General features: G+C 40.1%; 1 protein-coding gene across 6 annotated transcripts; it reads left to right on the top strand.

Annotated features, from left to right (window-relative positions):
- Positions 1–27,460: 27,460 nt before the first annotated feature.
- On the top strand, positions 27,461–143,279 carry ARHGEF7 (Rho guanine nucleotide exchange factor 7). Of its 6 annotated transcripts, XM_059839680.1 has the most exons (22): positions 27,461–27,713; positions 42,650–42,736; positions 72,982–73,066; positions 75,562–75,692; positions 78,107–78,308; positions 87,250–87,338; positions 93,416–93,510; positions 93,786–93,881; positions 99,856–99,978; positions 109,412–109,550; positions 110,433–110,492; positions 111,682–111,828; positions 113,694–113,780; positions 117,225–117,303; positions 118,684–118,823; positions 119,461–119,685; positions 120,727–120,820; positions 123,634–123,723; positions 126,890–127,066; positions 136,216–136,315; positions 136,930–136,984; positions 140,171–143,279. In XM_059839680.1, exons 1-22 carry the CDS (start codon positions 27,549–27,551, stop codon positions 140,291–140,293), a joined length of 2,589 nt encoding a protein of 862 aa, XP_059695663.1. In that variant the 5' UTR covers positions 27,461–27,548; the 3' UTR covers positions 140,294–143,279. The 6 variants fall into 6 exon arrangements, with proteins under 6 accessions (XP_059695663.1, XP_059695659.1, XP_059695658.1 ...); XM_059839676.1 differs by lacking the exon at positions 126,890–127,066 and having other exon boundaries at positions 27,464–27,713; positions 136,216–136,287; XM_059839675.1 differs by lacking the exon at positions 126,890–127,066 and having other exon boundaries at positions 27,469–27,713.
- Positions 143,280–144,179: the final 900 nt, after the last annotated feature.

The following is a 144,179-nucleotide window of genomic DNA, read 5'->3' as shown; positions in this document are numbered from 1 at the left end:
GACTGCGAAGACCTTGCCTTATGTACAACTTCAGTACGTTTTCCTCAGACTGCTGGGCATATCAGAAAACTTTCTGAAATAACACAGTTCTCAGCAGGAAGTACCAAGAGTAAATGCTGGCCTGAAAGCAAAATCTTTAGGCAGAGCAAACCAACATGGCAGCCTGAAGCCTCTCCATGGAGTAGTTTTTATTCTATCAGATGCTGTCTAGCTGGCTGTAGTGGTAACATTCTTGTATCAAAGTACCCTAACATGCAGATATTCTTTTTAATGACCAATCTTTCTGACAGGTACAGACATTTCAGGGAGAAAAGATATATCCTGTTTAGTCATGGTGTTGCCATTCTGAAGATGTTTCTGAAATTAGACCTAGGAAGTTGTATGGGGCATCTTACAAGGAAGCTTAAACCACAGCCATTATTTATATCAACATAAAGTAGTGGTGTAACCCCAAAGGAATGGCAATGTGTTATTTTAAGCAACCAGACAGGACATGAGAGGCTCTCTGATATCACACGTTGGCATATAAGTCGATGCTGAAGATCTTTGGCTGTACCAGGTTTTGAAAGGACGGAAACTACAGTGTCTAAAATGTGTTATCTTTTTTGAAACACATGTAATTTTCTCCATTCTTGGGGAATAATTGTCTGCTAATCACAGTAATGAAGTGAATGGCCAAACTTGCAAATCTGCCTTGACTTTCAAGCATTTGAGAAGCTGAGGAATATCTAAGCAGTTTGGATACCAGCCTACATTATGGTAGAACAGGTTTGGTTCATCCACTACTTGAGGTTTCTTATGTTGTCATAGAGAAGACATACTGCTCTGGACCTACAAAGACTCTTGCTCCATTTGTAGAGCTGAAACCCTCTTTAAATAGCAGTTACCTTCTTAAAACCTTCAGTGGATCTGCACCTAGGTCCATATTCATTGGGAAAATAGTCTGGGAGAACTGCTGGGACTCCATTGTTCCACAAGGTTTGCGAGGCTAAGTATAATATATGTACAGTCCTGAGTCAAGGACACAGAAATAGAAATACAGAGACAAAAGCTTACAAGTTTCTTTAATAGATCACCCATGAAAACATCTTTGATACTAAAGTTGTAATATATTCATACCAAAAGGCATATTACCACTGGAATAAAAAAACAAACAAACCAGACAAAACCCCAAAAGTACAAGCTATAAAAATTTTGAGAAATGCTTTGGGTTTTTTTCCTCAATGAAATTGTAGGAAAATAAAGCCCTATGTGTGGATAAGAGCCATTTGGCTCAAATAACCCAACATTTGGTGCTATAAGCAAATTAGTATTGAAAGAATTCCAGGCTGTTGTGATACATAGTTGTGCAGAACAATAGTTCTTTGCTTTTTGTGTGTGTATCATTACATTATTTTTTCACACATTTCACACATTTATTAATGCATTTTCTTAGCTTAATACAATGTATGATTTACATTCAAGTTACATGAATCATAACTAACCAATTATTTTTTCACCTGTACATCAGAATCAAGCAGGAGTATTTCTCACTTTTAAAAATAGTTTCTGATTTCTTTTTAATGTGTGAACTTTAGCTTGTGGATTCCTGCTGTCTCACCAGGTGATATCTATTTTCCAAAGGACAGGAAGCACTGGTGTGTTTTTGCCTCTTCTAAAGGTATTTCTGCTGCATTTGGAAGGGAGCAATGTAGGTGACTAATTGCTAGCACTCACTCACTATCACTAGAGCCTAGGTTAAGGTCCATTAATTTGAGAGGTATGTATATCATGAGGTATGTGATGCCCTTTGTCCCAGCATCACCCCTGGCTTGTTGAGGCAAATTCAGCATATTGTATCCATATCCATTCTCAATGGAAGGCAAGGAACAAATCTGCTGTGTTAAGCTGCTCATTCTGACTTGGGTTAGCCCTCCATTTAAAGCTGCACTATATACAAGCCAAGGCACCTGTTTGGGTATGAAAACATCCAAGGTTAGATGTTGTAATGCTCCATCTAAATCAGTTTGTAGAACAAGTGTAGAAAGATTTTGATGGTACTAGACTGAGGAATCAGGTTCACCCCATGTAGAACAAGACATGGTAAAGGCAGCAGCAGGACCACACTGTTAAAAATCACTGCCCTGACAGTCTGTTTTAGCCTTGACCAAAGACCAAGATCTTTATGATTCATTGTCAATGTCTGTTCTACCTTCAGTTTTGACTAAAATAAGAAGAAAAGAAAAAAAAAAAGAGCATGCTTGCCACTGTTTATAGTTTTAGATATTCTAGACTAGATGTGCTGAGATGTGTGACCTCAGAAATTAAAGTTATGCATGTACTATGTACCGTGTGTATTTGGAACCTTATCTCAGAGTCTGCATTCTTTTCAAAATTTATAGTGCTTGGGATGAAAACAAAGTATATTTGAGATTTTCAGTTTTGGGAAAAAGCCTAACTAAAATAGGAGTATAAGTCTGTAAATTCACTGGGGAATTGTAAGGATGGTTACTGATCAGGTCTATGATGGTGAATTTAGGAGCAGAGCTTTTAAAGGGAGATGTAGCTAGCAGACAATTTGGGAATGGGCACAGTGCTGGAGTCTCAAACAGATAGGATGTCTCCTGGAAATGAGAATCAGGAAGGAAAATGCTAATTTTTTTTTTTCAGCATGACTTTATATTTCTCACCTCTAGCCACCCCTTTGAACTATTCTGACCAAATGCTAAAATGCTCTGCCAGAGTAGGTCTTATGTAATAAGTTCTATTAGTTGAGTTTAATCCAGCAGTTTAGATTTGGGACATACTTAGCTATTTCTTAGAAGCATTACCTCAATTTTATTCAAATTTTCCATGGTTTTACTGCCAGGCAGTTTAACTGAAAGTAACTCAGTTTTCCCCTGCGTCTTATATTGTGGGAAAGAACCTGTAAGTGCCAAGAGTTCCTATGATGCTTTATGATGTTTTTTCTAATAGTGATGTAATTCTTGCATAATATAGGTGTTCTAGTGTCACCTAGACTCTACGGTTACTATTATACAGATGACATACTGCTGGGAATGAAAATAGGAAAGCCTATTGTTCAGAACTACATATTTGTAAGGGCAGTGTGTTAAGAATAGGAACAGTGAGGGTGCTGAATCACAAATGGTGAGGCTAATCTAGTGATGGCTGTGACACTTCCTGCTCCCAGCTGTCCTTTCTATCCCATGACATGGGGTTTTCCACCCTCAGTGCAAAGATAGTTCAGCTGTTCAATGCAGCAGCTGCTGAATTTCTTTAATTTACAGCCAAGCATATTAAGGTAAGCCCAAATAATTTTTGGGCTACCTTTAACTAGATTAAACTGTTCTGCCAACAGTAGTACTTCAGTTTTCCAACTGAGACACAGATGCAACTGAACAAAAATCTTGGGGGAATGGGAGAGATGACTTTTGTCAATGTCTTCAACAGACTCAAATTGTTGGATGGAAAAGAGGTTACATTATTATTCTGTGTTGAGAAGCTCAGGAGCATTTCCAGGCTCTTTGGTGTGGGTACATGCCTTAGCCTTGACCCAGCTACATATTCTGATAAGGCACACATCCAGGACAAGTCATCACTGATCTTGAATGAGAACAGGAGTTCCTGCTCATAGAGTCTGAATCAGCTCCAGACTCAGTTTAGATGGCTATGGTGTAGATTTCTACATGTGATGTATGTGTTTAATGCACAAAAGATTCAGTGAATGCAGTCAATAGGTCTCTGAGATGAGTTTTTTATCTTGTTGGATTATATCCTCTCCTTTCATTCACCATTCCAGAAACAGTCACTGTATCATACTCATCTCTCTGTTTCTATGAGTGCTAATGATTTCCCTCTTTTCGTCATCAATTTTCTTCTGCTCCATTTGTTGGTAATACTTCTCAAGTCTAGTTGGGATGTAACTGCCAGAGACTTTGTGCTCTCTTGCAGAAATCTCATGAATGTTAGTAGATTGACCAGTGTTTGCTCTGCATTATGGACTCAACTTCTAGATGTGCCGATAAGTCTACAAGCAGAAGACATTAAACCTGCATCATTTGGTGTCCCTCCTCTCACACACAAACTGCCATGTGTCTCACTGAATCAATAAGATTTGATTAAGGGTGCATAATGGCTTGTTCTTTTTTCTCTCTTTCATACATGTGAACAGGCATTATCTTATTAAACTTCCGTTGTGCCTTTTCCTCCAGTGTTCTCTTTAAGAGCACAGCTGTTGTATTGGGGTAAATTACAGTGAGCCCTTTGTGGGTACTCTTATACCTTGGTGACTTCATCTGCCATGAGGTTGTCCATACAGCCAGAGCACCTACCATTTTCTTCCAATATTCCCATCATCTTAATACTGAAAGAATTCTCCATGGATTTGTGAAATGTACCCTTATGCTGACCATCATTATGTTTCCCTTCCCTTTCAATACTTTCCAGGGTTTTTTGTTAGTTTGTCTTTTTAATGCTATTCTTAACAAGTGTGCCAGAGATTAAAGTGAAACATTGTTCAGGGAGAAAAGGGCTTCTGGTGAAACAGATGTCACTTGAAGGACTATATATCCCTTTCTTTTGGCAACTGGCACAGATTCTGGCTAACATCAGTGGGCACCCTGCCCTCCAGCAGATGGTGAGAAGTGTGGAGAGCCAAAAGCCCATCTATGAACGTGGAATACGTTGAAGAGTTTATGTCTCAACAAATGTTGAACGAGCTTTTTTAATCTGAACTTCTGTGCCTGCAGCCAGTCTGGAAAAAAGGAGAGCTTTTTAACAAAAGAATATTCTGCATCAACATATGGCTGCTCCAGTGTTTAGAGCAGATGATTGTTTCAGGAGGGTTTGGGAGAGGGAGATCACGAAGCAATCAGCATATTAGAAGAGTGACCCCCTTATGGCTTCTTTCTATTGGGAATACCTAGTAAGAGACCAAAATGCAATGTTTCTTATTCAGCTGAGTTTCACAGAATTAGTTCTGAAGTTGGAAAAACCTGTAGTATAGTTACTCAAATTAAGTTAGGTAGCCTCAGAACAGAATTTCACATGTGTTTTAATTGAAAGTCTAACTTGTTTTCTTATGGCTTAGTCATGTTTGCCAAAAATTTTGGGACTCAGGGATGGTTTTGACGTCACAAAACCATCTTGCAAAATACAGAAGTTATCACATGGGTCAATGAGAAGTTTCTGTGGCTTCTTACAGTCATGCTTAGGAACCTTACTGGTTCTTAGTTTTTAGGGGAAAGGCAGTGACCTACACTACTGTAGTTGGGCCAGGAAATGTGTATTGCAACAAATACAGATCTACATAATTAGGCCAAGGCTTTTGCCTTACATTTTCCTGTGGCTAGAAACACTAATATACAGACTGTACTGTACACGTGATTTATCTTTACTTGTACATGTTGAATTCCTACCCATCTGAACTTAAATATTGAGAAGGTTTAAATCAGTTTTCTGGCATGCTAGATGAAGGAATAGCGAACTGTGATAAACACAGGAAATTTACTGGATAATATGGAGAAATTGATGGACATTTACCTGAGTCAAAGCAACTCAGCTGCAGAATTTGTATGTTTTGTGCTTGATTGTAGGGGAAGAACTGACTTTAGCTTTGAAGGACAACAGAGGCAGGTATTAAAGAATTGTGAGGGACACAGATGAGAAACCGAAGGAGCTGGCTTCTTGTTTGCTGTGCCCTGAGAAGAATATTACAGGTGCTTGCATGCCTTGGAGCATGAACCAGAGCAAAGAGAGGCAACAGGCAGTCTGCACTCCTCACCATCAAGTGCATCCAGGCTTCTGAAGATTGCCTTTGTTATAGCAAAAGTTTGTCTTTAGGGAGTTCATGCAGAAATGAGACCAAATGCAATAAAAAATTGGTAGTGTGTGCACGTTCCCTTGGAGGCTTGTCCTGAGACTGTTGGAATTGTTCACTTAAAAGTCATAATGCACAACTATCAGGTAATAATGATTTTCACTCACTGTCAAGGCTGTTTTGGTGACTGAGGGATAACAAGTGTCATTGTCATTTACCCGTACTTTTTGGGTTCAATTGCATCCTGCTTTCACATTGATTCCCCCTTGCACCTTTTTGTTATAATTCATGATGTTTTAAATTCTTTCCGTTTTAGAGTGGCCAAAATCATTTGCTTTGGGTTTTTTTAAGAACTTGATTCTCTATAGATGTGTTATTTCATTGCATAGATGTTTCTATAGCTGATGATTATAAGGTCAATCCCCGAGTGAGCTCACTAGCAGTGTGCATTCAGTAGCAGTCCTCATTAGCTGGTTCATAAAAGCATAGGGGTTTTTGCAGTTCTTTGTACATTCTACTGGAGTGAAGTGTCCCATGAACTCAGTACCAGCTTTCTTGTATTTACCAGCCTGTTTTCTATTCTTTTAGCTCAGCTAAAAATCACTGTGATTACTAGCTGGTGCACAATCTCATGAGCAACATGAGATTTGCTTAGTAATAGCACTTTATTTAAATCATGAAATTCACAATGGAGTTGAATTATGGTGCTGGCTTCAGAAGTATTTTCAAGCTCTTTGTCTCTCTAATATTTGAAGCACACATGGCAGGTGTAAGAGAGGGCAGGACAAAGCCTAACTCGCTGGGTAGAAAAGTGTGTCTTTGTGTTAGCACTGTGAAAAAGGCCCAATCAGGGACCTAATCAAGAGACTGCAGAAGCTAAAGGTTCTCTGTGATCCACAGGCCTGGCATGGGGCTATTGTGTACTGGTTTATAGTTGAGGCATTGTGTTTGCTATTCTTATGGAGCCCTGCACAGGGTATGAATAGGAAAATGGAGGCCAATGCCAGTTGTTGTTAATTTTTTGTTCTGTACAAAAATCTATTAGTGATTTGCCATGCACCCTGAAGTCCTACTGTCATGTGGTTTTGTTTCCTGGCCCTGTCTCTGCCAAGATATTTTCACCATCCTTTGTTCATTATCCTCTCCTGGCCCACGTGCTGCACCTGTGTGCTTTTGAAGTGCTTTCTGCATCTGGAACTGTTTGTCAGACTCTGGACAGTAGTTTTTCTCCCTCAGGAAATCTGTCTCTCCCTACTGTATGAGGAAATCTGGCTGTGTTCCAGCCTGCTTGGAAGTGTGGCTTTGCAGAATGAAGTGTGTACACATGAATACCGAAGTGAGTGCTTAAGTAAATCTCCAGAATAAATCTATGTGTGTGTTACCTGGGTGAGGGCTGAGTGACAAGTCAGATGATTATGGAGCCATATTTCACAATTCAGCAATTACCTGCTACTAGATCTGGATCCACACAGCTTTTAAGGTGTGTTAAATTTTTTCTTTTTTTGTTATGCCAGAAAGGATTAGTTTTTCATCCTCATTTGCCAATTTAACGTAAATACTACCATCATTGATAGAGAAATTCATAGGTTTAAGTTACAGGAAAATTAATCTGATAGCTCTTCATGCTCTTACCAGGTCAATAGAAGGACTCTATTGATTTTTAGTACCTACAACACACACATCACAAGCTGCAGAGAAGTCTGGTGTCCATCTATTGCCTGTAGGGGTGCTTTAGTCACTGCGCTATAGGTTGAATTGAGGGCAAAAGAATTCATTGCTCTAGTTGAAGCTTGGCCGATGTATGACATGGGAGACTTAAGGAGACTCTCAAGTACTATATGTTCAAATTTGGGACAGTGGGAAAAATGGAATATTAGATTCAAATTTACATGACTTCTGCATAGAAAATAAACTGGCCATCTGAATCTGAATAGATAGGAGCAGAGCCCTGCCTTTTTTCCCCACTTAAAAGCTGCTAGCTTATCAAATTATCATGCAGGCATTCAGTGAGCAAATGTGTCATGTCAGTGAACAAAAATTAATTGAATGTATTTATGCCTGTTGCCATGGTTAATTCTACATCCTTATTGCAGAACTGCTGGGAAAATTAGAAGATTATTGGCATGGTTGATTTGTATTCCACATCTAATGTGTAATACATAATTTTGCTTTCTTATTTGTGAACACAACAGTTGGGACTTAGCGTGGACTTGGTAGAGCCAACAGGCACTGCCATCTCATGTCAGTTTGGTCTCAAGTAAATGCTTGAGTTAAAGGATGCAGGGTTGCTAGCCTTCATGGTTCTAGTGCAACTTTTGGTGTTTTCCTTAAGATTTCAGCCTTTTGTTGGACTTCAGCAGAGCATTCAACATGGTTTCCTTCAGCCTTCTCCTGCACAAAGTGGCACGTGACTGCATGGGTGGTCTGCGGGATGGGTATGAAATTGGCTGAGAGGTGGCACTCAGAGGGTGGTGATCAATAGCTTGTACTCAGGCTGAAAGCCTGCCACAAGTAGAATTCCCCAGGGGTGAAAACAGAACCCCATGCTACTTAACATCTTCATAAATGATCTGGATGATAGGGTTGAAAGCAGCCTCACCAAGTTTGCTGGTGACGCCAACCTGGGTGGTTGAGATGGACATTTCAGAAGAGAAAACCCTCTCACACAGGGGCCTGGCCAGGCTGCCAGAGTGGGCAAGCAAGAGCGGTATGAAGTTTAATGAAGTGTGGCTGGGGAGCAGCCTTGCTGAGAGACCCCTGGGGCTGCTGGTGGACACAAGCTGAGCAGGAGTCGGCAGTGTGCCGCTGCAGCAGCCAAGGCATCCTGGGCTGCACCTGCAGGGCTGTGGCTGGCAGAGACAGAGATCTGCTCATCCCACTCCTCTTAGCGCTTGTCTGGCTGCACCTGCAGTGCTGTGTTCAGTTCTCATCCCCACAATTCCAGAAAGCGGCAGACGGACTGGAGAGGGTCCAAAGGAGGACCACAAAGATGATCAAAGGGCTGCAGAACCTGCACAGCAAGGAAAGACTGAAGCAGTCAGGTCTCTTCTCCCTGGAGAAAAGAAGACTTGGAGGGCATCACCACATTATTCCAACAACAGCTGCACCAGGAGAGGTTTCATCTCTGTCTAAGAAAGAAATTTTTTACAATGATAACAATCATTCACTGGAATAACTTCCCCTGTGTTGGAACCCCCACCACTGGAGATTTTCAAGATGCCATTGGACAGGGTGCTATATAATCTCTTCAAGGCTCCTTTTCATCATGATGTTGGGTCAGGCAATATTTTGAAGTCACTTCCAGTGTGGGATGTTTTGTGATTCTATTATTGTTTAAAAGCCTGCTTTCTTTGAAATAAAAGCAAACTTTCTAGTCTTGGATATCGGAGTGTCTTGAAATGTAAAAAATAATGTGGCAAGAGCCTTGGAAGGCAAATAAAAGCAGCTGAAAATGAATTGTTGTAAAGCAAATCTGAAACTTTTTGTAAGCCAACCCTCTGTATTTGAGGAATCAGTTCAGAATTTGTAAAGGCATAGAGCATTCAATATTGTGAAAAGCCTCTCTTTGGTGCAGCTGGTATTAATGCTTATTGAGTGATAACTGAACTGGTACCCCAAGTGGCTTGCTAAGCTATCCCCTAAATTCTAGAGTTTATATTCCTTGGCACCAGAAGAAATTTTTCTTCTTTTCTTCAGAAATGCTTACACATTTCCAACCTTCTGCTGTCAGTTTAATTATCTCCTTCTCTATTATATTTCTAATATTCTACTGTAGCATTCATTATGTAATCTTATTAATTTTAAAAAATATTTTTCAAATGTTCAGATTCTTTAAGAAATCACATTTCTCTGTTCTGAATTACTACCTTTAGAATGCATCTCAGCTTTCATTGGACATAAAATACCTACACATTTCAGTTTCTGAGGAAATGCTTGAAAATATGGCTGGAGCACACTCTAGAGGCTCAAAATTTCAATGGCAGATAAATTATCCCAGATTTATTCGTATAGCAGACATCATGATTTTGAAGCCAATCTCATGATTTTTTTAAGCTTTTTTTTTTTTTTCTAATGAAGATTTGAAGCAAGATTTGTGAATACTATGGATTTCTTCATCTCCCATTCCTCCAGAGAAATATATTTTATTACTCGTAATCTGCTGACAGAGCTGGGTTTTCTGTGTTCTGCTAAGTCTTATATCTAGGTCAAAGATGGATGATGTTCTGCCAGTTCATAGAGGTGCTGATATTATTTCTGTCATGTTTTGCAAACTAGGAAAATTTATCTTAGTAGATTTTAAAAAATAATTGTGTCCTGAAAAGGACAAATGCTGCACTTTATAGAATTGTTTGGAGGACTGAGATACAATTATATGTAAGCTAAAAAATTCTGTACAGGTCTGTGGATGTAATAACGTTGTTTAGAATTTATTATGCCACTTGAACAGGGTCACTACCCTACATGGGAGACTTTGTGTTCTCTGCTATTCTACATCCTGTTACATGACTGGAAAGCTTGCATGAAGGCTAGGCAGAGCAAGCTTCCTTCCTAAAACTCCTGATTTATTTATATGTTGTTTCAAATAATCCACATGCCTGTGCATCTTCACTTTGCAGTTATTTCTTCATCTGTGTAATATTTCCAATCAAATGTGAAGCTCTTGATAGTAGCAAAAGGATTAGTGCATTTTTTTTGACTGCTGACATTTTGGGACCATATTTAGTAACAGGTTCATGTTACTCTCTTGAAGGATGGTGCTAAATGTCCAGTTGAGTGACCTAGACAGCTGAATGCTGTCACTAGATCTGAGCAGCAATTTGTGAAGTCTTTCGTGATGTTTCTAACCTGGTAAATAGGCAGCTATGAACACTGTCAAATTTTTGTTATTATTTCCAGCTATTTGTTTAACATACCTGTTGCCTGCTTGGATTGTGTTGATTGTATACTATTTTATGCTGGCACCCTAGAGCCTCAGTGGTGAATCAAACTCAGGCATCCCTGTCTGGGTGTAGAGCACACATGCAGTAATCACAAGACCTTTCTTTTTTTAACCTGCAGTTGCTGTCTCTGTTCCCACTTCTCTGGCTGGTCATTACTTCATTACACAGAAAATGTGCCCTCCAGTCCTCTGTCCTACATTGGCCTTGCTGCTTATTTGAAGAATTTGGGGCAGGTTCAGGCATAACCAGTAGCAGCCCTCCTGGGCACAGGTTCCAGGGATGTGCAACAGAGGAGCTGGCCTGGCATGGAGCCACTTGGCACACTCTTGCTATGAAGACTCTGCAAGTGCTCAAGACTTGGGGCTGTGGTCAAGGCAGCTGAGGGATGTGCTGATTCACCATGTCCATGCTGGAGCACGGATTCCCAATCTGTAGCCTATGAGCTAACATTTACCTTCTGAACAGGTGGCTTGGGGTTATTTTCTCTAGTTGGTAGAGAGCCTTTACACTTTGGAAATGGTCTGAATGACTCTTCAGGCCTGTGAACTGCTGTGACTGTAGTTACCAATCCCTGGCGGAAACCACACAACTGAAAATCAGGGATAAAAGGACAGGGGTAAACTGGAAAATGCATCTGAGCAAATGTTGTTCCTAAAAGGTATGCACCGCTACAAAAAAATAAAAATTTTGATTCAAAATTTCCCTGGATTCTGGCCTACAATTTGAGAAAGCCAAAGTATTTTCATTTGAAAACTCAAGGAAAAATTTAAAGACTTCTATTATTTTTTGTTAAAAAGGAGATTTCAAGGCAAATTTGTACATGGTCAATGTCACACTCTTCCATCAGAAGATATTCTACTAGTCTTAGCGGACAGTTTTCAAAAGCAGACCAAACGACAAGTTTTTCTGCCTACCAAAACAAACAATTTATTTTAAAAAATAAATTTAAAATATTTTTTAAGTGTCCATGTCATTCTTTTGCATTTGATCCTTTTCAGCATTCTGCATCCCTTAAAATCCTGAGTTTGAACTCTGGTTACAGAAATGGTGTAGGCAGTACAAACTACTGACTTCTATGTGCATGTGTAGTCAAATTCCTCTGGGCAGAAAAGATTATGTTTCAACATAACTACCAATAATGACAAAAGCAAAAGGGGAAAAAACCCACAGAGGATGAGTAAAGTGTATACAGAGGAGGGAGAGAACACCAAGAAAGAGAGTAGGAAATACACCATGTGACTGGAGTCAGAGTGGGAATGATTATTCTTGGGGTTTGATCCTCAGGCCTGGGATTTGAGCTTGAGCCTTCTCTTCAGTTCCTGATTTTGGTGCCCAGCACTGATGCCAGGAAAGACATCTAAGACAGGTTATACATACAGTTTTTATGTACTTTATTTCCAGCTAAATAAAATTCATAGCAATACATAAGGCAGGGTATTCTTAAGGAAGGCATCATCCATGCATGTTCTTTCAGTGAGTTTGCTATGATTCTATGGCTCTTATATTTTCAAATATTGTTCCTGATTGTGCAAATGCAAATAATGTTTTCTTACACTACTTTATGTGTGCAAAAAGTACTGCCATATATATATATATATATATTTAGCTAAAGGCTAGGGAAAAGTCAATGTGGAATGGACTTGTTTCTTATCTGGAAGTTTAAAATGTTTATTTATATACCACTTAGAGTAAGTCTTGAGAAAGATTATTCTTTTTATCAATCTTATTTTAACAATGACAAAATCAGTAGGTTTATCTGATTGTTAGTAATGCTTGGATATTTTTTAAGATCTTCACATAAATAGGTTTTGTTTAATTACTATTTATTTGCTACAGGTTAGCCTTCAAATTCACTTATTTTTAACTGCTTGCAAAAATGCCTTTGTCCACTGCTAAAGCAGAGGAGGACAATTTCACTGCAACAGAATTAAGAGAGTCATGCAGTGGCTGTATTATTTTGAGCTACTGTTTCACACACGTATGTGTAAAGTCAGTGGGGACAGAATTCATACTGCCTGAACAAAATTTGTATGTACTGAGCAGTGTGAACTGCCCAGTTGGGGAGAGCCTTTCACTGCCAGAACGTGACAGGAAGGAGAAGCTGCTTCTGGCAGAGACACATGATGAAATTAATTCCCCTTCATTGAGCTCATCTTACTGGTAAGGGGAGGCACTGTAAGAGTAACTGTTAAGAGGCACTGCTAAGAACATCAGTGAGCTCAGCCTACTATGCTTTTCAGCTTTTGTGATTTTGTTAGTTATCTGGATGAGGTAACCTCTTGAAATAGCTGAGAGAAAGAGAAAGGAAAAAAGATGCTGGTTGCCTAACATCATCCTGCTAAAGAAATTATATAGTGTCTTGCTAACACCTAGAGGTTCATTTTGAGTTGCTGTTTGCTTTAGCAGGAAGGATATGTTAAAAATTTGGGATTTTTTGGTTTGTTTTTTTTCCTTACATATTCTTGAAGAGTAGGTCAGAGACATTCTTGTGAATGCAACTTCTTGTCCTGGAAAATCACATGCAATCACCTTAACTGTTTCAGTTTTTCTGATCTTTGGTGACCAAAAAGAAATCCTGTTTTATGCCTGCATTTTAAGACCAGAAGTGAGAATGATGATTATTCAGCCTGACATTCTCCTCAACACGGGTCATGTCTCTAGTCAGAGTCACAGAGGTTCTGCTTGATAAGGGGATGCTGTCTCATCTGCTTATTCAATACTGAGTATTAAAATGCCTTGAACTTATTCCTATACTTTTTTTTTTTTTTTTTAATGTAAAGGTGATTACTATGAATTCCCATAAGCAAATACTATCACAAGGAAAGACTGGCTATTTTTTCACTAAAATTCATTGATTATTATCTTAAATTTATAGCTGTAATTGTGGTTCAGATTGTATTCTAGATTATATTTTAGATTTAGGGGATTTTTCATGGGTTTTAAAATTGTTTGATGTATAGAAGTTTCTGTATGAAATCATTTGGCTTGAAAGGACATCAAAGTTCATCTAGTGCATCTTTCTGTTGCCAGGCAGGAGCATGTGTAGATATATCCCTTCTGACAGATACTGGTCTAGTGTTTTCTTTAAGGTTGCTAACAATGCTAAGGTTATGGCACCTCTCCAGAAAACCTGTAAGGACATTTCCCCATGTCCAATCTGAATTTACCTTGCCGCAGTTCCTTTCCATTGCATGCACCACAAACATGAAAACCACATTCTTTCCATATGCTTTGAAATAGCCCTTCTACATATCTGAAGATATGTTCCATTTTTTTTCATAGGTCATGTATTTTGTGTACTGTGCTGTTGTTCCTGCCTTGCATACTCACTTTCCCCTTGCTATTATCAGTAGCTTCAATAGCACATGTATCTATTGTTATTCTTACTGTTCTTTCATTTTTGACTCAAGTACTTGGAGCTAGAATCTTCATAGTGAGTAACTTCTTGATAGTGAAACATCAATACTTGCTTTTGTATTTTGTCTAAATTATTTTAGTCACTGATAAAGACGCTAGATTTCTAAGGTCAGTACAACAAAAAATTTTTGCTAAGTCATTGGAATTTATAAGTTTTATTTTGGTGTTTTTTGAAGACTGATTTCCATTTTCAGCTCTCCAGAATGAAAAGCAAGTAAGTACAGGTATCCCTTGCATTTGCCTCTGTTTACAAGATGTCAGACTGGGCAATTTCATGCAGCTGCCATTCCTTCTGTAGAAACAGCTTTGTGCAGCAGGGCTGTGTATCTTGCCCCTCAGAAAGCTTTAACTTTGAATTAGCTAGATGGTCTGTGCTACCAGCTGGTGGAGAGTCTGAGTAGTCTGCCCCTAGAAGACAGCTCTTGTTGGGCAATAGTTCTTGCCTTCCATGCCCAGCTTCCCACCATGAAACATCTGTGCTCCCTTCAAGACAAACCTGGATCATTTCACCTCACATAATCCCAGAAAAGCACTGTGGAATAACTTAGGTCAGAAGGAAACCCTGGAGGTCTCTTGCCCAGCTGCCAGTCCAGCAAAGCTTATAAAGGACTTTTTCTAGCTGGGTTTTAAGTAAACACAAGCATGTGGTCTCCTCTGCATGAGATAATACAGAGCCAGGTGTTTCCCAGGTGGAGCAAGCCCAGCTTTCCCAGCCTCTCCTTTTGCACGCTGTGCTTCAGCCCCTGGACCATCTTTGTGGCCCTGTGCTGGATTGGCTCCAGATTGTCAGCAAGTCTCCAGAGCTGGGGGGCCCAGAGCAGGAGGTACTCCTCCAGAGGTAGCCTCTCAAGTGGGAATAATGCCCTTACAAGCAAGAGAGGAAAAAACCCACTTCTCTTGGCCAACTGGCTACTTTCTGAGTGCTCAAGGCAACAGGGGTTTGATGTAGAGCAGATAAAATTTTTGTATGGATTTAAAAGTTTTAATTTTTTTCCCTTTTGCTTCAGGCTGCTTATGTGAGTTTTCTTCAAAACAGCATTTTTGCTTAGTCCCCACATGTGTAGTTTGTATTTAGAGTTCAACATCACTTTGAATGCCTCTCTCAAAAAGTCTTTTCCACTTCTTCTTGCAACCAGTGCCCCATGCTTCCCTTGTGTTTAAACAGATCCTGGTGCCAAGTTACCAGGTGGGATATGGGTCCATTTGTGGGCTTGCATTGTCCAAAGCCTTTAAAGGAAACACTGTCTGCACATCTCATTCGCTTCTAGAATAAGTTTCAATATTATTAACTGAATATTCAGATTACTTGCAGCATTCCTGCTGTCAGTGTATTTATACCTCCCTGCCTGAGTAGAAAGTTGAGGCTTAATTGTGCTGTGGTCAACAAACTCACCCTTATTTTGGGAGCTCAGCTGGCTGTCATGGAGGGACAGTTTCCATTTCATCTGAGCACATCCTGTGTGAGATAACTCAGTCATGAACATATGTTACAGGAAGTACAGTTGTAGCACATTGGGGTTTTTAAATTTATTTTTAGACTTATGACTAAAGGGCAGTGTCAGAGTTCATGGTCTAAATGTGAGTATTTTGTGACAGTCATCTTATTTTTAAGTCTCAACTTGAAACAGGATTTCTCTTGGCTTGAGTGGTGATCAAAAAGATGTACAGCTGTGATTTGCAGTAAACAAATGACTTTGTGGAAGCTAAATTTGCGTGTGTGAGATTTTAGTGTTTACAAACCAAATAAAAGAACAATATTTGACTACAAAAAGTGGAAATCTTTCAAAGTTTGTTTTCTTAGTTGTTATTTTCATTCTGGAAGAGGAAGCTAAATTATAGCCAGCTATGTAGTCCTGCAGGCATGATGTGCCAGAGTTTCTCATTGCATTAGGTTATTTGGCTGTAAATTAAATGTAAAAAATATGTGTATTTCAGATAAAGTATACTGTTTAATAAATACACCCCTAAAATGTACTTTAAAATAAAGCAAATTTTCTTGTGCTTTCCAAATTAAAAAGTACAAACCAAGTCTCAAATAAAAGTGTCTTGGGCTCAAATTTTGATCTATTTGTTTGTGGAACAGTATCTGCTCCTCAAACAGTCCTGCTGTGTCTCTTTGAGGAGTAAAGCCAATCTCCATGTGAATAAGACTATCCCAGCCTTGTCACACAATATTCAATTATGTTTCATTACTACTACAGAAGATCTGCTCTTACAGTCGTTAAGGCAAAGATGTCAGTGTGTTTATCTAGGACTGAGTAAAAAAATATGGAATCACTTTGTGGCTGTTGTTGTTTAAATCAAATACATTACAGTCTGGTTTTGTGCAATGTTTAAATAAATATATATGGTGTTGAACTACTTGATTCATAATTCTTTCCAATTGGAGCCTTCAACTGCTTACACCTTTCCTTTGAATGAACTTGGATACTGGCTGAAAGAGCACAGATAATGACCTCATGTTGTTGTAGAATTCATCACTTTATTACTTTCACTTCTTATTTTTTACATATGCATGATCTTTAGCTATGGTCCAAACACAATGTTGCATTTATTAATTCAAAATTTGTCGACCAACCAGTATTCAAAATCCAGAGAAATTCAGAACAATTTTTCCTGGACATTAATTATTTCTTCATGCATTAAAGACAATAAGAGAGAGTAAGGAAGGAAAATCCCTATGAAGTTCCTGTCACAGTTCTCTCCATTGCCTTTTAATTTGGCAAAAATGAAACTCAGTATTCAACATAATGATCTATGAAGCTTGGGAAATGTACAATCTACCTGTGTCAGTGTTTCTCTCATTCTTGTGCAGTTTTTCTACAGTTCAGGACAGTGCAGTGTTGTCTGGTGATGTATGAGCAGCCTCTGCAGCAGCCGAGCAGCATCCTTCCTGGAAGGACGTTCAGGATTCAGAGGGGGTGTGGTGTGTCCTCCCTGGCACTGGCAAACAGCCCCGTTCCTCTTCCTGGGCAAGAGCACCAGGGAATGGTGTCTCTAACTTCTCATTTGCCATTTCAGAACTGTAGGAATGCCAGGAAACAGCAGTGCTTGCCTTTTGCTTTGAAATATTTCATATAGATATGAAAGTTTTATTTGAAAGACTATTTTTATATTCGTTTGAGCAAAAATAGTACAGCTGCACAGGTGTGACAGTAGCCAAAGGCATTTTTCTCCCTGCTGGTTTAGAAAACAACTCCAAAATTGGAGTTAACTTCCGAACAGCTTTCTTGTCGAGAACAAAATGTTGAAACTGCACAAGGGAGCCCATTTGTGAAAGACCTGCTTTCTGATGCCTCAGCCTCATCTGTGCCATAGCTGTTACGTTGTCTGAGCTTGGAATCAAAGGTGGAATAGAACTGGTGAAAGTTTGTCTCCTGTGTCTGCTCATTCCATAAAGGTTTATATGGTCAAATCCTCAGCCTGGGAAACTGCACCCAAGAAAATTACTTTTTAACTATTATTCAGCTACAAGTTTTACAGAATGGTTTATTCTCATACACAGAAGTTGCCAAAATTGAAATTTGTCTGCTGCAGTAACGTCTTTTGAATAAATGATAATATGAGATTTTATACTTCATGTTTAGGGCAGTATTTTTCCTTTCCTTTGTACTGAAATTTAGGGTAGGAAAAAAGTCAGAAGTCAGCTTTGAATTCTTTTGTTACTTCTTCCTCATGTAAAACTCCTATTTACTTTGGGCAAATTTGCTTGAGCGTGAGCTTTGGTGTTTTGACTTCTGTGTTAGTTAATTAAATAATCCTGTTTTCAAGAAGAACTTGACCAAATCTTTATATTGTAATGTAGTGGTGTGAATCTGGTTGAGGCAGTCTTATGAGTTTGGGTGGAACAAAATCATGAGAAAATATTGTGGGTTTGAATGATGAGAATTACACTCTATTTCAGGTGCTTTTTCTTTTTACATCCACACCAACATTTTCTTTTTAGGCTTAATTCCATTTCCTAGTTTGTATTTGGAAGGTTAAATGGGTGGATTCAAGTTATTTTGGTGGTGCTATTTCTTCCCACTGGCATTAAGCTGTGACATCCAAGCCACAGCAGCACAGCAAAGCAGCATTTGAACACCTCTTGTGTACATTACTTATGTCAGACATCAAAGCAGAAGGCTCACATTTAGATCTGATCCCACCCATATTATTAAATTTTAAGATTATGTCGATACTGTTGTGAGTTAAACATAAAATACAAATTGGTTACAAAACATTTCTCAATGTTAAACTACCTCAGATTGCCTCAATTGGTGTAATTAGACAGTGAATGTAATTTACATGTTGAGTAGTAGAAAAATTCTTCCTTGTACTAACAAGGATACATTAAACAATGTCTCCAGCAAATTTCCTTCCCTTAACATCCTTTGCTTCTTAAGTTATTGTTTAATTCACTTCCTAATCCTAAATTAGTGCAGGTAGTACTGATTTAGTACTGTTTGGCACCGATGCAGTGTTTGCACATTTTCTTCTGACTGACATATATGATAAGGAGATTTTAATTTCCAAAATGAACAATTACAGGCACTACAGTGTTTTGCTGTTGAACTGAATATGCAAATAATTATGAGAAAAATAGGCAATGCTCCCAGGAAACCTCTGGTTTCCAAGTCCAGTCCAATTAGTAAAGAAGGAAGCTTTTTTACACAGCATTTATCATGGTCTGTTTCACTGACCAGATAGAGATTCTTGACAGAGATGGACTGAACACTCTTCAGGTTGAAAGATAGCTAGGTATAGAATCAATCCATTAAATCAATTACTGATTAATCTAGTACAGGTTTAGAAATATCATCACATCAAGACATCACATGTAACATGCTGAAAATACAGAGATCTGCAGTGCTTTGAAGGTGATCTAGAAAATTCAAGGTAAACACTGAAAATCTTACTTTGTTTAATTAAAAAAACCCCAAACTTCTCTTACCTATGCAATGTTGTTTCTTTCTGTAGCAATATCTGATAAATAGTTGGAATTTCTGGAAATTGGCTGAAATGTGGCAGCAATGGCTGCAGAGCTGTCTTCAAAATAGGCTTTACATGAATACAGAAACACTCCCCTGGGAGCATAGAAATCATGGACAAAGAAAAAAGAGACAAAAAATTCAGGTAATCTTCACCCTTTCAATGTTTCATAGTCCAGTTCCTGTGTTTAAAAGCAGGAATGTCCCATTACTTTGTTGGAAACATAAGATTTAACACAAGGCTATCAAGTAATGAAAGCCTAAAGCTCTCCTTATAAGGGGCATTTTAACATGGGGTAATAATTTTAGTGGGATTATACCTAGAATCCTAGAATCATGAAATCATTGTGGTTGGAAAAGACCTCCAAGATCACCAAGTCCAACCTTGGATTGAATACCACCGTGCCCACTAAACTATATTGTGAAGTGCCATGACTACTTGATTTTTGAACACTTTTAGGGATAGTGACTCCACCACGTCCCCAGGTAGCCTGTTCCAATTCAAATAGGAAAGGTTGCAAGGAGAATATGGCATGGGAGAATATGGCATGCCTATGAGGGCAGACCTTACAGAAAGTTTGTTTGCTAAATGGTGGTGTCACCTGAGCTTGAGAACTCCAGGAAACTGAGCATGCCAGTGATACTTATTTCTCCTTTCTAATCAGCTCTGGTGTAACTGTGTGTGCACCTTGGCTTTTATAATATTGCAGATCTTTAGGATTCAAGCCCTTGAAAAGACTGTTTGGTAAGATGCTTGTCAAGTAACTACTAATTTTTCAGAGTATACTTATTAGTTTTATTTGGCCAAAATTAAGAGCACCGAGAGTTATAATTGCTGTCAACAGGACTATAAAAGCCAAGGAAAAATACACAAGATATATGTCCTTAAATACTGGGAGCTTTAAGAGAAAATGGTAGAGAGCTGAGCCAAATAATCATAATCCATATTTGTTGGGTGGCTGTAAAAAGAAAAAGAAAGTAGCCAGAGGTGCCCAGAGTTTCGGGGGCAAAGCACAAGATTTCAGCTGTTGCTATCTCTGTATATTCTGTCTGAGCAGCTTCCACAACTGGGCTTCAACCCTCTTCTTGGTACCCAGGGACAGCACCCTACCCTATAGTGTAGGGAGGAGAGGCTCCCGTAAGCTGGGTAAGCCTTCAGCAGGACTTAGTATTTGGTTTCTTCCAAAAGGAGCACCAGAAGACCATCTTATTACTGATTGAGAGTGTCACAAATAAATCTGAACTGGTGATGATACAAAGGTCTATAAGCTAAATTAACATAACATATATCATATCATATCATATCATATATCATATCATATCATATAATTATGAAAAGTGCAGGTTGGAAGAGTGCAGATGTTAACTGTAAGGCAGATGGTGCAATAAATGTTATTGACTGTAACATTTATTGACTGTAACATTTATTGACTGTAACATTTGTTGGTCAATCATTAGAAGGCTTCTAGTGCCTTGGCCCTTCAGTACCTCCTGCATTGGAAACAGCCATGGTCAACAAATAGTACTGTAGGACTAAAAATAACAGCTCCATCAGGGCACGTGGTCTCTTACAAAAGTAGTCCAGAGAGCTCTTGAAAGCCTGATGGAGCCATAGATGTTCTGCCGAGCTCTGCTGCCTGCCAGGCTGGGGCTCTGGCCATGTGCCAGGGGAGCAGGCTCCCAAACCCTCCCCTGAGCATGCCCTGCTGTCAGTGGCAGCAAGTGCAACCCCCACACCCAGAAAAGTGCCAGGGTGACCCAGCAGATGGTGACACTTGCTGTCCTACAGGGAGACAGCAATTTGCCCTGTGAATGGGGACTAATCCAATTTTACAGTTTTAACAAATGTATCCAGTATGTTGACCACTCATCCAACTGTGAATAAGAATCCTCTTGCAAACCTCACCAGCCAACCAATCCCATCAAAACCAGTTCTCCTTCTCTTTACCTGAGCCAAGTGTGGAAATCTTGTCATACAGTGATGGAAGAGCTGTATATTTTGATGCTCCTGCTCAATGCATTGACTAAGAGCTTCTATCACCCTGTGTTCTCTTCCTCTGTCTCATTCCCTGAGCCGCCATTCCATCTGCCCACACTTCAAAAATGTCTTCAAAACTGTCTGTCTGCTGCTGAGGATTTTGGAGTTAAGTGGAGGACAGGCAGTGGAGTAGCAGGATGCTGCTTCACTCTGATAATTGCTGTGTGTTTAAAAACAAAAGAGGCATAGATCCATAGCAAACTTTTATAGGATTGAAGAATTTGAATACAAAAGGGCTCTGAAATAAAATCCAAGGGTCACTATGTGTACCTTCCAACTCTGTGAGCCTGTATCTCAGAGAAGAGGGTTTTCTTCCATTAACCTAGTTCACTAAGTGCATTTTCCAAGTGGCAATGAACGAGTGTCATTAGCATTCACTCAGAGTGAGAGAATGGCTTTGACTGCGGTTCTGCTTATTTGACTTCTCTCACTAAGCCTTATCCATCATGCTGAATGCTCGGCCCACTTGGATTCTGGTAGGCGTAACGCGCAGTCTGCCGGGGAACAGAGCCTGGGCAGCGTCCAGTCCCTGCCGCTGCACTCAAACCATAGAATCACTTTAACCTGCACATTATACACCCCTCTAAAAACAGCTGCATTATTTGACCTGCTCTTTCTTATCAGCATTGAATTTTTTTATGGCTAGAAGAAGCAAATATATTTTACTGATTTCCAGCACAAATTTATTCAGGAACTGTTTATATCCATTTGCTCTTGTGCTAGCATTGTCCTGAAACTTAGATAGCTGCATGCCTATCTGTGATATTTACCCACTGGTGTATTTATAGACAGCCCTCCTGTACCCTTTCTCAGGCTTTGTTTCACCAGGGCAAACAAGCCGAGTTCCCATAAGATCACTGTCAGTCTTCTAATGACTCTATTGCTGTGTGATTTAGTTTTTCCAGAGAACAAGTGTCCAAGTTTCTGTGCTCTAATCCAAACCAGTTTCTACTGATGACTCAGTAACACTCTTGCATTTACTCTGCCCAAAATTCTTCATCAGATACAATTTAGAATCCAATTTGCTTTTTTCATGGATAGTCATGTCAGTCCCCTGTGATCAGAGCTCTTTGCAAATTGTTGAGCTCGCTGTTTAAAAATGTCATAGATTATCAACTTTAAGGGAGCTGTGACAACTTCCACCAGCTGGAGATCTGCATCTGATATTTCAGCTTGCAGGACACAGCTTTCTCTGCGTCTGGCCTGAAATGGTGGAGCTCACTGCCAACTCCCCTCCCCCAAGTCCTTCCACAGGGTAACCACTGATTTGCTTCTGTCCAGCCTGCAGTGTTAGAAAAGCACATATTCCAACTCATGCTAACAAAATACGGGGCAGAATTTTAAAATACTGTTAATTCATTATGTATTTGTTTAAAAACATCCAAGAATCTCAGCTCCTTTTTTGTTTGTTTAAATTCAAAACATTTTCATTCGTTTTAGTAATTTTGATTTCTCACTGTTCAATTCTTGTCCTTCGTTTTTTTCTCAGACCTTATTAAGTGTGAGTAAAACATTTGAAATGGCAATTAAAACAGGTTTCTTCCTGTGGAGAGAGCATAAGTGTGACTGTGCTGCTGCCTATTGTCCTGCTTCATTTCTTCCTTTCTCAGGTCTATCCTTCATCTTCCATCATCTGTGATTTAGACTAAGCCCTTCGTGGCAAGGACCTTCATTTTATATTCATCTCTGCCAAAAGCAGAGACACTCACTGGTTTCTGAAAGTATAAAGAATGTAGCAGATCAATGCCATTATCCTGAACTGCACTTAGAAGACAAAGGCAGCTCTTGAATTGATGCTCTCAGGAGTGCAGAAGCAGAGCTAAATTTTGGGCTACTGCAGACTTGCCAGAGGACTCTCTGTATATTTCCACCTAAAGATCATAGCCAGGGTAAACGCCACAAAAGCACGAGTGACTGTGATAAAGCCTGTAACACAGGATTGACTCATCAAATCAAGCAAATGCTAACAAAAAATTTGACTGCTAGGATTAAGATAGCCAAAGAGTTGGCAGCAGACTGGACTCTGAGCTCAATCAGAGCACAGTGTCAATAGGCTGCATTGGTTTAAAGTAAAGACATGGTGACAGCATTTCTGCTTTTGGGTAGGCCCTAAAGGCGCTTGCACAGGACGCAGTAGGGCAAGTGCACTAGATCCTTGAGAGATTTGAGATCTGTAATCGGGGGAAATAAATGAGGGACTTGATCTCCAGGGCATCTCTCCCCCAGCTAAAAGCTCTCATGATGCTAAGCATCCCTGTTTTCCCTCAAATACTGCAACAGGTGCCTGCAGCCTCCATGAAAGAAAGTGGTTTTAAAGCACCTTTTTTTTTTGGTTTTTTTTGTGGTTTTTTTGATTTGTTTTGTTTTTGGGGGTGGCGTGGACACTGGTGTATTCAATACACTGCATTCTGTGATGCCTGCCTGGGCACCCATGGTGCTGCCCTGGAGCTGAGCAGTGCAGTCCTGAGCATCATGCTGCTGTCACCCTTGGTCAAACACCCGCTCTCAGGTCCTGGATTTGTGTTTCTGCATCAGCACTTTAGCTGCTCTCTGTATGGTACTCATTTATTTATGCTTGATTGACAGACCTCTCAGGACAAAAAGACATTTCATCTGCCTATTAAAACACTTTGCAACTTGGAAGATAATGAAATAATTTGCTCTCTGTTGTGTTTTTTTTTTTTTTTTAATTCATCGAGGCTTCTGCAAGCACCACACAGCTCATTGATCTGCATTCCCAAATTCAACCACACAATCTTTGGTGTATGGGTTTTAACTGACCCCTTCAGCTGACAGGTAGTCAATCAACAGCAGAGAGCTGGTGATAGATGGTTTCAGGAACTGTGAAAGACGAGCTCCTCTATAAGCCTCAAGATTCTTTTGAAAGGTAGGTTTAAGTGACAAGGAAATACATCTCTGAGTTTAACACAAAGGTGTGCTTTGTTGGGTGAGGCTTTTACTACAGAGAGATGTAAACCTCCCTAGGCTAAAACTACAGAGATAATTGCGTATAGCATGGGAACCCCAGCACAGCAATTGATCCAGTATGACCCCAATATAGCTAATTACAGACTGTCAGGGCAATTTCTGTTCAAGCCAGACTGATAATTAATTAGTTACCTCCACATTGAAATCCTGACCTTGGCCTGGCACAGGGAAAACAGAGATTTGTGTATCTGGCCAAAGCATCTCATTGCTGCCAGGGGCAGGGAGACAAGGTATTAACAGCTGAAAATGGAAAATGGCAAATGGGAGGCCACAATGAAAGAGTAACTTTCTTACCTGCTCTTTCCTTCCTCTCCTGTTCTTCCTCCTCCAAAACCAATTGCTCAGGCTAAAAGAATAAATAAAATCCACAGACGTATAATTGTCTTTTGGAGACTTTCAGTTAATTCATACTACAGAACAGAGGTAGCATCTCTGCTGATAACTTTTTGGTCAAATTGCAAACTGGCAATTTATTCCTGCTGTTTTGTCTTTCAACCACTCACTAATCCATGACAGAAATTTACCTTCTACCTCGTGCCTACCTGGTTTCCTTGGTAACTTCTCATAAGAATATGACAAAAGCTTGGAAAAGACCAAATAAATTGTCAACAGCTTAATCTTTATTGATACAAAATTATGTGCTGTTAAATCTACTAGACCTCTGCCAAAGCTGCCTGATGTATTTCAGAGAACATTTATTTCTTTCTTGTTCAAAAGAGGTCCAGATATTATTAAACTGAGACACCTCTCCCCTCCCCACCCCCCCCCAAAAAAAAAAAAAAAAAAGAATCTTTTTGATTGTGTGAACAGATTTAAGGCCTGGAAGTTACCTGAACCTACATACATGCTTCATATATATCCTTTGTTTACGAGAGCCAGTACCAAAATTACTTTTTCAGCTTTGCATAAATTTAAAATGTTTTGCAGAAAAAAGTGGTTAAAATCATCCCTCTATGACATCTTCAGAAAGAATTTAGATTATTTATATACTATCAGAATGGATGCTTGAATAAAGATGTCATGAGTTTATGATTTAGAAGCAACAGTGGGACCAGAGTCAGGACATAAGAGAATCAGAACATCTTTAATTGTGAAACAAAGAAGAAGAAGGAGTGCAGACTTGCAATAATTGTATGTTTCATTGTTTGTGTTACTTCAAAACTCCCACCATGGCATGGGCTCCGCTTGCCAGATAGTGCAGATGCAAAATATCTGTCTGTCCTACAAGGTTGTAGTATAAATGGACAGTACTGGGACATGCAGGAGGAAAGAATAAAACAAGGGTGCTGTGCAGAGAGTTCAGGTGCTTTGCAGTAAATACCTTGTAGGGGAAAGTCTGACAAGAAAGGAAGCCAAGAAGGGAGTGGCATGCTCCTAAATCTTTTGGGCACTTCAATTTTTTTCCTTTAAAGATCTGGAAATGGTTTCCCAACCTGTATCAAGCTTCTTTTAGAAGTCTCCAGGCAATCCATCTATACAGCTTTCCAATGGCAAAGAATTGCCATGTTGTGTTCTTCATAGCTGGCAAATCATTGGATCAGAAGGTGTTGCTCAAAATAGATATGGAAGTGTGTACAGTTAAGTGTAGAAAAATGGTGAGGAGATAGGTCATGGATGCCCGTCAGTGACAACCCAGATATTGCTTATAATGAAACCCTTTCTGCTTTGTTAAGATCACTGTTCTGGGTTGTAATATGTTGTTACTTCCATTGCCTTTGGATGGGTTTTCCCACATCATGCTCTCTGCTGTAATCAGCCATGTGCTTTTCACCTTGTTCATGCACCCATCACATCTCTCACATAAAAAGCTTCATAAACTCATGCCCGTTGTTTTCTGCCATGGGCCAGTGCCAGGGATGGCCCCACTTGCTGCTCACCTTGCTCGGGGAGCTACTGGACAACCCGTGCTGGGGATGCTGAGGTAATAAATGCCTTCTGACTGTTGCTGTGTGCATTGTACTTGTTTATCTCATCCTGCTTGAGTCCGGGTGGGCATTGATACTGGCAGAGGCCAGTCTGCTGCTCTCACCTCGACCAAAAAACAAGGAGCAAAAGGAAAAACAAATTTTAGAAGAGGTATCTACCTGAAGTGTCAGAATTTAAGAAAATCTGCACCTATTATGGGTTAGGAGGAGATTGAGTGTTGAAATTAGTTTATCATCTTGTATCAAATTGAAATGCACCACTGTCTTTCTGGGCTGGCCGGTGGTTTGGGAGGAGATTCTGGGTCAGAAGAACCTACCAGAGCTGCTGCTCAGGGACTGCGGTGGTGGCGGATGCAGTGCACCAGGCTGGAAGCAGAACAGCAGAGATGAGTTTGGGCTGGCATTATCCCCTCTACCTCTGCCTTGAAGAAGGGGGCTAGAGAGGGTCAGATGGGGCGAGAAAGGAAAGGAGGGGCTGTGGTGGTATCGTCTCTCCTGGCGTGTGTGCTGCATCAGTGAGGCTGATGGCAACAGAGGGATCCTGGGAGCCCACACCAGCCAGCTCCTAACAAAAAAAAAAAAAAAAAACCTGATTGCTCATAGTGCCCTGTCCAAGCAAAGCCTTGAGGAATGGTTTTTGTCAGAATAAGAGGCACAGGAAGGCTCTGTTTCAGGTTAGCTTTCACAGTACTTCTGAGTATTCGCGCTGGCTTCCCAGGCGGTGCCGCAGACCATCGGGGTGGCCGCTGGCGGGAGGCGCTCCGGGGATGGAGCATCCCGGCAGGCGCACGGCGGGGATGGCGCGCACCGGGGCGAGCACGCGACCCGGCCGCTGGGCCGAGGTTCCCGGGCGGGTTTCCGCGCGCAAGAGAACGACGGGCAAAGGCAGAGATCGCGTTAGTGCGGCCGGTCGGGCCGGAACCCGCTGCCGGTGCTCCCAGAGGTAGATGGTCGGAAAACAGTCTGCCCGAGCCTGGCGCCGAAGGCTCGTGGGGGTTCGTTCTCTGCGCGACGGCGCCGTCCGAGGAGGAAACGAGGGGCCGGGGTATCCCGCAACTTTTCCCCGCGGCCGGCGGCTCCGGCTCCCGCTCCCGCCCCGCTGCGCGCCCGCGGAGGAGCCGACCGCCCGCCAGGGGGCGCGCGCCGGCCGCCCCTCGGCGCGCGCAGCGGGCGCGGAGCGGTGCGCGGGTCTCCGCGGGCGCGCGGCCCCCGCCCGCCGCCGCTGCCAGTGATGTCATGGGGCGGCGGCGGCGGCGGTGGCGGCGGCGGCGGCGGCGGCGGGGCGGGGGGGCGGCGGGGAGGAGGCGGCACTGCAGCTGCATGTGTCTGTAGCGGCGGGGCCGGGGCGTCGTCATCTGCATTCACATGGGGGCGGCGCCGCCGGCCTCCGCCTGAAGCCCCCGCCGGGGGACACACAAAACCCACGCGAGGCGCGGGGCGCCGCGACCCCCGCCCGCCGCCGCCATCGCCATGAATTCGGCGGAGCAGACCGTTACGTGGCTGATCGCCCTGGGCGTGCTGGAGTCGCCCAAAAAGACCATCTCCGACCCCGAGGGCTTCCTTCAGTCCTCCCTGAAGGACGGCGTGGTGCTGTGCCGCCTGCTCGACCGCCTGCTCCCGGGCACCATAGACAAAGTAAGTGCCCGGCGGCCCCCGCCCCGCCGCCCTTTGTGCGGCCGGGCCCGCCGCCCCCGGCCCCGCCCGTGCCGCCCCCCGCGCCGGAGGGGGGACCCCCGGGCTCGGGGAGGGCGGCGAGGGGCGCGGGGGGCGGAGCGGGGCCGGTCCCCCTCGGGGGGCCGGGAGAGAGCGGGGAGCGGCAGCCGGGCTGGAGGGGCTTCCCCCCTGAGGGGCCACTGTTCTGCAAGTGTTGTACAAACGCTCCGTTCGCCAAAGCGGAGTCCTGGCTGTGCACGGGAGATGCATTAATTTTGGGGGGAGGACTATGGACCCTTCCTTGCCTGCCACGAGCCGGCTGCAAACTTATCTACGCAACTGCTGGAACAGCCGGTGCCTCACCTCGCTTGGGAGGTGATTCAGCTCATCCCTTCCAGCCTCTGAAGGACATTTTAGCATTTCATGCTTAGTTTTCTTGAAGGCTGTTTTAGCATTATTTGGGTCCTTTACTGTTCCGTAGCCTGTGGAAAAAAAATCTCATCCTTTTTTTTTGGGGGTGGGGGCTGAAAAAACGAGTTACAGCTCTAGTTTGCGTTGTGTTTGAAGGAAATGTACTCTGTCAGGTAACTTTTATGTGTTCTGTGTACGTTCGTAATTCCTGTCGTAGCTCAGCCAGAGGGAGAGGGGTTTGGTTGCGCCTCAAAACTTGGGACAGTACAGTTGTCTCACCTGATGTTCAATAATGTAGTGCACACAGAGATCCACATATTGGCAAAAAACTTTCTCGTGTGCCAGTCTAAGGTAGTGAAGGGAAGATTGATGAAGGTCATCTGCTATGATGGTGGGATGACTCCTTTCTTGAAAATAACACCGTATTTTTCACCTTTTGCAGTTGGCAGAGCACTCCACTCATTAGAACCTGCAGACAGTGGGCTTTTGTTACCTTTTGTGGCTCTATTTCAAGTAGTTCTCAGACCCACAAAGTTGTAACCAGTGCCTTGAGCTCAGCAGGACGCTGGACTGGGCTGTCCCCCTTTGGTTCCTCAGTTTGCACCCACTGGGGTTGTTACTGTTTTGTGTTGTACTATAGCGTGGAGGTCTTGGCTCTGGACTGGAGTCCCATTCTGCAGATGTAGTAGATCATTCCTGCCTCCCAAATTCACAGGTACATTGGGAGGTAGTGTGGGGATATGGAAACCTCACAGGAGCCCACACTGCTATTGGTGGGCAATGGAAGTGATGAGAGTGGGTACAGTGTGTCTGTGGCTATGTGGGTGTGGGTAACCCAGGGACCACCATGGTGGCCAGTGGGGCTAGCTGGGACAGCTGAAGTCCCTGCCAGCTTTCCCTGCCACCATTTCCCCCTAAGTGGCTGTTCAGGCAGTAGAGCTGAAGAGGATGTTGCTGCTCCCAAGGGGCTGCAGCTTTGTGGAGGTGGTATGTGAGGTGCAAACTGCTGTCCAGTGCACTGGGCTGCGAAGTGGGGCTCCAGAGCAGGTAAATGTCCTGTTCTGCCATCAGGTAAATATCCTGTTCTGCCATCTGGGGTGACACATGCGGCTGGGAGTAAGTAGGGGCTCCTCCACCTAACTATCCACTGGCTCTGACAGGCTCTGCCCATGCCTCCTTGTCCCCAGGCTCTTTTGCCCGGTGGCACCAAGCCCAAGGAGGGTTTTGGCAGCCTTTTCCACACTGCTGCTCCAGGCACGCTCCCTGAGCACCTCTTGGGCTTTGGGTTCTGAGCTTTAGGGCAGGAAAGGTCTTTCTCCTTTGTGTAGATGTCAAGCCTAGTAAAATGGGGTCCTGCACTCAATCTGGGAAAGAGGCTCTACCAAAAAACAGAATAAACAAAAAAGCATAACAGTAATAAGTGTTAAAAGAGTATTTCCCAACTTAATGTGCTTCTCTGTTACAGTACAGTTTGGGACAGCTCGGTTATTGAATGGAAGGCTCTCTTTTCATCTCAGAGGAGCAAACACCTCCCGTGTTCGGGTGGGGGTCCCTTCACAGCACCCACGTGCAGAGGAGGGTTGGCAGAGGTGCACAGCTCCCCACAGCCAGCAAGGACACCAGATTGGGTGTGCAAGGAGCTGTCAGCGGGACCCATGGTGGAGCTGGCGGTGCAGCAGCGCGGGCTGGGATGGCAGCAGGGCGGGAGGAACGCTGGCACCTCGCAGCCTCCCACCCCCCGAGCTTGCCCCGCGTCGAGCAGGGTGCTGGGGCAGGTGTCCCCGCTGACCCTGTGTCTCTCCTCTGGCTCTGACTTAGTTGTAAGTCTGGGGAGAAATAGCCCTTTAAAAATCTTTTTTAGAGGGATCTTTGGTTTTGTGAGGGTAACTTCCTATTCCCATGGGCCATTCACAAAGCACTTTCTAATTCATAGATGTCTCTCTCACTCATTTTTCCATCTAACTTTGTAAATATACTTTTTCTGTAGACTCAGAATTTATAACCCATTCCTCTTTCACGTTCTCATCTATGTTATGTCTGAGCTGTTTCCGTGTTATTTTATTCTCTTCTTTGTTTGTTAGTGAACAGATACAAAAATTTACATCCTTTACTGTACCATGGTATTTTTTCCAAGTCTTTTTGGCTACTACTTTTTGTTACTTTTTTTATACTGAGTGCATTTAAAATATGAGACTTTTTTTTCCTTATTTGCCCTGAAAGTCTCTAGTTAAAACTGGACATTTTTGAAGTTTAAAAGATACAAGGATGTCCCACAGATGTAGACTGATTCAGTTCTTAAAATCATTTGAGATCATAACTTTCTATAAATATCTGACATTAGCAGACACTTTGAAGACTTACAGAGCTCATTTTTCTGTAAATACAAAATAGTAACTAAAACCAAAGAGAACATTTAAAAAATTACAAACTATAAATATGAAGGAATGTTTATCAGCTTGCGGTGCTTTTAAAGATGTTTTCTAGAAAATGTTATAAATGTATTTCTTTCTTTCAAAAACAGATTAGAAAGAGGATTCAATATATGCAGGAATGTAGTAATACGTTTTTTGCATTTTGTGCTTTTTAAAGCCTCTGGGTACCCCGAGAGTAATTAACAGGAGATTTTTAAATAAATAAAGATTGTGCGACCATAAAAGGAATCAAGCACTTGAAGGTCAAAGAACAGAATTTTCATAAGTCGATAAAACAAATTACTGGGTTTCAAGGCTGGTTAGTATATTCTTTCTTTAGATTGCCTTGTATTTGTATACCAGCATTGCACAGAGCAACCTACTGAGCTTCTTGCCAGGAAGTTTTGGCTGGATTTGTTTACATTACAATCATATTCTATCTTGAACAGGAAAGGACAGATATTAAATTGACTAGATTTCTCTAAGTCAGAATGAAAATACCTTGAAAAGAAATGTTGTTACAGACTGTTCCTTATTTTGGGGCTCACATTTTATGTCATAATCATTCCTTTGCATCTTGAAAGAGACCATGACAGGGTAAAACAGTTGGGTTAGGCAGTGTGATGGTACTGCACAATAACCTTGTCCTGAACACAGGAAATGAACAAAAGTGAGGGCAATTATTAAAAAAAAAAACAAAAAAACAATGCAAAATCAACAAAACTGACAACTTCCCCCACCCTGTCCAAACCCAGCTATGTCTTAGTTTCTTAAAGCATGGAGATCTATGCTGAAACATGGTTAGTTGATTTGTTCCAAAAGATAGGGAATTACTGAATTTTAATAATTTGAATAAAAAGCTATAATTTCAAGTTAGAGTGTTTCAGCCTTGTGTGGTAAAACTGAATTACTTTGATGGCAGGGAAGGGATCCCCGTGGAAGCATTGCAGTGCAGTTGTCTGCCGCTTAGATGCTTTTCCTCTCAGAGATCATTTTCCAAACAGATTCCTCCATCGCAGACCAGTTTGACCCACTTTCAACGTTGTAAACAGAGATCAGAATTGGAGCGGGAATTTTCCTTGTCATATGAGGCTTCGCGCTCCATTAAGTTTTGTTTGTACTTTTATTTTTGGTCAGCTGTTCGACCGAAAGCGTCGTTTTGAGGACAGCTTTGTTCTTTTTTGGGGAAGATGCAGAAGACGCATCGGGGAATGTGATGCTGCAGCCATTTGACACCCCGTGGTGCCCCCCCTCCGCCAGGGGCTCCTGCCGGGCACGGCAGCAGCTGCTTCGGGGCTCTGAAGCCGGGTCAGGGGGAGCGTGCGGGGATGCGGCTGGGGCTCGCCCGCCGGGCCCCCCTCCGTCGAATGGACCATCCCCGGGCGGTGAACTGAGCGTAGGAGGGGAGGAGGCAGGAGCTGCTCTGCTGCGCGGGGGAGGCTGATCCAAAACACAGCCGCTTCCTCTGGCTGCGCCCGCGGCGCTGAGGTGGGAGACGGGCGGCACGGGGCTGGCCCCGGGAAAACAGACCCAGCTCTCTCTCCTGCTGGATGAGGCTTGGTGCATGGCCGAAAGGAAACGTCATTCCTGTTCCCTGTGGAGGATTGGGTACTCGCGTTGGCATTAATTTGGTTATTAATTGGGGTAGTACCAGAACTGATGGCAGCAAAGATTAAGATCTTTGTACAAATACCTCGTACATCTGTATGATTCTCTTTTTAATGAGAGAGGTCTTTGGCTAAATGAGGCAGTCTGAATTGTAATTTAGGAATAAATTAACCCTTTGTGATTCACAAGGCAAATGAATTGTTGTGTATGAGCACAAGCACTGGGAGTATCCAAAGGAGGGTTTGGGCTGCCGCACGTGGCAGCCATGTCACCAGCCGTGTCCCCGCGATGAGCTGTGCGCCTAGGCTCGGGCAAAGGGAGATTTATGCTCACTTATCTCTCATTTCACACGTAAATATCGGGCAAAGTATACTTCTCTCCTGTTGTGACAAGGTGTGACCCGAACGTGATATTTCACGTGTTGCAAAGGAAGAAGAAAGGAAAGGTGTTTGGACCCAGAGTTAATAACAGGTGACGATTTTTGTAGCCCAGTATATTTGCAAAGGGTGTAAGGCTGGCTGGGAGCTGAATGTGGAGCCCAGACAGAGCTTGAGAACATCCCACCAGCAGTGCAGACATTACTCCTAAGGTGGAAATTTCCAGGTGCTGTTTGGCCCTGAGCGACCAACATTTTGGAAGCTCCTCTGTCAGGATGTTCTCACACTGAAGCCTTGGTGAGGCTGTTTGGGTCTGCCTGGCTGACCCCAAAGGCTGTTCTGCCTTCTCTGACTGAAATCTGTTGGGAAGGTATTGTGGTGGCTGTGTGCAGCAGCAGCAGCAGCAGGTCATCACAGGACAGGAAGCAAAAGCTGCATTTCAATGTGCATATGCTCCCTTCCTTCAGCAACAGTCCTCGCAGGGAGATTATTGTGCTTCTGGCAAGACTAATCCGTGCTGGACAGGTGTGCCTGCCGTGGCTGCGTGCTCAGGGAACGCTGGTGTGTGTATGAGTGCTGTTACTCCAGGGTGGAAGCACTGCAAGGACGAGCTGAGAGCCTCGGGGGGAAAAGTTATCCCAAACAAAGTCATTAGAGTGCCTTTTCCCTGAATACATGCTGTTCTCATCAGTGATACTCTGAGCTTTGTAGGATTTTTTGGTCCTGTTACAGACTTGTCATTGACTGTGCTGCTCCTACTGCCTTGTGAGAGCAGGGATGCAGGAATGCTTTGAAGGAGAATGCCCTTGCTTTTCCCGTCTATGTACTGGCTCTGTAATTCTGGCAACTGGGATATTATCCAAAGAAATATGGTCTGCCTGTGCTCATTGAGGAAGCAGAGGACTTTATCTATGTGCACTGCTTTTTTTTCCTTGAAAACCAGATCCTGACAGTGCATAAAGATCTGGGCTGAGTTAAATAAGGGTGTGCTAAATCCTGAGAAGAGGGGACAATTAAGGAAACTGTTGGCAATTAAATTGTTTTTTTGTGAGAAAATGTGGAAAAATAATGTAGTTCTGCTGGTCTTACTCTCATTAATGTCTTTTCCACAGTTTTTATATGCATTCTTTCTATGCCTGTACATAATATGGGCAACAAAAAGTTAGCCCTCAGGTGCCCTACTGCTACCCAGACTATCCTCCAAATGCTGTGTGTGTGTGGAGAAAAGGAAGCACTGTGGGGATGCCACTAGCATGCTCCCCTCTGGTTACACTGCATGCTAGTCACTGATGGCACCACATTGTTCAGCTGAAAATGTTTAAGATTGTAATTCCAGCCTTAGAAAACTGGAAGTCTGGCTTTAAAATTGAAGTTTGCAGACTAGGTACATATATAAATGTATTTATACATACACACACATATATATTCATATATATATTATATATAGTATGCATTTATATTATTAAAGGCTGGCTATGAATCACTGAGGGGAATTCAATATACATCTTCCTTAAATAAAAATTTAAATTAATTGTTATTCAGTGGCTGTGATTTGAAGAGTTGTAACTTTAAAACACTTCAAGCATGACAGGGCTTGCAAAAATATTGTCAGCTGGCAGCATGGAAGCAGTGTCTTGCACTTTGGCTGGCTGAGTTTTACTCCCTGATCCTCAGCCAGTGTGACATTCTGCTCTCTCCCTCACTTTGCTGCCTAGAGCAAAGCCATTTTCTCTCCACATCTCTCAGTATGATGTGGTTGCTGCCATTACCCACCACCAGAGTCACAGAACCATAGAATGGCTTGAGTTGGAAGGGACCTTAAAGATCATCCTAGTTCCAGCAGCCCTGCTATGGGACACGATGGGACACATTCCACTGGACCAGGATGCTCAAACCCCATCCAGCCTGGCCTTGAACACTTCCAGGGATGAGGCACCCATGACTTATCTGAGCAACCTGTTTCAGTGTCTCAGCACTGTAATTGTGGCAGGGAGTTGAGCAGGGGTGGCCAGCTTCATCTGCAAGAAGTTTCCTTCATGCCACTCCTCATCACGGGTCACTGAGACCCCCGTGGGCAGAGGCCCCTGTCCCTTCTTGGCCCATGAAACACTGCTTGGGTCTAAGTGCATTTAATAGGGGTCTCCATTTTCCTGCTCTGCAGTGAGTGCTATTGGATGATGTTGGCAGCTTGCCCAGAAGAGAATCCATCCCTTCTGTAGGGCTTTGGTAGTCCTATGGAATATTTTCATGGGGTGGGGGGAGGGGGAAAGCAGTAAAAATCATATACCCCCCACTGGTGCAGCTGTGCTGTCAGAGAAGTGGTTTTGTTGGCTTTGTTAATGTCACTGGGGGAAGTGGTACTGTGAGACTGGCAGAGGAATTCCCTCTCTGGCATATGTTACATCCACACTGAGGAGCGATGCCAGCATATCTAGCAGCAGAGCTCTCCCAGTGTAAACAAACCCTGAGTGATTGGACTCCTGAAGCCTGAGCTTGCGCTGCATCAAAACAGTGATGCTCCACAGGAAACACTGCAGGCTTTACTTGACAAGGGGTGCAAAATCCTTCTCCATCAGCCTTCCTTCACAGGGCAATCTCTTTGGTTCTGTTCCTGCCAAGCCCACACCTGGAGCTGCACTTCATCAGGCTTTTTTCACATGCTGACTTCAGGGAAATACACATCTTCCTGTGGACACTTAATGCTGGCACCCCTGGAGCTCTGCAGCCTGAGGCTTATGATGCTGCTTGGGATTGGGGTCAGTTGCATGATAGCTGATTTCCTCTTTTTCTTTGAAATAGCAAGAAAATAAGCAAAACCACAGGAATTAGGAATATTAGTACTTAGCTTTTAGGAAGGAAGGGAAAGCAGATTACCGCTGCAGCTGCAGCCAGGCTCTCTTATGTGTATGTATTACATCCTTCAGGCTCACTCCTGTGCATGTGTTCTGGTAGGACTCCTGCCTAGTTCAGGTCACAGTGGAGGGGGCCTTCAAGGCTCCTAATAGCAGTGGAAAAGACAGCTTGTAAGTTTTATGTGCATGGCATTCTCATTTTCTTAATGCTGTGCCAACCTGTCTGAAATATAAAAATTAGATGGAAACTTGAGACAACAAAGGTACCATACAGACTGCCCTGGTTCCATTAGACTATGGCATTAGACTAGGGCTGGGTTAAAACCTGCTTCATAGAAGTCAATTTATACACTTCCACAAAATCGCAGAATCAATTATGTTGGAAAAGACCTCTGAGATCATCGAGTCTTTGAGTGAACACCACCTTGTTAGGTAGACCTTGGCACTAAGTACCTCATCCAGTCTTTCCTTAAACCCCTCTGGGGAAGGTGACTCCACCACCTCCCTGGGCAGCCCATTCCAATGTTTAATTACCCTTTCTGTGAAGAAAAGCCTCCTAGTGTCCAACCTGAACCTTCCCTGATGCAACTTGAGTATATGTACATTGATGGGAATTTAATCAGGGTCTAAGGGAAGTGGCAAAAGTACTGTTACTTCTACTGCAAAAAAAAAAAAAAAAAAAGTACTGTTTTCCTGAATATTGTTTAATTCAGGTACATATCTGAAAAGATGAACTCAAAACAGCTGAATCAGTTTTTCAGAGTCGTTTTTGGAGGGCAGATTAATGGAAAAAAGCAGCTCTAATTTTTGCATAAGGTCCCATTTATAAAGGCTGCCACAGGACCTGGCTGTCATTTTAACCAAACTACACATTTCATTTGCAAACCTAGTTGAACTTACATTTTGAGGGCTATTACACTAAAGAACTGAAGCAGCTAAAGCAGAACATTTGTGTGTTTGAATGTAGGTCACTGTTAATGATGGCTAGTCAGGCAGAGGAGCATTTCTGAACGCGTGCAGAGGAAAAAATCAGAAGAGCAGGAGGAGTCTTCAGTGAACTAAAAGTGCTCCTAGTTTCACATAGCATAGCAAAGTGGAGACTGAGGGAGCACAGAGTGGTGGCTGCTGAGTTGGTGTGGCCTGTTGGACAGTAAAGAAAAAGTGGTGGGTTGTGTTTGTGTGGCTAAATGTGAGATTGCATTTGCTGGTTTTGAAGGTGGTGGTGTGTGGTCTGAGGTGGGAGAGATGGAAAGATGGAATACAGGGACTGGTGTGGGGATGTAGGATGTAAAGCAGAGGAGTGTCAGATGTGGGGTTAGTCATGCTGATGGCTTCAGAGTGAGGTAACGGGATCTAAGAGCTTCTTCTGTGGCTGTCACCAATAGTGGTGTCCAAGGGCAAGAGGTTTGTGAACCTTTATGCTCTAGTGTTAATAAAAAATGGACACTAACCACTTTTCAGAGAGTTCTTCCAAATGACACTCAAAGGACTCTTGTAAGTCTAGGAGATGACTGGAGTTTGGGACACTGAGTCCTGCTTTTACCTTCTGCTGTGTCTTGATTAACTTGGTGTCTGGGTATCCTTTTCAGCAAATAAGAATTTTAGGGCATATCATAAGGCACCTCCCTTCCTCTTTGTATTGTATGCAGAGTCTAGGTGTGTTGTGGAAATGTAAAATTTTACCACATAAAAAAAATTAGTCCATGACCTGTAGGAGCTTCAGTCTTTTGCTGGATCTAGCTCTTACTATCTATGTGTCTGTCTGTCTGACTGCCTACTGCTGTGTTTTCAGAGCATGGGTTCCCTCAAGCCAAAATACAGGTGTGTAGCCCATGCTGACTGCTGTGCAGGTTGTTACTGAAAAGTTTGTGGGTTGCAGGTTTTATAGGGTGGGAAAAGTCAGTGCTAAAGAGCTACAGTACTGCAGAAACTGTATCATGCTAAGGTCTGGTGCTCTGTCAAGACACCTGATTTTAAAACAGAGCTGCACTTCATTGAGAATCCTGATCTGTGTTTTTAGTATAGTTATAGCATCCTGCTAATGTGCCATCAATAAGATGTGCAGTTCTTTAAGCGATTTGGCTCATCTGCAGAGTGCTCCTCACTTGGAGATGTGGAAGATGCGATCCTTAGAAGTGCAGCTGTGCCTCCTGCTGTCCTGGGAGGAGCAGGAGACTCCCATCTGCAGTCCTGCCAGCCCAACTGCTCACTGACTGTGGAGGGAGTGCTGCACCTGCCATTGGTCCCTAGCAGTGGATGCTTCCCTGAGAAGCAGAGGATGTCCTCCTGTGTAACTGTGTAGCCACTCTTTCTTTTCCATCCCCACAATCCCCAGGGGATTTGTGCCTCACAATTTGTGCCTCTCAAATTGTGCCTCAATGTGTGAGGCACAAGTTGCCTCACATTGGCAACTTGTGAGGGCCAGTGGTCTGGGACAGAGCAGGAAACCCGAATGCCCAGAGGGATGGGCCCTGCTGGGCATGGGTGCAGGTGATGGCAGGAGGCAGCAGCTGGGAGGGCTGGGGAGGGAAGGGAGGCAGGAGGTGTTGGACAGTTAATCGCCTGCAGCTTCACCACACAGGCTGGTGTGAGAATGGCCAGGCTTCCTCCTCATCATGCTTTTAATCTCATTTTTGTCCCTGAACACAAACCCTGGCAACAAATCCCAGCCTGTAGTGCTTGTGCAGGAGGTGTTTGCCCCATTGGAAGATCAGTTGCCCTTGACCAGTCAAAGGAGTTGGAAGCAAGGGAAACACAGCTGCTGTGGGACTGAATGTGATCAATAGGACCCTTTTGTTAGCTTAGCTGCATTGTGCAATTATGGTATTTCTACTGATTAGATTGCGGTTATGCTCTGTGTGTACAAGGTGCTCTGAAACATGGAGGGACAACTGTTTTGTGCTACGGGGGGAATGGGATATAAAAGGGTCCAGGCAGGATGAAAAGGATTTCCCCCTATTTAAGGGCACAGTCTTTGAACTTCAGGCTCGAGCAGCCATACATACACCTGAACAGGATGTTTTCAAGCATCTGCTGAACTTGGCTACTAGTTTGCAGCTAGGTTACATTTTCTATTCCTTTCTGCTTTCTAGTTACTGAGATAGGCTTCTTACATAGTAAACCATGTTGTACTTTTTATATGTTGTGCTAGATAAATGATTGATGTAACTTGCATGTATGAACTGTGTTCTTACTCACTCTACCTAGTAGATTCCAGTTTCTATATAAAGGCCTTGTACACTTCTCGTTCTGTGACCCAGTTTGTCAACTTGTTCAGCAGTGAATGCAAGTAAACAGCTGATTTCCCATACTTATAGCTGAAGATGTCTCCTACTTTTTATTAATGTCTCATGTTTACTTGAGATTGCAATCAAAGAACTCTGTGTTTGCTTGGGTTTTAAAAAAAAATTACTTACTCATTATTATACACATTCCTTGCTTATTTTCTTCATATAATTTCCCTGTCCAAATAAATTAATAGTAGCCTTTTTCATTTTTTCTAAGACCACCCCTGTCATACCTTTTCCTGATGCAGCCTCTCTGCACTGCCCTTTCTTATTCACTTGTTATGTTTTTAACACCATAGATTTAAACTGATCTAAAGGGATGTAACATTTAGCTAGGTACCGTCAATTTGCATTGCACATTGTTCCCCACCTTTTCTGGATGGTGGGAAATGTACTCTGCTCCTTGATAGCTACAGTGCATCACATAAGTGTCCTCATTGAATGGGCTGTGGTTTCTAGCACTGCTCCCCAAGAGATTAAATCTTAATCAGAACCTGTCCCTGAACCACAAAGAAGTGGTTTAAACAGCGGCTGCTCTGCATATTACCTTCCTCTCGTCTCTTTGGATTCCGCTGTGGCACCCTGGTCCCTAATTAAGAATCTGTCATGCCCCTCTGGAATCCCTGTCTTTTCTAATTACTATTAACCTTTTTTATTTGTATTACTAGAGCACACAGAGGTTCCAGTTGGACACTGAGGCCTCTTTGTACTAGGAGCTGTGTATACATATAAGAAGTAGACAATCCCCATTAATGAACTAATGGTGTTGGTCTGTGATAGGAAAAGGATGAAGCAAATACTGGAGAGGAAAACACATAACCTCTTTATTTCACTGGCTTTATGTACATTCAACCCACTTTTTTTTAAGCTAAGCAATTTGGGAATATGACCCTACTTTTATTTATCCTTTGTGTCTGTACAGATTAGTCCTATTCAGGCGGACTAGGACCTACCTGCCTGTGGTCTGCTTGCATGATATTCTGGTATATTTTGAATAGTCTGTGAGGCTATAAATGTGATCTGTGTGAGAGGTCATGCTCCTGAGCTTCCTGTAACTATAAAGGATATCATGTACCATATGTGTGATTTTATCATGGGCCTGGCCAACATAACTGCACTTCGACATTCTGTCGCAGGGCTGGTTTTGTTCTTCAGGTCCCTTGCTGTGTTTCTCAGCTGTCTGTAGGAGAAAGTTGCCAGAATCACATTAAGATTTTCCAGGTAAATAACGGGTTTGCTTCATTTTATGGGATCATTAATGCTTTACATTTCTAGCAGGATGCAAATGCTAAGATATTTTTAAATTCTTTACCCATCTGCTTCTGTCTTCTGTTGTATAAAAATGCTTGCAGCCACAGAGCTGAGAAAATGTACCCTGCTTCTTTTATCATTCCAAAGTCTTTCCCCTTATTTTGAAAGAAGAAATGACATTTCTAAAGATTTTATTGTTTTGAGGAAGATGATTTTAAACTGAAAACATGCATTAGAGTGCTGGCAGAGCTAAGGTCTCAGTGGTGTACTTGGCATGTATTTTAAGCTTCCAGACCTGATAGGGAACAATTTGCTGGGTTTGAGTTTTCTTTGCTTGTTGTTTCTTTAATCTGCAATTGAAAGTCTTTGCCTTTCTCTAATCATGTCTCTCCTTACCCTCTTACCCTCTCCCCTTTCTACTCCCTAACTTTTTTTCTTTTTTTTGCCTCTTTTTCCCAGTTATTGTTCAGTCTTTTATGAATCATGTGTGGCCTCTTATGAGGTGATAGTACATGGCTGGGTTACTTAGAATTACTGAGTTTAATGTTTTGGAGACTTTGGGACATTTTGTGTTAATGTGGATTACGAGACAAGACATTTGCTTCTTTTAAGAGAAACCTGGATTTACTGTGATTTTTCGGGAGATGTTATTCATGTTTGAAGAGCAGAAGTAATGTTAAGGTTTCTCAGAATGAAAAGAGGCCTTGATGAACAAAGTAGTTGAAAAAGAAAATGGTGGGTACAAAAAAGAGACAATGAAGTAGCACGTGTAAAAGGAGACAAACTCCAGTTATTATGCAAATAGTTTAAGATAAAACAGTTATAAATTGTAATGATATCATTGTTGTGTGAATATTAAGAACAAGGAGAGAGCATACTAGAAGCATCAACATGGAAAAAATTCCCAGCATCTTATTCTGACAAGGGATGTTGGCATGATAGCTTTAGATTTCTTACTAGAATTAAGAAATAAATTGAGTAATCAAAAAGTGTTTCAAGGAAGAGACATGAAGGTCATGGTGTTTTCAGGAGAGCTCTTTCACCTCTTGTGTCCTTCAAACTTACTGAATTTATCTTTTGGGCTGTAGTCCTTCCTTAGGGCTTCTTTAGGATTCCCTTTAGGTTTTAGTGTAGTAAAGGGCTATTCTTAAGCCACAGTGATTTATCATAGTACCAAGCAATTTGAGGAGTTTGGAGCAGTGTGTGTATGTGTTCTTTTCTTGAGGAAAGGAAGATTCTTCAACTCATATTGTTACCAAATTCTTTGTATTACAGACTAGTGGCTTTCATTTAGGACTCATCTGAATTTTGTTTAGAAAATGATAGCGACTTGTGTTTTAAATTTCTTTGTGCCAGGTTCACCCTGTCATGCTGTCACATTTGTTAATTTTTGTGGTATCAAAAATTACCTCTGTGGTAATAATTCTGTATCAAAAAGTAACTCTGTGGGTCACAGCTATCTTTGTGGGAAGGCACTACCTTGGTTTCAGCTTGACAGAATGTTTGGAGTAAACCTTATGTGAAGTTCCCAGTGCTATGCAGGTGGATTATGCTGTGAGTTAATGTAACCTTGACACATGCGTGTAACAAAACCTTCTCTGAGTGCAATGCATGATCAAAGGCCGTGACAATGTGTGTTGCAACACCTCGGTTTCCAGCGGCTTGCCAGTGCACTTCTGTGCTGGGCTTTCCCCTTCTGACAGGACGAGGTGTCCAGTTTGGGCAATGATTTGTTTGCTAAACTACTTCACAGAAATCAATGAATGTATTGTGAAACGATGCTTATGTGCACACAGAATTTAGTTAAGCTGTGGTAAATTAAGCCATGTCCCTGAAGCTCTTGGGGCAGGCTGCTTTTCCGTGGAAGGGTTACACTCTGCTTTTGGGGTCTACAGAGGCTGAGCTGAAGGCACCGTGAGTGCGGCTGCAGAGAGCAGATGGCTGCGTTGCCAAAACCTGTCTTAGATTCAGTCAAGGTTTTCCTCTATGTGAAGCTGTTTTTCTTCTGGGGCGGGAAGGGGCTGTTTAATAAACCACAGATAAAGGTCATTAACATCAGACCCTGGAATTGGTAGATTATTAACTCCGGGTGCTGGTATTTTCCGCGGAGGTCTTCGGAGCATTTCTGATATATTTCCTCGTTAGAAAACCGATACCCAAGGGTGGACTGGAGCCAGAACGAGGGGACCTACGAGCCCCACGGGCGACACTGGCCACCCGCGGCGTGCGCGTCGTACCCTGGGCGCGGTCACTGCTTGTCCCGAGGAGGGGCTGTCCCCGGGCCGTCCGCTGGGCCGCTCGCCCTGCAGCCAAACCCGTCACGGCACTGGGGTCTCTGTAGCAGCAATTTGAAAAATTCAGAAGCACGGTGCGGCGAGGCCCGGGGCCGCTCCCGCCCGCAGCCGGGGCGGGGCTGGGGAGGGCCGAGCGGGGCCGCGCCTCCCTCCCTCCCTCCGCCCGCCCCGCCGGGCAGAGCCGCCCGCGACCGCGCCTGGCCGGGGCACCCCTGCCCGCGCTCCTGCCCGCCGCCCCCCGCCCTCGCACGCCATTTCCTGTGCTCCGTGTTTACTTCCCGGTTCAAAGCCTCCAGTGGGAGCGATCGGCGCCGCTGCCTGCGGAGGGAGAGGGAGGTGAGGGGAGCGGCGTGCTGGGGGACGGCGCTCCGGTGCGGTGCGGTCCCATCTCCTCCCCGCGCTGAGCCGCCCGCCTCTTCTCTTGCAGGTGTACCCGGAGCCGCGGACGGAGGGCGAGTGCCTGAGCAACATCCGCGAGTTCCTGCGGGGCTGCGGTGCTTCCCTGCGCCTGGAGGTGAGTCGGGGCTGGGGGCGCCCGGCTCGGTCCCGGGGGCGGGGGGTTTCTCGCCCTCCCTTTGTGCCCGGGGACGCGGCTAACAAGATGGTGGCGGCCGCCCCTCCCCTGGCTGCGGGCCCGGGGGGCTGCGGGGAAGCCGCTGCCGCCGCCAGCCCGGGGCTGCCGGGGCGCTGCCCGATGCGGCGCGGTGGCGGCCGCGCCCCGGCGGAGCCGCGCTCGGGGGCTCGGGCGGCGGGAGGGTGCGCTCGGAGAGCGTGGAAGGAAGGGCCGCGCCGCTCCTTGGGCGGGCAGGGCGCGCCCCGTCCCTCTGTCACTGCAGACACGAGTGCTGGGGACGGGGTTTGCCTGGCCCTGGGGCGGCTAAAACCACTGCAGTTCCGTCCGAGTGAATTCTCGGGACGTATAGATTGTGTCCGCTTTATTCGTGGAATCGCTTTGGAAGCGCAGCAGTCGGCTTAGAGAAATTAAGTTGCCTGCAACCGAGTGAAATGCTAATTGAAGAAAATGGCAGGTGCTGTTTCTTCTATTTAAATTTGCGTTACATAAAAGCCCTGCAAACTGCCATCTTTTCCGAACGTGTGTTCGCAGGGTTGCAAATTAGGTTCTCGAATATTGCTGGTATATTTAGCTATAGCAAGTACATACTGCTGTCGAGTTTACTTGATGTTGGCGTGTGGGAAGGAACTGATGAGATTAAAAACCAGTTTCAGCTTCTCTGCGTTGGAAAGTGAGAGGTATTGTCATTTCAGTTCTTGGAGACATTTTTTTGGGTGGAAAAATTGGTTTCTGGTGCTTTTGGACTTAAATTAATGTAGTGTTGCTTTAATTAATTTGCAGGGTCTTATGGTACCTCTGGTCTTGCCTGTGATTTTGCCAGGCAGTAACTGAATGTCATTAAAAAAGACTGATTGCTTTCCTGAGGTCTCTAAACTGTGAAGTACCATTAGTGAAATAAATGATACTTGCAGGACTTGCCCTTTATCTTAGGTTCCCTATGGATAAAGATGGAAATTAAGACCACTTTTAGCACTCCTCTTGTGAGTAAGTCCTTATGTTTTTACCTTCCTTCCCTTCTCCCTGCCAAATATGTAGAAAATCCCTTAGGATTTGTTGGGAGTAAAACTAAATTCAGTTCTGAAATACACAGAAACCAGGTTCTGGGGTTAACAGTGTATTATGTCAAGCATTCTTTTTGCTTTAGAGCAGCTGTCACTCCCATTTGTCTTTTGTAGGGCCCCATTGAGCTTTTCATGTTTTGAACATTCATGTGTGTGAGCAGATCCAAACTTCAGGTGGTAGGCATTTATGAACTGGGGAGGACTGGGGGAGGAGGTACTTCTGATCTCAATGCATAAATAAATTGAGTGTTGTAAATGTTAAAGAGGGGGAAAATGGCATTAATACCATCCTCTCTTCTTGACTAATTTCCTTCATCAGGTCTCTGGCAAAGCTTGATGCTATTGCAACTGTAACAGGCTGCGGATAGTTACAGTGTTGCAGTTTGGTCTCTTTTCTAGTTGCAAAAAGCTTTTGTCAGCCCCTTTCCTTGGGGTGATGAGAAAATAAAGAAAAATGATTGAAAGAAAAGATAATTTTGCTCTCCTTCTGAGAGCCTGCATATCTTTGGGAATAGTCAAATTGTTAACCTGGCCTCGGGGGCTTCTCAGCAAGAGTGCCGGAAACACCTTTCTTACGTGGAGGTAACTGGCAGCAGTGGCTTCCAGCTCAGCATGTTGGAACAGGAATTACTCCCAAGCTACCAGAGGGTTCAGAAGCTGGCAAGAAGGGGCACAAATGCTTGGGCTTATGGAGCTCTTGTGTGTGTATTTATGGTTTGTACATTGTCTGTTCCCTGTTGTTTTCTCATTAATTTTTCCAACCCCCTAACTGTGGCCAAAGATGAGAGCAGTGGCAACCTGGATTCAACCAGGGAGTAGCTGGCAGGAGCCTCTTGGCCATCCGCTACTCCTGGGCTCTTTCCCTCCCTCTGTTAACAAGGTGTGAGTCAGCCCAGGAGAATCTGAGCCTTCCTCACCGTGGGAACTGGGGAGATGCCACAGCTCCCCTGTGCAGGGTTTGTGTAATGCTTCCTGAGTCTCAGTCAGGGTGCAGAGATTGCGTTGAGTGGGGAGTGTGAGGAGCATCTCTGGAACCGCTTTAGAGGATATTATCAGAGGGCAGATGAGCTAACAAGGAGTTAGTGGTGAGTACAAATATTTGACAAAGGGCTAGATGTGTATGTGGTACCTTAAGTAATAGAAACATTTGGACAATACGGGTATCAGAGGAAGCTCTAGGGTGGTGTGGGGAGATGTGACATTATTCTGTGCACTAATGTGGTGCTTTTCCTAATAAGTATTCCGCAATGTGGAGATTTCTGTGGCTTTTAAGGGTTGTGCTTGAGCCTTACGTTGAATGTGAATTATATGTAGTTGGATCAGATGATTTCTCTGTGTGTTATTTTGTGAGCCTGGTGAAAGCGTGGTAGTGGTTTGGTTAGCCTAAGATCAGCATTGCAAAAGTACTTTTTGATCCCAGATCTGAACTCACCTTGGAAGCAGTGGTGGTGTGTTTTTACAAAGCCATGTCAGAGCTCTTTGCCTTGCTGGAGCTCTGTAGGTGTCCAGTTTAGGAGACTTTGTTACAGCATGATTGAGAATTTGATAAACTGCTGTGGTTAATGGAAAGCTGAACTGCAGTAGATGGCTTCTTAGAGATGATTTCATCTGTGGATCCCTTTTTATTGGACATGATAACTTTGTCTGCTTTTCTACATGTAAAATAAGGGGCAGAGATGAGAAAATCTGTTGGTTTGGAAAAGTGCTGGTGTCTAAAAGTTCTTCCTGTTTTCTTCCTCTTGCTTCCCAGTAAGGTTGGGTTGTTAGAAAGAGAATAAAACATTCAGAAAGGGTTTTTCAAATTCTAATGAGGAGAGTTGCTGTTCTTCAGAGGAAACCAATGGCTCCCTTCCCACACCCCCCAATATTTTTTGATATTTAAGTGTTCCATAGAATACTTACTTATATACATAGAATACATACTTAATTTGGAGCTTGCAGCAATCTTTGTACAATAAAGCATAATTCCAGAAATAACCAGAAGAATGTGCTGCAAGTATTGGGTTTTAAAAATAATTTTTAACGCAGTTTTCTTGTATGCGAATACAAGGAACTGAGACCTATTAATGAAAAAATGTTCCTAAGACCTCCACCAGGGACTGAATTTCCATATTTTTTCCCTTCTGAAAGCCATTAGTTCATCCTTAGAATAATTGTAGTGTTGAGTAGTTTATTCTACTTTGAGCCTTTAGTGCTGTTGCTGTATGAATGTCTGTATAGATGGAGGGGACTGTAGAATAGCTACCTGTGTTGTCAGTTCACATCTTACTGTGCACCTTTTCCTTAGGCAAATAGGATATTTACTAGGTACTGTTCTTGCCATTTTTGCTTCAAAGGCCGTTTTCCCACCCAGTTTTCTCTTTGGGTGGGAAGATATTTAATTCTAGTCCCTTCTGAGGAGCATGACCTGCTTTTTGAAACAGGGTCCTAGATACTTGTTGTACCTGAGGGACTCAGTTCTGGAAGAATGTGGGTGGATATGTATAGTCAAGAAGGAACTCACTGCAGGTATATCTTTCACAGAAGTCCTGCAAAGGAGAGAAAAATGAAAAAGTGATGGCTTATTTCTACCGGAGCCCTAGCAAGTTTTGCCATTATGATTATCTTGTACCTGTGTCATGTTACTCTAGTTTTGTTCTCTTTCAAAGGAGCTTGAGCTTCCTGAATATAATGCTGTCTTTTCTTATTCTATGACCAGAGCTGTTTGACAGCTTGCATTTGCCCTGGAGAAATCACTGTATAGTTCAACAGCAGTGAAGTTTGTTGGGGAGCAGTTGAATGTAGAATAATAAACAAAAATAGGTTAATGGAAAACCATGTTAGTATCTGCTGTTTAAAGGGCAGAATGTTTGACATATCCTGTGAACAATGTCATGGTCTGTGTGACCAAATTCCGTAAGTAGCATCTTGCAGGGTTTTCTTGCTGGCTTTCATCAAATAAAAGATTAATCCTTGCTTATCTGAATGTTAACAGGTTTCTTGAACTCAAAAATATTTTGTGTTTCTGACTTTTATACTGATGGGTAAGATAGCAACTGCTTAATAGAAAAAGGCAAGCTGTGGACCCTTTCTGAGAACCCTTTCTCCACCTCCTAAGAGACCTGCTTGCCTCTAGGATTCAAGGATGGTCATTTTATTACAGAAGCAGCAATGCCAAGCCCAGGAATTTATTTCTATAATAAACTAACCAAAGAAGAAATGAAGCAAGCCTGGCAGTCTACACAGTCTGAGATTCTGTGCTTGTATATTATAAAATCTCTCGAACAAGAGGGATTTGCCCTTAAGGTTCAGAACACTGCATGCAAATTTGTAAAATAAAATTCATAGCACTCAAGATTTAATCAAGATATACAAATGCCTGTGACTGTCTATGATGGAGCTCCAGCCTTGGGGAGAAGTTTGTGAGGGGTGCCAGTGTCACTGTGTTAGAGCAGGTAGTCTTTTGGGAGCAAGGGTGCCTGTCTGTCTTCTCCCCTCACACCCACCCCTAACGCAGCAGTTCATCTGTTAGGTGATGCTTCTTTCCCCTGAGCCTTGCCCACTTCTTCAGATCATTATGGCTACAATCCTACTGCTAGTGGGGACTTGAAAAGGTATTCTGCCAGTTGACTCTCAAAGACCTATTTGTATAAGGTGTAGAGCTGTGCTGCTTGTGTGGATGGACTTGGCTGGCATCCACTTGTCAGTGAATTAGGAATAAATAGTTTCTAGTACCGAAGACCTTCATGCCAGTCTTATGATGATACAGAAATTTAAATCATCTAAATTATCTTCTCAGCCCTTGTTCAGACTATGATCTTTATTTTGTCAAGAACAATATTCCTTAGATTTGCTCCTGGGTTTATTCCAACACAATGTCTTTCTAACCCATGAGGTGTGCTGCCAAATGCCTTAATGATTCTTAAATGTCATAAATATTTTCTAGAATTTCAATGTTTTAAAGTTACCATTCTTTGCTTATAGACTGCACATTGTGAAGTTTTATTTCGAGGCTGAGGTCTTATTGATATGTTTTTCAAAGGGGAAAAATTGTATCTTTTAACTAAGATGTGTCTGCTGTATTCCTTCCCCCCAACTCCCGCCCCGATTTCTACTTGTTCTCAAAACTATTCTGAATATATTTTGGATATTGCTTACAGCAAAGTGCTGTGTGTCACTGCAACTTGTCTTGTACATACAGATCTCTGACATGTGACTACTTCTTTCTCTCACACCCTTAATTTCTATCCTTTTTCTCATGTGTAAATATGTGTTTTTAAGACAGGGAGATGCTGTTGCTTGACTTATTTACATTCTTTTCATAAGAATGGCTTTTTGTGATATGAAGAATTTTTATCATGTATAGAGTAGCAGCTTAGGACTGAGACTGTGTTTCATGTATTTATCAATCCTTTGTATTCCTATTGAAGAAAAGCCTTTGAATACTACTTTAAGGGTGTCTTACAGATAGAATGGTGGAAAAACAGTAATTTTTTTTCCTGATATTAACCCAGTTCCTCATACCATTCATGCATAGTGTCATGCTAGCTGAGAAGGTGACACAGAGGCAGGAACATATGGCATTGGACAGGGAGGAATGGTACTATCAGAAACTGTTACAGTTTTATTTAGTAAAACCCAGTCTGAAACACAAATGTGCATGGTACCTTTTCAAATCTTTACATGGTTGCCTTTTCACTTAAACCTTCCTGCTCTTTCTGTGAGAATTTACTTCTTGTGATTCTGCCTTGTGTGAGCTTGTTGCATCAGCAGTAGTGTGATATTGTGCTATCACCTCCTGACTAAAGTGAGTCCAGTGGCTTTCATTAAAGAGAAGAATGAACCTCCTTATTGGGGTACAGGTTCAAAAGCACCTGATGTAGGATAATTTGAAAAAGACTTAGAAGAAGAAAGCTATCAAATAACAAAAGTGGATACTTTGAAGGAAGCTATCAAGTAACAAAAGTGGATTACAAGAGCATCTTTGTAATGAATAATGTAACAAATAGTGCTGGTATAATTTTTTTTTTTAATGTGCTAGTATGTTTGGGTTTTTTTACTGCTTGAGGTCTATGTTCAGTACTTTCAAGGTAAAAAAAAAAATTTTGAATTAGACTATGAATATTTTAATTCCTGGCAGTTTTGTATAGCCCGATTTGTGGTGCTTTGAACACAAACATATGAGATAGTGTGCATATCGAGACTGGCACAATGGATCTATCATGGGTGTAGATTCCTTTCTTTGCTTCATGAAGCAAATGTAAGGGAGAGTCTAATGTGTCAGAATACATCTAAAATGTTTCAGTCGTGTCTTGGTGGTCAGCATGTACAAGGCAAGTTGCAGTGACACAATAAATATTAACTAGTCCTTCTAGTTTTGACTGGGATTGAGTTAATTTTATTCCTAAAAGCTGGTATAGTGCTGAATTTTGGATTTAGAATGAGAATAATGTTAGTAACTCCCTGTTTTGTTGTTTCTGAGCAGTGCTTACACTAAAGCAAGGACTGTTTAGATTTTTGTGCTGTCCTGCCAGGAAGGAGATTGGTAGACAGGAGGTTGGAAGGGGACCCAGCCAGGACAGCTGATCCCAGCTGACCAGAGGGACATCCCACACTGTGTGGTGTCATGCTCAGCACTGAAACTGGGAAGAGGTGACTGGGGGGTGTCCACCTGCTGTTCCCTGACCCCTGGCTGGGCCCTGGTCAACAGATGCTTGTGCATCACATTTTTTCTATATTCCCTTATCATTGCTATTTTCTTTTCCTTGTCTGTCATATTAAACTGCCTTTATCTCAACCCATGAGTTTTACCTTTCTTTCCAATTCTGTCCCCTATCCCATTTATTGGGGGTGGGCTGGGGGATGAGTGAGTGAATGGCTCAGTGGTGTTTAGCTGCCTGCCAGGCCAAACCACAGCACTGTTCAGAGCAGTTTTGCAAATGAGTTGCTCTGTGGTTTGGGAGGGGCTTCTGTGTAACTGCTTCATTTGGGGTTTCTTTGGATCTTGAGAATAAAATGAACCTTCATCTAGCAATCAAAATGTATTGCACTATTAATAGAGAACACACAGAAGACTTCAGTGTTATGCTCAAATATAGCAGACTGTTTTCTCAAGAGGATTTCATTGCTTCTTTGATAGAAGAGGAGTTAATCATCTGAGGGAAGGTGTGGTAACTAGGAAAGTTGGGAGAGAAGGGTGGGTAGAGAGAGTTGGAGGGTTTTGAGCAGAACTTTGCAGTCCTTAAGGCTTAAAAAGGGAGAAGAGTCTGCTTCCTAATTTATATGCTGTTCTCCTGACTTGTCAGAGGAGTTCTTGCTCTGTGATTTCTTTAGCCCTGTTGTGCCCTCCTTTGTTGTGAAGCACAGTGAGGAGGGGCTCATCTGGTGGTTTTCTGAAGGGTGGGAGCTGTGGGAAGGGGGGCCCTTCTGATTAGCCCTGAGCAGGGAGCAAGCAGTGCAGAGTATACTGAACACAGTTACCTTGTTGTTAGGTGTTAGATTGTTTCCCAAGCACGTGTGTGACAGAGGAAAACAAAAAAAATACACAAAATAGGTTATAGTTGGTGGTGTATTGTGTGAAGAAAACTTGGGTACCTGCAGACCTTAATGACATCAAGTGTTTTCTTAATGTATGCATTTGGACTAAGAAGGTCCTTAGAGCTGAAGTGCTTCCTGCAGTATGTGAGATGGCAGTGCGCAGTCTCTTCAGGAACCTGGAAAACTTTCTCCTCTTGTGACAATGACTGTATTGCATCATTTTGGCAAGGGAGGAATTCTGGCAGAACAGTTGCTTTGAACCTTACCTCAAATGAGGACTGTGCAGAAGAGAGTCCATCCTGGCAAAGCAGCCTGCTGCTTTTGTTTGCTGTCATCTCACCAGAATATTTTGATTTTTCTTTGAACTTAAGGGTCGACATAAGTCACTTCTGTTATCTGTAAATGGTGGAGTAGCAAATCTAGGTCTTTTGTGAGTTGCTCTGATTTCTTAAGTGCTTCCAGTTTTGCAACTGTTCCTGACTTCTGCTTGCATGTAAATATCCTGGCATGTGTGGGAAAGGTGATATGCATTCTGCAGCGGAGAGTAGTTTTTACAGGCTTGATTTTGAAAGATGTTGTTGAGGAGAGGGGAAAAGCACCTTGCTCTAATTAAAAGGAAAAGAAATATTAGAATATGGTGATTTCTCCATTTCCTTAAGGGGAGTTATCTTATTGTGCTCAGCTGAATACACAAATGGCTCTACCACTTGCATGTTTCAGCTTGAGCCCTCTATTTCTCTATAGTTAACTGTGTTTAGGTGTTTCATCAGATACTGGGTTGGTCCTGTCAGTATCACTGAGAGCTGGAGTTTGTGTGAAGAGCAGCATGGTTTTTTGACACTTCTAGCTTTTCCTAGGTCTTTCTGTTTTTCAGGAAATACTGAAAAATTCTAGGTCATGGGGAAAATTGCAGTGCTGAAAACTTTGCCCTCTTTTTACTGAAAAAAAGCTACCTTCAGCTGTGTGCCTCTTACTCTTCCTCTGGGATGAAGCCAGCAGGATCCAGCTGGTTGGGTAACCTGGGGGCAGGTGAGGAGGGAGATTCAGCTATGTGGGAAAATGATGTGGTGTTTTCAGTAGGTGGCAGTCCTTCTCTGAATCAGTCCAGGGCCAGTGGTGAGCCTGGGGACAGAGACAGGCAGGCACAGAGGGAAAAAGAGGGAGCAAAGTTTTTCTGTCAGTGCCATCTTGTGGGCCAAGTGTAAATGCACGGGCTGGAGCACGGGTGCCTTGGAAAGAAGAGGGCAATTCCTTCTGGTGCAGGGCTGTCTGCTTGAGTGCTGTCCGGAGGTGGCTCTGCCCTGCTGGCAGCTTTTGCTGGGAGACTGTGTGTGGGCAGCCCAGCAGCTGCTCTCTTTATTTTTGAGGCCAGCAGGGAGAGGGTGAAGCATTCTTGGGGTGCCCTTTGCTTTCTGCAGCCCTGGGCTAGAGGCTCATGTTCAGCAGATGAAACCCTGATTAATTCTTTTTCTCCCAAACTTCAGCTGAAGTCATAGACTTCTTCCAGTTTTTTGTCTGTTGTTGGCCACACTTCTTTGAATGGAGTGTTTAGAAACTGTTAAGTAGCAGTTGCTTTTGAGTCCAGTTTACAAATAAAACATTAAATACTGAGCCAAGCTCCTTTGCTACAAATCCTCAATGCTACTTGCTTCAGCAGCCCTATGAAAGGTAGCAGTGCAGCTGCCTTAGGCTGTGAAATTTTAAAGGAAAAACTAGAGGTGAGGGAACCCAAAACCAAATACATGCTATTGCTAGCTGATGTAAGGTCATCTTCACAGATCCTCTCCTGCTAGTGCTGAGTGATTTTTTTTTAATATATCTAGATTTTAAAAAAATTATTCCCATGCTCTCCACTCTTATTTTCTATCCCCATCCCTGACACGTTTTCCTTGAGGAGGATTGAAGACTTATCAGAGAGAGGACTAGTGATGGTTAGTGAGAATGTGGTGATGATATGCTTAATAATTTTTGCCAGATATATACTTGTCAAATAACTTGCAGAATTCCTGCCTGATCAAGTCTTCTCCATGTGATGTCCACTCTTGCTTCACAGCAATCCCTAGGCTGTTTTGCATGGTGTTTTTAGGAGAGAGTTGGCTGGAAGTGCCAGCAAAAGCAGTTCTCCTAGGCAAGTACGGCTGAAAGCTGAACCACTGGCCTAGCTTTAATTAAATTATCTCTTGTTTCCTCCCCCCTTAAGTTCCCCTCTGAAAAATTTCATGAATGGGTATTCTGGATATCTGCTTTCTTGTTGCCCAGCTGCCTGGCAGTGACTGAGCATGGCAGAGAAGGGCACACTGGTTTAGATCAATGTGAGTTGCAATGGAAGCACCCCAGCAAGGTATCAGTTCCATGTTTTGCTTTCCTGACAGAGTTGTAAACTCTGTCAGCAAGTGTATATTATCTGTGTATTATTTTTACATCATCTAGACGAGTTTGCATTGTGTTTCATGATTATTTCTAAATAAATGGGAGTAGAAATACATCTTGCTTTGTTTTTAGATGATCGACAGACTCCCAGTAAATTTTTCATTGCTTCCCTGCCAATATGTGTCTTAGATTTTTCTTCCAGTTGTGACTGACCCTCAGAACTGGGCTGGTTGAGTGGTTTGCACAGAGGACTCAGTGGAGAAGGGAGGAGTCTGGGATGTCCTCTTTTGACAGCAGCAACCCAGTATCAAATAAATAGACCTTTACATGCTTTTAAACTGGAGCAGCCTATTCTTAAAATGTTCTGAGGTTCATTCAGTCAGTACAAAGCAAAGAGAGTGGGAGAGGGAGTGGAATTTATCACACCCCCACACGTGTTCACTTAATTAATGAATAGAAATGAGGTAAGAAAAAGACAGTTCTGAATTCTTAAGTCTCTTAGCAGAAAGTGCTTGGAAGCACTTGGTTTTAAATCATCAGGCACAAAGATTCCTACTTGTTAAATTAAATGGCTTTCTGTTCAAAACACATTGAAATGCCTTTTTTTTTTTTTGCATGTTCTATATGTTTATTAGCTTCATAGTGTGTCCTCAAAATGTGCACTTTAGGCAATTACCATGTTTTGTCTAAAAGCAAGCCTCTGCAGAAATCATAACATAGTTCATCATAGTTTTTGTTGCTAAAGCATTTAAATCACGTATGTTAAAGCATTTAAATGTGTGGAGATAGGGTAATCGCTCACTTTTTTTTCTCTAAAGATTGATGCCAAAGGTTTAGAAAAGTGTTTGAATTACAAACATGGAACAGGATGTAAATCTATACTAATCTAATCATTATTTGAATAGGCCATTTAAATCCATCCACCCTGTGGGCTTGTGAGCAGCATAAAGTAAATTACAAGAAAATGCATTTTCACACCCTTTGCCTTAGGCTAGTTCTTCATCCTGGTGTCACATGAACATTTTGCAAAAGATAAATTTAATGGATAAATGCAGCTAAAGTTATTTTCTGTACTTGGCAGTAAAACTGAAGGAGAATTCTTCATTGTTAAAATACAAAGTTGTAGTAATTACCTGACTTTGATATTGTAAACTGTTGATAGTTAAATTGACCACATCTACATATTATTTATGGCCTAAGTTAATTAGTTGGCTTGCAGGGCTCAGCAGTTTTGAGGATGTCAGTCAGCTAGTTGTTTCCTGCCTGTACTTGCTTATTAAGATGGCTTATCTCTTACATTTTTTTTATTAATATTTCTTGCTAGAGGTATTTCAAATGTCACTATAGCATTCAAAACTAGGGGAATTAGTGTAATTTTATTTTTAGGTGTTGTCAGCAAATGCAGAAGAATATACATGTGCCTTTAGAGCACTCAAAACAATCTCAGGTCTTGGGAAAGTACACTTTGAGACAGAAGTGAGAGACTGTTGTAATTTAGAATGCTTCAGTTTGTTGTATTCAATTGACAGACTGAAAACACTGTAATTTGGTGTTGTTTTGCACAGGTGTGAATAAATCAGCTTTTGTATTAGTTTAAAATAGGTAAGTGGAATATTTATCTTTGTGTTGGAAAAGCATTGCAAGACTGGAACAACTGTAGGCTTAACTTTTGCACACTATAGTACCCTCAATTCAATTTTTGATGTGGATGTTACTTAAATTGCTATGCCAAACCCAAAAAGCATTATTGGGCCCCCTCTGTATGTGCATTTTGCTAAACAGGTAATTGCTCAGTTTTTCTAGGAACCTTGTCTGGTTCCAGCTGGAAAGCTGTTCATTGCTCTTCCTTTATTCATTGGATGGTGTCAGACTTGGATTTAAGTATGAGTTTGGAGGCAGAATTAGTAGGTGCTGCAGGAATACAGTGCTTTCCACAGTACTTTGTTTTTGGTTTGGTTTCTGAAGGAGTGGTATTACCCTTGTTTCATGGTGTTTGAGCTGCAGCCTTGAGTGTCTATGGTTTGACACAGCTCCTCTGAGCCTCAGCTGGAGCTGTGAGTGCAGAGCAGGCTGAAGCCAGGCTGTGCTCCTAGGGTAGATAAACCCTCGTGGCAGTGGAGCAGCAGTGACACATCCTATCACTTGCCTGTTTCTTGCCCATCCATTGTCTAGCATGGATGCTTGGCAGGCTCCAAGGTGAGATGGTGCAGGAAGGTCAGCTGGTAGAAATAACCCTGCTAACCTCCTTGCTTTCCTACCAAATTGACTTTGTGGAGGTCAAGAAGGAGCTGGGGCTGGCACAAAGTGTGAGAATAGATTATTGTACAGTGAATATGTAGATCGTCTTTAGGTGATCCTAGACTGAAAAAAAGTAGGGAGAAAGAAAGTGGCAGCTTGGTGATGTGTGGGAGATCTGCATTTCTGTGTCTCCATCTCAGCCTCTGCACCTGAGCTGTCAGCTTCTCTGCCAGTGGTGGTAAGCTCATGTTTCAGCTTTGTGTTGAGCTGGGCATGTTCTCAACTGCTGTGTTTTCTAAGTGTTGATAGCAGAGGGATGATATGACTTGGCTTCTACACCAAGTTCTTAGGAACTGTTTGTTTCTCCTCTCCCATTCTCTTTCTTGTTGGCTCTGTTTTTGCACTTGTGTTTTGAGTTCTAATCTTCCTTTCTGCAATGTTTTCCTAGGTGACTTGCCTCTGTTTCCTCATTCCTGTCATTCCTAGCTTAGCATCAGCTGTCTAACCCTGATTTCTGATGTTTCCAAGGTCAGTGCAGTTTCTGGCCAAAGAGACAAGTATTTTTCTATCTGTTACAACTGCTTACTGTAGACTGTCTGTGGTGCTGGTCAGGTGCTTGAAATGCTGAGAACTATTCCAGTAAAAAAAATGGATTAATTTAGCTTTCTCCCAATTCAGTTTGTTTGAGCAAAGGGGGTGATGGGCTCAAAAACTAGTGGGAAAGGGAGAGTGCAACTTTGTAGCTGAGCGTTTAATTGAAACAAGCGGGCTTTGCAAAGGCTGCAGGTGTCTGTAACACTGTCCTTTCCTCCCCTTGGCTTCAGCTCGGTCCATGGATCCCAGCTAGAGTTAATTATGGTCAACCACAGAAGCCTCTCCAGAGGATAACCTGTGGTGGGTGGAATCAAGTCTTTAGGGGTACAAAAGAAGACAGCATTGACCCAGACAGCTGAAAAATACCATCCTAAATTTAGGTGAAACTTATTACTGGCAGTGTCGTTCTTTGTCTGGGATGCTCTCCCTCCTCATTTCTGGATGTGGCTTTTGTTTTACATGGTTTGAATTGGACAGTTGCTTTCTCTTGGAGGTAAAGCTTGTCAGACCTCTGCTTGTGTCTCGTGAGAGACTTTAACTGTTGGGGGGATGTAGTGCCATGCTCAGCCCTCCAGATAGGGTCTTAATTGTTTTGCTTCACTACTGAAAGTGCTAAAGCTGGACTGAGTTCTGTCTAATTGCTGCTTGTAATTGCTCTCAAGTTTAGTCTGTTCTTGGTAGCAGTTAAGGCAGGTCTCATCAAGGAGTGTCCTCAATACCTACTGAATACTAATAGTTTCACTAGATAAATGACCCAAGGGAAATGATTATATTTTTATGGCAGTGTCTACCCTCAGGTAACTGTGGTGGTGCTTGAAGTGAGATACACTGAGGTTTGTTTGAAATAATCCTGGTTTTAATATTACAGACAACTTTTTCATCTTTGTGTGTTTCTTTTTCTTCTGTAGAATAGGGAGGCTTTGTAGTCCAGAAGAGGAAGCCTTGGATGCCCTTCTTGTGAGTTAATGAAGGATGTGAAATCACAGCATGAAACTCTCTCCTCCTTTGTTTTCAAGCCTTTTAAAAAGCCTCTCTGAGGGAATTTATGCAAGCAGATGCAGCCTTCTCACAGGCAGTGAGCTGTGGCTTGTTTGACATTCAGAGAACTTGCTCTCAAGCAACTTGGAGAGAGCACAGCTGCTCACCTGCTCTCATGGCTGGAAGAGTTTTTGACAGAATACCTTGGCCATTAGTTGGGGTGGCATGTTGTACTGGGAAGGAGACACTTAGGTTGGAAGACCCAGTGGCTTCTAGTACTTGGAAATGAAATTGTTCAGAAAGCACCAAAAGCATGGAGTTTAGCGTGGTGAATTGCCATGAAGCAGGACTTGAATTGTTTTGGTACAATCCAGATACTGCAGTGTTGCTTAACTCCATTTTAAAAGGTGGCATCAAGTTTGGGATTATGGTTTGAATGTCTCTCTGAAAGGAATTGCTTGTAAAAGGTAGTGTGGAAACCACTGCTGCAAGCTTTGAGCACAGTCTTCATGGGTGGATTTAATGCTGGGGTACACTAAAACTAATTAGTAAACATAAACAGTAACATAAACCAAAATATAACATAAACAAAACAAAAATATAACATAAAACAAAACATGAAACTGATTATGTTGTAGGGCACAAATATGAGGAGCATGTACTGTACCTGTACCGTATATGTGTGTTGTTTTATCAGATGTGTTGCATTGAGCAACAGTCCAATCAGTGCAAAATAGGGCAGGCTCTTCTAGAAGCCTGGCAAAGGCTTGGCAAAACAAATTCTGCCTGGCAGATTGATAGTACAGAACAAGCATATTCAGTCAGTTTTTAAAAAATGAGAAATGCTTTTTGATAGTTACTTTGTTTCAGATTTTAAAAAAAAAGTATGTTGATTTCCAGAGCTACTGTTACTAATTAGAGGTTAAATAGAGTGTTCCCTTGATACTGTTCACTAGGAGTTGTGATCTGTTGGAAGACTTCACTATTGTCCTGACTTGTGCATTGTTTCTTGCAGTGTATTTGAAAGAGTTTCTCACCCACAGAAGATGATTTTTTTTGTGTTTGTTTTGTTCTTTGGAACACAAGTCACTTTCTTGATAATGTCATCCATAAAGATAAGTTGCTGGCAGTACTGTTTTGAGATAACTTCACTGAAAATTTTTAAGCAATTCCACTTTGTTGGAACCATGTCTTTGCATTTCTTAATGCTTCTGGAGCATCCGATTGGAAAGATTTGCTCAACTTTTTAACCTGTTTCTGGAATGGCACATTGTACTCTATTATCCACACAGGATGTGGTGCTTCCTTTTGCCCCACACAGAGCACCTCTGAGTGTGCTCCTCTGAGACTGGATCTTTGTGATCACAGCCCTAGTTACTGCTTTTAATGAACAACCTTTTGCTTTTCTATTTCATTGCATTGGCATATTCTGTGTTAGTAAATCAGAATGTTTTGCAGTCTGCGTGTCTTGTAGAAGTTAGATTTCTGGTGCTGCATGACTCTGGAAATAACTGGATCTCTGCTTTGGTGTTGACATCTTGAGACTGTTAGTCGAGACTGTTAGTCACATTAGTGACCTCAGCAGGAATTTTACATGGGAGTTTTGGGGAGTGTAATGGAAATAATAATTTGAAAAGGGTTTATACGTGCTCTTAGTTTGGCTTTTTCTGAAACTTGTGCTAAATGCCAGTGTTACAGCCATTTATGGCTTTACAGTGAAAATTGTGTTTCTGAGGATGCTGTGGATCCATGACATTTTGTTGGTATCCTTTTATCTGAAAGTATTATGTAGATCATAGTTTCAGTTTTAAATGCTTCCCTGTAGGGGTTTCACTTGTACTTGAGGCCTCATTGTTAACTCAGCAAACTTGACTTTGCATTTTAGAAAATTATGAGCCTCCCACAGAAGTCCCATTAGTATAAACTTCAACTCCACAGTATCAACTGTGAAGATGGGTCAGTATAATAATCCATGACTTGTTCTTCTAGACTAAGGCTGACTTTTTTGTGGTATTTAAATAGCAAATATTAAGTTGGGATAAAACGCTCATGTGTTAATGTACCACAATAAATTCTTATAACAAAATGCTACTTCTGTGCCATAACTTTAACATATTGGTATTATGATATTTGGAGCTGTTTCTTCTTGCTAATCTCCTTGCTGTTATTTAAGGTTAGACATGATTGCTAGCTAATTTTGAAGTGGTGCAAAGTTATGTTGGTGTTTAGGTGGTGCATTTAGTGGTATTAGCATTACAGTGTTTGTCCCTCTTGGGGGTGAACAAGGTTTGTTGCACATCTTTTGCTGTGATTGACTGCTAGTGTGAAATTGGGTAATCCCAATAGTCCACAGTCTCAGACACAGCCCTGCCACTTTCTGTGACTCACCCCATGATTCTGTGAGATCCCACACTGGAGAGGTGTGGGGGCACACCTGTGGAGTCAGCACTGGCCGTTGGAGTAACAGGGTGCAATTAGAGTGAGCTAGGTACAATGTTCTCTCAGTCTTCTCAGAGGTAACTGCTGTCAGTATATTTCTGTATCTTCCAATATGACAATTTAATTGCTTAGCTCAACTATTAAATCCTGTAATAATTGTGAAACAAAATTTGATGCATGGTTTTGAGAATTTGGGAAATAAATGCTAATTACTGTTACTCAAGCAGTGTTGTACAGAAGATTTTTTGTCATAACTACACTAGCATAAAAAACTTTTTACCTGGCGTGGTTTTGGACATTAAAAATGTAGAAATAATCTTACTGCCTTCAATGACCTAAGGATAACTGTGCAAGTTCAGTTCAAAGCTAGCTTACCTTATCTTGTGAGATGCAGGTCTGTAGTAGTTGCCTGGAAGAAATGGTAAAAAGCCCAGATGAGTAGGTAAAATATTTGTAGGTTAAATATTTCCAGCTTCTACAGTTTACATCTGAGGAGCTCCTTTTTGAGTCAGGGATGTATCCCAATATATTTAATATTTTAGCTCAGTGGAACTCCTTCTGTGGCTTATTTAAATAGCTTTTCTAATGCTATTTTGAGCTCTCTTTACCTTCAGAGCATCCTATGGCAGTAAATTCCCTGTATAAATTATGCATGTTATAATAATTTCTTTTTGTTTGTTCAGCTGCTGCAGCTGGTGGCAGTGGGTGCCTTTGTTTCTGTGTCAGATGTTCTCCATGCTATATGTGAGTTCATATGGCATTAGGGTACTGCAGTACATCCTATCTCTTCCCAAGATGAGCACATTTAGTTCACTTTTCCCTCATTTGAATACCATTGCTTTAATTTAGTTAGTTTAAAGTTTGTATCTCTGTACCCCTTCTTGTTTTGTAGTATCAAGGTGGACCACAGCTGTATGTAGGCTACAGAAATAGTAAGGAAGTCTGTCACCTTTAATTTTCCAGTATTGTTTTTCTTGGACTCCATGACTTGGCTGATTAATGACCTTGGGTTGCTACCTCAGGGTCATCTTTAACCTGTCAGTATAAATAGCTAATTGAGAACTCATTTCTGTACAGGTATAATGATGGAGTTTGTTTTTTTTTTTTTTTTTTTCTATTATTTTGCCTTGGGGTAGGTTTTGCATTTGTTGGCACTGGATTTTGCCCCTCACTTTAATGTTTGGCTGTTGACAACAGTGTATGGTGACTGTTCTGTGAGTTCAAGTTTTGACTAATTCAAGTAATTTCATATCCTCATTAAAGTTCTGTCTCCATGCCTTGTGTGAAGTTGCAGGTACATTTTGTTGAGTAATGTGGCTCCCAAGTTCTGTGGATCTCTGTTGGTCACTTTTGGTATTCCCTTCATGGTGAAACCCAGTTGTTTGGATACAGTTGTTTATTTCTCCTGTAGCACTTCTGAATCTTCAAGAGGAGTCTCCTAGCTCAAATGACCTTTGTTTAAAATAAAACCAATCTATGTTGTGTTTGTGTTGTCTTTTCAAAGGATATTCAGATATGATGTGTTATCTGAACTGCCCTGTGTTTGGCTAATGGCTTTAAGATGCATAGAGGCATTTTGGAAAGGCTCCTTTCTTCTACCAAGGCAATGCTAATTATTTTCTATTTCCCTATTTATGCCAACCTCACCAATTTTGTTTTCTTTTTCTGTTGCATCTTTTAATAATTTACCAAGCTTAGGCATTTGCTTTACTGGTCTATAGATCTCTGGACTTCTTCTCTTCTTTCCTTCCTTGATCTTACAAGTCTTGGTTCATGTTTTCTGCCTTCCATTCCTCTGCTGCTGAGGCTGTGCCAAGTATTATGTTGCTTGCTGTAGTTAAAATTTCAATTTAGTGTCTGAGTTCTTTTACTGACAGGTGTCATGGCCACTCACTATTCTGTGAATTCTAGCATCAAGATGAATTGTATTTACAGCAGTGCCTGGTAGAAATGCTGTATTTAAAGGAAATGGAATAGTCTGCCATTTCAAGACTTAACAGAACTTGTTACAAGAAAATGAAGGAATTGAGTCCGTGTGAGGTGCAGATAAATTGAGTTTTCTGTCAACAGAAGAGATGAGTTTGTGAGATCAATAGGATCTTGGTAACAGGCAGCATGGAGAAAGTGGAAAGGTTATTTTCTATTTCTCTTTGTACAGGAGCTAAGGGTTACTCAGGAAAAGCCAAGCAATTGGCAAGGTCATAACAAATGAAAGGAAGTGATTCTTCACCCTGTAACCAATTGTGCAAATGATTTCTGTGGTTTTTGTACAAGTTGAAATTGCATCATTTACGAAGTGACTATAGAAATCTAAAAAATCCATTTAAGACCTTTAGATGCAGATAGTCCCTGAGACAAATGGTTGGGAAAAAACCTTGATGAAGTATTGCTATATCATATTTTTCTTTCTGTATTCTTCCTTATTGGCAAATTTGAGATGCAGGTTTTGGGCCTGAATAGGCTGTCGCTGATTTTTCTGAAGTGCTTGTCCTGGTTCCACAGATGGCATCCCTAGCTGCTGCTTGGAGGAGTGTGTGGCCTTCTGCTAGAAATGCTTGCTGTCGAGGAGCAGCACTTACATTACCAAAAGGGCTCACACCAAAGCAATCTTTGCCAGTCACTGAACTGGTGTAACTTGTGAAAGGACAAGGTAGCACACCTGAGTCTTGCACCAGATTCCAGGCTCTCTTGCCTGTGGACAGACACATTCCCGGCCAAGCAGGGCATCAACCACCACGGGCCTGGACTCCTCAGCTTTGGGTGCCTGCATTCAGGTGGTCATTCCGGTGACAGGATGAGGATGTCTCTGTATGGCTGCCATTGATCCGAGGGTGGCTGAGGCTTGCTGTGTTCAGTGGCTGTAGGAAACCCAGGATGTGCTTTCTGGATCGGGACCCAGGCAGCACGGGCGAGGCAGCGTGTGTTGCCAGCGAGATGCTGGAGAGGGGACTCTGTTCTGTGCAGGTTGGAGTGGGAGTGGTTGTGTTTTGGAGAGGGCACTGAAGTTGAGGTATCTGCAGTGGGGGAGGTGACGAGGCTGGGGGAACCCTGGACTGTGGAGATGAGACTGTTTAAGAAGGAATTAAGATAAACTGTTGGGCCTGACTGCTCACAGTATCACCTCTAGCTGCCCTTGTCAGCTTGGCTACCCAGGCCCATCATATAGTGTATCACCTGATGAATCAGAACTATCAAACTCTTGCAATAGCTAATTTCTTAAAGGGAATTATCTTTATTTCTTTCCAATTGAATTCCTGGACTTCACTATGAGTAAGTGAAATTGGTGTGGATTGAATTTTTGTGGTTGCTTGTAACTTGCTAGAGGGCATCTTTTATTAGTTTGGAATGTGGAAATGTTTATAGATATGCCCATAAATGTGAAGTTTTAATTTCTACTTGCTGGATTAGTTTTCTGCAAGTTCACTTTAATGGCCACCCCGAGTGAAAAGTGTATAAGGTGGTGTGAGAGAAGGTGTGGGAGATTTTACTCCTGAAATCTTGCACTGATCTGTGAGCTTGCAGATCCAGAGCAGGAATGGTTTTACCTAGACATGTGCTGCATGTCTCTCCCTGAGGTGTCTGACTGGTCCTTCAGAGAGATGGCTTGTCTGCTGGCCTGGCAGCTGCTGGATGCCCTCAGCTTACAGGCTGTTTCATTATATGGGCTTCAGTTTCATCTTCCTCTCTTCCTTGGCCAAAGACACTGTGCCCTGGGGCTGCCACAGCAGGAGGGGTTGGTCACTGCAGCAGGTGATGGTGAGCCTTGTCCCTGCTCCCTGGATAAAGTCCTGTGCCCTCTCCTTCAAAATGAGTGTTAATAGATGGTGAAGGATGCTGGATCACATTGTTGCACGTACCTGTGAGAGAGGGAGAGATCCAGCCCTAGGCCCCTTTTTAAAGATTATTTGTACTGGCTGGAGTCATAATAGCAACCTAGGGAGGGAAAAGGGCTTGCTGGGGAGGAGCTGTAGCTCAGGGATTTGTGTACTGCTTTGTGTTCTTCAGTCAATTTTTAAAAGGGAAGCATTGAAATTAATTTACTGTAGTTGAAACGTGAAGTGTTGGTTTTGGGGCTTGTTCATTTCTGCTAACTGCTTGAGAATTACTTCTTTTCCATTTTGTGATTCTAAATTAAATGAAAGTTTCAACAAGCTATATGAAAATTGAGTAAGCCTTTATTCTTAATTTTTGGCACTTTCCACAGTGTATTAAGGAAGTAATTGAGATTTTTGATTAAATCCCTTCTTACCAGAGGGGTGTAGCATTCATTTTTTTCCTTTTTTCTACTAGTACATACTTAATGCTACAAGGATTTTCCTGTCTTTTGTTAATATGTTTGTTTTAAAAAGTATGTGTGCACACAGCAGAAAGACACTCCCAAGCTGATAAAGCAGTGGGGGAAATAAGCACGCTTGAGGTCAGTGGTTCTGTGCTTCTGGCTCGTGCTCTGTCCGTAGTTCATTCTCCATTGATGCTGAATCCCTGCATCATCTGATCACTTGACTGCACACATTTGTTCCAGATGAAATGTGAGCATGTGATGGCATTTAAATTGTGGTTGGAGCACGTGGTAGTGTAGTAAAGCAGCCAGCAGACTATTTTAGGAGGGAGATGATAACCTCATGTAGTATAAAATCTTTTGCAATAAGATGCCTCCTTTCACCCACCTCCAGCTCTTGCTCTCTGGCACGCTCTGGGCATGCCTGTGTCTCTGAACACTGCTGTTCTGAGTCAAGTCTGTCTCAGCAATCCTACTGTGTGTGCCTGTGGTACTTGGATTGCAAATGGAGATTTGGATTGCAGGTAACAATCCCTGTTTTGGAAGCAGGCTTTCCTAGGTTTGGGGTTTTTTTTTCCTCTCAAAAGTTTTCATTATATAAATTAAGCTTTTTGCTTCATTGTATAGGCCTCTCTTTATCTTTCCATACAGCATGGCTTTTGAAACTAAGCTGATACTTCAGTAATTAGTTGAGAAATGTTGGCAGAACATGCATTTAGACAGAAGGCATCTGAAATCAGTTGTGGCAAGCCATCCTTCCTGTGTTTTTAGGTAAGAGTATGGAGATGTTCACAGTTTAGCTGATGTGTACTTTTGTTTTATTTGAGAAAATAAATCTAAAATTCAAGTATGCCAGAAGCAGACTCTCCCTTCATAACATTTGAAACCTAGTTGAAAATTTCCTGAATATATCAACTTCCTCTTTCCTAGGAACTGGTTTAATCTGAGCCTTAAAATATTTATTGTGTCACTACTCAGTTCAGCCATTGGGAAGGAGATGATTTCATTCTGAGTGCTTATGTTCATTAACTACTTCCAGACCCTGGCCAGGCCCTTTGGGCATCCTGTTTTGGTAGTCTTAATCACTGTCATTGTTGCTCTTGTGTGATTTTGATTTCCACTGTGACTGATCTGTTTCAGGTCAGTTTTCCTTTTCAGTGCTTCCATACTTTTAGTTAGCATGAAGCCTTGGTCAGGAGTTTGTGCCAGAGAACTTTTTTTAGATTGTTCTTAATCATTAAGGCTTTTTCATAATTTGTTTCTTTTTAACTTACTACTGAGGAAAAAAAAGAAAAGTCAGAAAGAAATTGTGAATGTATGAAAATGAGGATGCCATAATATATGTTTCTTCTCTAAAATGGGAACAGTTTACAGAGTCTGTTGCAGTAACTTTCAAGTAAAGTTTGACATTCATCTATGGATTATGGAGGAGAAGGTGGGACACTGATCTGTGAGCTAGCACTAGTACTACAGGGCACTACAGACATGCTTTAAACTGAAACTCAGGAAGGCCTATGATCTCCATCATGTCCGTGTTGAATGAGGTTGCTGAAAGGATTTAAGTGCCCAACAGAGTCTGAAGTAGCAGGAGCTGTGGAATTGAGGAGGAGCTTCCAAAATCATAACCTAATACTGTGATTTAAAAAGCAGTGCAGCCCCTCGAGGGACCAGCTACTCCTCTTACTTGCTGTTGTTCATGTCTAAGAGGGGTTGTAGTCTTGGGAAGGTGCCCAGTTGATAGTGTTACAGACATCACATGGGCTTGGAAGACCAAAAGATCTTCCAGATCTTCTGGTTTTTTGTAATTGCAAGTTGTTGACAAATGTACTCAGATTACCAGCATCTGGCTTGTAGGCAGCCCTAAAAACTGACTTCACAGGCTTTCTCATGTGACATTGATCTTTAATGGACTCTTCATAAAAGCAGCCACTGGTTTCATGAAGTAGATGTGTCTGCTCTCAGAATCAGCATCACAGTCCTGGAGTACTTGTTGGCTTTGTTCTTGTGATGGGTAGGGTTGGGGCAAGAGTAGTAAGACCTAGAAGACCTAGTAAGACCTGCTGTCCTTCTCTACAGTCTTTCATTTAGGAAAATCCTTTACCTTGCTCATGTGGTTTTCTCAAGAAAATATCTATTTAACCATGTTTTTGTTTATAAGATGTACTGGCAATGTCTGCCTGGTGCAGTTACTAGTGAAAATTAAGTTTCACCATTTTTATCGCTAACTGCTTACTCTGCTTGATAGCAGAGCTGTCTGTATTTCCAAATGTATACTTGTTTTTTCTTTTTCTCAATGTTGTGTGTCTTCTTACTGGGACACAGTATTCCCTTTGCATTTTGGCCTGCATTTCCACATCTGTGTTTCCTGATTTATTTTAGGAGACTAGCATACATGGTTGTTTGTATATACCAGGAAGAGATGGGTTTTGCTGGCTGAATAACCTGAATTTCTCAGGGTATGTTTCTGGCCAATTTTCCTGTTGAGGTGCCTCTCTTCATTGGCACTAGAAGGTGCTTATGCAATTGCTGTTTCAGCCAAGCATGTAGGTGTAACCTGTTACATTGGCAAGAACTGCAATGCCTCAGCTTCAGTGTCCTGATCAAATTTTCTTTGGTAATTTAATTCCAACAACTTTTATTTTGGCCTGTAGTTCTAGAAGTGTGAGCTTCCTTAAGCCATGTTACTCAATTGTGTATTAATACTGTGTGCTACTGAATCTCTTTCTCTGTCAGCTGAGATTATCACTTTGTGATTTCATCTATAAACCAAAACCTACAAAGCAATTTGAAGGTGTTTTAGGATGAAGATGTAATAAATGTAACTTTTGTTTTGCTGTGCAGGTAGAAATTTGGAATAGGCTTGTTCTTATGTTTTCTTACTTACAGAAGTGTAGGCAGTGCTAATCTTTCTATTTGTGCTTTTTAAATTACATCTTGCTTTGCTACTACTAGCAAAGTAGTTGGTGTTTATGCTCAAAAATACAAAATTCTGTGACATCTTACAAAAGAATTCATTTGAGGATACTAACTTGCAGTATTACATTCTAAAAACAGGTTTTGAAAGCTTGAGGAATTGTACAGTTCATCTCCAAAAGGAAACACAGCATTTCTTTGTGTTTCTTTTTTTTAAATGATATTTTTGCTTGCATTGATGAAAGCTAGGTTGTGTATGCGAGAAGTTTACTTTGAAGCACTTTCTTAGGTAAAATTGTTGTTTAGTATTTGAAATTAATGCTCTGTAGAATCCTTAGTGCTCTGATGTGTCTGAGTTTGGGCAAAAAATTCTTGGAGCTGGAAAGCTTTAGGATTCTAAACCAGGTTTTTTGAACCTTTGTCCTCTTTGGATTTGTGTTTAAAATGTGTAACTGGATGCATGCACACAGACATGTGCACACAGACACTACAAACTTCCATATACATGTTTACAGCTGGTTTTGCTTGCTTTTGTAGATAACATGTTATGTCTTAAAAGTATTGCTAGTTCAGGAATTAAAGCATTACTAGTTGCAGGAATTAAAGCTTTCTAGGTGAGATGGTGTTTTAGTACAGGTTTTTACTTTTGAGGAACAGGTTTATAAGAGCAGCAAAATTTATTCCAGACCACCTCTTAAGTTTTATTTATTCTTTGCCACTGATGTTTCTCTTGTGAAATGTTACCAAATGGCACAGAAATCATGTACTGCAGGTCTGTTCTTCCAGTTATTTTCAAACCTTTCCTTATATCTTACTCTTAATTTTTGAAAGAGAACTTTTTTTTTTAGCTTTCTTTGTGCTGTACAGTGCTACATTTGGGCAACAGTATGCTTCATAGAGATTTCCAGAACATTTGTAATCATCTCTTCTCCCCTCACCCCTTCCTTTCCTCTCAGTTGTCATAGTTCCCTGCTTTTCTTATCTCTCCTTTTACTGCTGCAGCTTTCAGATGATAATGCAACTCGAGCAGCAGCTGCTGCATAATAGCTGCAGCCCTGCTTAGAGCTGACCTAATGTGAGAGTAAATGAACAAATCCGTGATTTGCTTTTGGGCTTACCTTTTTTTTTCAGCTTGGGTTTACTAGATGTCATCACTGGAAGGTGAACTGTGGATGGCCTCTGTGGCATCCTCTTTCCAGCTGCTCCAAGAATTGGGGCACAACAAAGAAAGGTGTTGGGATTCCTGGTGCTTTTTGCAATCACCTGTTTCTAAACATGACTTGCTTTTTCTCCCTACCGTTTCTTTATTCATGCTGCCATGGCCAAGAGCCCGGCAGTGTGTGCAGCAGGAGCAGGTGGGGTGACACGTTGTGGTGTCACGCTGTGCTGTGTCAGGCCACTCTGCTCATTTCCTCTCATTTCCTCCGGCTGAGCCAGCCAATGTTCTCCTCAGCCTTTGGGGGCCTGAGGCTGCAACACCGAGCTGGAAAGTGTTCTGCTGCTGTAGTACACACAACCCAGGGCTTCCAGCTTCTTTTGGGGCTGGCTGGGGAGGTTGGCAGCAGCTGCCCCATCTGTGCTGCACACATGCCTGGGCTGCTCCTCAGCTGCTGCAGCTGGTGGTGCAGTACTGTAAGGAAAGCTGTCACCTGTTTTTGTCAGATGATTTAAGTGTTAATACTCACTGGGTGTACTGTACCTGTGTATATTCAAGGCAGTAGTTTAGCAAGGAAAAATGTTTCTATTTTGCTCTTCACCAGAATATGAACTTTTCCTGCTGTGACTGTTAGATAAAACCTTACTGATGCTCTGCTGGTTTAAGGATACAAGCAAGTTAAGGTTTGTAGAAGACATATTTGAAGAAAGTGTGTGTCAGAAGAAAGCTTGGCTGAACCACCCCCATCTTTTTTTTCCTGTCTCCCATTGTAGACTTTGCTTTATCAGGTGAAGTACCTTTTATTTTAAAAATACTTTCTCCATAACTGGATTCTGACTTTAAGGTCTAGAAGGGGGAAATTAAATAGTATGAAGGTTACATGAGGCCTTAAAACTGACTGATTTGAAGAAAAGAATCTTGCTGCAGGCTTACTGCATGCCATAGTCTGCTCTCACCAGATATATTTTCAGCTTTATTTTCTCATTTCCTTTTTCTTTTATCAAGCTCTCTGGTAGTGTTTTTTCCTTTCAGTAGGTACTGGTTGTTGCAGGGACATGAGGGATAAGCATTGTTATGCTAGTTTTATTTCCTTATTGCTATTAGATAGAAGCACTGAACACAAGTTTCCATCCACTCATGGTTAGTGGTTTAGATGACTTAAAATGGTCCTAATAATACATTCAGCTAATTTTTAATGTTATGGAGTTTAGGCAGATCCATGCAGAGTTTATTCTTGTTTAGAATCAGAGGGTAAATGTGGTAGTTGAACAGCCAGTATGTGGATGAAATGAATCTCTAAGGTATTGAAGAAATGTCAGTGATGTAAAAGTGAAAATGGCTGTCATGAAGTGAGTTTAAAAACTGGCTTATTAATAAACTTCATTATAATTCCAAATGGAGAATGACCATCCAGTGTATATCTTGTTGTAGGGGTTTTGCTGCTGTTGCTACTCAACCACATTATGTAAGATTTCATTAATGACCTGGAAGAGGTCATAGAATTGTTACCAATAAAGTATGTAGCCAATTGAAACCTGGGGAAAGAAAATGCATATATAGTTGTGCATATATAGCCAGCCTTGTGTGTTTGGAATTAGTGTGGTGTGTGCAAAGGGAAGCCAGGATCTGTGTGTGGGGGTTGGCAATTGGCAGGCCGTGGCAGTCAGTGACCAAAAGTGCCAGAGTGCTCTAGAGTGTTATTGATAGTGCTGTTTATAGGTCACTGCTGGCCTGATCTGCTCTGCCTTTAGAACATGGGATCCACTGGGGTGGTGTTGTGGTGCAGCCCCAGGCAGCCACACTCACTCTGCCCTGGTGGGGTGGGGGAAGAGGTTCAGAGGGGTACAGGTGAGAGAACTCCCCAGGTGAGATAAGGGCAGTGTCATGGGTACAGCTGAAGCTGTGCGTGCCAGGAAGCAGAGCAAGGAGTGAATCCATTGCTTCACATGAGCAGGCAGATAGATGTTCAGCAATCTCCAGGAAGGCCAGGCTGCCTCACTCCTGGTGGTGACTTGAGAAGACAAACATCATCGCTCTGAGCATCACCCTATTCTCCTCCTCTCATCATAATGCTTATGTGAGGCATATGTGCATGTGGGCAGTTCTATGGTATTTCATAGCAAAGGTATAGCTAAATAGTTTGTTCAGAAGATTTGACTTAGCTTGGTCCTCATCTGATCTGATTTATGATGGTTTTATTCTTGTATTCCTAGTAATGTTTAATCTGACTCTTGGTGGAAAGTAAGGATTGAATGAACCAGTGGGTGAATTTCATCACACGTAGAGTCTCTACAGAGTTATAAATTTTGTTTGCCTGGAAGTTGAGGATGTATTGGAAGTATTTTTTTCCATAAAGCTTTGTTTAATGTCTTTTTATACCTGTTGCATGCTGTTCAAAAGACAAATCTTAGAAAGGTATTACTTTGCAATTATGAAGTGTTTGTCTTTTTAGGTTTAGAGCTGTAGGGACATGAAGCTTTGAATTCATGTTGTGCTTCTGCTGTGATTACAAAAGTGGGTTATGCCAGTATTATAGAAGTAATTTAGTATGTGACCTTGTTATTTGGTAATATATTGTGTTATAAAAATAGTTTGGCTTGATATTTGGATCTCAAAATCCAGGTTTGATTTTTGCAATTAAAGAATTGGGAGTGCTGTATGGGTGGAGGGGGGTTGTTTGCTATCCAGTGTCACTGAATGAAAGGTTACTCTTTTTAGCATGAACATAAATTTTGAGAGTCAGTTCTACAGCTGCTTAGTCCATAATTACCAGAATAAAGATTGCAGGCCACATGCAAGCCAGACTTCCCTTGAAACCTGGAGTAGATTGTTTTCTCTGGCTACTTGATTTTCTTACCCTATCAAAATTTTCAGATATATTGTGTAATGAACAAATGTCCACTAAGATGGGAGAAGGGTGTAAGTGGTTAGGGCTTGGTGTTTTTGGTGTTTTGTTTTGTTTTGGTGGGGTCTTTTGGTTTTTTTGGGGTTTTGGTTTTTTTTTTTTTTTTTTTTTTTTTAATGGGTTTTTTAGTGTTGTGGGTGGTTTGGTTTTTTTTTTTTTTTTGTGGGCTGTGTATTTCCTTGGTTTTTGGTTTGTTTTTTTAGTTTTTTGTTGTTTTTTCTTTTTTTTTTGAGATGAGTTTATAATCAAGAATTAGCCTTAAAACTTTAGAACACTTATGTTTTTTCCCCTCACCTTTTGCCTCTCTAAGTTAGTTATTTCTTAAACATTTGCTATGTTAGGAGAAGACCCCTCTGGAGGGTGTTATGTCCCCCTCCCCCTTTATTGTAGGCTGCTGCTGAATGTACTGGCCATGAGCTACTGAGGGTGGCTTCCTGTCAGAATTGCTTCATGTAAAATCACAAGGAAGCAAATGTTTCTTGCATCCTCCCATTGTGCTGTTTCCTGTGAGCAGGCTGGATGCATGTCCTGGATACAGGTTTTTTATGGCACTGTACGTGTTGGGATGATCCAATCAAGTTGTTCTTGGTAGCCCCTATAGTCTGAGCCTAGCAGGAAACGAGGCTTCCTCTCAACCTTTTGTTCTCAAGTTAGCCTGACTGTGGAGAGCTCTTGGCTCCATCAGAATCCAGAATGAAGGTGAGATTTAAGTGGATTGTTTTAAGGTTTTGTAAGCTTAAGCTATCATTTGTAACCTTTTTTGAAATTTTCCCTTTCTTAGTCATTCTCTTTCTCCCGTGTTGTCCTTTTCTGATCCAGTTCTGGTTTCTACATGGGGACCTGTTTCATATATTTAATTTTTTTAAGATCAGGGTTAGGCTTTTGTGATTCTGTTCACACTTGAAGTTTACTTACACTTCAAATTTGTTTAAAAACTACTACAATAAGCGTGTAGTAGTAATGGAAATTTCACACTCTTAATACTTTCTTGTTCCATAGCAGCTTAATTTTTTCCTCCAATTTGAGCAGCCTGGTTTTGACTTTAAATTATGCCGTTAATAAAATCTGTTATGTCTGTTTGTTAAATCAGATTATTTTTTCTCCTTATTTCCTTTTTTGTGTACATAGTCTTTTAATATTTCTTGTGTTTGAGGAAAAACCTTACAAAATTCACATCTAGGCAATTCCCTGGTGCCTCTCCTTACTCCTTACAACTTCAAATAACTAAGAGAAGTATTTTTATTGTTGAAACGTGTTGAAGTAGTTATTTGACTTTATTTATGTGAGCAATAACTGCTTGGAGTATAGTGTTGTGTGGTTCTGACTGCTTGATGCTGTGTGTGTTGTGTGACATTGCTTTTCTGAGCTGTGTAAGTGCTACTCAAGCTTGAGGGATGTTGGCACCTGTACAGCCCAGCTAGAACTGCTGCTCTCTGGGACCAGAGATGATCCCCAGTCCGAGGGGGGAGAGATGAGCATGTGAATGTATGCAGGTATTAAATGTTTCCTAAATCTGTTCTACCTTTCCTGTGATATTACATCACCAGTCAGAACTGGTCTGGCAGCCTCTTCTGTGGTTACTTTCATAGCTTTTGTTAACACTTCTGCTTCTCTTGGGTTAAACTGGCCTTTCTTTGTTCCTTTCTCGCTTCTCCCCTGGGATTATGAGTTTTTCCTCTCCTGTCTGTGAAGGCTGTTTTCTGGGTAAGGACTTTCTGATAGTGTCTGTGGGATGGGTCTGTTGTCAGAAAAGTGAACTGGTTTTTGTTGACTTTTTAGATAAAAACTGCTTCATTGTAGAAAACTAAATATCTTTCTGTTTCTTAAATCAGTTGGAAGAACAGCAGCAGCTGTCTTTTATTGTCAGCTTTCTAGTCTTGTACAAAGGAGTACTGTGAGTTCTTTCAACCTATGCAGAATCTATTGCAAGAGCTATTTTCATGAGACTTTGGATGAGTGTTTCCATTACCTCAGGCAAATATGGGTTTGTGGGGATTTTCCTTTTTTAAAAAAATATCCTCTTTCCCCCCAAAAATCCAGATGTGTAATGTCATCACCCAGTGCTTGAAAGTTGCTGGAGTGTTTTCTGCAAGATAATTCAAGGTTTGGATTGCCTTACCAGTTAAAAAATAAAAATAAAATGAACCTCTCCTTTCATCTGTTCTCTTCCCAAAGCTCATCCTTGATCTAACCTGTCCAGCAATTTAATTCTTTTAAAATCCATTAATGTTCAGGAATGCTGTTTTCCTCTGTGTCTTGTAAAGAGATGGCATGTAGGTTGTAGTAGCTATTTTCAGTTATTTTCAAAGTACATTATGAAAAATCAGGTACAATGCCTGTGCACTGCTACAGAAAAATAAGAGTATGCCAAGAGTAATATTACCCAGTAACTTTTATTTGGCCAAAATGTCTTAGGAAGTCTTCTGATAATTGTTTTATTCAACATTCTTGTAACTTAAATGGTACTTGATATTTTTGTTTTCTCAGTTCTTCATTATTTTTCAACGGCAGCTGTTGCTATATTACCTTTCCATTTAAACTGGGGTTTTAAATTTTTTTTAAGGAGAACCACCATCCCCCCCCAGGCCCACCCCCTGCCCCGTTTTAGTGGTTCATAACAACCACTAAAAGACTGATACTTTGTTCATGCAATAGCTTCTACAGTTGTGGTTTGTATGTACAAGCTTAAAGGCTTGTTTCTATGACTTAACTACTTGTTTTTTGGTTGTTTTTCAGACTTTTGATGCAAATGACCTGTATCAGGGACAGAATTTCAGCAAAGTTCTTAGCTCTCTTGTGGCTTTAAATAAGGTGACTGCAGGTAAGTAGACTGCTCTGTCTTGTGCTGGCTTACTGCTACTTTCACCTTGCATCAGTGTATATTTATACCTGTGTTGTACCCCTGATGAGGTGAACATATGCAGTATTTTAAATGAGCTTTTGTTGAAGTTCATGCTTTTAAAACTTTGCAGTGGCTGTGGGGTCTCTAGTTGTGTCTTCTGCAGAAGGAAGCTTTGTGGTAGAGCTAAGGCTAAGCCTTTAAGCTGGCAAGCAATTTAGGAAAATCGTGTTTTTCAGAAAGGCCTGTTTTTTAGATTGGTTTTCTTTTTTTTTCCTCCAAGTTTGAACTACTAAAGTTGACTTTTGCTCCATTCTGTCATTCTCCTATTTGAACAACTTGGCAACATTTTTGCCCTCCCCAGCCTACATTTCCCAGTGCTATTCTTTCTTGCCAATAACAAAAGGATATCCAATGTCTTTGATCCCTTAAGCCACATATTTTCTTCATTTAGCAGCTAGAAGTCATGAACTGCTCACCTTAAGTTCTTTGGTGGAAGGGGAAAGAGCTGTAGAAGTAACAAACAGGTGAGAGGTGTCCATCCATCATTGTAGGGTGAGGCTGTGCTAAATTATGCCAGCTGGACCCAGGGACAGTCAAGAAATGATGGCATTGGCCCTTTTGGTTTCTTCCTGTTCCACCATCAGCAGCAAGTATCAGTACTGGTCATCAGGTCAGAGTCTGAGAGGGAGTCTAAAATTGAACCATATGTGTCAGTTTTTGTGCAAGGAAGAAAAGGTGATAGAAAAGTCCAGTGATGCATAAGTGTTGCTTGATTTAATTTTAATTATTATACTAATTTAATTTAATTAATAATTAATAAGTATCTTGTCACATTTATAATCTCTCATCTGTTTCATGAGAGACTTTGTGCTTTTGGTGGGTTATTTTTTTTCCTTGCATTAGAAAGCACCCCTTAAAATTAAGTTTTGCAACCAAATCTTAGTTTTAATGAATGGGCATGGAGTAATACCATTTGACTTCTTTGAAGCTGTTTAGACCAGTTGGTGATACTGCCTCTCATCTCATGTGTAAGTGCAAATGCAATCCAGTGCAGTGTATCTTCAAAACTGCTGTACACTGGCCATTGCTGCCTTTGCTGTTGTTAAAGTGGAGAAAAAGTGTGGCTGTTTTGTCCAGATGTCTATGGATTAAGGCCTATGTCAAAGAGCCACAACTGCAGCTGGTTAGAGGGGACCTGGGCTGATCCCTTTGATGGTAGGGGCATGTGGTGGTGGTATGGAAACAAAAAATCAGAACCACATGCAAGCTGTGGTGTTGTCTCATTCCTAGGAGCAAGCATAAATGTTCTTGCTCTTCCAAACAATTTTCATTAACTGGGTAATTGTGTAGCAGGCATTTTAGACTGTATCTCTCTGCTCTGGTATTGGAAGATGGATTTCAGATCCCCACGTGGTTCTGCAAGAATTTCAGGCATACACAGGTTCTTCTGAGATAGGCCTTCTACAATATGAGGAATGTGAGAAATGGGCATGGTTACTGATGAAGGACTTCTGTGGGTTTTCACTCCATTGAAGTATCAGTCTCTGGAGTGGGGGAATCAAGGAAGGAGGCTGCAGCCAGCACTGAACCTGTCTCTTGGGAGCTGCTTTTGGTGCTGCCCCTGGCTGGCTGTGGCTCACTAAGCCACAGGACACACCCCCACCCTCGCTGGCTGGCAGCATCCCATCCCAGGGATATGCCAGCCCAGTGTCCAGGGCTGGGGCTGCCCTGGTGCCCCCAGCTGCCCCACTCCTGGCTGGGATGGTGGGATGAGCCCTGTCCTGCTGCTCCCTCGGTTCCTCCCAGCCCTCAAGGGACCCCAGCAGCCCCTGATGGCACACAGCCCTTCAGGTGAACATATCACGTGGGTGTGCTTCTCAGAGGAGAGACAAATGGAAGAAGGGAAATGTTTTGGGAGGGTGTTGTTTACTTGAGAAGCAGCATTTTCCTTTCTTCTATTCTTAGTCCTCCCTCCAAAGAAGAAAAAAAGCTTAGTTGGCAAAAAAAAAAAAAAAAAAAAAAAGATGAGGCAAAGGAATGTAGGAAAAGAGACAGTGGAAGGAATGTTTTAATTGAGAAGGAGATGGGGGGCTGTGGGAAGAGCTAAGAAACAGATGTGGCTGGCTTCACTTCAAGCAAGTTGTATGCAGTCAAAATTCTTGGCTACTAGCTAAAATGATGCTGGTTAATTACCTTTAAATAGACTGGTAGTGAGTAGGAATAGAGAAATACAACCCTAACCCTCCTCTCTCCAAACAGGCCAAGTTGTTTTCTTGTCTGTGTGGGGAAGAAATTGTCGATGTCTCAGGATTTTAGATTATTTATTGCTATCATTTTTTGAATCTCAAATTACTGAGTAACTGCAGATACGTCAAATCTGCTTTAAGCATGTGAATTTTACAGAGATAAGCAGAAGTTATAGATGCAGATTGTTAAAATTCTAATATTTAATTTTTTTCCCCACTCTCCTACAGACATAGGGCTGGGCAGTGACTCTGTATGTGCACGTCCCTCATCTCATCGGATAAAATCCTTTGATTCTTTGGGATCCCAGTCTTCACACAGTAGAACTTCAAAACTCTTTCAGGGACAGTATCGGAGTTTGGTAAGTTCTGTGTGAATGAAATATGCTGTGGGTGTGGTATTTTCCCCCCCTTTCTTTTCCCCATTTCTTTTTTAATGAACAATGTAAGTAAATTATAGTGTAGCTATAAAAGTAACTGTTTCTTCTCTTTCAGTTCTGTATTTTTAGCCTGTGAGTTTATTTTTGCAGCTTTTTATATGATGTTTCAAAATACATGCAGCTTTTTGTGAACTTCTAACTATTTTTTCCTCCTTTAGTGCTCCATGTTGTCTGCATAGACAGTATCTTCATGGATTTGTCTCTTTCTTCTCAGTGTAAGGACTTGCTTTTCCAAAGGCAAAAATCTCATTTTCTCTCAGAGTTTAGGGGTGATGATTGAATGTTTTTCAAACCTCTGTGAAGGTGATACTTCTAATTTTGGCAGTAGCGGTAGTTGTTCCTGTTTTCTGTTATATTTCAAGGTTGATCCTTCAACTTGCCTTTGGGTAACTGAGTTGTGTGGGCCATCATTTTATAGTTCAGCTGAATTCAAGGTTGCATACCTCATGGAAATTGTGATAAAATGTACCTTTAGTCACTGAAGGTTGGCAAGGAAGGTTCAGATCCCTAATGAAAGCTGCTTTATCAATGGCTTTCTTAGGTGTGTAATGTGTTTTATCTGTGAAGTTTTTGCCCAAGGCCACTAATTTGAGCTCCTGTTCTGCTGTTCACAGCCCACTCAGTTTTGCAGATGCAGCGATTGGTGGGACTGGCTGTTAGCTGGATCTCTGAAGTGATCAGAGTTTTCAGTGTTTCTGTCACTTTAGTGATCTGAGTTGCTCTGTGCAAAGTTAGAGGAGAGAGGTGCAAGAAGGAGGGAGAAAGAGCTACTGGCCAAACCCAGGAAATTCCTAGTTTGGTTTTGTTGGTGTAGATGATCTGTTTGGAACCATTCTCACCAAGTTTGTATTCATTTCCTCTGCTGGAAAGTCATACTGGCAGAGCATAGGGTTTGTAGCTGATCTCACTGTGCAATGCTTCTGCTTATTTTGTGGCTTTTTACCGTTTACCAAACCAAAACATTTTCTCTTGTTGAACAGAGAGGATGAAAGCACATAATGTACCAGCAGAGGATTAAGGCAGAGGCACTTGAAAATGTGCCAATCTAATTGTCAAACACTGGGACTTGCACTGTCTTGGGACTTTGTGCATGTTTTCAAAGTTGTGTTTGCCCTCATTTTCCTGTAGTTTCTCAGCTGCTAACTTTGGTGAAAATCATATTAAGTTGTGATACAACAACATGATTGCTGGGGTTATGAATTAAGCTGTCCTAGTGACAACATGTGGTCTTTTTATCACCTCAGCTATACAGGCAATATGTAGGTGAAATTCTTCCACCTAGATGGCTGACTAGGACTGCTGACACAGTCATTTTCTCTCTAAGCTATGCTTTTATCTGTACAGGTATTGATTCTTGGTTATGATAGAGGCAAACATGATTTGTAATGCTATTCTCTCAGTTCCAGTGCAATGTTTTTAAAGTCGTCCAAGTATTGCACTTATTCAGCATAAAGGTTTGCCCAAACTCTCATGAAATGCTTGAATGGTGCAGATAGCCAAAACTGACATCCAAGGACAAAATGATAAGTTTGAGAATCACTAATTTGAAAGACTAATTAGTTACTTCAAAGAACATTCAGGTGTTAGGACAGAGTGATAATCTGCCTTGGCACCCATGGTAGGGAATGGACATACATACATACCTAGTGTATATGGACAGCTGCAAGTCTGCTGCAGGCTTCCAGCTTTGCTAGCCTTCAGAGAAATTATTTGGGAGTACTTAGTCAAGGTAAGTTGTGTAACTCTTTCACAGGCTTTGTGAAAGAACACTCCTCCTTTGGCAGGCCGTGGAGACTTGTACCTTCAGCTGTGGAAGCCACTTAACTGATCTGTTACAGGAAAAAAAGGAAAGGAAAAGGTTTTGTGCTGCAAAATCTTGGTATATCTAAAATTAAATTAAACACAACTCAGTTTTCCCTCCTTGCAGCACAGAGAATTTTAGGAAAATGCTCTCTAATGTAAGGCCTTTGTTTCTTTGTAGTTGTCCAAGGCAGTTTCAATTTATGCTAGTTATAGAAAAATATATACATTTTTCTTTTTTTTCCTTTGTGAGAGCAATAATTATTCTCATTTCAGCTGTTAACCCTTTCTGATTTGGAGGGGCTGTAATAAGTAAAATATATACTCCCATGGCTGATAAAAATCTGTAGATGAAAAATTACAGAAATACTGGAAATGCTAAATTGCACCTTATAAAGGCTTTTGAGTAAAAATGTGTGGGGACTGTTGTGTGTGGAGCAAAGGCTATTTTCATTTTATGGACATTTCTGTTTTGCTCATGGAAATATTGTTTTAAGTCTCTAATGATAATTTTTTTCTTTGTTTTCTCTTTCTAGGACATGACAGATAACGGCAACCATCAGTTGGTGGTGAGAGCCAAATTTAATTTTCAACAGACAAATGAAGATGAACTTTCTTTTTCAAAAGGTGATATTATTCATGTTACAAGAGTGGAAGAAGGAGGCTGGTGGGAAGGAACTTTGAATGGAAAAACAGGGTGGTTTCCAAGTAACTACGTACGAGAAATTAAATCAAATGGTGAGTTTTGAAGGGGAGAGCATATTTGCAGAAATTCTTGCTTTGGGTAGAGGTTGATGGTTGGTTGATTCATTAAAACTTCTAATGCTTTTTGTTTAAGCTTGATTTTATTTACTGAAGGTCATTCACAGCAATGATTAATGCTTGGGAACTCGCACTTCCCCACCCCAGCTCACTGTATAGAGTGGCTTCTGAATTAGCAGTAAGTGTGCAGGAAACTCCCCATTCTGTTTGCTTGTCTGTCATGTTTGGGCTGCTCTCAATTCCTTGGTCTGAATTCCTAGAATGTGGGATTTTGACTCAGATGCTGACAGACTTTGAATTGGTGCTTTTAGTTTAAATAGTGAGAGATTTCCTACAAAATAACCAAAAAAAAAAAAAAAAGAACAAGAAAAACCTTGAAACCTACCAAAAATTTACTCAATACATCCCATTACTTAGAAGTAAACAACTGCAGGAAGGAAACCCAATTCTATCAAAATCTTCTTTTGAAAGCTAATGTATTTGTGATTTTTTCTTTTTCTTTCTTGTTCATGTGCCTTCAGCTTTTCTTCATACAGGCTTCATCCTTCCACTGAAGTTTTATTTTGAACTTTATACAGTCAAAGTGCCTTCTGTAAATGTTATCTGAATATCAGAAGTAACATTCCTTTTGAATCCACTAGGATATTGCTGTGGGTGACATAATTTCTCAGTCTCCTTTATTTCCTTTTTTTACCCCATGTCTTGGCTTAATTTCAGAGATTAGGGATAAGCCTGGTAGGATAAAATTACCCAGGGTCTCTGGGTAAAAATACCACTGTTTCCTTTGTTACAGCTCGAGTGAAAACACATCTTTTGGGGCTGTGCTAAAGTCTTTGGCATTTTTTTTTTTTTTTCTTCCCCCCATTATGAGGCAGCTATTCAGATGTCTGATTGCAGTGAGGTTGTGGGAGCAAAAGTCCATTTTAAAACTTAGCTTTTCTCCTTTGGTTGCATCCTCTTATTTTCTTCCTTGATTTAATATCTCCAATCTTTTGCAAAATGCTAGTCTTAGATCTCTACAGCTTCATTTTCCATTTCAACCAGCTTCTCCCAGACATAGTCACAATGTAAGACTTGGCTTTAATGTTTTAATGTTTTTTGGAGATCCCTCAGATGCAATTTATCCTGAGAAGCAATTCTTGAAGCCTGTTTTTGGTTTGTAGTGTTTTAGCATCAGCCATGATGACCCTCTTGTCTCATTGTTATTCATTTAAATCATTGATGCAGAGATTTTGTTTGAATTTCATCCGTTTTGACTTCCTCCAGCTCCTGGAACCTAGGTAGGCAATTAAGCTCCAGAATAGAAATGCTTTAACATCCAAGAGCCAGAAGTTGCCAGTAACCAGAATTGAGTGGTTTTTATTTTATTAAGAATGCTGCACTTGGGTGAAGTAAGTAGGAAGGGACAAGCTGTAGTGCCAAGTGCAGTCTGATGCTTGTGACTCCTTGCAGCCCTGTCTGATCCCTGGGGCTGACATGGTTTTTACTTTCACTTCTTGCCCTCAGAAGAAAATTCTTCCAAATCCTTTTCCCTCCACTTTTAGGTGTATTCTCTCTGCCACAACAGTTTATCCCTTGTGGCTTCTGCAAGACTTCTTGCATTCTTGGACTGCTGTCTCATATGTTCAGTTTCTTCTATGGAAGTTTCTTCTGTTTGTGCCCAAGCTTTTCTCTTCTGAGGAAGCTTAGTTCATTGAGTATTACCAAGTTGAAATGACTGAGCTGTAGCTACTAGCTTTCTCTGTTTTCCTTCTCCATTTTAAAATTACTGTATTTGGCTTTTTCCAGCACTTTGTGGAACTTCACTTGTCCTCTCTGGTTTCAGATATGGATATAGGTAGTTCTCATACTATCAATTCAGCACTGTGTAATTTATCAAAATAGTAATTTTAACCTGCTTTTATGCATTTGTAGGTATATGTTTGAGTTGTCTGGAGTTGACTTTATTTGTGGGGAGGATGGGGGGTGGTAGAAGGAAGCATGACATACCAAGAGCTTCTTAATGTGTCAGTAATTGTGGAGTTGCAGATTAGCTTTACCCCTTCATGTATGTATGCATGCTGTGGGATGCTTTGTTGCTACTATCCTCATGACCATGTTAGTTGTATTGTAAATGTGAGTTGTGTTGTAAGGTGACCTGACTTCTGCTTACTTTTGCTTCTTTTTGTGTGATTGTGGTCAGTGTATATATTGGTGATACTTGCTCCGTGTCAGTTAGCATCCCCTTTTTCTGTTCTTTCTTTGGCGTGCCACTAACTTTTAAAGGAATTATCATTCTTGAGAGCCTATTCTGCTTATGTTGTTACTAGTGGGGCTTCATTTTTTTTATGCATATTTTTAAGTTTACTGGATTCTTCTTACTTGAAGTCCATTGTTGTAATTTGCTGCACTGTTTCTTTTATTTTATTGCTTGTTTCCATGAAACTTGTTATGGGCATTTCTATTCTCAACTAAGTTTTGCTTTATGGATATTGTTGAAGATCCTAAAGAGAGGACTTTTCTGGAATTCTCCTCCCTTCTGTAACCAAATGCATTGTCACTGTCCTGCTGCTGGACTTTCTTTGTTCTGCTGTCCTTGTGGAAACAAAGTTTTAATGCTGTTTGTTACAAAGCGCTGAAGTTGTTTGAATAGGTGGGTGTTCATGAGACTCTTCATCTAAGTTAAATGTAATTTCTGTTGCCTTCCTGTGTCCCTGCTCTTAGTTTGTCTTCATTAGGAGAGTTGGCATTTCTTGAGTTGGTAATCTTACACTGCCCACTTTTCTTTATTTCCTAGTAACTATATATACACCTCACTTCAGGATTTCCCTAATTCAGAAGTGTTTTAAGTGCCTTTATGCCTTAAGCATGAGCTTGAAATATAAAAGTGCTCTTTTTTGCCTTACATATTTTAAAAGCTCTTAGGAGAACTTGCAGCCTTGCTAGCTCAAATTCAAAATGTGTTTTCTATCAGTGTTACAATAGATTGATTTTAAAAAAGATCCAGATAGGATTTTTGAAATACATGCTCTTGATTAAGGTCTCTCTGAAAAAAATGTTCCTCCTGGACATCTCATTTGTTTTCAACATACTCTGTAAAATGGTCTGGCATTGGGAGTATCACTCTAGGCTTCTTTCTTCTCTGAAATGTAGCTAAAAATACTGTAAATACTTTAAAATTCTGTATAGGATGATGCATTCTATGGAGAGCTCCCAGGACACGACTAAAGCTCCTGGGTTTCACTAAATTAAATCTCCTCAGTCTGATGTAACCTGACTTCTGCAAATTGACTGAAAGAAGAGAGTGAAGTTTTTTATGCATGTGTGTTTTTGTTTTAATTCTCACAAACTTCATAGGCATTAGATGTTTAGATAAATTGATTTTTTGTTCTAAATTAAAATCCTCTAGTGTAAAAAACCTGTAGATATGTAATCTTAGCTTTTACAGTGGCTCTGAAGTTATATATTCGAGGAAGGGAAGAAAGAGATGTGTGGAATGGAACACTCTTTACCCACATTGATTTGTTAAAGTGTTTAGAAGAAAAGTAAGCTGCATTACATAAATTGCACCAGCAGAGAGAGAATATCACATGCTAAGGTATCTCACAGTGGTTGTGCCATGGCTGTAACTTGTTGGTTTAGCTGTGCCTGGGTGATTAGAGTTAGCACACAATGCTAATGAGGTGAGCTACAAGTGCTTGTAGGACACATACTGAGATTGGTGAGCAAAGCACAGTATTTCATTTTCATAGGCTGGACAATGGCTATTTTGGGGGTAAGATAAATTTGGTTGAGATAGAAAACTGTTTTTGTTTTGCTTTTGAGTGTATATTTATTCTGTCCCCCTCCCTGACCCAAGGAGAAAAAGAGGATTTGTTTAAAGTTGTGGTAGTTATGATCAAATATGAAAAAAAAAAAAAAAAAAAAAAGAAAAGTACTGTTTTCTATTCAGGTACATGCCTACACTCTGAACTTCAAAAAAAAGGTCCATTTCTCTCTCCCTCCCCTTGTTTTCATTTCCCTTTTCAAACCTTCTAACATCTTATGTTTTTAAATATTCTTTGATCCCTAGTCAGGAAGTACTTCTAAATGAAAGGATTTTGGTTTTATCCTGCTCTACTATTACATGTGACAGAGGGTAGAAAATAATGTGTGAACTTGATAAGATACTTGACAGTGTGGCCTTATTGAGGTTGTTTTTGCTTACATAAAATGGAACAGGAAGAGGTGAAGGTGTAGGTGGAGTCTTGTCTTTTACAGTGCTGCTTCTGTCTCACACGGTGCTTAGAGAGATTTGAAGACCTAGTTTTGAGGGCTCCCTTGCAATGAAAAGAAGGGTGGTTAGCCAGAATGGGATGCACTTGCTTAGCTACTGTCAGATGTTAATCAGATTTTAAAAACCCCACATGGTCCGTTACTGAGTTGTGTCCAAGCATAATCCCTTTAAATGGCACGAGATTACACAGAAGGGAGTACAGCTTTGTACAAACTACATTTGGTATGTCACAAACTTTACATTAATTTCTGCAAAGAATTAGAATATGATTACTGCCCTAGCTTTGGTTGTGCTTTCTTGACAGTTATTGGTATCAGGCCCAGTATAAATTACAGTGTTTCTTTTAGTTGGATGTTAAAAAAAACAAAATCAGTGTGGGGAAAAGGTCAGAATATAGTGGAGGAGTAGAGTGCCAGCTGCTTCCGTCCTGTGGTATGTGAGGTAAGGAAAAATTACACTTTGGGCTTTGGGGAAAAAAAAACCCCAAAGGAAAAAATAACTAAAATCCCATGAAGAATGTTTGTTAGTTTTTCTCTCCCCAACCATGTACACTCAGAGGAGTATTGTTTTCTCTTGTCAAGTACAACTCTACAGACATCAATAAAATAGAGGTTGGCACCAGTGAGTGCTATTGGGGCAGAAGTGTTGGTAGTGTCTGTATTGCAGAGTGGAGCATTGCAGCAGTGCCTGAGCCCTCTTGAGACCTGGCAGCGGGTTTAGGTCTGCCCTCCTGATGCTGGACTTGAACTGATTAGTCTAGGAAGATGGAGCTTGCTTGTTGCACTTGGCTGATGGGGACCACACAGCTTTTGGTGTTCTTGTTGACACATCTTTCCTCCCCTAATGTGGGAGGAAATAACCCAAATCAGATCTTTTTATCTCGATCACGCCCCACGGCGCAGTAAGTGCAGAAACACTTGGGGGTGTTCTGTAGCAGTAGGGTCAAAGTGCTTTAGTAAAGTATGTTCTGAAGGGAATAAATTCTCTGTGGAGTAGCACAAAGTAGAATGTTGCATGAAAATGAATATGGTATAAACTGAAGACATGCCAGAAGAAAGAGAATGTGGGAATGTGTCAGGTAATGTGAAGGCATGCAAGTTAAAATAGAAAGAAACAGCATTGGGAAGGATTGGGTGAATTGTCTTTTTACAGCCAATAAATAGACATTTGTAAAGAATAAAGTAACTTAATTTTAGGGAGTTTGTGCCATCTTACACCACTTAGGGGAAGGCTATAAAAGCAGTTGCTTCCACTGAGGATAATTATTTGCTGGAAAAGTAATGTTAAAAGCCTGTGCTACCCTCATTCTCCTCCCAAAGATGATCTGTTCAGTGAAGTCCATCTGGTTTGCCACTAGACAATGCATTATCAAGTGTGGCTGAAGGCATTTAATGTGGTGCTTTGATCACAAGAGAGATGGACAGTGGGAACTTAGCTCTTGGTTTCAGTCACCAGCAGGATACCATCTCTTCCTGTACTTGAGCAGATGCCTGCCAGCTTTGGATTTGATCATACACTGAGCCATTTTCACTGTGCTTTCAGTGTTAATATAAGGGATGCACATTGTGGCTGGAGAAAAGTAGGGAGATGCAAAAATCTGTGTGGGAAAAGCTGGTGTCTGGTTCAGGTCTCTCCTCCAGAGCTTTGAGAAATAGAGCCTCTGTGGAGTGGGCAAGGTTCCAGGGTTTTGCTGATGTTTCAAAAACCCATGGGCTTCATAAAGTCATAGAGTGCTGAGTAGGGGTGGTACCTCCTTGAAATGTTTAATGAAATATGCTCTGTTTGCAAAATACTCTAATGTTCTATTACCAAGGATAATAAATGACACTTAACTTAGCATAAACAAAGAAAACGATTTCTTATGCTCAAGATCAGGATTTTCTTCTCTGTAATGCATTGTGCAATAAGCTAATTGCAGCAAGACTGTTTCTTCTTCCTCATTATGAAGCAAGGCACTGCTTGGAGGCAGAATACCAGACATGATAGACAGATGGACTAATTTGCTGTGTCTGATTCTGTGTTTCTGCAATAGAAATGGCCTTTACATTTTTAAAGCTAAATGTTGATTATGACTGTTTGGGCAAAATTATATGAATGTGTGATTCTTTCTTTCTATCCTGTCTTTAAATCTGAATTTGGACATGTGAGTGTCTCTGATGGATGACTGAAGCAGCTGAACAGCTGGCTATATAAATGATTCTGTGTGTTTCAGCAAAAAAACCTCTGACTTTCTTCAGCAGCTTAAGCGAAGAGAGGTATTTTTGCACCCTTTAAAATAACAAAGAACAGAATTCCATGATCAGCCAGCTTAACAATGGTCAGCCATCTGTATTATGATAAATTCAGTGACAAGTATTTACCTTTATCCTTAAATAACTCTTGTTCCTCCTTTCAAGACATCTGTATTATGATAAATTCTGTGACAAACATTTACTTTTATCCTTAAATAACTCTGGTTTTTCCTTTCATGATTTTTGGCACATGATTAATAAACCTTTAGGTATTTAGTGAACCTGAAAGTCACTATAAATTGTAGGATAAATTCAAGAGCTTCACAGAGAGTGAAAGCAAATTACCACGTTTGTGGGAATGACATCATTTTCATCATTCAGTACAAAGAAAAGAATTTTAATTGTCCCATATAGAGAAGCATTATAGATGAGTATATAAATGAGTGGCCATACATGTGAGGTGATTTTGGGTCTTTTCACACTGAGAGTTTGATGGCAAATCTGCTTGAGTTTACAGCTTGGTTCTAAGGGGGTGGGAGGAGTCCTGTCATTTGGGATTACTTGGCTGTATAGCAGAGCACATATGCATTGCAGGGCTGGTGGCTGAGAGCATCAGTGTTCCCAGCTGGATAACTGCTGGGTCTAACAGTTTTTGTGCTGTGTGTCAGCTTAGATCTGACGTGGGCTGGCTAGGCAGGGGATATTAACCAAAAGGGTTTGACTGTCATCCCTGAATGTGGTAAGGAGGATTTTTTTTTTTTTTCTTTGCACATGTTTGGCAGTTTTAAGACTTTATTTTATTTTTAGATTAGCTTCTTTGAGGGGTGTTCCACTGCAATACAGAGCAAATTCCCTTAAAGGTACTTGCATCTGTGGGCTTATGGGGCCTGAGCTGCTCTTCGTGGGCTGTTAGCTAAAGCCTCTGGCCTGCCAGGCTGTCCTGGTACTGGAGATGAAAGGGTGATCTGCACCTGGAGTCAGCTTGCTTGAGCTGGCATCATCCCTGGGCTGCAGCTGGAAGCCTGAAGAAGCCCTAAATTGCTCAGGAGAGGCTGGTACCACAGGGAGTGTTCTGCTTATGATAGTGCTTCCCTGGTCAGCTCTGCTGTCCATGGGAATTTTCCATAGTTGGCCCTTAGCTTGGCTGACTGGGTTTCTCCTGCAGAGGTGTTTGGGGCTTGCATAATTTATTCTTAGCCTGAGGTATCAGGTAAACTAGACTTAAATTATTCATATATCTTTATTAAAATGTGTTTGAAACAGGAGCTTGCTTTTAAAATAAATGTAGAGCCTTCAGTAGGTATGTTTTGGTGATGCTTCTGTGGTTTTGTTTGGGGCAGTTCAGTTGACAATTTGCTGTTTTATGGCTTGGATGCAAAGTACTCAAATGCTTATTTGACATTTGCATATTAGAGAAGCCTGATTATTTAAAAAAACATACAGAAAGAGACAAACCAAAGCACCAAAATGTCCTGATAAACACAGTCTCACCAGCATTCTCAGTTGGTTGAGTGCCCAATCAAGTGTGAGAGATCAAGAAGAGATGCTGCAAATCTTATTTGCTGTTTCTGCAGCATGCAGCATGTTGCTTTTTATTTTCTCTCACCCCATGTTTGCTCCTCTGTAATTGTCTTAGAGGAGTGGTAGTGGTTGGACTGAAGGCTTCAGGGGAGTGTGTTTTCTCTGTCTCTCTGATCTGGGCCAGCACTTGGGTAACTCTCAGGACTGTTGTTTTGATCTTGCAAATTAATGTTGCCCTTCCAGGAAGAGCATGCATTACTGAGGGATAGATTCCCTATGGGTTATAGGAAGGATTTATTTTTATAAAGAACCTTGTTCTCAAGTGTATAAGCATTTTTATTTTATTCTTCATTAATAGCAAAAGATAATTTGTTTTAAAAGATGATTTCCTGGGCATAAGGTAAGTCACTTCACTAGTACTGTGTTTTGAATCTTATTTTGAGACTGAGTGTAATGTCTCTCTTCTGGAGTCTTCAGTTTTTGATTGGTCACTTGCTTTCACAAAGTTTGTTAAATCAATATTGAAACTTAATATTACTTTTGTTTGAAAGTGTGTATATGGTTGGGAAATGCCTGTTACTGATTTTTTTTACTTGTTTGTTTTTTTTAATTGCAGTCTCTGACAACATCGTGTTTCTGAAAAATAAATTTGGTAGAGCAAATTTTATTAACTGCCTTTCTGGTTCCAGGAAAAATGGCAGTTTTTCTGCTTGCCTTCAGTGAGGCTGGAGTTTCATTCATTGTGAACATACTGATTCTTTGCCAGTAATTTCAAGTACAATTATGTATGTTTCTCAGTGAAGCACCATTTTCACTGTATCTTGATAAATATTTTAAAGCAGTTTGTTTGACCTCTAGTGTTGAGCTGTGAAATTGCACCCCATTGACCCCAAAATGTCTTGAATTTCAGAAAAACCAGTCTCCCCCAAATCAGGTACATTGAAGAGTCCGCCTAAAGGCTTTGATACATCTGCAATTAACAAAAGTTACTACAATGTGGTGAGTGATCATTTTTTCTTCTATTGGAGCTGTTATATACAGTGGAATGTCATTTAGTTAAATGCTCTTATCTGGAAAAAAAAAAATCACCAAAAAGAAGGCAGTGTTGCAAGGAAGTACCAAAACTAGATAGGGGTATTGGTGGATTCTCATATAATCGAGATCATTATCAGTTTAATAGAATATCACATATGTGGATTCTTTAATATGGTGCAAAAATTATAGTCTAAAGTAAGTGAATGATTGGCTTTTATGTAATATTATGCTCATGTTTTGCTAGTTGTTAATTTCCTTTTTTCTCCCACCCCCCACATGTGACATCAACGTTCACCAATCTCCATGAATTACTGAAATTCTGCTGTGTTAAACTAATTAATTATACTTTTGTCCTTTTTGTTGAATAAGAGACTATTTCGAAATGTTCCATTTGCTTCCTTTGTATTGATGCTTGTAAATCAACTCTGTTGTTAGCCTAAGGAACCTCTCCCTTAAACAGTGGATAGATTTCACAGCAAGGCAGTACAGGCAGAGTGAGCCTTTAGCACACCCCCAGGAATTCTTAACCTAGTGCTCAGGTACTAGGCTGCATGGAAGAAACAGATGCATGTAAGAAACATACCCAACTCTTTCTTTAAGTGTGTTGTAGCCATGTTGAGAATCATTTATTTATTGAGGAGATACGTTGGGAAGCAAAAAAGCACCTTACTGTTTTTGTTAAGCACTGCTCCCTGCTGGTGTAAAGCCAAACCACAACCTTTCTCTCCCTTTTCTTCCAAGCTGCTGTCACGGGTTTTCATTTTCTGTGTCAGTTTTTAAGAAGGATCATAAAGCATCATTTTCTGGTTTTGTCTTCTGTGGTCGTGGCTTGAATAGCACCTGGAAGAGCAGAGGTGTTTTGTCTGTAGTCCCTAATTGGAAGCTATGAAGCAACCTCCTGCTCCTCCATCTGGCTCTGTTCCGGCAATTCTGTGGTGAAGGGAGGGCTGCAGTTCTTTGGCTACTGCTGGTCACAATGGAAAGTATCCATGCAGTCACACCCTTCCCTCAAACTGCAGGAAGTAAAGATATTGCTGTGGTATATCCAGTAACAAAATAGTGGATTGATTTAATTTATTTTTGTTTTCACTGTGTCTCTTTATAGTGTTTTTTTTTCTTTTTAAGTTATTGTAGTGTGTGGATGCAGATTTGAGAGATGAAAGTGTACTTAAGTGAAAAGAAGAGAAAGTAAATGTTGAATTTGTTCAGGCACCTAAGTTATACCATACAGTTCTGAAATATCACCTTTGGTTTGTGTGATTTTTATAATTGTTCCCTGGATAACCTTTTCTAATCGTGGAGGCTCAAGCTACTATACTTTGGGAAATACAGCTGTGGCTGGCTTTTAAAGTAGTTTAATTAAAAAACAAACAAAACCCAAAACACCCCCAAACCCTAGTGACCATCATATACCTACTCTTAGGATTAGTTTATTTTATATCTTGCTCAGGTGCAACTTTCTTGGTATAATTAACCTGATGTAATAAGATACCAACTGTTTTGACTGCTAATTACTTAATAACTGTTGATGACATTGTAGGGAGTGAAAAGGACCAGTTCATAATAATATACAAATATGTTGTAAATTACAGCACTAACCCTAGAGTGCTGGCCTTAAGTCTGTCTGCAGTGAATTGGATAAATTGTCATTTTCGCATTTTTCCACAGTGTGGCAAATGCCCTACTTTTTTAAGTCACCATTTTATTCTTCTGGTTTAGAAAATGAGAGGCTGTGGTGTACCTTGCCCATTGTTTCAGAGAAGTAAGACTGTACTGCTGTGTCTGAAACCTAAATTAGACATGTTGACATTTAGATTTTCTTGAAATACATTTTGTGCTTCTGATGGCACAAAAATGTGCCATTTTTGTCTTCTGAAAATATCTATAGAATATTTTCAATTTCTATTAATTATGTCAGATTTTTACATGTTTTGCATGTAGATAAGACAAAAAGCAAACCCATTCACTGAAGTGAACTTCTGGGTTGAGTTTTTGTTCTGTCTTAATATCTAAGCTGCAGACATGGCTCTTCACTGTGCTGGATGTCATCAGTCTGTACTGATAATATAGTTGAGGAAAAAGCAGAAGATCCCTAAAAAAACTTTTGGCAATTGGTAGCTGAAAGGATGTAGCTAGAATAAGTAAAAGTTAAAATCTGTGTTTAAAGTTCTCTTGGCTACTAAGCTAGAGTTGAGACTGGTACTCTGAGACTATGTGCTATTTTTGGCTGTCCCCGCATGTGGATGTGCTGAGACTCTATAGTCATCACAGTTATTTATTGCTGTTTACCCTGGGGAAGGTTTTGTGCAGGCAACACTCAAGGATACATTTTTTGGACTGAGGACAAAATCAAAGGGCCGTTCAGAAAGTGATAGGAGAGGCTCCCTTTCTGGGAGGAGGACTGGGATAGGCTAAGGGAAAATACTTAGTGTAAAGAGGAGACTGCTTTCACCACTTTGCTCTGCTCTTTGCCCCCTTGTAAACATGTTCTTTATTTCTGTGGATTCACAGCTCTGTCTGGAGTTTGTGAGACAAATCACTTGCTTCTAGTCTCAGTGTGCTTAATTATTGCTGCTTGCACTATATGTTGCTGAGAAGACACATTTGTTATGTATGTACATTTGGCCTGGCTCAGGAATTCAGGTTAGAGAATGCTGAGGCTTTGTCCTCCATGAAATGGTACAAGTCTACAGTAGTGTGTAATATGAACCAGACTTGTGATGGAGCATTTTCCATGTAGAAGTAATTTAGTAGGCTATTACTGAAGAAGTGGGTGTATTGTTGCATGTTATTCCCTGAAGACAGAGCAGGCGTTACTCGGAGTTTTATTTTTGCTTCAGATCCCTTGTGATTTTATAACTCTGTATCCAGAATAAAATCAGGTTCTCTCCATTTACAGTTGCTTTTAGGTTAGCTAGCTGTTCTAAAAGCAGGTGAAGAAATGGGCAAATTTCTTCACAGTTATGGGTATTTGGATAACCTTGTTTCCTTTTAAGTGTTTGAGAAGTAGTAGGAAAAATCCACTCCTTTTGAGGTCACACTTTTAAAGTTGAATCAAGTTGTGTATTGAAGTTCATGTAAGTTTTTGAGGCCCCTCAAGATAAGGTATACTTGTGCAGTGCTTTACAATGCCCCTCTCAAGGATCTGTTTTAAGGAGTTCAGCAAATTCTCGTGAACCAGGAAAATTACATACTGATCACAATTTTGCTCCACTATGTGATATTTTGTTGAAGTGCCAGACTACTGTCATAAAATGTCAGTGTGCTGCAGGATCATGCCCAAGTGTATCTCTGAACTCTGCCTTTTCTCCCACCGATTTGGAAGGCAATCATCTTCATGTAGGTAACTTTAAATCCATTTTTGGGTGGTAGGGAGAAGACTGAGGCTTTGTGTGACAGAATTGTTAACCATGCTAGAATTTAGTGTGCCATGTGCTTGGGAGAGCTGTTGCTGTATGAGCTCAGCTGCGTGTGCCTGCCGTTCATCAGTGTTACAGGCTGCAAAGCTGCCACTGCAGTGCTGCTCTGTCGCTACTCGGGCGGATCATGCAAGGGTTGTGGTGGAGTTGTGGAAACAAGGTCCTGGAGGTCTCATGGGCTCCTGCAGCAGCCAGAGTGCACAGAGAGCAGGAAAGGGAAGAAAGGTGATTATTAGATCTTGCGGAAGAGATGTGGATGTGAGGAATGTAAGGGATTTCTGCTGCCAAAATACTGAGTTGCAGTAATGACTACTTGTCACTTCAAAGCACAGTCCAATAATCCTCACAGCTTCTCAGTGAGGTAGGTAAGTCAAGCTGGAAGAATGCAAGATATCACAGAAATTAAGTTTTAGAGCTATGTAAGCAAGGTTATTCTTTAAAAAATGTGTTGTGTGCAGGAAAAAACTGTACTTGTTTAAAAGAAAGGGTAATAGATTTAATATGTTCTGGGGACTGTTGAAACTGTGGATAGCTCAAGTATGTGTAACATTGTGAATTACTAGAATAAAAAGATGTGTAGGTGCATCTGATACTCTCCACACGTTTTGTAGCGTAGTTTTATTTACAGTGGCATTAATTTTCCATTTTCCACTAATGGTCAGGTTACTAATTCTAGTTTTTAAGCTTTCTTGTTATTACCTCCCCCTGCCCTTAAGTCTTTTTCCTCTAATCCCATGTTCTCCATACGGCAGAGAAAATCCTCAAAGAAAAATCCAAACCAGCACAAGGAAAATAATGACGTGTGTCCAACATGAAAATAGTTTTATTTCAAGCTTTTCAGACAGCTGTTTAAAGCACAGAATAGACGTTGTCTTTGTGAAAATGGGATAGTGGTGCAGTCTTTCAAGATCTTTAGCAAATTTGTTGATTTTTGTCTTTCAGCGTCTTTTAATACAGTTTGGGTCTTCATCAGGACACTGTGGTTTTGTCCCTGGCTTTCAGTCTCCTTTTCCCTACTAATTTTTCCTGCCAGTGTAATGACTTCGGGCTGGGAGATTTTTGTGGAAAAAACCATATTGAAAAATATTGGTTTTGCACTTAGTTTTGAACCTCGTGGATGCCAAGTACTTTTATATTTGCATTTGAACTATTTGCTTTCTTTGTTTTATATATATGAAAGAGAATATGGAGTTAGTTACTGCTATGATTGGCAGAGACATTTTATTTCCCTGGTCTAAATGGTCAAAAAACCCTCTTAGCTTTTTAAAAATTTGTGTGCCCACATTGTACTTTATGCTGTAATTTCCCAGTTAGTAGCCATAACTTTCCCTGTGACATTCTTCTGTCACAGTGTTTAGCAGAGAATGGAGACATTTTAATCTTCAGTTCAAGATTCAGACTTGCAGCAAAAGAATGGACTCAAAAATGGTTTCTCTCTCCCCAAATGAATAGAAGCATTCAAGGAATAAGCAGAATCAGTGACACCAATGAAAGGAACAGTGAATTCTTCATTGACATACTGAACTATTTAAAGTTATTTCATCAGGTTTGCATTTAGGAATGAATGGCTTTTTTTATTTCCTAAGAAAGAGTATTGACTACAACAGTGAATAATGTACTCAGTTACAGTCATTCCTATAAATGCTGAAATGAGATATTACTGTAGGCTTGACAAATATGGCATGTAACAAAATGAGTTTTGTGCTGTGCCTTATGATCACTGACTAGCAGTAAGTTTTTGAAGTTCATCTCTGTTCACTAAACTGCATTTAATTCTGATAATTCTCTTCCTAAATAACTTTTGGAGGCAAAAAGTAAGTTCCCTTCTAAAAGCACAGTAGAACCTGATACGATTATATTGGAGGATGTCCTAAAGCAGGCTCCCAAGAAATGGCCCAGTAAAATGTTTTCTCTGTACATACTTGGGGTTATTCTACTTGTTTGATTTATATTCAGCCAAAACCCAAGTGTGTGTGCTGTATTTTATTAATACCTGGCTTTGCATCAGTCTATTGTAATTTTCTTATGGTAGTGTACTCCCAGTGTAAGGCTAGGCAGCACTATTTAAAAATAATGTAATAGTGCTAATTGTATTGGTAAGTGAAGTTGGAAATTAATTGACCTTTGTAAATCTGTTAATATTCAGGTGTTCTAGCAGGTTATTTAGTGCATCTGAACTCTCCACTAGCAACACTAGTCACAATGTGTTGTAATTGAGACTGAGAAAATCACACTGTTCATTTCTTTTGCAACTTCTATTGTGCTTTACCATCCTCTGATCTGTGACTGTTCTAAAGTACATAGGGGGAATAATTACCTCTGGCTTTGGAGGAAAGCTCTGTGTAACTCAAATTTTGCAGCAAAATATAGTGATAATCCTTTAAACCTACCATTTTTTTTGTATATAGCTAAATGATGGCTCATCTGGTGTAGTGTGTTTTTTGGTTTTTTTTCCTCCTGTGAATTTCATAGATGTGTAGTATTCAATATTTGCTGATATTTGCATTTTTAAAGTAGGAACTCTCATTTAAGTTTTTCTTATGCTAAATAAATTTTAGTATGCTTTAAAACTGGTATTGATATATCTTAAAAGTACCAATTAGCAATTGTCATTTATTGTAGGTGCTACAAAATATATTAGAAACAGAAAATGAATATGCTAAGGAGCTACAAACAATGCTTTCAAACTACCTGCGACCATTACAAGCCAGTGAAAAGTATGTGAGTTTGTCCTGTGTTTTAAATTGAGATCTCTCATGTATTGGGGAGGGTTAACATGGTCAAAATGTGGATGTCAGTGTGAATTCACCTCTGTGAACTGCGTTATTCTTGAGGCAGGGATTGCTTTTTATTCAGTTTGCTTGCTGACTGAAACAGTCTGGTCCTTGATCTAAGAACCAGTAAGCATTTTCTTTTAATGCAATAAATGGTATTAATGCGCAGTTAGTCAATAGCTGCAAACCTAAACATGTTTTATTTGCTTTGGCTCTAGGTTAACCTTGACAAATACTTCTTACTTAATGGGAAACCTGGAAGAAATAAGTTCTTTCCAGCAAATGCTTGTACAGTCTTTAGAAGAATGCACCAAGTAAGTACCATGCATACTGGACAGAGTAAATGCTAACATGCAAATATCTTCTATTACTTGTTGCGTATTTTGTTGGGTATGGATTTTTTTTTTCCTTCAAGAATTGTTGTCAGAGCAATAGTAATAGATGTTTGGAGAATGTATTGATTGTTTGTACAGATACATATTGCAATTGCAAAGATAGAAATTTTGATGTAGTTTAAAAGAAGTTTTGGATTTTTGTGCTGCAAGTGCATACCAGTAGGAAGGCGGTGGTTTTGGTTTTGGGGGCATGAATTTTAAATATTTTCTTCAAAGTAAGAGAAAGAATGGAGGAACCTTATGTGATGGTGGAACAATGGAGAAGGAGGTAAGTGACTTGGGTGAAGGACACTGTATGAGAATGCTTGTACTTGGTGTTCTGGCCTGAGCAAAAGTGGTCATCAAAGTGTGCTGAGAGAGGTGTGCAGAATAGGCAGAAAGAGCAACCTGAATTAAATAAAACCCCTCAGCTTGTCCTACACTATATAGAAAGCATGGAGCGCAGAAATGGGGGCATGAAGACACTAGTTCTCCTTCCATAATTTAGGCTGAAGTGGTAACTTGGTATTTGTTCAGCTTGTTACCACAGCACTTGGGCATGTAGGAAAGAAGGTGACCATACTGCCTTTGGATTGTCCTAACAATTTTCTGAAACTCCACTGAAAGTATAATTTACATTCATAACCTGAGTTGTATCATTTTCTTTGCCTCTATTCTAGTTTTGTCTGACCACATGGAGAGCTAAGGCAACTTCCTAATACAAATTTTCTTGATTTCTGCCAAGTTAGTAATTTGAAGTGCTACTGAGGGCTTAACAAGTTTCAGTTTGCTGTGAGAACGAATTAATGTCTTGGATGGAGAAGAAAATGCCTCTTTTGTCAACAGCGAGCTTTGGAAAACCTCAGTATGTGTTGTTTTGACCTCTCCTTCCTCTCCCTGAGCTGCTCTGTGTGAAGAAGCAGCCTTGTCATGACAAAGGATAGGCTGATCTCCACTAGGCAGTAGCATGTGCCTGGTACTGTTGCTGACTTGAGGTGCCATGTCTTCCCACCACCTGCCTTCTGTCCCTCTCTCCTGCCTCTAGGTAACTTAGACCAGAGAGAGGGGAAGGGAGGATGGTGTGTATTTTTGAAATAGACCATTCTTGGAATGGCCTGTCTTTCATGCTGTGAGAAAGAAGGATAGTCCTGGCAAGTTTGACTTGATCAGTTAAATGTTTAAATCTCTGAAAGTGTTCATTTGTTGGCATACTTAAATGTTACCTTTTTTTTTCTTTCACTGCTCTTTGTTGTCTCATTTGCTTGATACCATGAGTTTGTTTCTTTGTATCAGAAGTTAGGGAAATTAAATACTTTGCATAGAACAGACTGTCATCTTTTAAAACTTTTTTTTTTAAGGTGGTCTTAAAAATGAGAGGAAAAGAGTATATATCTTTAAATATACCTATACACACCTTTATAAGATACCTGTAAACAAATATTAATGCAAACTTCATTTTGACCTGCATTGTAAGTTAGCAGTATCATAATGGAGCTTCAAGCTCAGAAAGCTTCATTAATAACTCTACTTGGCTTAAACTGTTTTAAAGCACCTTTTTATAATGTCCTTTATTTCTTCTCTCTGGTAGGTGAAATATTGCTGTATAATAAACTATAGGAACATACTGGGTACTAGTAAGTGGGCAGAAAAAGTGATGCCCTAGAGTTACTGAAGCGTTACTGCAAACATTTTGTCTTATTTTCATTTCATAAATATGCTCATCATGCTGAGTTGTATTTTCAGTTTAATTTTCATCATAGCACATAAACTTGAGCATACAACATCCTCCTGTTTGGAATCTAATCCACTAATCCATCGTGATTCCCATCATGTAGAAGAATGCTTGCTCTGCTGCCTTCTTTTTTTTCTTGTCATTTTGCCATGTTTTTTTGGCTGATGAACCTGTTCTGTAAACTCTGACTAGCTCCCAGGCTGAAAATAGATTTATCATTTTATTTTATTTTTGGCAGAGAGCTTATAGTTCCATCATGGAGGCACTTCATATTGCAACATCTGGTGTGGTGTTTTATTCTAACTTGACATGTCAGAATGACCAAATGCTGTCATCCTGCCAATTGTAATGCTGCCAGCCTACCTTGCTTGACAAATTCTTTTTCTTGGGCATGAGAGTTAAATGTTTTTTGAATTCCACACCCACCTTGAGACAGTTTGTTGTTTGAGTTTTCTCTGTAACAAATCCTGGCACATACTTCAGTGGCAGAAACTTTCCTGTGCTTTCCTCCTTTTTACTTGTGCCACTTTGCCTTGTTTTATCCTCCTGGTGTTAAACATTGGGTTGTGCATATAATGTTGTAGTGGGTTCTTTGTGTGTTTTGGGGAAAATGTTTGGATATGGTTTGGGTTTAGTTCTGTGCCACCCTCCCACCCTGCCCCCACAGCCTTGAAGGTCTTCTGGTTCATTGTTAAAGGTTTGTCCTCTTTGAACTTGTCCAGGTTGATGTTATTTCCACTTTTGTGACTTTTCTTCTTAATTTACCAAACAAAAGTGGTGTATGGAATAAATCCAACTAGCGCTGAGTGAGAATCTTCTAGCTGGTAGGCTTCAAAGGTGTTCTTTTTTTGGCTGATCAGCTTCCAGTGTATTTGGTTCATAGATGGAAAAGAACTGTAACAAACAAGGCAGAGAGATGCTGTTGGAGCCTTCAGTTGTGAAAGAGCAGATTTCTGTTTGTGAAACATAGCAGGAGTGCTCTGTGCTCTGGTCTCTTGAAGACAAAAAGTGGCCCAGTGCTCTAGGTCTCATTCCAGGTCTGTGGTCCTGTGCCAAAGATCAGTTCTGCAGCTGTTCACACAGCAGAAGAGTCTCTGTGAACAAAGTCAGTGTCCATCAGGTGATCTCTGGCCTGATACAAATGATCTCTATTGGAACTGTTGCTCTTTGGGTATTTTTGTAGCAGGAGAGTGAACCTGATTTGATCTACTGCTCCAGAAAAGAATCTTCCATTCACCTGGAAGTAGAAGCTGTCAGTCCATGGCTGTATTTCGCAGTAAGGAGGGACAGATGACACACAGGCTGGCTGGTGACACCAGCCTGCATGGACTGCTAGATATGATCTCCTCTGCAGCAAATTGAAGTCTTTTATGTAGTATCACAGGCTTACCTCCCTGCCCTGTAACAGCCATAGCTGGGCTTTGTCCTCTCTTTTCCTCATGTCCCTGCTCTTGCAGTCACAGGAGCTGTTGTCTTGTGGAATGGAATTTAAAAAAACCCCAAGCAACAATATCAGAGAGAGAGGAGAGACCAGAGTGTGAGGGGGAGACTATTTAAGTCTAATCCAAACTTCACAAGTATTTCAGGTTTTGTTTTGGAGTGCAGATCAAATTAAGTCTGTTAAGTCCCAGTATCATCCTTTACTTTTGGTTATCATGAGTATCAGCAGAAATAAGGCTATTGATATTAAGGGAATTTGATTGCAGTGTCTTTAGATATCCTGAGACAAACATGCATAGTAACTGATGTCTGAGATAAAGCAATTAGACAATTAGTGAAAGGTGTGGTAGTGTAGAGGGTGAAAATTAGAGTGAAGGATTGTGAATAAGTTGAGTAGTGGCTAATTTGTGCAAGGAGTCTCTCAGAAAGTTGCAGTGGCCCCTTATTTCAGTAACCTTGTTAACTGTGAAGTCTCAGGATATAATGTTTAGTTTCTTCACAAACTGCACCCTTTGGGGCTCAGTTACACTTACTTTTTATTTCTTTCTTCAAATCACCATGCACTGGGTGCCTGTTGTAAGTCTGGAGAAACAGAACTGATAGCTGTTGGATGCAACTCCAGCAAGCAGGCAATGTTAGGTAGTTTAGATGTAGTCACATGGTGGCTCCTCTAGCAAGTGTACAACAGCAGAGGCTTTGTTATGGTTCCTTTACATTTGCAGATGGAAGTTGGTATAACTTAAATATATATCTGTAAATATTTATATGTGATTCCTTTTTAATGAAAGTGTTAAATAATGTTGGGATGATAACTTCAGAGTAAACTGTAAAATAACTATGGCCTTTATGGAGCACATTAATTACTAAAAGGTTTATATGGTGTGGTGATAGGCATTAAATTGTTGATTTTTTTTCTTTCAGCAGGTAAAGGAGATATAGATAGTTTATCTGCTGAAAATACTGGAGTACTTGCAACTAAAATGCATGGATTAGGAATGTTAAAGGGGATGAGTTACCACCCCCTTACAAAGTCTATTAATTATCTTAATTCAGCAAAGAATGTGCAGTATAAAGTGGCAATGCATGTGCAACATGTGAAAGAGAATAATGCCAGTCTTTGATTCTGCTAAAAGAGCAGCAGACTGAGAAGACACAGATGTCTGCTTGGTGCAAACAGCCATAATTCACCCTCCACCCCCATCACTGCAGTATGAAACAGGAATTTAACCATTTTTAGCAACTGTTTATTGGAGCCTCTTGCTATTTAATACTGAGTTATATGTCTTGAGTATGTCTTCAGAGTTTGAGACTTTGGCTGCATCTATTACTTGAAGAATGTATTATTAGCTCATGCTAGATTTATTAAAAGGGGCCAGCTGCTTGGCAGGAAATGCTGCTTGGCAAGGCTATAAGAATAGCATTCCCTCAGTATGCTTGGTTTTCCCCTAAACACCTGCAAAAGCAGCCACTCTGTTGACTTTAGAATCTAAACTTCTTAAAAATAAAAGTTGCAGACTTAAAATATGGGCCCTAGCCTTTGATATAAGGAGTGCTGATACTGTGACCTGAGTGTGTCTGGTGTGATGTGTTAGCTGAGGATTCAGCTGTTGTTTTCTGGGTGTCTCTAACAAATGTTGCTCTCAAATAACATGTGTGTTTCCTCTGACTCGTGTTTGGAACACCTCTACAGTCAATTTCTGCTTCATTTTGGGTGGTCTTCCCATACTGTGCAGAGGGACTGAGCAGCTTAATAGGAGACAGACTTAACTGTTTTGGAATCTGGGGGAGAATTTGTTGGGAACTTTGAGTTTTGACTGCTATGAGCAAACCTAAGGACTGGGACAAGATGACTGGGTTTGAGCAGAATGGGAACATCCCCTGCCTGCAGGAGTGGTTATCCTGGAAAGCTGAATGGTTTATTTCCTACTGAAGTTCACTGGAACATCTCTCACTTTTTTCTAAAGGGGAAATGCTTAATATTGATGTTTAGGAACTTTATGTACGTGTCTGGGACAACCACAGAAAATACTGACTTCTGTAAATTTTTTTTTCAAGAAAAAAAATCTTCTTCCAGAAAGAATTGTTGGAGCTAATCTTAGAATGAAGCTCTTTGGCTGTGTTAACAGTATTTGCATCAAGTACTCAGTGAGGGCTCATTTAGCTTTACAGCTGATGTGAAGAGTGAAGTACTGGTTTTAAGAGTAGTTAAAAACATTAACAACAACAGTAAAATACACTGTCATGTCTTGCAAAGAAGCAAAAATTCTGCATATTTATTTTATGCAGCCTTTATGGAAGGAGAGCAAGTGCATAAAGGCTTAGGCTTCTTATCCTTTATGGAAGGAGAGCAAGTGCATAAAGAAACTCAAACATTTCATCTTGCACATGTTGTACAGTGGTTTAGACAAGGTGTCAGGAATAAGTTTGTAATCTAGGACTGATGAAAGCTAGTGGCCCATCTTCTGGTTAACTTCAGTGTGGGTTATGCAATTGGTCACACAGCCTTCTGCTGAAGAGGCTTAGTCCTTCCAGCGGGAGCTACTCTGTAGAAAAGAAGAGTTTCATCCCTTCTGTCACCATTATGCTATTGCACAAATCCAAAACATGGTCCCCTACCTGCCACTGGGACGAAAATTAACTCTACCCCGGCCAAACCCAATATACCCTGCTTCTTTGGGCTTTAATTTGTTTCTCTGTCTGATTGGTATTACAGTATTTTTATCTTTATTACTCTGTTTTTAGGTTGCCTGAAGCTCAGCAGAGGGTTGGAGGATGTTTTCTAAATTTGATGCCACAAATGAAAAGCTTATACCTTACATACTGTGCCAACCACCCATCAGCAGTAAATGTCCTCACAGAACACAGGTATGTTAACTTTGTGGTCTTCTGAGTCTGATTCAAAAATGCAAAATATACACTTGAGAAAATACAAATATACACTTGAATTGTAAAGCTGTGATGTCTCTTTTGACATGTTTGTTGTGCTAGAACTTGTTTGAGAAAAAACCCTATCCTTTTAAATAAAAGACTAAATGTCCCATAAAACAAAGCTGTTTGATGTGGTCAGGACAGCTTGTCACTTTTGGCAGTGTATTATCAACTATTTGAGAGAATTTTTCATTGAAAGAATGCATGCTGCACTCTGGATATGTAAAACAATCTACTGATTGTTGTCTTTGTTTTAAAAATGTTGAGATATAAACAAGCTTTTGAAATTATGGCAAAACTGACATGGCTTTGGCTTCTTGGACAGTTGGTGCATTGGAACTTAGCCCTGTAAATGCCTGTATAGACTTAACTTCAAAGTGTGTTATACCCATAGCTTTGCTTTTGAGTATGAGCGAAGTGTGAGGTTTACAAAATTACTATTTTCTGTAAGAAGTAGGATGCTTAGTTAACATGATGTAGGTTGCTCAGCTTTTGGACAGACCTTAAATTTGCATGGAAGATGCCCTGTATCATCTTGAGGAAAAAGTACTGAGGCCAGAATGTGATTAAAATAGTCATCTTTCCCGAGCTTTTGCTGTATACTTGTGTTCTGATGACCCTTGTGCTGAAGCAGCTGTTAGTTTGGGGCTATTTATGCTTGCTTCTGGTGCAGGACAGAACCATGACTTCTGCTTCTTGGAGGTCAGCTCTAGGACAAATTCTCACAGGATATATGTTCTTTTTGTATCACGCACCCCTCTTCTCTTTGTCTAGCTGTGTTGGACTAAAATAAAGCTATTTTGAGTACTCTCAACACTTAGAAGACCAGGAGAATCACAATAGATTTTTTTTTCCCTGTAGTGTTAGCTTCTTTCAGGAACTCAAATTTTGTTTGAAAAGCAACATTGTGGTATGCTTGTGAGCTTTACTCATAATGTTATGAAGATAAAAAACCTTCTAGTAACCAAATACTATGAACTTTCATATATGTTACTAATACATGTAACTATATTCCAACCCCAGCTGGAAAAATCAAGCTGCAAATTCACATTGCAGTATAGGTAGAAAGAAGGTAAGTTTTTGTCATTAAAATTCAGCAAGACCAAAATATTTTTAAATCCCCCTGATGAAATCCCTATGTGTTTGCTTTCTTTCAAATTACCCTCTTCTTAGTACCATTTTCTGTAAATGGTTTTTAATACTCTTAGGATTAGAATTTTGTTTGACTCTTTATGCTCTTTCCCAGAGGTCTGGTATTTAACCTATAGATGGAAGATGACATGTGACAGCAAAGTGATCATCTGCATTTCTTTACATTTGGGGATATCTGTAAAGGATTATCTCAGAACTCAGAGAAACGGTGATAGAAATGTGAGGGAGGAAAGCTGTTTCTTCTGCAAATGGAGAAGCATTTCTTCTCTTTCATGTTTCTTTTTGTGTAAGATGTCCTAAGAAAAACTCAGCTTCAGTTCTCTAAAGTCAGCTTGACATCAAATCCTGGTGGAGATGATATAGGTATGATAGAGGAGTTAAGTAATTTGGTTGTGGAAGTTGGTTTGTATGAGAGAGCTCAAGGGAAGAGAAGTTGAGATGGATGGTTTTCTGTTTAATGCTATTGTGTTACTAGGCATGAGTCAACACAATTGCGTCCTTTTCTTTCTAATTACCCATCTTTTATTATTCTATTACCTTAATTTTTGTTGTTCAACGTTGCTGTAGGTAGCAAGTGGCCTGACTAAATATTCTGCTTGAGACAGCTGCCATGAAAAATCAGAAGGTGGCTTTAAGCAGTTGTGAATCTCTGCCTCTCAGAATGCTGGAAAACTTCTTAAATACTTTGTTTCAGAGCAGAAGAAAAGAAAGAAATAACAAATAACTGGTTGGAGGCATGAAGAAATCTACAATACTCAGAACTATCTTTGTCTGTTTAGCTGAAATTATTTTAGTGTGTAAAAAATCCCCCATAAACCTAAATTTTAAAGTTGCCATGAGGTTTGAGGACAGCCATAATTGTAGTAGTGGGGAAACAATTACACTGCAGTTTATACTGGGTAAAATACCAAGGTTTAAAGTTCTTAAGGGATGGCAATGTTAGTTGGCTGTTTTGTCAGTTCAATTTTAGAAGAGGGTCCAAACCCAAGTGTTTTAATAGTAGCAAAAATAGGGCTAAGGAATAAGTGTATGTGGAAGACTTGGACTGCAATATCATGTTTGTAGCATCTGTGCTATTCAGTAGCATCTTAGAGAAGAAAAGAGAACTGTCTGGAACAGTTTGATTTGGAACATAAATTCTTTCTGTCTACAGAAAGTTATTTCTTGCCATAAACTCTGTGCAATTCATAAACTGAACACGTATACTATTACTGTACCTCTGAAACCTTTTTATGAAAAAGACCTAGCAAATGTCAAATTCTTATATCATAAAATTAGTATTTTCTTCTCAGTTTATTAGGGTGCTTGTTCTTCTGGAAACCCATACCAACAAAAAATCTAGATAATTGCTCTAGATGCAGACTTTAATTTTTTTTTTAAATATACTACTTTTTTTTTTTTTTTTTTTTACTGCTACTGGCTTAAAAAAGCTTTAAGGAAATTGGCTAAAGCATTAACTCTGTATTTTTTCTTCAGAGTGATTGGATCACTTTAGATTAAAATTGTAAGCAGTTGTCTGGTTTGGTAGTGGTGGTTTTACGTGTCATTTTCTGAGCCATCAATGATGCTCTTCAAGCAGTGTTGAGACCTGTTAAAATGTTGTTGGCACCTTGTAAAGTCTGGGTGTCTGTATAGGTAAAACATGGTATTAATGTGCTCAGAATTACTGTGCACTTCTAGAGAAACTTTTTTTGAATAGCATTCTTGTGAAGTAGGTTCTAAATAGCAGTCCTGGGGATGGGGTTGGAGATGTAAAAGGCCGTTCAATTGCAATGTGACTGTCTTATTTTTCCCTTTCTTTTAATTGCCATCCAGTATGAAGGCAAATCTGTTTCCACTTTATCTTTTGTCATTTGCTCCTTGATCATATGCAGCAGCAGCATGGGGGCTTTCATTCAGTTAATACAGAATAAGGGTTTGTGTGTGCATATATGTTCATGTATGTGCATGTTTATGTAAATACACAGTCTGGGCTGAAGGGGGTCAATTATGTTATTCCAAGAATAAGACATTTGTCATGTTCAAATCTTCAAAGCCACAAACACCTTTCATTTCATTAAGTTAAATTATTAATAGTCAGATTATTAAATTACCAATTAAGTCATTGGAGACCTGAGTGTATGTGAACATGAAGAAAGGGGAATAAAGCCTAATGCAGTCCATACATGAGTTCAGGTTCCAGAGCTATGTGTTTCTGAAGATCTAGTTGCCTCTGGTAATCACAGCAGTAACAAAATCTTTCTGTTAAGTTTGGGAACAGATTCTTTTCTTGGTTCCAGTTGTGGCTTTATAAGGTGGCTTTATAGGTTTTTATCCAGGTGTTAAAGTTTGTGTACAAAATAATTTCTCCTATTTTATACTGTCTTCAAATTTGGTAGATACTTTTTTGTCTCAGGAATCGTTTTGGAGCTATTGCATACTTTTTTCCCAGGGTTTAAATTCCTTCTGCTTAATGAATCAAGGTTTTTAAATGATTAAGTAATTTTTCCTCAGATCTGTCATTGTACCTTGTAATTGACTCTTAATCCCCTGGCTAGAGCTGAAGAGGTGGAGTTTGCCAGGTACAGTTGGGTGGTGCTCTGGCAGAGCTCAGAGTTTTCCATGTTCCCCTCTCACAGTGGCTGTCATGCCACTGTACAGCATTCCTATTTTATTTACTTTATTCCACAACAGTCCCAGCTTTTTGGCTCCATTGTATCAGGTTTAGTTTTGCTTGAAGATCCCAGTTCACATCTAAGGGTAGGTATTCCAATATATGATATTATTTTAGGAGATAATTTTGCTTGCTGGTTGGGCCAGTACTGCCTTGAGGGTGTAGAGTTTAGCCAAACTAGCACTGTTCCTGTGTGTGCTTCTGATCATAAACATGTGCTTGCCTTCCAGCAAGAGAAGTAACAGAACGAGCGACCTAAGGTGTGAAAGAGTAAATGTCCTGCAGATTAAAATTCCCAGTTGGATACAAAGTACAGAAATGGGTAATTGGAGCAGGATAAGGAGTGCCAGGAACATGAAATTTTACCTATCTGGAAAAGATCACAAGCAACAAAGTTCAGTGCAACAAGAAAGTCTAGCAAAAAGAAAAAAAAAGAGCAGGCAGAAGCTAGGACTGGGACTTCCTATGGACTATATCCAAAGATGACAAGAGGGAAAGATATTGAGTAGGGGATTTACTGGAGTTTGGATAAGATAATTTAAAAAAACAAGTGTAACAGCCCCACTGATCAGTGGACAAAAAATTCTTTTGAGGAATTGTGGACAGTACAGACAGAATGTAACCAGCATCAGGTATGTAATTTTGGAGGGGTAGAGTGGGGTGTTAAACTGTTTTACTTTGTTTAAACAGCAGTATATTTATTTTAAAACAGACAGAAGAAAAATCTTACCAGAAGAAAATTAATTTGATGAAAAGGCAGTTGAAAATTACTAACACACACCTGCTTTTTTTTTTTTTTATTTTGCAAAGTGGCAAATATCAAGCCAGTTCTCAGCAGCAAGAAAGCTATGCACAAATCTTTACTTGTTGAAACATTAATTTTGCTAGATCCTTCTGTTCTCTGAGATAACATGTCCCAAACACATTCTACACTTGCATCACAGACCTAGCAGTCTGGATAAAATTTATGGAGCTGGAACATGATGATTTACTCTGAGTAACTGGAGCATGGAATACAGATCAGCTTGAGTCAGAAAACTCTTTGTACTTCCCCCACTTTGGTGGATCCCTGAGCCTGCAAGTGTGCAGGCTGATGTCATACGCCGAGCAGCAGTCCCTGGGAGAGGAGCTGGGCTGGGAAGAGTAGCCCTAGGAAATTAAAAGCTGCGGCAGAGGGGTTGCTGAGCGGAGCTGTGTCACGACGCTCTCAAAATGCGGTGCCTGTGTGCAGTCCTCAGACCCCTCAGCAGTGATAGCTCATGCTCCATCTATTACAAACAGAGACCTCCTTCAGAAGTGTAAGTTGTAATTTTAAATGTTTGCCTCTTTAGTTCCTGGATCTGCTTTCCTCAAGGTTCAATGGCTTTTTTTTTTTTTTTTCTTCCGTTTACTTGTAGGCACATCTGAACTTTGTTTTCTTCCCTGTTCCAGTGTGATTTGCAGCTGTTCCAAGAAGGATTTGAATATATTAGCAGGGCTTAAAGACAGTTTTCATGGTGACCTTTAAAATATCTCAGGCTGTGAACCAACTCCAGTCTGGAGTGGGGAGAACTTTTCAGCTTGAGATTTCAGAATAAATGAAGAACAGGACTTTTGTATGCTTCTCTGCATTTTATTGTGTAAAGTGATGTGAGTAGTGAATTAAAGTCTCATCTGCCTCTTTCTGAAAAGCTACTTGCTTAGGCAGTTGTGACTGAGTTGATGATTTCACTGTTCAAAAGATTTTCCTGTTCAGCTAAATGATTGCTTTTTATTAAAGCATACTCTTAGCTGTGGGCTGGAGTTTCACTTAGCACATACTGCCTAGGAGACTGTGGTACTTGCAGGCATCAATTGAAATTGTGACATGAAAGAGCCATTGTCCTTGGCAAAGCAGCTGACACAGACTTTTTTATGTTGCAATTAATTACAAAACGGTTGTGAGCTGTTGTCATGTTTGAACAGTATTTTAACCCCCTCATATGTTTTTGAAAGTAAAAGGAAACCCTTCCATTACGTCCTGTATGCTATTTGTCTTTTGTGACTAAATGAAAGATACTCACTTTAAGCTTTGAGCTAAAGTAACATCCACATTTTGATGGATGTTTTATGTCCACAAAGCTGCCGAGATGCTGGGTTGGTATAGCATGAGTAGAATGCTACAGTGGTCTGCATGATGGAACTGCTCAGACAAAATTTTGGGTACTATTGTATTAAAGGAGTGTGTGCCTGTGTTCAGACTAGAGCTTGAACAAGCAGGCATGTCAGAACTTGTCAGAGGGAAGCGTAGAAGTGTATGAAAGAAAACATTGTCCTCTTGGGAATGTTGGGAGGAAAACTTCGTCATTGAGTTTTAATTACACCTATTAACACTGCTCCCTGTTGATGCCATTGCTAAGCCTGTTTTTCAGGACTTTGTGTATGTTTCAAGCGAGCTGAGGTTTAAACTTGCTCCATAGATTTCTATATTGTGATTAAGTAAAAACTGTGATGATCAACACCAAGTGTCACTTGAGCAGAGAATGGCATAACCACCGAGTGTGTTTAGTTAAAGGGATTGCAGAGTAGGCAGTGAAAACAAGATAATACCAGCTATTTCATTTCAGGTTTCCAAGAAGTCAATTTTAATTCAAGCTACGCTAAATTTTCCCCTGTTTTTTCACATATCTTTCATAATGCTGAGGTTGAAGAAATGGAACAATGATAATGAAAATAAGAAATGTGAATGTAGGTGAAATGGTAACCAAAGTTTCTCCTACAGTAAAAGCATTAAAATAAAAGGGGGGGAGAGGGAAGTGCCTACATTGTCTGAGTGGGTAGCTCAGCAAATACTATTTGTATAATGCATCTGTATGCACTCAACAGTATGGAGATGGCTGAAGTAACTAGGAATGGGGGGTTTTGCCCCTTAGCAGTCTAAGGGCAAAAATGAGGACTGTTCAGAACAGTTAAATTGAGTAGCCTGTGGTATTTGAGATTGGCACATCCTGTGGAAAATGCAGCTTTGTAGGGGTGAGAGAATCTGTGTTCTGGATTGTGCTGCATGAAATGGGGAAGAGTAGTAGATACTGTAAAAGGGCAGAGTTGGTAGAATGAGGCAACAGGGGCTGTGTCTGACTGAAGCAAACTAAATGCAATGAATGAGTTTAAACAGCTGCTTCCTCTTGGTTCTTGTAGGAAATGTCATTAACATTAAGATGATGAAGTATCAGGTACTGTGTGTAACCTGACTTTATGATGCTGAAATGGGTGGGGCTGTTTACAGGTGCAATGAATGGATTAAACAGAAAAGCAATGACTTGCACATGATTAGTGTCACACATAGAGTGAATTTAAATTAAAAACCAATGGGTGCTGTCTGGCAGAACGGCTTTCCTGGTGAACTTTGGTAAAGCTTCCTGTGTAAACTGGGTGTCATACCTTTATTACTTGCTGGAAACAGTTTCTTTTCTTTTAACTGAGTCAGGAGGAGAGGAGGTGATACCACACTGTAGCCAGGAAGCCTGGTGTTTTCAGGGAATTACCTTGAATACTTGACCTTGAAGTGGTAAACCCAAGACACAGTTACAAGTCAAAATCGGTAGTTTTTGACTACAGTCAGCTGTCAAGTTGTGGTGTGATTTTATGCTAAGCAAGGGCTGTGATTAAGGAAGCGTTAGGCAAAGTAGGTCTTCAGCCTCTAGGTATTCAGAACTGGCCAGCTTTACTTAAATTTAAATTAAGCTCAAAAAGTACTCAGGTTCCTCTGTGTTGCATTATGATAACCCTTTGTGCAAGATATTGTAGGAAGTTTTTCAAGGTGTTTTAATTCTAGCTAAAACCTGTTTATGTCACAAGCTGATTTAGAAGGCCTGGAGTTGCTGATATATCCTGTTCAAGAGGGATGCAAGGTCTTTCCCAAGTGTGCCCAGCTCTTCTCTTTGCATCTTTAATACACACAGCAGATGTTGAGAAATCCCCTCACCCTCTTTCTGCACTCTGTAGTTAAATGCATCTGAAATGGCACAAATACATACACTGAAGAGAGCCTGGGCCTCCTTAGAATGGGGACAGAAAGCTCTTGAAAGTGGTGGTGTAAAATGATGATGGACCTGACAATTCAGAAACAGTGCTGGCTATACATAAGCAAGGTGTAGCCTAAGTAAATTCTCATTAACTAATCCAAAGACAAATAAACTTGGAGTAAACTGTATGGAAAAGTACCTTCTTTTCTGTGAACTGGGGAAAACTAAGGTGTCTGAGAGGTGAAAAATCCAGGTGGGATGGTGGGTAGAGCACTTAGGTTGGGATGGGAAGGTCACAGCTCATAGAACTGTGGAATCATTTAGGTTGAAAAAGACTTTTAAGATACAATCCAACTGTTAACCCAGCACTTCCAAGTCCACCACTAAACCACGCCCCTAAGCACGATATTTGTGTTCTTGTTCCGTTGTCTTCATCTACTTGGACAAATGGCATTAATAATCAGTGTCACTTGTTCTGCCATGGGAAGGAGTGTGTGTGTCTTGAATGCAGTAAGATGTTACATTTTTAATAAATTACTTTCTGATTTTTTTACACAGATTTTTGCCTTTAGAATTCTGTGTTCTTTTGCAACTTGTGTTTTATGAAGCCTGGCAATCAGCCCAGATGCTGCTGTATCTTCCATTCTGAATGGAGAGGGCTCATTTTGTTCTTGGTGATTTAAACTAAAAGCTAGTCCTCTTCCACCATAGTCCTTTAAAATCTCTGCATTGTAAGCAGAAGATGTAGCTATTTTGTTTCCTTGATAACAAAGGGAGCTGAAATTCTCAGATCTGGTGTTTTAACTGAGTTGCTATAAAAGTTGAGGGGCTGGGCCAATACTGAATTATTCAAATAACCAAAAAATATCTGGAGAGGGGAAGTAGCAATTCATGATACATGGAGAGAATGGATTTCTTACAGTGGCTTTGCTGTGAAAAGATGTGTTTTGTGTAAGTCCACACTTAATGAAACTCTAGCTCATTAGAGAATAGACTGCATGGTGATTATTTCTACCATTTGTATCAATGTTGGTAATTTTTTTGCATTAACACCTTGGACGTGAGATGAGGATTAATCATGTAAGTGCGAGAGAAAAAAGACTTCTGAAAATTTCTGTCTTCTTATTAGTGCCTGACACCATGAAAATACCTATTTTTAATTGTATATGAAGCATTTGACTCTTGCTTGTGTATTACTTGTGTAAACTACCTCGAAGGTCATATGTCATTTTACTAGAATAAAGAGCTGAGTAATAAAATACAGCTTTATTCTGTAATTGTTGCTTGAATGGTGCAACATTTAGGAACTGTCTTTGAGCACTGGTTATCTAGAACTGTGGATTTGTTCCTATGTGTGTTTTTCCCTGGTTGGGTCCCAAATTTGCACATGGCTTTGTTCCTGCATTTTATGTGATACGCAGACTGGTCACAGCACTTAAGTTATACTGGAATTAATTTTTTATTTGGCCTCCTGTTTTATTGGTATACTTCATTGCAGGTGAAAGATTGAATTATGAATCCTGTGTAATTTATTTGTTTTGATAATTTAATCTTAATTTGCTTAAATATCTTGTGTACACAGTGAGGAACTAGGAGAATTCATGGAGATGAAAGGTGCAAACAGCCCTGGGATCCTTGTACTGACCACGGGCCTCAGCAAACCTTTTATGCGTCTGGATAAATACCCCACGTTACTCAAAGAACTTGAAAGGCACATGGAGGTATATCTTATCAGCATTTATGTTCCAGCTTAATGATGATTTGACAACAATTATTTTAAAGGTACATGTCAAACATGATGGGACCCAAAATTGCATTTGCTTGCTCTTCAGTCAGCCTTCTAAACTACAGGCTGCAGTGGTTTATGTAAAAGTCAACGCAGTAAAACTTCTGTAAAAGATAAACATTTAAAGTAAAACTATCCAGAGAAGCTAATCATCATTCCTTGAATAGTCTTACCAGGGTGTTCAATTGACTTGACATTGAATGTGTCCACTGCACACTACTTGAGGCCACTTTATCTTGCAGAGGGAGTGCTGCTTTTCACCTCAGTATGCTGAACACATTGGCAAAATAGTCCTTCTCACTTCTAGGGAGCACTGTCCAAAAGTGATCTTTACAGGACAAGGTGTTTGAGGACCTACTCTTCTCACCTTTGCATTTTATAGGTTATATATTTGGAGTGGGAAAAAAAAGAGAATTAGCAAGTGTGGGGGTCTTGTCACACAGATTGGTTTGCCAGCCAGTGACAGCAGAATGTGCTAGATAGTCTGTAGGAAATCACTTTTGTGACAAAGCTAACCTGCTAAACAAAACTCTGTTAATACTTTCTGCTTGAGATTTCAAAATCTCTTATCCACTAAGTCTTGTAAAACTTCTTGGCTCTATTGTAAGTATAAATGGCATTGTGCTAAGTAACTGCAGTTTTACTACAAGCCAGACCCACCAGTGTTTAATATAGGAAGGCCATGAAGAGATTAGATCAGTCTACAACTTCAATTTAGCAGAATTGTTTATTTGGTTTAAATTAAGCCTCTGACAATTTTTAAAATTAATTTTGCTAGAACTGAACCTTTTATATATGTTTTCTCCATTTTTTTTAGGATTATCACCCGGATCGTCCAGATATTCAAAAATCCATGACTGCCTTCAAAAATCTTTCTGTAAGAGTGATAAAAGAATAGATTATATATTCTAAGTAGAATGTTTTCTAATTACATCTTCCTTTATTGCTTAAAAGAGTGTGAGGCTTTTTCATAAATGTGTAATAAATTTTTTGAAGCCTGGAAATCAATGCTGTATGTAGGCAGAGCTGAGGATGGTAATTTGCTGGGCAGTTGTAGTAAGTGGGCTATTGATATAAGAGTTGTGCAAAGTATTCTGCACCTCTTTCTCTGCCCTCTCATCATACTTCATCTCCCTTTCTACTACTGCTTGTGTGACTAGTGTCCTGAAGAAGGGCTTCTTTACAACAAATGAGTGCATGTTCTGATTTTTTTTTCCTGCATGCATTCCTTCTCAGGGAATGGTGTTGGATTTGAGAGAGGTTGAAGAGAAAAGTGCTAGTCAAGTTAGAAGATGCCAAACTTCTAGTAATAATTGGAACAGGAAGCCTCCTAATTTGAACAGATAAGCTGTCTGCTACTGTCTTACAAACAAACAAACAAACAAAAAAAAAAAACAAAAACACACCAAAAAGAAAAACTATGCCTCAACTGCAACAAGCAATGATTAATGCAATCTCAGTTACAAGAAACCTAATGTGTTGTGCTTCCTCTTAGGAATGTATGCTGATGATAACCTGATATTTTTAAAATCAGAAATTTAGTGTTATCAGTGTTCAGAAGAGGTTTGTGAATTGCATTCCATTGGGTGCTATAAAAACAGGAGGAAATAATTCTGTTGAGAAAAATTCAAATAAACAGAAGTTGAGTAGGTTGGAATTACTTAATAAAAGTAGGAGCACAAGGTTTGTGCAGGTGGCCTGTCTCTTCTTACTGAAAGATACTTCATTGTATAGATGTGTGTTTCTGACAGCTGTGTTACTCTTTGCTGCTGAGCATGTCCATTTTTGGTTAGTCATACCAAAATTTGAAGTATAAAGGAAGGAGAAAATTGAGTAACAGAGCTGTGACTGAATTTTGAATGGTAATTGAAGTCAATGTATTGAAAAGCCGTAATATTGAATTTAGTAAAACTAGTTTATAAAAAATATTGATAGCAATCATCTAAATGAAAGTGCTATGAAAGCTGCTGTCTTGTGTGTATTTCAAGCAGCAGTGGTATTTCTACCCTTAACCCATTCCAGATTGGTAGAGTTGATAGAGGTTATGTTTTCCCTGTGTTTGTTAGGCACAATGTCAAGAAGTACGGAAACGGAAAGAACTTGAACTGCAAATCCTGACAGAAGCTATTCGTTGTTGGGAGGGAGAGGACATCAAAACACTTGGCAATGTGATTTACATGTCCCAAGTCATGATTCAGTGTGCTGGAAGTGAGGTAATGTCCTTCTCATCTTTACTGTCACTCTTCCAGTTTTGAATAAAATTCATTACAATCATTATACAGCAGAAATAAAGAGAATGCTTTAGAGATGGTAATTAAGCTAAAATCTTTCTGTGTTGATTTAAGGTATTTTTTACAAAACCTGAAATGAAATTCCTTGAAGATGGATGGTCTCTTCTGTAAAATTTACTGAAAAGTGACTAAATACAGCAGTTATAAATATTGTAAGATCGTTTTTACAGGGCTTTTTTCAGAGGGCATAATTGAACAAGATTTTCGATGTGTTATGTTACAGGATCAATGTGCATAGCAGTTATTACAGTGTGTTTTAAATAGCAAAAGGTTTCAAGTTTTATGTTGTAAGGTGTCTGAGACAAACTCTTTTTTGGCTGTAATGGGCACATTGGTCAAGTAGCAAATCTTGAAATACAAGCTTGAGTACCAAATGCTGTTTGAGAAATAGAATAAGAAGATACATTAGAAAGTTAAAAGCAACAAAGTCTGATTTTTTTTTTTTTGAACCAAAGCAGCAAATAAAACGTGAAGAAAAATTTGTCCTACCAGAACTAAGTATAAATACTCTTAAAAGAAAGTGCTAACAGAGAGGCAATATTATACAGCTTACTGACATGTTTTTATTGCTTGTTGTTCTCCTGAAAAATCAATGAGGCTTTGAATGTGATGAGGGCTTTTGAATTGCAACCTCATTCAGTCCATTTCTTCCCTTAGAACAAAGAGGTCCATAAATATGAAGGAAAAGTATGACTGTTTATGCAGCTGAATATTTAGAAGTTAGTCACTTGGTATTTTTCTCTCAGATATTTTGTTAGGTGTTCAAGTAAATAAGATTCAATAGAGCTGATAGTGCATCTTCTGAAGTCATGCCTCTTTTTGAAGCCAGCAAAACAAATCACCATCCCCCACTCTCATCATGGGTAAAATGTCAAATGTAGTGGACTTCTAGAAGTTTCTGTTTAGCATCACAGCTTTTTGGCAAGATACAGGACAACTTCATTTGTGCAACAGCAACTGGGTTTGGTTTTCTCTTTCTAAAATGATATAGCCATTTGCAAATATTTACTTAAAAACATTAAAATCTGCTAAGGACTTGTAATTTTGCAAAGATGCTTGAAATTAGGATGGTGGCTTTGTCAGTTGATATACTTATGTCGTCATTAAAATATTACACTTTAATGCTTCTCCCTTTTGTTGTCTATAGCAGTAGATTCAGAGTAAACTTTTTCCTCCTTCCATAAAATGACCCCAAAACAAAACCACAATGGATAACTTTGTACATGAAACCAGAAAATTAAAACCAGAACAAAGTAATGAGTGCTTTTGTTGTGACTATACTAATTATTTCTTTGCTTTTTCTGCTTCTGGGCATAATCCACTGTTTAAAAATTTGATCTCCAATTTGAGAGACCACAGTCTTGATATGACTGTAACAGTATCCATCTAAATTATAGGAAGAAGTAGATCCAGTATGTAATTTTGGTTTTACTGAAATTGGCCACACAGTTGTTATCATATTAAGCAAGGTCTGTATTTCACCCAGACTGTAAAATTCCTGTTTTAAAAGACAAGGCTGTAATCTTCTGGAAAAAGTATAGGATAGGCATGTGTTAGTAGCACTTTTCATATAAGAAAATAAGTAATTCTGTCTTCTTACCTTTTTTTTTTCTCTTTTTAAGATTTTTTTTTAATTTTTCTAAATACAATGGAGAAATAGTTTTGCACTGAGCAAATACTTGGGGAGTAATCATCCAGTTATAATGTTGATAGCTTTTAGTAATAGAAAAATGGGAGAGGGGACTTGTGATGGTGTATTTACTTTTTCATTTTCTTCTTTTAACAAGGAAAAGAATGAGAGGTATCTTCTTCTCTTCCCTAACATTTTGCTAATGTTGTCTGCCAGCCCAAGAATGAGTGGCTTTATCTATCAGGTAAAGTAATACATTTACATGTGTAAAAATGTATTGGGCGTTGCGTTCTTTCCACATGATATTTCATAAGAAGCTTGGAAGGATTAATAAAGTTTTGCATTTATAAAGATAAAAGGCAATATCTGTGATAAGAAGTGGTCATCTGTCTTATGAAATTCTGGCCTAGAAGCCCAGGGTTTGATTTTCTTTGTAGCTGTGACTATCACCAAGGAGACATTGGGGTTTTTTTTTTTTACTTTGTTAATGTAAACAAAGTAAAAAAAAAGATGAGAGGAAGTATTGGTAGCTTTTTAGATCTGTGTGGGAAACCAGTGTTGCTGCATAGGTTTGTTAGTGCTCTTTGACTGCTGCTTGAGACTTAACAAAATGGCACAGCCCCCTTAAGCCATCATTGGTGTGAATTAGGCTGTCACCATCAGTTTGTTTGGATGCATCCACATTTGTGTTTTATCTTGGAATCGGTGGCACACTTTCAAAATTCATCTTTTTGTTTTTTTCTGTTTAATGAGCACTGAGTCACAGAGTAGAAGTTGTTTTGAGGCTCACAGAGTAGATTCCATCTGGATGAACTTGAAGTGGATGGCATGTTCCAAATGTTTGCTTGAGATGCTCTAACTATGGGGAAGGATCAAGTACATGGACTGACCTTCAGTCCCTGGCCCCAGCTTTGGGCTCCCCAGTGTAACACCACCTGAAATGCATACGAGGTGGCCCTAGGGACCTTAGCACTGGGTGTTTCACTTCACAAATCCCCTGCTCACAGCTGGTAGACAGAGTCTTTGAGCTCTCTCCCAAGTTTCCTAGCTGAGCACTTGTGGCTGTTGCCCCACAGGCCTGTTCCAGAGGTGGAACAAGTGCTGTAGTGCAGGGGTGCCACTTGTCTTGGCTCCCTGTAGCTCTAGGCTGTGTTTCACAAAAACACTTGCATCTTGGGTATATAGTTTCAAAGACTCCTGAGAGAGGCAAATGTGCAAACCACAATTTCCAAAGTCTTGTAAATGTTCAAGTAATGCTATGCAGGTTTGGGACATCACAGTAAAATAACAAAAGACAGGGAAAAACTGCAACAAAGTTCTAAAAGGAGACAGAGATTTCACCTACTAGAAATGCTTCTATAAAACAGACACTTGAACAGTTTATTCCATTCTCCTGAGCAGTGATTTGCCTGCTTCAAGGGAATGCTGAAGGTTGGTCATTGGGTGTTCCTACATGATCAACCACAGTCAGTCACAAAAATGTGACTTTTTTTTTTTTTAATTAAGAGGAAATAAATTCCAAAATTTGTGTTTGGGTTCGTACCTTACCTGCCACAATTGTAGATGGATTTGTCTGAAATGCTGCAATATTAGGTGGTTCAAGTGGACAATCAAGTTTTTTAACTTTGTGGAACTTAAAATTATCCCAGTGTTGATGGCAAAAGATAGTAGAAAAGGCAGGTTAGTTCTGTGTTTCAAGTGGCACAAACAGAATTTCTGGTGAGGATAGATTCTTCTGTACTGATTACAAAGCAGCTGACTGGAAATTTAGCTTGCTAACAAGCAACATGAAATTAAACAGTCCATCAAGCTTTATTTTTCCTCTCCTATCGCTTGCATTTCTTCTTCCCACCCACCTTATCCCCTAAATGTACAGCATTATTCAGTAAATAAATAAGCCATTTTCTGTGATTTGTCTTCAGCTTGTACTCAGAATGGCCACAGTCCTTTCTTGATGTTCACTATCCAACCATCCCTTGAAAGAAAACTCTTAATTTCCTCACAGCCTCATGTATGATAATCCCAGCACTGAGAATGTCTCAGATTTTAGTGACTATATGTTCACAGCAAGGTGAAATTATTTCATCACTGTTTGTGTCTGAGTCAGTTAATCAGAGCCCGTGTCTAGAGAGCATGTCCTAGACATTTTTTCTGTGGTTCACATCTCAGAACTGGGATGGATATGGGCAGAAGATGATGCAGTTCTCCCAGTCTTTCTCAAGGAAATTATGCCACTGGAGGCATTATCCTACATAACAACTTTGTTGCATTTCTGAATAGCCCAGTTGTTGTCAGGCTTCAGATTTTCTGGTGGATAGTGCTGATATCTACCATGTGAGCTAATGGGAAGAACTTTCAGCAGTGCTAAGCTGAAGTCACAAGGAGCAAGGACCATACTTAGGAGGGCTGCACAATTGTTTGTCAAAGAAGGGAAGTACAAATGATTCACAAGTTCACTTCAGTTTTCTATTTTGCTGACTTTGTACTTTTTCCTGCCCTGTGGTTCAGGTGATCTCTGTCACCCCTAGAATGCCTCCCCACCTGTGTCGGCAGTTCTTGCACATCTCTCTTGTTGTGGTTTTATGCTGAGTTATTCATGAACCAGCAGACATGGGAAAAAAGGCAAAAGAGAAAATTTTACTGCATTTAATAGTGCACATGGCCACCATGTTTCCTGCAGCGGGGAAGCTGCCACAAGAGAGCTCCTCCTTTCTTTTTGGTATCTTGAGCCTGAGCATGCTCTGTGCCTACAGAATACCAAGTGAATTTTCATTTTCAAGCTTCTAAGAAACCTTTGTCCATTCTGCTGTCTTTGGGAAAGAGGAAAACATAAAGTTGGTTTTTATTCTTTCTGCTGTGTTGGAGCCAAAATTCCACAGTCCATAGTATTTCTGCTTTTGCCAGTATTTGCTGAATAGTGTTTCTGTGCAGGAGAATACAGGGTGTCTTAAAGAACTTTTCTTGAAGTTTCATTTTCAGTAAAGCCTTTCATCCAAAAAATACTCAATTTTATTTATTCATCTGTGTTTCTAAAGGGTCAAAAAGTTATCCTAAACTGACTTTTTTTTTCCTGCTTGACTGGGTTTACAGTGGGATCTCCTGAAAAATTAGTATGTTCTCCTGAAGAAAACTTGCAAATTTGAAGGTGCTCACTGCTTTCCCGCCCCCCCCCCCCCCAAATATTTCCATGAGGGAATTTAGTAGTGGCTTTATTAGAGAAATAAATTTAATTAAATAATTGATGCATTTATTTTGTGAAATACTCCTTTATAAATTTACTTGTTCTACAGACCTTATTCTGGGAGCTAATAAGACAGTTTGCAAACAAATGTGCTTAAAGAAGAGTCACTGTTGCCTCCAGTCACGTAATATGATCCTGAAGGTCTCAGTTTCAAGAACCTGAGACTGAGGAATGATCACTATGGTGTTTGTATGGATTTTGTAGCCTGAATAGGTATCAGCTAGACTTACTGACATCACAGATGTCATTTGCAGAAGTTGGATATACAAAGAACTCCCATTGTAACATGCTTGTATGTATTTTTGAATGTTTTTAAACCCATTGGGGTGCATGTGTCAATTTACTATGAATATCTTTTTTCAGAGTTTAAAGTTTATATTTTCTTTCATTGGTAATGTTTTTATGTGTTTTGTATTTAATGTCAATATTAACTTTTTTTTTTTTAAGGGAAAACTGCCTATGACAGGAATGACTATTACAAAGCTAGAAGACAGTGAAAACCATAAAAATGCATTTGAAATATCAGGTATTGCCCATTAGTATTTTTATTTGCTAGTTATTCCAGCATATTTTTAATGCTTCAAACATCAAATGCTCATTCTGAACAGAGGAAGAAACTTTTTATTGTGAGGGTGACCAAGCACTGGCACAGGGTGCCTGGGGAGATGCCTGTCCTTGGAGGTACTGGAAAGTTCCCTGGCCATGATCTCAGACAACCAGCTCCAGGTGTCTGTGCTTGAGCAGTGGGGACCTACAGAGGTCCCTTACAGCCTCAGCCATCCTGTGGTTATGCAAACTTTATAACACAGCTACCCAGAGCCTCACCTGAAGGCTGCTTTTTACTGCTTCTCTGAAAGAGTTAAGGAGCTCTTTGCATAGGACTTATCCTGGACTTTCTGTATCTTAATAAATGGAGGCAGTAGCCTTGGAGAAGATCTTTTGTGATGCAGTAGCAGTTCCAAGTATACTGTTTACTGAAAGAACAGGAATTCAAGAGGCTCTGGAAGAGGTTTAAGCAAGAGTTTTCTTCTAGAAATTTTCCACCTCTTTCTGAGAAAACAAGATGCTTCTTTAGCATCTCTGATGTTAATGATTGTTCCATTGTGCTTATAGGCAATTTCTATCTGTTTAGTCATTCATTTCATCATGTGTGTCCTGAGACAATTTAAAGGACAGTGCAGGGTCCCCATGGTGAAGTTTTGTATCTTCATTAATTTCCCGAATCAGTTCTACATTCAAGCAGGTTGCATTTAAAGAAACTAATTTTGACTGTCTCAAGTATGATACCAATGCCATGAGTCACAGGGGAAAAAATTGTATATATTGAGAAAAAAAATGGTTTTCTTGCGATAATAGTTATGAAGCTGACCTCAAGGGGAATGTGATGAGTTAAATGGTGCTAAGTGCAGAAGTGAAAGTTATCTTTGGTTGTCATTATGTTCCCAAGTGACTTTTGCCTTAGCTTTAATTTTATGCCTCCTTCTCAGAGAAGATTGGTGAACTCTTATTTTATAACTTTTCCTGTGCTGCAGGAAAAGTGTACAGACTCAAGAATGACATTTTAGGCTGTGTGCTGGCTTTGCTGGGGAGGATGGAGAAGCATAAGGCTAGTAGATGAGCCTGTCTCCTACTCTTGTCATTTAAGGTTGTGGGTTGTGCTTAATTACTAGAGTTAGGGGAAAAAAGTAGAACTCCTGTGCTAGGCTAAGAATAAATACATGGAGGCGATGTGTCTTACAACCTGGAAAAGTGGGATGCTGTTGTACTGAAAATATGGTTTAAATTTTTGCTTAGTATTGAGAGGACATAATGTTTTAAGAAATAAGTGTCTTTTTTAATCATGTCAGATCGACTAAACTTTTTTTTTTTTTTTGTTTCCTATGTATTTCTGGTATCTATCACCTAGGAAATATGATTGAAAGGATATTAGTATCTTGTAACAACCAACAAGATTTGCATGAATGGGTGGATCACCTGCAGAAGCAAACCAAAGTCACAACTGTTGGGAATCCCACCATTAAACCTCACTCTGTGCCATCTCACACGGTAAGAAATGAATGAGCAGAATTAGGTTATAATTAGGGGGTCTGGCAAATCTAACACCATGGAAAGCCATTTTTTTAGCCATTGGTAACAAGAACTGAATTTTGTCACTGTAGTTCAATAGGTAAAAAGATAATTCTGTTTTGAATGGTGTGAACAAAGAATAAAATGCTTAAAACTCAGTGTAACAGTTAACTGGGGTGAAAGAAAGTTCATTATCATTACTTTTTCTGTTTTGACCAAGTGCATGCATCACCATCGTTTAAGTCTGCTTAGAACAGTAGGTTGTAATTGGTGATGTACTTGACAGGCTGTGGAGAAACAGTAATTTCTTTTGGGTTCTGCATTTGAATTGTTGGATATGAATGGTTCTAAATTTAGCTCCACCCTTAGTGGTGAGAGAAGTGGGAGCAGGGCTGCTAGTAGCTGTTCTATCTTTAGTTTGTGCTCCGTCTGTGGTAGACAATAAAAAAAATTTAAGCTCCTTTTTCCCAAAAAATAATTTAGCATAAAATTTTTTGAAGGCCAGCTGTAATAAACGGAAATGCTCTAGCAAGTGGGATCATTTCACCAGTCCTTGATGACACTATATCTCCATTATGATAATATGCCTCCTTTCCTTTCCCATCATGTTTGACAGCTTCCTTCCCACCCAGTGACCCCCTCCAGCAAGCATTCAGACAGCAAGCCAATACCACTGACTCCTGCCTACCACACTCTCCCTCATCCCTCCCATCATGGGACTCCACACACCACAATCAACTGGGGACCACTGGAACCTCCCAAAACGCCCAAGCCGTGGAGCCTGAGCTGCCTGCGTCCCGCCCCTCCGCTGCGGCCTTCAGCAGCTCTGTGCTACAAAGAGGTGAGGGCCAGCAGCCAAGAAACAAGACAGTGTGGCAGTAGGAAATTGTACATTTTTTGTGGTGGCTGTGTGTATGTGACTTTCCTGTAATTTTGTAAATCTCGTAAACAACAGGAAAAAAGTGAGAGTTGATCTGCAGTGCAAGATTTGTATTGAAACTTAGCTACTGTAAGAGATTCTTAAGTTTGGCTGTATCAGTTTGGCTGTACTATATGCTTATTTTGTAGTTTAACTTGAAATCCTTTTATGTTTTCATGTGTAGGCCGCTAAATTCTCCAATGTATTACAATTTCAATAATCTTTATCGTGTTTAGCCTACAATAACATCCAAAACCTGTATTGATCAACTTTGGTAGGTCCTCCTCAGTCATCTTTTTACTTTCTTGTTCTGTGTTTCCACAGAACATGTATTGTATCCTTAAGGTAAAGGGTAGACCAGCATCTTCCTTTTGTTCCTGAAACTTATTATTGTTCCTGTAAATTACTGTGACCACATTTTGAGCAGAAATGCTGCTGGGTTTATTGTTTGTTTGTGGGTTTTGTTTGTTTGTTGTGTTAGTTTTGTTTTGGTTTTTTTTTTTTTTCCTGTAGACCTCTGTAAAAACAGACCTAGACTTTTAAAAATTTGGGCTTTGAAGAGTGTGGTACCTGCCAAACTTTCTTGTTAGGTCCCTCTTCTACTTGCTTCCCAGTAGACAAGTGAAATGGGTTGGCTCTTCAACTGTTCAGGAAAAAAGACCTGTCAGTGTATTCCTGCCTCTTCTCTTCACTCTAGCTCCCAAACAGGCTGAATGCCTTTGCAGCAGGTTTTATGTACATTTCTCTTAAAAGAACAGATAAAATATTTGGCTGTGTGTATAGCTGGAGGAAGGGTAGAGAGGAAATCAGCCAATTCAAGTGAATTGAACATGGCAAAAAATATTAGTAAACTGAATTTTGGTGCTGCTAAAAGGTTTTTAGTTAGTAATTCCTGCATGTATCTTAGAAGTTAAATTTTTAAAATACTGTCTAGAAGCTCTACTTTTTATTTTTCCTGTACAGGATCTCAGTAAAAGCCCTAAAACCATGAAAAAGCTGCTTCCCAAACGCAAGCCAGAGCGGAAGCCATCGGATGAAGAGTTTGCACTGAGAAAAAGTAAGAGAGACTTGAACAAATATCTGCATAATACAAAGGGTGGAATTAACGTCAGTTTACTCTTTGTAAAAGTTAGGTGTACAGTGTAAGCAAGTCACCTGGTTTCCTCTCTCATGTCAGGGGAGAGGGGTAGGTATCTCCAGAGAATCATTTGTTGTAGTCATCTTATGATGTGATGGCATTTGCAGAGCTTTACTGATTGCTGCAATGGATGTCTGCTTGTGAAGTGCCTATTTCTGTTTGTTACAGAAGGAAGGGAGGTTCACTAGAGAGCCAGGTGAAGTTCAGTGAGGTGAACCTGTCTTTTAGTACTGTAAACAACAAGGTGAAGATACTGAGCCACTCTTGCAGAATACTTTGTAGCTGTGTTCATAAGTTGGTCTTGGTAGGAACTTCTGTTGTCCTGAGTGTTAGAAAGCTGGTTATTGCTGCTGATTTGAAGCCAAGTTGCTTCTACAATCACTCCTTCTAGGATCCAACAGTCTTCTCTTATCTCCTGTAAATAATGTCTGTATCTAAATAAATTGCATATATTTAAACTACCTGAAGTCTGAAGAAAAATGCTGATCTGAGAGAGACTTAGTAATATACAGAAAGAGAGGTCAAAATCTGGATGTTGGTATATTTGAAGTGGAGGGAGCATTAATGTTATCAAGCAAACACAGTATTGACTTACTTGTCAGTGTTGCTGTAATTCTTCCTTAGAAATGTGTGTGAATGAATAATCTGATTACTTGTATCAATAAAAGACTGGGTGTTTTATTGGACAGATTTTTGCTGTAGCTTTTGCTTCTCGGCATCTGTCTTTTGCTCATGGACTTTTATTTAAGAGTCTGTGCCATGAGTGTTCAGTGCATGAAGTGTGTTATTGTGGCAGTTGTCTCTCACAGGCTTGTATAGAGTTGGAGAAAAAAAGCTTTTCCTCAGGGTGCCCTCGGTTTGTCTGAGGTGTTAGACCTTCTGAATTTTCTGTGAATTTCATGTGGCAAAGGTTAAGGTAATGAGTAGAATGATTCTCTGTTCATGGAGGTGCAAGTGGATGTTGTAGTTCAGGATGTTTTATCCTTACAGCAAGGCATCTGTTTAGGAGAAATGAAAGTACTGTAGTACAGTATCATTTCAGATGTTGGAGAAAGGACATTCAGTAGTTGTTATGATGTTGATGAAGCTGTCAACTTGCAGGTTTAGCAATTGTTAAAGAACACAATGGGAGGAGTTAAGGATTTTTACTTAGGGGAGGGAAGGAGTCTGTAGCTTGCAAATACATTGTTCTATTCCTGATAGATAACTTTTATTGAAAGATATTTTTTTGTGTGATTCTTACAGATTCTCGGTATTCATCTTCCCTAATCACTAATTAGAAGCTTCTGTTAGTGTTTCTTCAACTTTCTCAACTTTTATTTTTTGTGGAGCTATAAAAGTTTCCTATTTCTATCGAACTTTAAGCATATTGATGGAGAGGTCTGGGGTTTGTTACTTCCCTTCTCAGGAATCCAGAGGATTTATGGGCTATGTTTTGAGAACTGCTGTGTCAAATTAGCATTTCAACAGACAAAACAACTGAGATGTTTCAACTGACTGCCCTCAAAATGCTATTTCAAAAGTGTAGTATTTGCCCTGCTACTGTAATTATATGGTGCTGCCTTCTAACTACAAAATCCAATTATTTTCGTGCCTTGAAAAAGGGATAACCCATACTTTGGAGTTTCTGCATCTCTTGAGCTGAAGGAAAATGATATTGGGTCAAGATAACTTCTGCAGTAGCTAGCTTATCCCAACAAATGTTTGGAAAGTTGGCTTTGTTCTGGTGATAATAAATCACAAAATCCAACAGGATGCATTGGCTGGCAGAGAATACAACTGCATTTTCATGTGGAAGGCTGCTCAGATTCATGTAGCAGGAAATCTTCAAACCTAGTTATTTCACGGGGGAAAAGAAGAAAAAATGCTTTAAAAACAATAAATTGTCTTTCTTTGCACATAGACTTCTGCCTTAATCTAAACTAATAATGGTAGAGGTTCACCCTGAGTGAACAATTTGACACTATTTTTACTGAGTCACCTAATGAGATTTGTTGTGGAGCCTTATCTTTTGGAAAATGTTGCCATGGTAAGCTTGAATAGTTAAATTTGTTCAGTGGTGCTATTTCTGTTGAAATCTGAATAGTTTAGAGTAGTCACTTTTCACAGATATATGTATATGATAGCAGCGTGTTCCCTTCTGCTGGACTGAAGTTATGCTGCTAATTCTGAGTTCTGTTTTTAATTGTGCGCTGTTGAAAGAGGTAAATTTGATTTTTATATATATATATATATATACACAAACACTCATATATATATATATATATATATATATATACAAATGCAAAAAGTTTTTAAGATGTTTTCTGTGAATTAGTATTCTGTTCCTTTGATTTTGTTGATTAAATAATGGAATAGTATGTCTATTGAATTGTGTGTTTATATAACTTGAGTATATAGGGGTTTTTCAGTAAAATGACTGGTTTAGAATGAGAGTCCTCACACTTCAAAACTCATTCTGTGCAACATCAGATGCTCAGAAAATATCTTGAATGTGTGGGTGGTTCCCCTGAATTGAATTATTTCTAAGCATTTCAAAATAGTATTTGTCTTTTTAGACTGTTACTTTGGTTCATTGGAGTTTGATTTTTTAAAATGGTACGATTAAAACAATTTTAAATGGTTGATTAGGCTGAACTTCGCACTCAACTGAACTGTACTGATTTACAAAGGCTTTTCTATATTAAGAAACATGCCCATGTTTAAGATTCTGTTTTTCCCATTGATTCTAGGTACAGCTGCTTTAGAAGAAGATGCTCAAATTCTTAAAGTCATTGAAGCATATTGCACAAGTGCCAAAACACGTCAGACATTAAATTCAAGTAAGTTAGCCATTTCTACACATTTCAGTACTTCCTAGCTAAAGCATCAATAAGATAGTTTGCAAAAGAGAGTGCTGTATATTCTCAGGCTTTTGCAAATAGTATGTTGGACCTGCAAATAATAATAACCTGTTTGTGGTTTAACATCAGTGCCAGGTGTTTATGTATGTATTGGATGCCAAGGACCATGGTTAGAGGCTATCATTTTTTCAGTATTTTGAAACAATCAAAAACAACAAAAACCCAAATGTAGCTACTTGTCATGGTTTAAAATTGTACTAAAGCTTTACCAATGAATAAGAGGTGTCTGAATTGAATATAACAGCTAATCAGTATGCTTTTGGATAAATTTCAGGAAGCTGGTAAGTAGGAGGAGTGAAGAAGTCATTGTAATTTTGGAGGACTGTATTTTTGTTTTGTTCTGTTCAACAAAGACTTTGTCCCTAGACCTATAAAAATTTCTTTAATTTTATTGCCACTAGTTGCTTTTAGTATTAACTACAAATTTTAATCCCGTCTCATAATTTCAGGAGAAATTGTTCTCAGATGTGTGTTGCTTAAAGCCATTTTTAGTTTCTCAGATCAATACCTAGCATATTGAAAACCTGTAACGTGCCTCTGGGGTCCTACTTCATTTAATCCAAATCAAGGTTGCCATGTGGAGTTCCTCTGTATTGTAAGTAAAACATTGCTCAAAGCAGGGGAGTCCACCAGCATGTGTTCCATTTACACAAGGAAGGAGAAAATGCTGTTGCGTTTGTTCCTTTTTGCACTGTTGAATACAAATTTAATTTGGAGATCCTTGGAACACAGTATAATGAATTTGAGGTACTTGGCTGGTTTTGCTGGAACTAGAAGACTGGACATCATAACTTCTTGTCCATTAAAGATATTTAAATTTTGCAATATTAATCACTCTTAGCGCTGCCTACAGTGCTATAGGCCTGTTTTGCTTCCAAGCAAAAGCACTTTGTGCTGACAGTTGAAGTCTTAAACCACAATTGCAGACTTAGTTCTTGAATTTTCCTAATACATTTTTATTTGCTATTGCCACCTTGAAAAAAACACAGCTACTTCGTATTCCTATGTAACTTACCATGGAATATGGCAGTTATATTAGACTGTAAAAACTTCTCAAGTAACAACAAAAGCCCAAGTTTTAATTTTTCTGTCTTAATGAACTGTAGATCTCCAAGATCATGAAATCAGCTACTACTACTACTATTTTTCAATACTAATCTTTTTATAGTCCTACAGTCATTACAGTTGTGTGTTTAATTGGATAAAGGGAATGAATGAGTTCAAAGTTCTGAAGATATACTGTTGTTCCAAACAAAATCAAATGAGGTGATTGCCATTGAAACACCTCAACTGTGTTCTGTTATTTCCAAGGATAACGTGACAAGAAATGGTTGGGAAAACATTTGCACTTGCACAGTAATGTGTGTGTGTGCAGATATGAAGTGGATATGATTTTTTTTTTGCTTGCCTATTTTTCTTGTCTATGTATATTTAAGAAATATACATAGTGCTGTGGGTATCATTGCATACATCAGAAGTCAGCTCTTTTATTTGCTCTTAATTGCAGCAAGAAAAAAATTTTTATTGATTAGGCACACAGCTGCTTTGTTTGGAAAGCATAGTGTTGTCACCTAAGACTAGATTTCAGAAGATCCATTTGTAAACTGGAAATGGGGGAAGAACCAATAAAGCTGAAATTGCTTCTGTTGGAGCAGTAGTCAGTGTAGAATAATAGAATGAGAGAGTTGCCTGTCATCTGTGAAGTATGCTGGTTTTTACATACTCTATTCTTACCTCCCAGTCAATATTCTGCCTGTCCCTGACAGCATTCACTGGGCAATTCCCTACTACACCCTAATCTGCTGCTTTTGGCAGTGTCAGTACAGCAGAGCTATGGCACCAGTGCAAACTGGTAAGGTCTGGTATTAGAGGTAGCAGAGCAGCTTTTTATCAGATTTTTGGGTGGGAAAAAGAGGGATTTAATTTGGGTAGGTAGATGGAAATGAAAGAGCAGAGTCTGACTTTCTTGTGCTTATTGTACACTGAGCTTCTTTTGCATTTCTGCTTCAAATGAAGACTTAAAATCCTCTGCAATATCATGGTGGCTCATAACAGGGCCACTTACATGTCTTCAATACTTGGATATTGCCAGGCCTTGAAAAATTAAAAAACCTGTCCTTACTATGTTTGACCAATGACCCTAGAGATCTAAAAATATTGAACTGGGGGGATGGACTCAGGCATGTAGGAAGAGGTGTGTGAGGGGTCAGGATGGGCTAGGCTGTGTCACTGTTAGGCTCTTGACCCTGTTTTTCTGTGAGTTAATTTGCCACATGGTTTAACAAATAACAAGGGGTATGGGCACAGAAAAAAGGAATCTACTTTGACAGTCTCCTTCAATGGGTGCAAGATGTTGCTGCTGATTTAGTAATCAGCAGCCCCGCTCTGCATGAGAACCTTTGCTTTTCTTTTTCCCCCTTCATTTTCCTCTTCACAGTGGTGACACAAGCACTTCTGTTGGCTGTGTTGTGAGCTGGTGGGAAAATTACCTGCTTGAAAAAACTAACCCTACAAAAGATTTTTTTCATCTGAAGCTGTTTCCTGGCCTGGCTCATGAAGCAGCTGTACAAAAGACTGTGTCATTGCACGGGAGGGAAAGGATGAGGTACAGATATGTGATGGGGAAGGGGCTGTTGCTTTTCACATTGGTGCTGGATCATGCTGGCTTACTGTGTTTGTTTACTGCTCTGTGCCCAGTCAAATCCTCCCCAGACCAGAACTGACTCTGTATTTCAAAAGAACCTGACTTTCTCTTCAAAAAATTCTACAAACAATATTTTTGTTACTCAAAATTCTCAACTGAGACTGCCTAGAAACTTAAAAACCACTTCAAAATTGTATTGTAACCATTCAAACATTGTGCTGAGTGTAATTTATACCTAAACCCCAAACAAATTAAAAAAAAAAAAAAAAGAAAAAACCCAACTTTGGTGCCTTTTTAACAATATTTTCTCTTTTCCTTCTCTTCCCATCACCTTTTTGCTTTTATTTCATGTGTTTGGTTGTGGCTATTCCTTACGTTCTCCTCCTCATCCCACCTCTGCCTATCCACATCCACCATTTCATTTCACCTATACATCCTTAGCATGGCAAGGCACTGACCTGATGCATAATCACGTCTTGGCTGATGATGACCAATCAAGTCTAGACTCCTTGGGTCGTCGCAGTAGTCTTTCTCGTTTGGAGCCTTCAGACCTCTCAGAAGACTCTGACTATGACAGTATATGGACAGCCCATAGTTACAGAATGGGGTCTACATCTCGTAAGAGCTGTTGCTCATATATCTCTCACCAGAACTAATGCACTTCTGAGCTTTTTCTTAACAAATGCTTGTTGTATCACAGCCTGCTTTTCTTAGATGTTTTCTTGCTGTTCCTTGTCTCTTTAATGTGATATTTTAACAACTTCTGAGGGAGCTCCTGAAACTTCAGTTATACCTGGTGGAAGGCTCTATTGTCAATTCAGTACACGTACAAATAAGTCATTCTAAAAAGTGTATATCCTGTTAAGGATGATACTTCTTGAGGGTTTTTTAACTGACAGATGTTAATTTGTAGCTCTGAATGGTCTTTTTTTTTTTCTTTTGACTTGGTCAGTGTAGTAACAGGTCCTTTATTTTCTTTTTATTTTGGATAAGCTCATTTTTATATTTTGTACTGAAGCCATACTGGTTTGAGAGCTGAGTGCCAGCTATATGGAAATACCTTAGTGGTAGTGGTTGGATTTTCTACATATTATTAACAAAAAACAGAGCTGGTAGAGTAAGTGAAATGCAGCTTACAAATAAGCAGTACAAGAGCTGTAAAATCATTCAGATATTCACATATCTGTCCTATTTGTTTGGAAGAGCATTTGCTAATCCATAAAAATTTCTGGTTTTATACTGCTGTCTTTTGCTCATTGCTTAAAACGTTTATATGAAGGACCTTGCTGCTCTTTCCCCACCCCAGTCCAGCAATTGTCATGAAAACCTGGCAGTCCATGCTCATTACATGCAGTGTTTTGGTACTCTCATGTTACCTGTGGTCATACTGTCACTTTACTGTGTGCAGTAGTGTGGCAGAAAGCAGGGTTTAGATGTTTACTTGCCTGTTAAAATACACAACTGTCAACTCTCAATTGACCATTCTTCTTGAAAAGACGAGAGGAAAATGATTCCCCTGATGGAGGCTCCAGTGTTCAGCATCTGAAACTCTAGGTACAACTGTGATCAAATTGGCTTGCTTGAAGTTCTGAATAATAGAATGCTTGGCTGTTTGGGTTGTACTGTTTGGAGCATGTCTGTGACAGATTTTATTGTGTCTTGTAACTTCCCTCATAAGCAGGTTTGTTTTCAGCAGCAGCTCTTCACTTACGGTCATGTTGGCTTTTTCAGAGAACTGTGACATGCTGTGCACAGCTGAAGGTCTCAAACCTGCACCTGGGGCACTGCTGGGGTGAACTGTGTGTGTGTGCTCTGTCTTGTTGTTCAAGTAATTGGCATCAAAACAAAAATGGCATGTTTTCCAAATCTTTGTAAGCATTAGGGAAAAGTGTGGTGAAAGTGATGAAAGGACAGAAACAGTTCTCAGTTTCGCCAGGGTTCCCAAGTGCAACACCCTTATCACTTTTCACAGAAGCACGTTATCCAGTGTTCAGGTACTACTCTATGAACAAGTTCAGGGTAACTGTGATGAAATTTAACTGCAGCCTGGGAACTTGATCACACTGTTTAAAAGGTAATCAATACCTTTCTGCGGGTTACATGATCAGAAAGTTTCAATTGCTAGGAGTGCATGATTCCAGAAGGTGGTCACAGTGTGGAGAAGATGTTTCGAGGCATTTCATGTCTTCAATTTACGTTCAGTCTTGTTTGACCCCCTGCTTTATCCTCTCTCACTGTTGCTGGCATTCTATAATGTGACTAACAAACGCAGTAGTGCTTACCAAGGAGGGGTTTCAGGGGTGCATTTTACTGCTGGTCATATATTAATGTAATGACCAGGAACTTGTGTATGTTGAACCTTTTGCCAATGGAGGAGTCTTGCTTAGAGAAGTGAGAAGTATATGCGCTCCATATCATTTCACAGCACATTTGTGACCCACTTCACTCCCTTCTTCTTTTCAGTCAGTTTTTTTGTTTTGTTTTTTTAACATACATGGAAAGTACAGATTGTTTTTTGCCCTGTTTCTTATAATGTGGTGTTCTAGTTGAATAATGTTTTCTGCACTGGATAAATGATAATTCTTTTATGTCTGTTTCATGTTATATAGTGTAAATATGAGTTTGTAATACAGTTGTTGCACTTGAACTTCCCTTATCATACAGAAAGTTTTGTTATCCAGATCTGAAGATTTTGACTTTTTATGCACCAAAGCTTTGACAGTTTACCACCCTTAATTATTGTAGCATTTATGTTATTAGGTACTATCATAATTAGGATCTCTCATATTGTGTATTCTCATATTAACATCACAGCACATTTAAAACCATTCTAAGTCTTCAATGTTACAGGCTGTAAACTATTGTGAACTGATCAGGATTATTAATGCAAAATGCTTGAAACAAAAAAAAAAAAAAGGACAAATGTGGAAATGATGGTATTCAGTCCAAAGGTTCAGTGTTTCTATTTTTGTGGAACTTTGGTCATGGTAATAACAGTACCTTATGTTTATGCAATTCTGTAAATTGTATGTGTACAGTTACAAATACACTGGAAGGATGGAGAACCTGAATTGGAAGGTAGGTTCAAGCCATTGTCAGGCCCTCTTCTCATGGCTTATGCAGTGTTTCCATATAAATTAGTACTTACCATAAGCTGAAGCCAGCCAGTATTGATTGGGTGTTTTGAGTAACTTGCCAAAACACAGTAATGTGTATATAGTGACGTAAAACATAGAGAGAGTAATATATATTGTGCACTTCATTTGTGAATGGGAGAAGCCATCTTTAGTAGGTGACTGCCTTTGGAAAATGCAAAATGGATGTATATCTGAATGTTTCATTGTACTGTACAGTATGCATATTGTTTGTGGTTGCATATATCAATTAAGTGTTTTGTTTTATATGAAAAGGACATCTGTTATGTACAGTTGAAATAAATTTTGCATTTGCTAGACTGTGACTTTAATATTTAATTATTACACAGGGGGAAAGGACAGCAGAACTTGTAACTTAACACATCCTCCTTTCTCTTCCTCCCTTCTTCCCAGAGGAATCAAATGCTGACATGAAATACCTTTTTTGACCTAAGTGTGTAATCTTTGTTTTATGTAGTTGACATCTACAGGAAATTCAATGTAATGGGAAGTATGTATTCTTCTAAACCCTCTTTTTTGTAAAAATAATTTCAGAGACATTGCCATCTATAGATTGTTTTTCTGTTGCCTTCCTCTCCTGTTAAATTGTTTTTATTTTCTTCCTTTTATTTTTTTGGTTGGTTTTTTTTTTGGTGAGTGGTTTTTTGTTGTTGTTTTTTTGGTGGGTGTTTGTTTTTGTTGGGGTTTTTTTTTGGGGTGGTTTTTTGTTTGTTTTTTGGTGGTTTTTTTAATATTCTCAGTGGAAGCATGTGCTGAATTATTGGAACAATCTAAAATCTACTTCTGCAGGTCCTACTGCCAGAAAGAAATTTTATTAATACACTAAGGGTGTATATAACCTTATGTGTTTTCATGATTTAATATTACAACATTTTTATTTTAAAAGCAAGAGCTATTTTTAGTGTTTCTGCTTAAAAGTTGCTTACATATGAGTGAATTTAAACAAATCAGTAAGTTAATATATGTGCTAAAATGTTACAGCAGAATAAATTTAATAACCACCCTTCTCTATTAAAAGGTCATAACTTTGTTTTGCTATGATTTTAGCAGCTCTAGTCCTGCAGCCATGGGCTTGGAAGTTTTTGCATTGGTTTGTGAAATACAGGCTGGTGGACTAGCTCTTTCTAAATGTTGTCTTAGGGATCTCCCATGTCTTCAGATGGTGTATCTGTCTTCTCAAACTATTCATTCTGTTCTTACATGAATAACACTTATGAAGTTATATTTTGGTCCACTTTAATTGTTTCCATTTTACTCATCTAAGCATATTGCTGTAAACTGCCTAAATCAGTCATTTGAGTCATGTGATGTTTTATTCCTGTTTGTGATTCTCTATTAGTTAAAAAAAGACAAAACAACTGCATGCCCAAACCTTTATTATTCCCAAGAATTTGCAAACTATGGTGTATCTTATACAGTGAACTAAAGTTTAGCTGACATTTGGCTTCTGATTTGTGTTTTCTTTACAAAGATAGTAAAGGATACCCTTTTGATTTTGGCAGATCTGTAGCACAGATTTTTTCCATTTTTACATCTCAACACATGCAGTGTCTGGGAGCAGCATTTTTAGAATTGTTAGTATTAGGACCTCATGAAAATTTATTAAGAAAGAGAAGGTTAATTTGGCAGGTCTGCTCATCTGCTTTAACATATTTAATATAACAAATGCAGTGACACACTGAACATTTAAAATGACAGGTAGTTTTTTTTGTCTAATATTTGCCTCACTAGGAAATGTACATGTCTGTACATGCCAGTGGTTAAAGGTAGATCTAAACAGTTGTGTATGCACACACTTGTTTTTCAGTGGCAAAGTCACACTCCTGTCATTGAAACTCAAGTAAATTTAATTTCTGAGAGCTTCTTAGCTTGTGAAGTTGGTGAAAAACAGAATTGTATATATACAAGTACTGTTTCAAACTTTTGACCTTTATTCCTGCCTTGTTCCCCTCCTTACCTCTCCTAATCACAGTACAGGTATGAAGAAGTGAAGAAAACAGCAATACTTAAAAGCTGTGCAACAGAGTCTTTGCTCATGGCCTCAGATACTACTGTGCATTTCTTGAAATTACCACCATGCCCACACATCTGACTTCCACACCTTAAATTGGGATGCTCATAGTCTTCTATGAGCCTTCTCCTCCCTTTCACCAGCTGGAGGAAGCTGTTCTTGGTTGTATAGGGAGAGCTGTCTTTTAACTGATGCCCTGAAATTAGCTGCTTTAGGCAGATAATGTGAATAATCACCTCCATTTTTCTCTTTGCTTAAATGGTTTCTGGACAGACATGGTCTTTGGACATAGGCAGAAATTTAATATCCAGTTAAAGTGGAAAGGTTTCTGAATTTCATCCCCCTTTTCTTGCTTCCCTTCTGCAAAACTTCTGAACTGCCTTCATATTTGTCTGCTAAATGATTCAAAACAAAAGACCAGGCTGTTTACCAGTACAGCTCTTTCTGAAGCCTGGCTTCTGTCAGGAGCCAGGATGGTGCCATATAAAAACAGCATGGTGCCCAGAGAAATTGTGAATGCCCCATCCCTGGGAGTGCTCAAGGCCTGTTTGGATGGGGCTTTGAGCAGCCTGATCTAGGGGGAGGTGTCTCTGCCCATGGCAGGGGGGTTGACTCTGTGTAAACCATTTTGTAAGATGTCATGCTCCTTTTAGGGGAGAGTGAATGAAAGGCTGAGTTAGGATTGCAAACAGACATCAGTGAGAACCTCTGTGACATTCAGTCTCTGCTGTAGTCTCTTTCTGACTCGGTGTTAAGACCATACTCCAGGGCAAGGAGTGACACTACCTGTTTTAGGCAGGTATAAAGTGGACTTTTGTTATAAAGTCTTTCAATTGTGGAAATACCCAAACAGGTTCCAGCATTCCTTATTTATAGATATGCTCAGAACTGCTTGCTTGTTTAAGACAGGTTGATTTAGCTAGAAAGGGGATCAGGCACTGAAAACCAAAAGCATTGGGCTGTTCCTCACAGGCCTATTCTTGTATTTCAGGTGTTATTGCTAAGGCCTGTATCCCTGCTCTGATTGTCAGGTGGGCTATTGTTACTGGCTTTACTCTGGAGGCTAAATTTGCTAAACCTATAATTTAGGGTGTGGTTTTGTCAAAAAGCATTGTAATTCTTTATTCTCCATTCTAGTACTGAGAGGTATTGATATTGAATAGATAGCTTTATTTTTTTTCATGGAATTTAATTTATGGAAACTTAATTGACTCACTCACTAGTGGCCAGTTGTTTGCTTTAATTACTCAACAGACTTCTAAACAGTGGGGTCATTCTTCCAAGACCCTTGTTTTAAGAGTTCCCTATTGAGAAGTTATGGCAACTAACTTGGCCTTGATATTTATTTGCTAATCTTGAAATAATTATTAGGGTTTGTCAAACATACTATCTCCTCCCATCTACCTTTCTTCCCACAATACCCACCCCCTCCAAAAAAAAACCCCAAACCAAATGGAACCCTGTTTTGAGTAGCTTCGGGTGTGGGGTGTCCATCTTTAAAAAAACCCCAAAAACCAACCAACCAAACAAACCCCAAACCCAAACTAAAAAAATAACAACAACAAATCCCCACATGAAAAATCCCTACAAGCTAACTGGCTAGTACTTGTGGTTATGTTATCTCAAGGTGAATTGGGCAGTTGTTTGAGGTCTTGTAATAAAATTCAGTGTGAAACTTGCATGCTTGGGATTGAGGAATATCAGATATGGCAAACTAAAGTAATTTGATTTTTCCACCCTGTTTCATGAAAATGTAGAGTCTGTCTCAAAGGTGTTTAGGCTTATCTGAGCTGTATGAACTTTCCAGACTGTCCTTTCAGTATTAATTCAGTGGGAAGTGCCCACTGTACTGTAACACAACCCTCTCTTCATGTCCTAAAGCTGTAGCTTTTGCAGAGGGAAATGGTTGCAAGGGGGTAGGCCTAAAGAACTTGATGATGACACAAGGTGGAATTTAGGGGATATTGCTCAGTGCCAGTGATGATTCTGCTTGAAGTTACTTCCAGATGTTTAATTGCAAAAAAAACAAAAACAAAACAAAACAAAAAAAAACCACCTTAAAAAAACCCCCTGATAGCTCCTGGCATAAATGGTACAGAAAAGCAGGATTTTGAAGTAGCTTTCTTTTGCCTTTAGAACTTGACACCTCATTTCTGATGTTACTGTGCATGTACTCATTTGATGACCGGATCCTTTGTGGCAGGATAAATGTGCTGTGTGTTTGTACCTTTGATACTCAGCATGTGCTTGTGGGGTTTAGGAAAAAAAATCTACAATAAAGAAAAACCCTCCAAAGCTCACAAAACCCAAACCACGATCAAGGAGAAAGTGTGGGGGTTTTTACATAAGTATGAAACATAAGAGCAGCAGGAGTTCTGACATACCAAAAAGGGTTTGTATGACCAAGGGTATTGGAGCAGTGAAGGCAAGAGTGGGACTTGTGTTCCACAGTGGTTACTGTCCTGTGGCACAGGAAGGTCAGTGTTGACAGCAGCAGTGTTCCATTGGGTGTGTTTGTGTGGTGTGAGGTCTCCTTGTGTGTATAATGTTGGTGGAGTGCTTTGTGTGTCTGTGCAGTGTTGTGTGCTGTGCTCTGCTGTACTTCCATCAGGATGTGCTGCTGTAGACATCTGCTTCACGTGCATGTGTGTGTATAACTGAACAGCTGGGACATTTGTTGCCAAGCTGTCTCCTCCATGCTATTTGTGCTTTGCAAGGACCCATTACCCTGCCCAGGCTGGCAGCTGGATGCAGCTCTGTACAAAGGGAAAAATGTGTGCTCCATCTGGGTGATGGGAGTCAGGGTGAGAAATGTGTGCCAGTTCTCTCTCCTTGGTCAGTGTCTCTCTTGGCCTGTGCTGGGCTGAGGTGTGCTCCACGTCAGTACAGAGATTCAAAATGCAGTGATCTATCTGGTAGCAGCTGCTGCCAACGAATTTCTAATACCACATTTAATTCAGTTCTGTGTTAGCTGCCAGGCTAATAAAACAGAGCAGTAAGCAATTAACTGAAATAAACATAAGAGAGCTTTTTACAGAGACTGACAGCACAAACAGGGAAGTGTCCTTGAGCTCCCTACAGAATTTGGATGTGTTTGTTTTATAAGTTGTTCCTCATGGAAAATGAGTGGAAGTGTATTAACCCTTAAAAGATTTCTTCTCTCCGTAAGAAGAACTCACAGCTTTTGAGGACAAGATTCTTTCTCAAATCTGCTGTTATCTTTAGTTTATATAATTTTGACAATCACATACTGATATGCTAGATCTTTACTGTAAGCTTAAGGAAACTTTTTTCTGCATTAAAGACATCTGTCATTGTTTGCTAAAATAATTTAAATAGCTAAACGTGTATAGCTAAGATAGGATCTCTACAAGCTCACTGTTCAGAACTCAGGACTGCAGCAGTTTGGGAAGTGAATATTTTGCAATGAGTGTTATTTATTCAACATTTTTATTTGTTTATATTTTGTATTTTACCATGAACCTTAAAAGAAAAGCATTGCTAGCACAAAGCAGCTGTTCAGCAACTGATTTCTCTGGGCAGGCAATTGCACTGTAGTACCAAATTACCGGTTTCAGCTGTATGAGACTTGAGAAATTCCTGGTTAATGAAAGTTCACTACAGTGAATTTGTGACAGGGTACCTTGTTTGTTAAAACCAGTGTCTTAGTTAAAAAGTGTAAGAACTTCAGTGCTTTATCTGCAGTATTTGAATTCTGAACAAATGCTTAGACACCAATTTATTTACAGACCACCTTAAAAAAACACCCCTTGTAATTTGTTGCAGCTGAATTGAATAATGTTTATGGAATTATGGGAGGATGCACATTTGAGTTGTAGCTTTTCTAGTCAGAACTACATTTTTATAATCTATATGTTTTATCTCGATGTTATAAATTGCAATATGTGGAAAAAGTTCTGAAGATGTTGGAATGTTTTGAGTTTGTATCATCAAACCATGAAGTGCTTTTTAAAACACCTATTAAATACAAAGAGTGTGTGTCATTTGATAGGAATGTATTGTAGGACTAAAACGTTATCTGTAAGAGTATTTGCATGTTTATGTGTGCACACACAAATTGGGGTGCTTACAGTGTTTTGGGGAAAAGGGTTTTTACTTATTTTTCTTTAATTGTTGTGTCATTTGATACCACTATTCTGCTCCTTACTGACAGAGTAATGGGTTTAGAGCAGAATTATATCTTGGACTTGTATCAGTGTGAGATCAGAATCTGTCCTTGATGCTTAAATCGCTGTTACTTAAACACAGCTGTATCTTTCTCAGTCTGCTGTGGGGAATTTGCACAGCTTTTACTGATGGTTGAATAGTGCACTGTTCCTTGAACAGTATAACATCCCCATCCATGACTCGGGAGTTATGTCACCAGTGGGGTAGGGGTGTCACACAACCTTTTGTTGTTGTAAGGCTGTGGTTTCAAAAGTAAAAAATGTGTCAGTAGCTCATGTGTAGAGGGAAGGGGGAAATGGAAAGTGGTATACCTTGGTCATGGGGGTGTATCATGCAGTGAATGAAAGAATAATCTTTAAAATGCCCCAGTGGTATTTGTGAGTTGCTCACTTTGTAATTTATTTTTACAACAGGTTCCCGTAAAGAATCAGCACCTCAAGTCCTCCTACCAGAAGAAGAAAAAATTATTGTAGAAGAAACTAAAAGTAATGGTCAGACTGTTATAGAAGAGAAGTAAGAAAATGTTTAATGAATGATGAATTAAAGTAGTAAACTTTGCACTCTTCCTCCTCCTGTCTCCCATTGTAGCAGGGTGTGTGTGGTGTGTTTGTAGTTGGAATAGAGCTGTTTGGAGTATGCTGCCAGTCCTCTTAGTGCAGCTGGCCTTCATTTAAATGTCTGGTTTCTTTGTATATGCTGTGCAAGCTATTACACCCATGCCAGGAAGTGATGTGCTTCACTTACAAATAATTTTTCCAAGTGCTGTCAGATTTCAGTATTAAATTGGTGTCATCCTTCTAGTTAGCCTGTGGTGTCATTCAGTTTTTTTGGTAAAGTGTATGTTGGAAGTGAAACTACAGTTCTGTTCTAGAAAGCTCTAATACAGAAACCAGCAGAGGTCCATAAATCTTTGAGAGGTGATTCTTCTCACAGAAGCTGGTAACAAGTCCTTGCCTTGCTGAATATAAATCAGGATTAGAGACAGGGTTTTTTTAACACAGGTCTGAAATTAGCTATTAGGTGTGGGGTGTTTTTTTTTTAAATTGTATTGCATTAAACAGTTTTGTCTAATAATAGATGTGTATTTCTGAAAACTGTTGTTACAGATGATCTTTTTTTCATTTTAGAAGCCTTGTTGACACAGTATATGCATTAAAGGATGAAGTACAGGAGTTAAGACAGGTTGGTAACTTGCTACATTTATAACAACATAGAGAAAGAAAAGATGGAAGGCTTGTTATAAAACTAAATATGGCTTGCAAGTTCACTTTGACAGTCATGAGCTTGAATTTTGGACTAGATTTATTTTTGAAAGTAAAATATCATTTGCCAAAAAAGCACTCCCTGTTGTTGTCATCAGTGTTTTGAGAATAGCATTGAGGATTGCTTCTCTGAAGTGAATTACTAAGCTGGTTTTGGATGTTGCAGCTTCTGAAATGATGGAAGTGTTAAGCAAATTCAGTTGTGCTGTATCACCAGCAAAGTAAGCTTACAGAGACTGAGAAATCATAGTTGCTCAAGAATGCTAATAAAGGCCTAAATAGGACCAGATATTTATAGTTCTAAGATGATAATCTTAAAGTAACCTTTAAGACTAATCTTAAAGTAGCCTGAATACCTCAATGGATCAGTTCTTAAAACTGCTCATTTCCAGAGACAGGAGTCCTTTTCAGTGCCTATCACATGGTATTTTTTAAAATGAGAGCTTCACAATAGCTCTGGGTGCTTTTTTGTCACTTGTTCTAAATATCCACCATGATTAAATAAAAATATCACCTTATCAGGGCATAGCTTGTTTTAACCATGTTAATGGTGCTGCATGTAGACTTTGCTTAATGTATAGGTGAAAAGAAGCATTGGATTTTCCTCACTATGCAAGGTGTGAATTTGCTTACCACTCTGACTCCAGAAGTTGGATAAAATTTCTTGTGTTAATGTAAAAAGGATTTGTGTTCAAATTTCTTCAGGTCCAGGGCTATAAATGTGATTTTTTTTCCCCCCCCCATCTGTAACCATGCCTAGTATTTCTAAGGATGTCATGCATATTCCTTGAAATAGGACATAGGTTGATGTGTTGCATACTTAAATTCTGCTGGGTTCAGCATATAAAGAATGAGTATCCCAGGTTAGAGCTGAATTTGGCAGTCTTTTTAAAAATACAATTCATGTAATAAAAGCAGCAGTAATAGCCCTCTAATACTCCTGTGGCCTCCTGCTTTTGTACAAAGAATAAATGTGCAGCCTCACTGAAGCTCTGCACAGCTTCGTGCAGAGCCCCCTTAAACAAAAAGTCACTTTCTCCTGAGCTTCATGAAACAGCTCTCTTTTCTGGTGCCTTTTCAAATAGATGTTCAGAATCTTAAATCTTCCAAGCTAAGACATATTAAAGCCTGATTTCATTTTCTAACATATCAGGAATTCAGGAGTCTCTTCTTAAAAGCATTTATTAGTCCACTGCTCTGATGCTGTCAACCAGAGAAGGGGCAGAAATAATCTCTGAGCTAGCAAGGGCTTTTTGGATAAAGGCTCTCTGGAAGTACATTCTGTCCTGGTTGGTGCAGACACCAGACTGCAAAGTGGGATCCTTCCTAGAGCAGCTTCCATCAGTTATTCATAGCTGTTGTTCCACAGGCAATACACTTGAACCGGTCCTGAACTGGCAGACTTAAATCTGTACCTACATAAAATAATGAACTTTCCAAGTTTCTTAACAGACTTGAGGAGGGAATGGAGTTAATGAGGTGACAGACCATGATTGTGTGTACAGACTAGAGAACAAGAAGCTGCAAAGCAATGTTGTTAAAAGAGACCTGGGGGTCCTGGTCAATGGCAAGTTGAACATGAGCCAGCAGTGCCCTGGCAGCCAGGAGGCAACCCTGTCCTGAGGGGCATCAGGGACAGCATGGCCAGCTGGGCAAGGGAGGGGACTGTCCTGCTCTCCTCTGAGCTAAGGCAGCTTCACCTCGAGTGCTTGGGCAGTTTTGGGTGCCACAACAAAAGAAAGATATTGAACTATTGGAGAGTGTCCAAAGGAGGGCTATGAGGATAGTGAATGGCCTTGAGGGGAAGCCACATGGGCTGAGGTCACTTGGTCTGTTCAGCCTGGAGGAGGCTGAGGGGAGACCTCATTGCAGTTACAGCTTCCTTGTGAGGGGAAGAAGAGCAGTAGGTACCAATCTTCTCTGGTGACCAGTGTCAGGACTTGAGGAAACAGCATGAAACTGAGCCAGGGGAGGTTCAGGCTGGATAGTAAGAAAAGGTTTTTCACCCAGCAGGTAGTTGGAGGTAGTTGGGTGATGGAACAGGCTCCCCAGGAAGCCCAGCACCCCAGGTCACAGCACCAAGCCTGTCTGAATTCAGGAAGCATGAGGACAATGCTTTTAGGCACATGGTGTGATTCTTGGGGTGTCCTCTGCAAGGTCAGGAGATGACCTTAATGATCTTGATGAGTCCCTTCCAACTCAACTCATATTCTATGGTTTTATGATCCCATCCTTTTTCTAAAATGTCTGTGAAGGACAGCTAATGGGAGTCCAGCTGGACCCTTGGATTGAAGACCTGTGTTTGTTAAACACCATTAGACTTGTCTTGGGTCCTTATTTCACTGTTATTTTACCTTCTGGTTGCTTCCCTACTGTTCCCAGCATGACCTTGACCTGTGCAGGATTAAATAGTGTAAGCATTCTTGAGGATTGGTCCCTGTCATCCTTATGGTCCTGTTGTTCATTTATTTCAATATTGTCTGATGGCACTAAACAGTGAGAACTCACTTGTTAATATACATGTAGAGAGATGGTGTTCCTTGAATTCAAACGTCTCTTAGACTGCTGGTAGTCATCAGTCTAGTTTAAAATCTAGTCATAAAACACTTTTCAGAGAACTTATTGGTTTTCAGGATACTCCTTTCAGCTATTTACATTCCTAATGAAGCAAGTTGATTTGCATTAAGTTTTAAGCTCTTTGGAGATTGAAACCAGTTAAAATCACAGGAGGTTCTTACAGGGGATTTTTAGACTGCTTACTGCTCCATTTCCCTTCTCCATTAGCAACAAATATATTCTACTCCTCATTGATCAGATTTGAGCCGAAGAATTCATGATTAGTGGCCATCTGTTACTAGCACTTGCTAGTATAAAGGCCTCCTAAGTACAAATAGGAAGTAGCTCTGTTTCCATTTGGTAGCTTTTGTTGCATTGTGGGAAATAACTGTGTGTAACTTGTGAAGTTAATATAAGCTTTTCTCTTGAACAGCTAATATCAGTTTTATTGGGAAGAGCCTTCAGAGTTTGTAATTGACAGTGTATGTGTAGTCAGATCTGCTAAAAGCCCCCAAAACCAGCCAGTAATATCTCTGTCTCTGTTAAACAGGATAACAAAAAGATGAAGAAATCATTAGAAGAGGAACAAAGAGCTCGCAAGGACTTGGAGAAGCTTGTCAGAAAAGTTTTAAAGAACATGAATGATCCATCTTGGGATGAAACCAACTTATAACCACTTTTTCTTTTCCCCTTCTTCTTTCTATTGAAAGACCAGTTGTAGAACTGAACTGGGAAGCCTTCTGACATTAGTCAGTGTTGCATCAAGAGCACTATAAAACAGGATTTAACTGGATCTAGTGATTTCTTGCTCTGAACATACAGAAAGAGTCAAGCCATTTACTGCAGCAATCTGTACTTTAAGCATGGAGACTGTGGATCCTGAACTCTACTAAACTTAATTTGTTTGCGTCCAAGTTACCTCATTTTGCAGAAAGTGCAGCACCTGACTAAAAGTCCATGTTTTTCAGTGGCTTTTTAATTAAATATATATTTTTCATGTAAATAGCTGTAATTTAGAATGCATATGTGATTGATGTATCAGGGCTGATATGTTGGGGTTTTTTTCTTGTGTTATTATAACGGTCACAAGTGTTAGAAATGATGGCAGTACTGTCTTACCTAAGAAAGGTCAGAGTTCTTTGTGGATAATTATGAATTAGTTCCAAATTAACCACTCACCACACATGCAAATTTAAACCCCTGTTTTTCCTATTTACCACTATATTTAAATCCTTTACTGTTACCTGTTACTTGAAACAGTTTACAGTTCCTTAAGAACAGTATTAAAATACAGAAAATTGTTTATTGACAGTAGAAACAATTTTTAACAAATCTAATGCCCACAATTTACATTCACATACACTTGTTTGGCAGACTAATCTATTGTGCTTTGGCCACCAAAAGACTGATGTACTTGCCTGCTTTTCATGACTGTGATTTTTAGGTGTTTATGTACTACATTTTCTATTGTTGTGCTTAAACATACAGCCGGCTGATAACAGATCATACAGTTTGTTAAAGGAAAAAATCAATCTAATCCAGAATTTTGTGAATAAATTGTTGCTATTTATATTTTATGGTCACAGCAATTAAATTTTAGCTAACCTTTGTGCATAAGACACATGGGCTAGGCCAAACTTCATTCAGAGCTTTGTTTCTATACCACTATATAAGACTCTCTGTTTGGAGTTCCCATACTGTGGAAGCAGTCATTCCTTTCCCACCAGTTTTTCTTTGCATGTTGCTAATTTCTGTCCTACTGGGATTTAAATGGAAAGAAATGTGGAAGCTTTTTTTTTTTAAATCGTACTGTAACTCATAATTTGCACTGCTGACAGATTTTAGAATACATAAAGGAACATGAATTCCCTAGTCTGATAGGTGCAATCACTGCAGTTTCTTGTATTTGAGATAGGAGATGATACATCACTGCAAACGGTGAGCTTCAGATGAAGCACTTAAGATACTAATCCCATTAAAGCTCATTGTTTTCATGGATTTCATCAAACTTTGGATTTGACTCCAGACAGTGCAGCTTTCTGAGGGGGTTGTGTTCAGTTGAGTCAGAAGTGCAGGTATAGCACAGACTTCAGTCACACCTTTTGTCATTCTGATTTTCTACTGCTCTTTTAACTCCTGCTAAATGTAATGCTCAGACTTAAGCAAATGTTTGTACAAACTTTAGTGAGTTGGAGCCAGGATGATGTGAGTTGTAAGAATTGTCATGCACATTTTGAATCTAAAGAAAAATCTACTTTTAAAGCTACCCACTTTTTTCAGTCAAGAACAGCTTTTTTTAAATAGGAAATTCTGTCAATTATTACATACTTGAAAAACAATTCTGTGAGAATGGATGCTTCATAACCTGAGTAAACAAGTTGTCTCTTTTAGAAAGCTGAATATATTTGTAGGTGTCTTGTGTTCCTGCAATTTAAAAATGTTTTCCTTTAATTCTAAAGGAGGAGAAAATGAAAAACATCTACATTACCACTTTTATATATTCATAGAACTTTAAATTTGTTAATTATTGTTACCAAAATCTTCCCTTGATGTTTGCGGTTGCACAAAATTGTGGACTGACATTTTATTTATTTTCACATTTAGAGAATATCCTTGCTAAAAACTAAGTGATACTAACCCCTGCAAATGCATACTATCATGGCCAAGTTTAGACTTGGGAAAACCAATATAATTAGAATTTTGGTAACATTTTCACTTTCTGCCATCCAGGATATTTTCAGAGTAATTTTTAATTTTCAATTGAGCAGATGTGAAATGACATTCTAGAGGAAGAAGTATAAAAGGAAAACATTAAGCTTAGCAGTATTTAGCAAATTTTAACTCAGGAACAACTTGCATCATAACAATTTATTTTGCATTATATTGTAAAGAGTGGTGTTGCTATGTAAATCTGCTGACTCTTAGTACCTGTGATATTATAATTTCTGACAGTACCCCTACATTGACATCTAATGAACATGCCTTAAACACTGGGATGAAGCAGTTGTTAAATATGATCAGGACTTAGGGACTGATTTTATTCAAGGAGGATTGGGAGGAGTAATTTTTACACAAACACACACACACACACACAAAAGGAGGCAGAAAAGAAAACTGACCTAATGCTGTAGGTAGCTTTTGTCTCTAGTGCAGAGAGCAGCTTCTGACTTTTGGGAACCAAGAAGTACCTGAACTTGTTTTCATTGACAAGTTGTTACAGTGTATATAGATTGTAAATGTCACCATGGACCTTCTGAATTGTTGGAAACTTTACATAAGCATGGATAAATGGGGCACTGTTTATTTAACCTATTAAAGGGTTGTTTGTTTGCTCTCATCATTTAGGGATGAGGAGATGAAGCCATTTCTTATCCTATAGATGTGAAGCACTTTCAGTTCTGAACTGTCCAAAATGTAGCATAACATTTCTCTGTACTTACTGATGTATGTGTGTTTGTCTCACCATGTCATGATATCCTAAAGATTGAATAACTGACTGCTTTTGTATAAACCTTTTTAATGCAAATCATTTAGGGAATTTAGAGTATCTGTTTACAGTGTCTGTGAAGAACTCTAGTTTAGATGTCACAATAATATCCTGGTATCCACTACTAAAGCTTTTATGCTACATTGTAATTAAACCATGAATTTTTCCCCTACCCTATGAAGTGTTATGTTTCATCTAATATGTGGGCTATGACATAAAGGGAAATTGCTTTAATTTTTTTGCTGTTCATATAAATAAGCACCTCTCCAATTTAGTAGCTGCTATACTATCTTTAAAGAGCTTTTTTATGGTCTTTTATAATAGTAAATTGATGCCTGGAGGAAAAAAAAAAACAAAGTAAAGGTTGTTTAGAGGGGTGAGGAGGAGGAGGATCTTAACTGTCTTACATTGAGAATTGTTCACTTCATTTGGCAACCTGACCTGCTTAGGTAATGTAAGAAATGAAGGAGATCAAAGACAGAAAATAGTGAAAGGAAATAAAGCAGGAAACACTAGAAACTGCATCAATTGAGTAAAAAAATGTCTACATGCATGATTTATCTGAATAGACAGAAATTTGTGATGTGTGTGCCATAAAGATTTTTTGTGGTTGATGCTGCCTGAAATGGGAGGAGTGGGGTGATTTTTATGGTAGCAGAATCATCAGTATGGCTTTATGCCAGATGGTGGGATGGGTTGAGGAAAGTGCAGGGAGCCATTTGTTTGAAAAGATGGTTTCAGTCTTTGGACAAAACATTTGAAGGGATTAGTAATATCTTGGGTGTGTGAAATGATAGATTTATTCCAGCTTAGTTCAGCAAGGAGATATACTTGGAACAGAAGACTTTATTTGTAGCAGTTTATAATTATTCTCAGAAGTCTCACTTTGCAACTTTTCTCTGGGTTCATCACTGTAAAGATGGATATTTGACACAATTTGAAATGGTAATTTCCTTGTCACCTGAAGTGTTCTGGGGATTTTTCTTTTTGAATGTTTTTTATTGTGGTGGGTTGACCATTGCTGGCTGCCAGACCCTCACACAGCCACTTTCTTACACCTCACCCTCAGCAG

Source organism: Haemorhous mexicanus, chromosome 2 (assembly GCF_027477595.1).
Source record: "Haemorhous mexicanus isolate bHaeMex1 chromosome 2, bHaeMex1.pri, whole genome shotgun sequence".
Taxonomy (NCBI): domain Eukaryota; kingdom Metazoa; phylum Chordata; class Aves; order Passeriformes; family Fringillidae; genus Haemorhous; species Haemorhous mexicanus.
Note: the sequence above shows the minus strand (reverse complement) of the source record. Positions and strands in the feature narration are given on the sequence as shown.

What these genes read in the sequence shown, in the direction of transcription:
- ARHGEF7 (XM_059839680.1), top strand. Translation starts at nt 27,549, where the DNA reads ATGAATTCGGCGGAGCAGACCGTTACGTGGCTGATCGCCCTGGGCGTG. An exon ending in TTTAAATAAGGTGACTGCAG is followed by an intron (nt 73,067 to 75,561) that starts GTAAGTAGACTG and finishes ACTCTCCTACAG; the next exon opens with ACATAGGGCTGGGCAGTGAC. An exon ending in TGAGTGGCTTTATCTATCAG is followed by an intron (nt 113,781 to 117,224) that starts GTAAAGTAATAC and finishes TTTTTTTTTAAG; the next exon opens with GGAAAACTGCCTATGACAGG.